This window comes from Panicum virgatum, chromosome 2K (assembly GCF_016808335.1).
Source record: "Panicum virgatum strain AP13 chromosome 2K, P.virgatum_v5, whole genome shotgun sequence".
Lineage (NCBI taxonomy): Eukaryota > Viridiplantae > Streptophyta > Magnoliopsida > Poales > Poaceae > Panicum > Panicum virgatum.
The window spans coordinates 55,971,973-56,113,223 of record NC_053137.1 but is presented as its reverse complement, the minus strand read 5'-3'; the positions used below and the strand labels follow the sequence as shown (position 1 = coordinate 56,113,223).

At 45.1% G+C, this 141,251-nt stretch overlaps 11 protein-coding genes across 15 annotated transcripts; 7 read left to right on the top strand and 4 right to left on the bottom strand.

The window, feature by feature from the left end:
* Positions 1–6,247: 6,247 nt before the first annotated feature.
* On the top strand, positions 6,248–20,964 carry LOC120687712 (serine/threonine-protein kinase STY17-like). 2 transcript variants are annotated; one of them, XM_039969742.1, is made up of 15 exons: positions 6,248–6,682; positions 7,840–7,954; positions 8,936–9,033; positions 9,266–9,320; positions 9,652–9,762; positions 16,912–16,959; positions 17,377–17,552; positions 17,624–17,731; positions 18,188–18,261; positions 18,352–18,524; positions 19,204–19,299; positions 20,046–20,126; positions 20,218–20,271; positions 20,447–20,578; positions 20,654–20,964. In XM_039969742.1, the coding sequence occupies exons 1-15, from the start codon at positions 6,483–6,485 to the stop codon at positions 20,723–20,725; spliced, it is 1,593 nt and encodes a 530-aa protein (XP_039825676.1). In that variant the 5' UTR covers positions 6,248–6,482; the 3' UTR covers positions 20,726–20,964. The 2 variants fall into 2 exon arrangements, with proteins under 2 accessions (XP_039825676.1, XP_039825684.1); XM_039969750.1 differs by lacking the exon at positions 6,248–6,682 and adding an exon at positions 7,301–7,593.
* Positions 20,965–21,837: 873 nt separating this feature from the next.
* On the top strand, positions 21,838–24,112 carry LOC120687725 (probable rRNA-processing protein EBP2 homolog). The gene is made up of 2 exons (XM_039969763.1): positions 21,838–21,979; positions 22,986–24,112. Exon 2 carries the CDS (start codon positions 22,991–22,993, stop codon positions 23,852–23,854), a length of 864 nt encoding a protein of 287 aa, XP_039825697.1. The 5' UTR covers positions 21,838–21,979; positions 22,986–22,990; the 3' UTR covers positions 23,855–24,112.
* Positions 24,113–32,226: 8,114 nt separating this feature from the next.
* Positions 32,227–33,213, bottom strand: LOC120687704 (auxin-responsive protein SAUR68-like). The gene has a single exon (XM_039969731.1). It carries the CDS (start codon positions 33,100–33,102, stop codon positions 32,761–32,763), a length of 342 nt encoding a protein of 113 aa, XP_039825665.1. The 5' UTR covers positions 33,103–33,213; the 3' UTR covers positions 32,227–32,760.
* A 12,542-nt stretch (positions 33,214–45,755) lies between these two features.
* Positions 45,756–48,402, top strand: LOC120687692 (expansin-like A3). Its single transcript, XM_039969721.1, has 4 exons — positions 45,756–45,970; positions 46,115–46,227; positions 46,876–47,054; positions 47,552–48,402. Exons 1-4 carry the CDS (start codon positions 45,823–45,825, stop codon positions 47,943–47,945), a joined length of 834 nt encoding a protein of 277 aa, XP_039825655.1. The 5' UTR covers positions 45,756–45,822; the 3' UTR covers positions 47,946–48,402.
* Positions 48,403–72,620: 24,218 nt separating this feature from the next.
* LOC120695487 (uncharacterized protein At4g14100-like) lies at positions 72,621–73,602 on the top strand. Its single transcript, XM_039978722.1, has 2 exons — positions 72,621–72,888; positions 73,093–73,602. Exons 1-2 carry the CDS (start codon positions 72,621–72,623, stop codon positions 73,320–73,322), a joined length of 498 nt encoding a protein of 165 aa, XP_039834656.1. The 3' UTR covers positions 73,323–73,602.
* Positions 73,603–74,659: 1,057 nt separating this feature from the next.
* On the bottom strand, positions 74,660–75,951 carry LOC120687682 (atherin-like). Its single transcript, XM_039969715.1, has 2 exons — positions 75,816–75,951; positions 74,660–75,715 (listed from the first exon to the last, which is right to left on the bottom strand). The coding sequence occupies exons 1-2, from the start codon at positions 75,922–75,924 to the stop codon at positions 74,925–74,927; spliced, it is 900 nt and encodes a 299-aa protein (XP_039825649.1). The 5' UTR covers positions 75,925–75,951; the 3' UTR covers positions 74,660–74,924.
* A 757-nt stretch (positions 75,952–76,708) lies between these two features.
* Positions 76,709–87,987, bottom strand: LOC120687657 (protein GRIP-like). 2 transcript variants are annotated; one of them, XM_039969689.1, is made up of 22 exons: positions 87,893–87,987; positions 86,081–86,569; positions 84,951–85,066; positions 84,475–84,644; positions 84,127–84,220; positions 83,540–83,626; positions 83,368–83,448; positions 83,005–83,130; positions 82,244–82,352; positions 82,087–82,166; positions 81,230–81,358; positions 81,048–81,148; positions 80,561–80,694; positions 80,376–80,473; positions 80,171–80,290; positions 79,549–79,576; positions 79,391–79,440; positions 79,051–79,122; positions 78,915–78,962; positions 77,590–77,695; positions 77,444–77,502; positions 76,709–77,272 (listed from the first exon to the last, which is right to left on the bottom strand). In XM_039969689.1, the coding sequence occupies exons 2-22, from the start codon at positions 86,523–86,525 to the stop codon at positions 77,162–77,164; spliced, it is 2,364 nt and encodes a 787-aa protein (XP_039825623.1). In that variant the 5' UTR covers positions 86,526–86,569; positions 87,893–87,987; the 3' UTR covers positions 76,709–77,161. The 2 variants fall into 2 exon arrangements, with proteins under 2 accessions (XP_039825623.1, XP_039825626.1); XM_039969692.1 differs by lacking the exon at positions 87,893–87,987 and having other exon boundaries at positions 84,951–85,080; positions 86,081–86,517.
* Positions 87,988–89,736: 1,749 nt separating this feature from the next.
* On the top strand, positions 89,737–94,161 carry LOC120687670 (serine/threonine-protein kinase SRPK-like). Of its 2 annotated transcripts, XR_005680805.1 has the most exons (5): positions 89,737–90,143; positions 90,875–91,657; positions 92,193–92,240; positions 92,329–93,618; positions 93,686–94,161. XR_005680805.1 is itself a non-coding variant. In XM_039969700.1 (4 exons), the coding sequence occupies exons 1-4, from the start codon at positions 89,940–89,942 to the stop codon at positions 93,442–93,444; spliced, it is 2,151 nt and encodes a 716-aa protein (XP_039825634.1). In that variant the 5' UTR covers positions 89,737–89,939; the 3' UTR covers positions 93,445–94,161. The 2 variants fall into 2 exon arrangements, 1 of the variants encoding a protein (XP_039825634.1); XM_039969700.1 differs by having other exon boundaries at positions 92,329–94,161.
* Positions 94,162–96,678: 2,517 nt separating this feature from the next.
* Positions 96,679–100,710, top strand: LOC120696157. The gene is made up of 5 exons (XM_039979298.1): positions 96,679–96,799; positions 97,627–99,226; positions 99,315–99,437; positions 99,525–99,779; positions 100,302–100,710. The coding sequence occupies exons 1-5, from the start codon at positions 96,794–96,796 to the stop codon at positions 100,304–100,306; spliced, it is 1,989 nt and encodes a 662-aa protein (XP_039835232.1). The 5' UTR covers positions 96,679–96,793; the 3' UTR covers positions 100,307–100,710.
* A 585-nt stretch (positions 100,711–101,295) lies between these two features.
* LOC120687648 (pentatricopeptide repeat-containing protein At1g73710-like) lies at positions 101,296–104,441 on the top strand. The gene has a single exon (XM_039969681.1). It carries the CDS (start codon positions 101,377–101,379, stop codon positions 104,104–104,106), a length of 2,730 nt encoding a protein of 909 aa, XP_039825615.1. The 5' UTR covers positions 101,296–101,376; the 3' UTR covers positions 104,107–104,441.
* A 3,240-nt stretch (positions 104,442–107,681) lies between these two features.
* On the bottom strand, positions 107,682–115,510 carry LOC120687632. 2 transcript variants are annotated; one of them, XM_039969663.1, is made up of 7 exons: positions 114,884–115,510; positions 111,378–112,173; positions 111,151–111,288; positions 109,921–109,995; positions 109,747–109,812; positions 108,403–108,441; positions 107,682–108,110 (listed from the first exon to the last, which is right to left on the bottom strand). In XM_039969663.1, exons 1-7 carry the CDS (start codon positions 115,294–115,296, stop codon positions 107,937–107,939), a joined length of 1,701 nt encoding a protein of 566 aa, XP_039825597.1. In that variant the 5' UTR covers positions 115,297–115,510; the 3' UTR covers positions 107,682–107,936. The 2 variants fall into 2 exon arrangements, with proteins under 2 accessions (XP_039825597.1, XP_039825606.1); XM_039969672.1 differs by having other exon boundaries at positions 111,396–112,173; positions 114,884–115,508.
* Between the last annotated feature and the right edge of the window lie 25,741 nt (positions 115,511–141,251).

Sequence of the window (141,251 nt, the reverse complement as noted above, 5' to 3'; positions counted from 1 at the left end):
CTGTAGTTTCTTCACTGTGCACAGCAGAAAGCAAAAACAGGAGTCCAGTACGAGCAACAGGACTCCATGACACCAGCCCAGGCGCGAAAAAATTAGCAAGAAAGCCAACAGGTTCCCAGCCCAGGAAGCCGACTGCACGACGGATGGGCCGGGCTGGGATGTCGTCAGGATTTTAGCCCAGCGGTTGTTGTTGCTGGGCTGGTCCAGAGGACAGACCAGGCGCGTTGTGTGTTGGCAGTTCGAACAGCGCTCTGCTATAATAATTGATCTAATCCACTTTGGTTGAAATCGCGACGAGGTCGACGATGTGTTCTCTTTTATTTTTTTTTTCAAAAACAGCTTTAGCAAGTACTAATTAGCTACTAGTTGACACTGTACACTTTTTGTGCCGCTGTGCATACGAGTTCATTATTAAGTTTTTCCCGATCGTACGGGATCAACCATGCATTCTGCAATAATTGACCACTACTCTAGCTAGTAGTAGGAGACTGGATGGGAGAACTGACATCTAACCTAACAGGCGCATCCGTCTCGGCATATTCGTCCTCGTATGCCGCCGTGCAAATTGATTAATGAGCCAATCGCCGAGCGCTGGCAAAGGCGACAGAGTACGGTCGCGACGCCCTAAACAACATTATCCTCGCTGCTGCTCGACCGGCTAATCTAATCGCCCCCCGATCCTCATCTTCCCCGCAGCGTTGTTTACTTGCGCTTGGATGGATATGCCCGCTCTAGTTTATGACCACTCTGCAGCTATCAATGCTGATCTATATCCTTATATTGCAGGCCGGCTGCGCATGCCTCTGCCTGCATATACAAGTCACACCCTCAGTTGACAATATTGTCCCCATTTCCAACATGCATGCAATGCAATTCATGCAAGATTTCAGGTTCAAAATTTATTTAGTTAGTTCGACAACATATCACAAACTGACCCTAACAAGTAATCTGATCTTGACTTTTACTTCACGGGCCAGCATGGTCGATTACTAGAAAACATGTAGATAGATCCACTTCAAAAGAACAGGCAGCGGGAAGATGACACAGTACTAATACTAGCAATATAGTAACGGGCCATCTTCGTACCTCTAGTTTTGAGGTGGATGAAAAGATCTAGGAACCTCTAGTTTAATTTCTCTAGTTATATATTACTTTTCTCCTTAATAGGCAAATTAGTTGGTGATATTTGTGTGAGATAGTTTAATGAGAGTGAAATGTAGTTTAACTAGGCAATTATACACGTGTGTTGCTACGGACAAAGTTGGTATAAATATCGGATATGTATTAGGCAATTATGCACGTGCGTTGCTACGGACAAAGTTGGTATAAATATCGGATACGTAGTGGTGCTTGTGTATTAATTTGTAGGGATCTATATGATCGAGTCATGGACGGAGAGGGTTCGTCTAACTCGCATATGGGATAGACTAAGGCCCACCTGTCATTTATAACATAGGCAGACCAAACCAAAAATTTGGGTGGAAATCTTACTCGCTTTAGTAATAGGTATAGATGAAGATAAATCTTTATTTGGTAAATAAATGACCGTTACAGCTAGAACTTTGTAGCACAAATTTATTTTCCTCTCTTCTTTGAACTGTGTAGTTTTTTTAGGTTGAAGTCAAACATATAACTTACTCCACATGTTCACAACTTTGGTTTACTATCAACAACATATCTTTCATACAATATCTATTTCCCTGATTCTTTATGATTTACCAGCGATGCTGACTTTTTATTAAAACATAAATAAATATAAGTAAGTGTTGGTCAACGATATTGATTTAGTGAAGATTATATTGCAGAACATACTCTTATATATGCATGGTATTTATGGTCATCAAGACTTCTGCAGTAGCTGGGTTTATAAGCTTCTACGTGTGTCCAATTTATATTGCAGTTGAATATATAAATACAATTTAATACTGCAACTGCTCGTTATATCATTTTAGAGTTGGTACAAAGCAGAAGTCTTTCAGTGAGCATACTCCATGAATATATGGTGGTAATAATTTTCTATTTGACTTTCTAGGCTCATACTAGACTTTTTCTTTCTTGTCTTACATTGGAATAACAAAGCTTTTCTATAAATGACTTAGACCATTCCATGTGAGGAGTTTTATCTTATCATTTTCAAAAGTGCCACGTCATCATCTAATTTAAAGAGGTGCGAGTAATAAACAAAACAAGGTCTTCAAAGTACAATTTCATCATTTTGTGGCTTTTCATAGGTGCTATAACGTTTACTCTCTCCGTCCCAAATTATTAGTCATTTTAGCTTTTCTAAATTCATAGGCTTGCTATACATCTACTTATATATATTATGTCTAGGTGAATAGTAAATATATGAATTTAGAAAAGCCAAAACAACTAATAATTTAGGATATAGAGAATAATTAAAGAAACATGGACCATTACATAATTTCATGCCAAAAGAGAAAATTACTATAAAATTCAACAAAATTTCTTCTCCAATGCACCTGTAGTGCAAATCACGGCCGCTCTGTATTGTTCCCAATCAGCGTCGATTTTACTGGAAGAGTGAATAAATTGATGACTAAACAAGATATGGACAAATCCCAATCATACATTTGTTTTTTGAACTGCAATGCTCATCCGTCTAGAAGAATGGATCCACCAGGCCAGGACTGACGGAGAAACATGAGCTAGGCCACGCTGTCCTCGTGCCTGTCCAGGTGCACGCTGAACCTGGCTGGAAAGGTAACGCGAATTAGCATTTGGGATAAGATATTGCCGCATTGGAACCGCAGCTGCCGCTTCGGTCCAACGAAAAGACGAAGTTAAAGGATCTTGTCCAGTCAGATCAAGTAATATATTTGCACATTTTCCTTGGGTGCCAAAAACAATTTCATTAGTGGCAACGTTTTGGTGTAATCATGGTTGAAATGAAGTAGTGGTATTTTGATATTTATTTCTTTCATAAAAGTATTGTACCATAGCAAATTAACTAATTACAAAGTTTGCATCTTCTCCTAAGAGCAACTCCAACAGCCTAGCTAAATTGATTTGGCTGGATAAATTTGAAGAAATAGCAGTGAAAACCTCATCCAACAGACTTTCCTTCCTCATCTTCTCGCTATTCCAGTCGGCATTTTTCTCCCACCGCTAGCCTTTTTTCCCCGAGCGCCCTCCCCTCGCCATCTTGCTCCTCCCGCGTCGCTCACGCCCGCTCCCGCCTGCTCGCGCCGACACCGCCACTCCGCCCCTCCCTCGCGCGCAGAGCAGGGAGCCCCCGCGACGCAGCTAGCGGCCAGGCTGTTCGCCCCTACCTCACGCGCCGGGCAGGGAGAGCCGCCCAAGCCACCGGCGGCCAGCCCGTCCGTCCCTCGCTCGCACCGCAGAGCGGCCAGGCCGCCGTTGGCCGGCCCGTTCGCCCCTCCCTCGCCCGTCGTCTTTCTCCTGCGCGGGCGGCGTGGCTCCTAGCGGTCTGGGTCGCTTGCTTTGCTCTCGATTCATGGCCTTGCTCCGAGCTATTTTTAACTAATCAATTTTAGGTCTTATACAAATAGAATTGGTTGGGCTCGAGCTCAAATCGATCTGTGCGCACGGTTCTTGGGGAAAATCGAGTTTAAAGTACCTTGCATAGCTTAGTTCGAGTTCATGATCTGTTACCCATCTGCTTCCTCCGTCCTCTTCTAATCGCACGGCGGCTCCAGCAGGCGGCGCTGCCCTACGCGCGCGACGGCGGGATCGAGCAGGAAAAAAATCGTCAAGAAAGGAACGGATGTGGACCCGTTATGAATATGGAGAGTCCGATTTGAAGAGGCTGTTGGGTTTTCAACTGTTTTAGAAGTTTTATATTTGTTTAGAGAGCTCCTAAAATTTTAAATTTGGCTAGAATTATAGCTAGTCTTTTGGAGTTGCTCTAATGTGTATACAGTGCTATGTAAATTACCACACAGCAGGAACGCTTTTCTGTCTACTACTTTCTGTATAGATTTGAAGTTTTCTTACAACACCATAAAATGGGAAATATTGTCGGTGGTTACACTATTATGAAACAAAGACATTGATAGTTTCGAGCAATCAATCAAACTAAAATGTCATTGAGACATGTGATATTCTGAGTGAATATTTTTTTTGAAAGATTAATATTCTGAGTGAATATTGATCCCATGTTATTACGTGGAGATTTCTCTGCCTTGACAAGTTAGGAAAGAAACTGTTCTTTTTACCGAAGGAAATAGCATCAAGTTAGACACGGGCATGTCAGAGCCCGTGAAGGCACTTTTTCAGATCCAACCTTTTCAGAGCCACTAATTAGCTGCACTCCGATCCGTTGTTAAACTTATTCCTTAATATCCTCGCAAAAGAACCCCTTATTCCTTGGTATTTGGATAAATAGTAGGAGTACTAATTCTGATTCAGGTGTATTTGATAAGTATACGCACGAGCTGTGAAATGGGAGATCAACTGTTTAAATGCGTGCATTCTTTTACATTACCATCTAGATTAGCTTTTGGAATCATGTGTTTATAGCACTAGAAAGCACGACACCTCGGAGAAACAGGGTTATTAGTCTAACACTAACAGCCTGGTGCAGTGTTGCTTCTCTGGTCTGACGATGAGCTCTTCGCCTCCAAATGGAACATGCCCCGAGATGCCGTACAGACAGTCATTAGCAAGTGACAGAAAAACAGTCATAGAGATTTACGCTTCTACGAAGGAATATGCCCTGAGATGCCATGCATTTTCTAAGGTCTTATTTAGTTCCCTTCAAAATTTTAAAACTTTTAGTTTTCAAAAAAAAAAATTCAAAATTTTACAAAATTCCCCGTCACATCGAATCTTTTAACACATGTATGAAGTATTAAATGTAGCTAAATAAAATAACACAGTTTGTTTATAATTTGTGAGACGAAACTTTTGAGCCTAATTAATCCATAGCGGGACAATAATTATCAAATACAAACGAAAGTGCTATAGTGCTTTACACTCAACATTTTACGCATCTAAACAAGGCCTAAGAAAAGAAGTAGACACCATGCGTCTACCTAGAATGCCTCTCAGTCTTTGTTGCCTTGTTGGGATGTCGAGTAGTACTACCAACTAATAGATAATGTTCAGAATTTTGTGTGGATTATTCTAAAGTATCATTTGACTTATGTTGAAATGACTTGTATATCCCTATAGTAATTTGTTAGACATTGATATTCTTTTGGATAAAATGTCTTGAAGACAAGCTCAAGTTTCACTGGGTAGTAGTATAAAAGAAAGAGGCACACTGAAACTAGCTAGCTTTATTTTTATGGCAAACTAGCTCGCTTTGGGCAGGGTTTTTCCTGCTAGCTTTTTTTTTGAGAGGATTTTCCTGCTAGCTTATCTCGTTATTTTAGACCTCAGCATTATTTTGGGTCCAAGCCTACCCATGGCCCGGAGCCCGTCCACAACCCAACCTGATCGAGTTATTGAATGAGTTTGGACAAGAACAGGCCCAAAACTAGCATGAGCCCAATTCAAACATGTAAATGAGTATAATATCTGTTTTGAAGCTTGAAAATTGCACATACATATTTTGTGTGAAGAATTTGTGACAAATGACCAAGTGAGTAGTTTAGGCCTGGGTGGCCTCCACTCCTCCAGGTCTATACTTTTTTTTTGCTATTTTCTTTCTCATGGTTCTAGTCACGAGCGGTGAGAGATAGGATTTTCTGCCACGGTATTTGTTACATTTACCTAGATAATCTCTCATGTATGTAAAATTGTGGAAACGAGGCTAGGAGCCATGAGTGATGAACCATTGTGCAATTTAGCATGGTGATCTATAGAAGCAGCATACTGCTTCCTCTTATCACAAAACAATTGTATTTTGATTTATTCCAAGTTAAAAAATGTATTATTTCAAATAAAAATAGTTTATATATGTTAAAATTGTGTCATCAGTCCATTATATATGTCAGAAAGAGTTATTAGTAAACAACATGCTTTGGCCGAGTGTGCGTGCTTGCGGACATTTGGGGTGTTTCCACGCAAAGAATGAATGAAAAAAACAAATGAAAAAGAGGCCTTGGCCAGAAAAATAAATTCAGAGAAAGAGAGGGGCTGAAGTGCGAAAACGGGCGCCTCGAATCCGGGCCCACAGCGAGCAGCTTCCCGTCTCCCCGTCTCATGACTCAGCACCACCTGCCCCATCCTCCTCTCTCCTCGTATAAAGCGCCGCAATCCTCCAGCCTGTTCGTCTTGCTGATCAGCGCTGGCTGGCTGGTGCTGTAGCTACAGTGCCGATCAAGTACGTGCTGCCGCGTGTAATCAAGATTATACCACGTATAATTACTACAGTATCAACCGATATAATAACCAGTCGCTACAGACAGTACCTCACAGTGTCCCCCTGCTCCCGCGACTGCTTAAGTTACAGTCAAAGTAGCGACTGCATAGTAACTCGGTCCCGCCGCCCATGGGAGCTCCACCACGCACCGCTGCCCCGGCTCCACGCCGCGAACCCTAGCCGCCCCGCCCCTATGGCCGCCGAGTCCTGCGGCAGCCGCGGCGCCTCGCCGCCGCCGCCACCCTCCTCCGCTGGCGGCGGCGCGGCCGGGAGGCGGCGGAAGGCCGAGGCCTACGCCGAGGTGCTCCGCCGCATCCGCGCCGGCGGTTACGGCGGCGGCCGCCCGGAGTTGGAGGACGAGCTCTGGGCCCATTTCCAAGGCCTACCGGCCAGGTCTGCCTCTCTCTCTCTCTCTCTCTCTCTCTCTCTCGTCGCATGTAGGCTGTAGTTGCTAGCACCTCTCTGCCAAATTTCGATGCGTCGCGCCTGATGCGTAGGATGCTCTACTGTTGGATCGCATGAAGGAGTTGATCTATCTTCTCCTGGCTCGATTATTCTCCGTTTCCGCTGTTGCGGCTGGGGCCCAGTGGATCGCACAGGGAGCTGATCCGAGCCGCAGCTGCTCGTCGCCGCTGTAGCTAAAGCTAAGGCTAGCGCCTTTTTGTCGCTGATGAGATTCGCGTTCGCGTTCGCCGTGGCGCTTGTCGTATGGTCCATGGAAACTTTCGAGATTGCTACGTAAATACACTCGGATCAGGATGCAAAGATAAAGCTAGCCATTTTCTTTTTCGTGATGATTAGTACATGCTAATTGGATTGATTAACGCGCAGGCTTGACTAGCGTAATGCTCTGCAGGATCTAGATTAACACAACCCAACTCGTATTGCAGACAGTACATGCAGTACAAGTGTACAACTCGTAGTACAACAAGTTGCTGTTTCTTTTGCCTCTTCTCTTTAATCTCGTGAAGACTAGTTTTATAAGTTATAACACGATGCCAGTCTGGTTGGATGGTCAGCACTCTGGTTATAAATGGACGCTCTCTCTCTCTCTCTCTCTCTCTCTCTCTCTCTCTTAAGTATAGAACAAGTTTGTCACATTAATTGACACTAGTAAATCTACTCATCTACTGGAGTCTGCTGGAGATTTCTCCTTCTCTTCTAAATGAGAACTGTGTGGAAATTGGTGTAGTTTTTCTTAAGCTTGGGCTGCTTGTGAACTTTTTCTTAAGCTTGGGCTGCTTGTGTAAACACCAAACGGTCATTGCTTGGGCATTCCTCGTGATCATCACCACTTCATATTGGTGATACTATGCTTCTTGTTTTCTTCCATACTTGTCATGTTGCTGTTTGCTTCTTTAGAATGGCTCGTCCTGTTTATCAGAGTATTTGTGACAACATCAAAACAGCAAAGCTGTTCAGAAGGGTACTGTTAGTGTTGTTAAATGTGTGTCTAACTGTAGCTCGCTGTGGCGAGAACTAGCACTTATTTAAAAATTGCATGCCACTGAAATCTTATATTAGGCTTCCATGACTATGTCATTGGACAGATATGCTTTGGATGTCAATGTCGAACGGGTTGAAGATGTCTTACTGCACAAGAAATTGCTTGAGCAAGCCCGTGACCCCATGAATGGGCTGGTCTTTGATGTTCGTCCTTCACAGGTGATTAGCTCATACAGCATATATATACTTTATTTATTCATGATCTACTGGCTAGACATCAATTAGTGGCTATTATTTTCCTCATCTATTTCTATGAAATAACCATAAGCTCTTCTTTAAAAGAGTCTTATACATCTCTATCTAGTTTAAGGTCTCAAACTCACACAATTACATGAGCTGCACTTTCTATTTTTCTGCGAATTTCTGTTAATTAGTATGTTACAGCGTAGCATTGTCAAAACGAACTACATAAAGACTGCTTTCTGTTTTATTCCATTGCATGGGTCATTCTAAGACTTTTTCTTTAATTTTTGTGGCAGCTAGGTCTTTTCATTTTATGTGGAATAACTGCTTTTGCGATTGTCTTGTATGAATATGCATGAAGGGATGGATGCACTAATCAATTTTAGAATAAAAAGTTCAATATGCACTTATTCAAAAGATATCTCATATATTTCTTTTTGTATATTTTCTTTTGGCATTTGTTTCTCTGATTTCGGAACTCTCAAAGTAGATCATCCTCATAGTTCCCTATGTTTTCTTGTTTGTTTTTATCAAGAAACAGAGGGAGATAACATACAACATTGTAGACTCGTCTCTTACATAATTCTTACTGTATTAGTCACTTTGTCCGTGGAGTACATGTTGCCATAGCAATATAGGAGTACTATTGTTTGAAGCTATAAGTAGTGGATATCAAATGTTCTATACAAGAATCAATTAGGGATTTATTTAGCTTTTACTGTGTTTAATGGCAATAGCATTTTCTTAGAGTGTGGAACAACTTTGAATTTGAGCCAATGAATCTCTTAGCAGGATGGCTGCAAACTTTTAATCCATGAGATCTGCAAAACTTGTCCTGTTGTAGTATAGATATTGGTACTGTGAAAATTAGCATATATATTGTAATATCTTTCATTAGCATTGCTATTAACTTACTAAATAAACTGCACCTTTATGTTGACAATGATTTAGTTTTAGGTCCTTACTCTGGAGGAAAACACTGGATTTGAGTCCTCAACCTCCTTTAAGCAAGAACAAGATCCCCGATGCTCAGCATTTGCATCAAGAGATCAAAGGTGATTTGATCTAGTCTTCTTTGATATTACGCAGTCCACTTGTAAGTTTATTAGCCTGTGTCCTTGAGATGGTCTTTTAATGCTTCTTATAGTATAGTTTAATTAGTTATTTTTAACACTTCCGCAGTTTTTGCAGTAGTGTTTTACTTGCATTTCTCTCAATCTCTATGAGGCTTCTGTAGTTAATGATAAGCGAAGGGCCAATATTTTCTGATATGTAATACCATTACAGGCCTTTGCACGAAATTATATTTGCATGTGACGATAAGCCAAAGCTTCTTAGTCAGGTAAACCATCAACTTCTTGTTTGGATGTCAAAGTTTTAGAAAACTATAGTATAAAGAAACTGTGGTTTTATAAGCTAAAGGCACGCAAAACCATGGTTTAGAAAATGAGGTCCCGAGTGGAGTATATAAAACTCCCAAAAGACTACGGTTTTGAATTTTGACAATACCATGGTTTTAAAAACTAGAATGTTTGTTGCATCCAAATACCCAACAGCCTTTGAAAAACATATTATTTTTGCAACACCGTAGTATTTATCTAATACTCCAACAATACTTTCTATCCAAAGTTCCAATCAAGGCCTAAATGTATACATCTTTTCTTCTTATCCAGTTAACCTCTCTTCTTGGGGAGCTTGGTCTTAATATTCAAGAAGCACATGCATATTCGACGAATGATGGCTATTCCTTGGACATATTTGTTGTTGAGGGCTGGGAGTATGAGGTAATTCAACTTTTCTATGGAAAAGGCAACTGAACAATCATTGTTTGACAGAGCCATGTATACCTACTGTACATCTATCCTTTAGACAAGGTCATATAAGCTGAGTCTGCAATGCTTAGTACCCGTGTACTGTTTTTGCATAGATATAATGTCCAAAGAGTTGTAGGGTCTGAATTTGTTCTTTATGTAATGATAGAAACTTTGGTGTTGTATATTCCAGATTACAATCAAGTTCAGAATCAGATAGCGTATTGTGTGTTATACTATGTCATCAATCTTGCAAATTCCAAAAATATTGTACTATATTTTTTGACAAGGGCTTGTCAACACTGTTACTAACCTTGGAGATTTGGAAATTAGGATAATCTGTCCATTAGGGACAGGGCATATATATAGGAGCCTCATGGGCCATATGGGCCTACAATAGTGATGGGCCTTCATATACTTAACACCCCCTTCAAACTCAAGGTGGAAGCGGAGGATTTGAAGCATTGAGTTTGAGCAAGTGAAGCCGATGTTGCTGTCGAGTTTGTGCTTTAGTGAAAAAATCTGCTACTTGCAGTTCAGAGGGCACATACTGAAGAGCAATAGTTTTCTAATGACAATGTGACCGAGTAAAGGAGGCATCGACACTGATATGCTTCGTTAACTCGTGCTTGACTGGATCATTAGCAATCTGTATAGCTCTAGTGTTGTCACATAGAAGAGGTGTGGGAGCATCAAAGGAGACACCAAAATCAGCCAACAACCATCGAAGCCACACAATCTCTGAAGTGGTGGTTGCTAGTGCTTGAAGTTCGGCCTCTGTACTAGATCGAGATATGGCTGCTTGCTTCTTGGACTTCCATGTAAGAGGAGAAGAGCCAAGAAGAATACAATAGCCTGTAACTGATCAACGATCTATTGGATCACTCGCCCAAGTGGAGTCCGAGTAAGCATGGAGCTGAAGCGGACTATCATGAGCATAGAACAAACATTGGGATGATGTCCCTCTCAAGTATCTCAGCACATGAAGCAAGTGACCAAAATGAACAGAAGTAGGAGCACTCACTAACTGACTCAAGATATGAACCGCATGAGCAATATCAGGCCTTGTAACAGTGAGATAAATAAGACTGCCCACAATATGCCTATATCGAGATGGATCCTCAAGAACTGTACCATCAGTAGGACGAAGCTGCAAGTGAAGATCCATTGGTGTTGCAGCAGTCCTATTGTCAGTGATTCCAGAATGAGCAATGAGGTCTTGAATGTATTTGGATTGAGAAATATAATATCCCTTTGCAGAGTGCGAAACCTTAATCCCTAAGAAGTAACTAAGGGGACCCAAATCAGACATCTGAAATTCCTTACCAAGCTGCTGTTTGACATGAGAAATATAATCCAAATCATCTCCAGTAATCAACATGTCGTCAACATAGAGAAGAAGTAAGGTACGACCACGTGGAGAGAGGTGAATAAATAAAGCAGGATCATAATCACTCGGTGCAAAACCAGCAGCTTGTATTACAGAGACAAAGCGCTCAAACCAAGTGCGAGGGGCCTGTTTAAGGCCATAAAGGGCACGGCGGAGACGACAAACATGTCCTGAAGGAACATCAACACCAGGGGGTGGTTGCATATAAACTTCCTCATGCAAATCTCCATGAAGAAAGGCATTTTTGACATCCATCCAAGAGATAGTCCAAGAAGATGCAGCAGCAACTGCAATCAAAGTACGAACAGTAGTCATATGTGCAACAGGAACAAAAGTCTCATCATAATCTCTTCCCTGAGTTTGTTGAAAACCCTGAGCAACAAGACGAGCTTTATATCGCTCAATAGAACCATCTGACTTGGTCTTAATTTTGAATACCCACTTGCATGTAATAGGAACGGCATGTGATGGTAACAGAACAATATCCCAAGTGCCAGCAAGTTGCCATTCCAGAACACCAGAAGCTTCCTGATAGGTGGATGGCTCATGAACAACAGCATTCACACGTGAAAAACCATACTTGTCGGCGGGCCCAATAGTCGCACGATCACGAAGATTATACCGTGGACCTGCCTGTAACTCATCAGAAATAACATGTGACTCATCAATATTGTTAGAATCATCACAAACCGGAGTGTTAGGACTAGCCGAGGAGAGCGGATGAGGTGAAGGCTCTTTGGGACGATGTGTGTAGACTTTTGTGATAGGAGGTTTAGAAGGCGGGAGTTGGGGTGGGGCTGAAGAGGGCTCAACAGGGGCAGTGGTCATGGAAGGAGTAGAATCAGGAATGGGTATGACGGGTGGTGGTGGTGATGGCGGCGGCGGTGGTGGTGGAGTAGCATCAACACTTGATGGAAAATGAAGCAAACTAAGAAATGATGTGGACTCTGTAGGAGAATATGAAGGTTGAGTAGAGGGGTTGTAGAAGAAAGGACGATCCTCTACAAAAGTCACATCACGGGAAATCCGAATGCGACGAGCTGAAGGATCATAACACCGATAACCCTTATGCTCAGGACTGTATCCTAGAAAAACACACTCAACCGACTGGGCAGTCAACTTTGTTCGCTCACGGGGTGCTAACAGAACATAGCATGTACATCCAAAAACCCGAAGATGATCATAACTAGGAGTACCAAAAAGTACTTCACCTGGGCATTTTTCGGACAATTTGGATGAAGGTTGCCTATTTATGAGATATACCGCAGTAGAAACAGCTTCTCCCAAAAAATGACTAGGAACAAAAGAGGAAATGAGAAGCGTTCGAGCGGTCTCTATGAGATGACGATGTTTGCGTTCAGCAACACCATTCTGAGCATGAGCACCAGGACATGAGAGTTGAGCAAGAGTACCCTGAGATGTCAAAAACTGGCGAAAAGCATCAGATAAATACTCCCCACCAGAGTCAGAACGGAAGACTTTAATAGGAATGGAAAACTGAGTATGAATCATGCCAGTAAACGACTGATATATGGAGCACAACTGGGAACGATGTTTCATAAAATAAATCCATGTATAACAGGAATGATCATCAATAAAAATGACATAGTATTTGTGACCGCCCTTTGTAGCAAAAGGCGCAGGACCCCATACATCTGAGTGAATAAGATCAAAAGGTCTAGTTGAATGAGAAACACCGGAGGAATAAGGAAGTTGTATCTGTTTTCCAAGTTTGCATCCCTTACAATGAAAACTAGACTCAATAGATGTATGCCCTAAACAACCTTTATTTATTAATGTAGACAAGCGAGACCCACAAAGATGACCAAGACGATGATGCCACTTGGCGAAGGACGAGGTGGAGGATAATGTAGTGGCTGACACATGGGCGAAAGACCGAGTGGAAGACGGAGGAAGACGCAGGGTGTCGAGTACATAGAGGCTAGGAGAACCTCTACGGCGATGGCCAGTCCCAATCACAGTCCCGGTGTGAGTCCCGGTGTGACGATTCTGAATAAAGCAAGATGTGTCATCAAATCCAACAAAACAATTATGATCTGTTACTTGACCAACTGAAAGAAGGTTCATAGACAACTGAGGTACAAAAGGGACATCAGGTACAGAAAAGTGAGAAGTGCAAAGAGAGACCCTCATGAGTGATGTAACAAGATGTACCATCTGCTGTCTGAATAGAAGCACCATCAGCAACTGGTGTACAATCAGCAAGCTGAGACCGATCCGATGTCACATGAAAAGAGGCCTCTGAATCAAGTACCCAAGGATGGAGCAGCACTGACAGGTGAAGCAACAGCAGCAGACGCTGAACCTCTAGAAGTAGGTGCTGTACCACGACCACGAGCAATACGAGCAGCCCGACGTGCACGAAAATCAGCCAACTTCTCCAGATGCGCAGAAAAACAATTTTCTGCAATATGAGTAGTCTTTCCACAATGCTTACATGGCTCTGAAGAGGTGCCTCTAGGGGTGTTATACTTTTGAGAAGCTGCCAACACACTGTGAGATGCTGATATAGGAGCAGCAGACATAGACTTAAGGTGAGTCTCTTCAGCAAGTAAATCAGACAACGCCTTAGCCATGGTTAGATCAGAGCTATCATGAAGTAACCGTTTACGAATCGAGTCAAAATCTTCTCTTGCCCCCATGACAAAACGATATGTAAGAAACTTGGGAATAAAGTTGTGTGCTGGACATTCATCTGCTGTGCAGCTAGGCACCATGGAAGTCAATGAGCCCATCAGACGATCAAAGGCAGTGAAGTACTCATCAATAGACATATCATTCTGCTCAATAACATGAGTTTGCTGCATAAGACTATGTAAAAGAGCACCACTGTCCTGAACATAACGCTGTTTCAGAGAAGACCATATTGCTTTGGCTGTTTGGAACTTAGAGAGACTCATAATCATAGATTGCTTAACACTATTGACCATAGCAGCCATAACTTTCCCATCATTAATCTGCCATTCTTTTACTTCTTTTGCATTAGTGTTATCAGACTTAAGCACAACAGGTTCATCAATCAAATGAAAGAGTAAACCATGGCCCCTCAATGCAGTCTCTACACAAAAAGCCCACTCTAGATAATTCTGACCATCTAGGGTGATATTGATAACAATTGCATTGACCGACATAGTGGAAGACTTGCTACTGTTACCAATTTCAGCCGTATAAAGAGAATGAACAGAGAGCAGAAACTTTGCAAATCACTAGCAAAGCAGAGCAGCAGAACAACAAACTGACAGAGGTTGGAGAACTGACTGAACTGACTGAGAACTGAAAAACAGAGGCAGCAGCAGTACTGACTGAAACGTGGTGCTCCACAAAGTCCTGAGGTTGGAGACAGGCGACGGAAGCAGACGGGGATGCTGCAGAACAGAGCAGCCGCAGCACTAGCAAAACAGGGCAGAGGCTGAGCAGTACACGGCCGCACACCTCCCTCAGCCTCGATGACGGGCGGAACGGGCGACAGCAGGCCGCGACGTCGCGGACGGTCCGCAATAGGCGGACGGGGCGGCAATTAAGACAGGCGGGGGCCTGCGGGTGGAGGTGGACGGGCCCGCGATGAGGACGAAGACGGCTAGCGGAGGATGCGGGCGGTGAAGCGAGGACGAGGCGGCAGGGACGGGCGGTGAAGAGGAGGACGGGCCGGCGGCAACGGTGGACGGCCGCAACGGCGGACGCGACAGGCCGCGGAGCATAGTCACAAAGTTCCTGGGTCGACCGGGTCGAGGAACGGGGTCAAGGGTCGAGGGTCGTCATTTTATAAAATTGTGGTACGAAGGGGGTATACATCTATGGAACGATAAATTATTATTTGGGACGCGACCCTGATTCATCGGGGTCGATATCTTCGGGTCGATAAAAACAAAAACTATATATGTGCTACTAATGAAGAAACTAATCTGCACAAACATATAAGAAACATATAAAAGAGTACATTTAGACCATGCTACACGTACTCAGCTCATTGTCTAACAAAAACCACACTAATCCACTGTCCTTAACCTCCTTATCCCAATTAAATCTGCTAGCTATGGGGCTGCGACCCCTTTCAAACCAGGACACGATCCAACCTTGAATGGGACACTGACCCTCTTCGACCCCGACCCTCGAATCGGAACGACGTTCCCGGGTCGAGGGACGAGGCATCGACCCCGAATCCTGTGACTATGCCGCGGAGGGGAGGGCGAGCGCCGCGTCCGCGATGGGCGGAGGAGACGGAGCAATGGGCGGCGGAAGAACAGAGGAGGCCGCGACGGCGGCGAACGGCCGCGACGAGTGGCTGCGACGGGCGGTGGCAGCAACCCTCCTGGCCGCACGCATGGCGACAGGCCGTGCAACGAGCCGCGAGCCGCAAACGGCGGCCGTGGTTCAGGAATCCAAGGCAGGGAAAAAAATGGATCTTGGGAGATTAGATTAGTCTAACCCTAACCCTAATCCTTGCTCTGATCCCATGTTACTAACCTTGGAGATTTGGAAATTAGGATAATCTGTCCATTAGGGACAGGGCATGTATATAGGATCCTCATGGGCCATATAGGCCTACAATAGTGATGGGCCTTCATATACTTAACAAACACCTCATAAATATGATGACAAAACAATCGACCAGTGACACTAAAAAGTATAGAAGTCCACCTTATCTGTAATTGAGCTAAGATGCAAAGCTTGAAGTAATGATAGTTCAAGCTCTTTTAAAGTCTATTATTTCCCCTTGTTCATAGTTTATGTGTGAGGGCATTCCTAAAGGCACAATGGAAGCTATTCAATTACATTTAAATTTAATGCTTTTAGGCCTTCCGTTTATTTTGATAAATCAACATTTCCCTTTTCCTGTCATAATTTTTCGTGGTTGCTATCACTGGCTACTGAGTTCCCTGGATTAGGTTAGGTTTTATAAACAGGATGTCGTCTCTTGTTGTGAGTGCCATCTTCAATTGCTTTCCTTTTCCTTTTTTTGTTTTTACTAACGTCATGAATCCTTTTGGTTAGCAAAGAGGTGACATACAAAAGAATAAATAACAACACAGGAGTGTTGGCATGAAGGGAAAAATAAAATAGATTTTGTAGCTGAACCATGTATCTTGTTATTACATCGGGGGCAGTTATGACTGTTTTCCTGTGCACTTGCGCATGAACTCAGGATCTGCAAGGGGACATATTTCGAGGTGCTGGTACTGATTTGTTATTTTGTTATTCCTCGCGCAATATAGATGAAAATAGACGGTGCTAGGTGGATCTTGGTTTATTTTCAAACTAAAACAAACTCTGGAACAACCATAATTATCTTTCGATTTCAGCCTTCTGCCAAACACTCTTCTTGACATCCCTCCATTCTTGTTCATTGATACAATTCAATGCTGTTTCTTGATGTGACTTGATCTCTGAATTTTTGACAGAGATCGAAAGGATTCTACAGTTTGGGGTGGTAATCATTTATAGACATTTGATTTGAAAACACACATGATTTTAGACAGTTTGTTGCTGGTAGCTACCAGAAATCACTGGATCTCACACGCCAGTGGCTACCAATAAGGACGGTAGACCGATGCTGGAAAATGGTATGTTGATTGTGACATATTAGAAACTAAGTAAGCTTCAGAGTTGTAGCAAACTTGCAATGACCACTTAACATTTGAATATGCCTATATGTTTGACTGTTCAATGTTTGTTAGCCTTTTGTTTCATCCTCTTTTTCCAACAATGTCCAGGTTGACATACTCCGAAATGCATTGAGGAAAGGCGTTGATAAAATAAAGGTAAGATGGCAGACCAATGCTTTGACTGTAATATGAATATATGATTGACTACAGATTCCTTTCTATATCATATAGCAAGTCTCATGTTAGTTTCTTCTTGGTTTGTACAAATTTAGTGTATTGCTGATATAATTTCAGATTTTTAATTTGTTACTTTTCTCTTTACTATTTAATACTATACTGTCTATGAAAAATAGTGGTTCCACTGCATTTTATTGTTTCTAAGCAGTACAAATTGTTCATCTATCAAAATTAATAAGAAACTGGTAAACTTTAGTGCCATTTAATTTAACCATGGAGCAACTTGAATAAGACAACACCAGCACTGCTGGACCCTGTGCTGCTCATGCAATTATATCATCCAAAAACTTTATGTGCATATGGTTACCTTTTTTTTTAAAAAAAATACTAATGCAGTACAGAGCATGGCCGCTGGTCCAGTCGATGTCTGCTAGGATTGATCACCAGCCATTGGAGGTTTCTGCTTCATCCAACTTCGTCCAAATACCAGTTGATGCAGCTGATGTTTGGGAAGTTGATCCCAGGCTTCTCAAATTCGAACAAAAATTAGCGTCTGGATCATTTGGTGATCTGTATGTTCAAGAAGTAAATTGAAGTAGTTTTTCTTATTTATATGCAACTGACTTATTTGGTGTGCCATCAGATACCATGGGACGTACTGTAGTCAGGATGTAGCTATCAAAGTACTCAAGCCTGAGAGGGTTAGCGTTGATATGCTACGCGAGTTTGCACAGGAAGTATATATAATGAAGTGAGTGATGAGCTTTAATATTCTTGGACTGAAAAAGTGGTGTAACTCCACTCTCTACAAAATACAACATTTTAGAATGATGTTCCATTATTTCTTTATGACTGCTCAAACGAATTGAATTCACTATAATGACTTTGCATTTAAGAATTAATGTGATGCTAATTTAATAAAAAAGCATTTCATATTTCTGCAATTTGGGTTTACTGACCATGGGTTTAAGAAGTAATTTTTACTTTGGTTGACATCATCTTCTCAATTACAGCTTAATGATATATTGTATAAAAACATACAAGAGCATTAGCCCCCTTTTTTTTTCAATCTTGATGATTGGAAACTTGCTGCTCTTGACATAATTGTCACACTCCATCCCTCATTGTTTTTCTTTTAGAAATTGATTTTTGCATTGTCAGTGTCATTGATCTGTTATGTCACCTATGTTTAATCCAATTTCTACAGAAAGGTTCGTCACAAGAATGTTGTCCAATTTATTGGTGCATGCACGAGACCACCTATTTTGTGTATAGTTACAGGTACATAGGCCTAACACCGAATAATACCTTCTATTTACAGTGCTGCTGCTTAGATTCTCTTGTGTTATTTCTTCTTCTTCTGATTTTCAGAATTCATGCATGGAGGGAGTATTTTCGACTTCCTTTACAATAGACAAGGAAGTTTTCAGCTCCCAGATGTGATAAGAATTGCATCTGATGTGTCCAAGGGAATGAATTACTTGCATCAGATTAATATTGTTCACAGGGACTTGAAGACTGCAAATCTTCTTATGGATGATCAGGTACTTGTCTGCTCATCATATTATGAACCTTTGCTGCAGCATCCACATTAGGAAAGTAGAAGTCTGCTACAATATTCACTTCTCAGCATAGTGGAATATTAGCTTAGAGCGTGGGAAACCCAAGCTACTCGATGTGCATACTCTAGCCGAGTGTTTCCCGGAGCGAGCGAATGGCTGGGAGTCAGCAAAGGTTTTGGTCCTGATATCCTGACATTGTGAAGATACTTCTGCACCTACACTTACGTGAAATTGAATAAGATATGGCCAAGCTTCATGGCTGTAATTACATATGGTAACACGAATCAAGAAATCATCTGCCTCAGATATCCTACTTTTCTGCACATAGGTAACTTATATCACAAATGCTTCACTATATGATAATACATAGCTGCACATGCTTGGCCAAAGTTGGCACTCATAACCCACAAGTAAAGATTAAACCAGATTGCCTACCCTGAACCAATCAATGTATCCATTGTATCTGTGAACCATGGCACTTGCTTTTGAGAATGTATCATGATCATATTGACAGTCGGCCTGGTTATTTTTGCTTGCCCTTGGCATGATATATATGTTCCGATATGTAAGCATGTGTTACCTCGAATTACTGTGCCGCTGGAATGATATAGTAAGTGTTCCTTGGACTTGCATTTTGTTATGTACAACACTTATCTTGCAGGTTGTCAAGGTTGCAGACTTTGGGGTCGCAAGGGTTAAAGACCAGTCAGGAGTTATGACTGCAGAAACTGGGACCTACAGATGGATGGCCCCTGAGGTTGATTTTGCCAAATCCATGTTCTTAAACATTGACAAGCTCTTAGCATTAAAAGAATCTTCTATGAAATTCGTCCAATCTTAAATGTGGTTTTGTATCAAGTGGATTACAAAATGCCCAAATGTTTGAACTTATTCTCCCTTGACCACCTTCTGAGAGTTCTGTTGAAGCAACAAATTTTTTGAGGCATTTTATTGTTGTTCCTAAAACCTTACTTAGTTTGCAATGCCATTTTTCAAAAAATCAAATTATTTTTTTCTTTGAGCAGTTTGCGATACCTGAGCTATTGTGACGTAATTCATTCTTTTTTGTTATTCTGCTTTATCTACATGAATGCTGCTTCGCCAAGCCACCAGCTGTAGCATGCCTGAGTATAATTTTCTTTTTTGGTCTACCGTAGGTACCAATTAAAATATTATAAAAAAATTCTGATTATTATCAGAAAGTACCTTGAGAAAAGAAATCCAAAATCCTTTTTCTGGATTACACTGCGGGTCTCAACTAGAGTAAAATAGTGACCTGACAAACTGAAGGTAGTCCAGCAAACTTTTTTTTTTTTTTGACTCGTAGTCCAGCAAACTCTTACCACGTTTCTTTTATCTATAGACTGCTTTCAGTAAGACATAACAGATAATGAGTTCCTTAGGAGGTGTCATATTGATGCACCATGTTCACTCTGCTCTTGAGCTTTGTGCCACTGGAAGAGTTAAGCTTGCAGCATCTTTTTCACTAGAAAATATTTGCAGGTCATTGAGCACTTGCCATATGATCATAGGGCGGATGTTTTCAGTTTCGGGATTGTTCTTTGGGAGCTGCTGACTGGAAAGGTTCTTTACTCTCACGAGCCTTTTATTTCAGGCATAATGGTAGTGCAGAATTGTGGTTTTGCTGATTGTGGAGTTGGCTTTTCCTTTCCAGCTTCCATACGAAGACATGACACCTCTTCAGGCAGCTGTTGCCGTTGTTCAAAAGGTATCATAGCACATCAGTTCAATTTGCTGGAAGGGAAAGCAACAAAAAAGGCATATGCTGAGTTGTAGATTTGTTTGGGGTGATGGAATCTTTTCCGGTGCTTGCTGGATTTGACATTGCTGCAGAATTCCTGTTGGGGATACTAATATGCTAGACCCAATATCTCTGCCTGCAGGATCTGAGGCCTACTATTGCTGCTGATACTCATCCTATGCTTGCTGATCTACTTCAGCGATGCTTGCAGAAAGATCCAGCTCTAAGACCAACCTTCGCAGAGATTGTGGATATACTGAATTCCATAAAAGAGGTTCGTTCCACACAAAGATCTACATGCATTTTGTCTGTTTTCTTTTTAATTTTGTGTTTTTTCTTTTATTGCCAGGTGGTTCAGAGTTCTGGGCATCACAAGAGACATTCAGGTCGATCTCACTCTGGGAGGAGACGAGGCTGTTGATGTGGCAGTTTTGTTCTACGCCTTTGCTTTGTTGCCTTCTCACATGTTTCATCTTTGATAGCGGCGACTTCTAGGCCTTACTTGTTTCCAAAAGTTTTCCGTTTTTGGTTGTAGTTCAGCGATAGCTTCAGAATATGGCCATATGAGTTTCTTGTGTTCATTTCGAGAGGGTCTGTTACAATTTTTTCAAATACTTTTGACTAATGTTGCAAGAGTTCCACTTTTTTGAGGTGTGCCCATTTTTTGTTTTTCATCCACCTCATGCAATACAACACTACAGTATTCATCCACATTCTTTTTCTTTCTTTCTTATGAATAGCGTTTCTTAATCTAATTATCCAGCTTGCCCTCAGCCAAGCTGCAAGTATGATCTTAAATCCACCTTAACAAGCTGCCAACGTGGTATTTCTCGGATTCAACAAACCATTGTAAATGCACTACCATCTCACCTTAATCGGAGTATCCATTGTCAAAGCAATACAAATTATTTTATAGAATTTTTTCAGGCCACATTTAAATCTTTTACTCCCGTCATGCTACGCCAGGCTGCTGATGGTTTGACATATAGACCAAAGCCGCACCAAACCAAATGTGAAATATGCTCACCCTTCAAACCTCCCCACACCAAACCGCATGCCTAAAAAACCGACCAAATTAATCTGCGAATCTCTTCAAACAAAAACCGAACTGCACTCATTGTCTTCTATGGTTTCCACCCTATTATCTAGCCATACATGATGTGCTATCTTGCTTGCGTGCTGCCTAAAATTAATGCTTCAAAGTATTAACCGCAAGCCTTTCAACCTGTTTTCGCGAGGTAAAGTGAAATGAAGCAGTACATTGAAGCCTAAGACCATACCGACCCAATCTGTTTCCCAAGCATAACCAAATCAAACTGGACCACTTCACAATGCAGACCATTTTTCACCGAACCACCACAGTGACCCACAACGAGAACCAAACTGTCCGAGCCCGGTCGGTGTGTTAGAGAATTCGACTATTCAGATGAGGAATTTCATGGCCCAAGTGTGCAACTCGTGCCATGGAATTACGTTTCGGCCTTATTATACGAGCCCAACACAAGGCCCAGCCCATCGATATACGTAGCCAAAACGAGGCGCACGCGCAGACTCCTCTACTGTGCAAGCGCCGCCCCCGCGCCGGCGCTCTACTCACCAGCCGCCACGCACGCCGGCGCCGTCCGCTCCGTCCCCGTCCCAACGCCGGTAGCCGCCGTCCCCCTCCCCGCCTCAGGTAACGTCGCACCAGTCGTCCCCAACTTCCACCTCCCTTTCACCTCGCAAGTCGCCCGCCGGTTACCCTAACGGGTGGTAGCTCTTGTTGCCCGGTAGGAACGCCGTGGTTCCGTGGATTATTCAGTCTGGGTAAAAGGACGGTTCTGGTTTCGAGGCGTCTCTGCGTCGCAACGATATTTAGGTTTTCCCGAACTGCTGTGGGTGTAATTTCATCTCGTCTGTTGCCGAGTGGTTTGCGATGTATGGAGTGGATGGTTGCGTCTGTAATTGCCGATAGCGTGATTACGGATTTTTTATGGTTTGAGATGTATGGAGTGGATGTTTTTTTAGTCTTGCTGCAGCAGATTTTTTTTCCTGATTACCCTCTTTGACATCTAAAGGCATGGCATTTCACTGATGCTTAATCAAGTCCGCAATTTGATAACTTCAAGTTCATGAACATTTTTTAAATATATGTGTGTTTGATTTTTCTTATGTAGATAGTGGCGCCATATCCATTAGATTGCTTGTTGATTTGTATTGTGCAGCAATGGTGAACTTGCAGGTGGTGAATATGTATTTTTTTATTTGGTTTATTTCTTACCCTACCTAATTAGATACCTAAATAATTTAGACTGGACCGCAAATGTTGCACAAGTGTTTTTCCTACTTCTCACAACAACATGATAGGCGAGAATGGACCGAATCTATGTTACTTATTTAGTCTCCTTTTTATGTCTCCGATGACACCTCCCCTCTCGATGTTCATCCAGTTTAGCTGTAGTTCAAGGCCGTGTATCATGTATTCATGTTCCTTATGAATTAGGCATTTGCACTGCACGTTTGTCATGTTTCATCATGAGAAGCACCCAGCATCAGTCTCACTCAGTAGTACAAATTAAGGTTGTGGCTTTGTGGAATCTGAATTCCACCGATCCCTTTAATATTGTTTTTATATAACTTCCTTTCTAGTTTTCCCATTTGGTTTTGCTGATTAATATTTTCTTCTTTTCTTTGGCATACAGTAAAAATGGTGGGACGTTCAAGTGAAGAAGCCCGGGCTCATGATGAAGTCATCAGGGATGATGTTGATTCCGATGTGGAAGAATCAGACTCGGAAGATGATTCAGGGGAAGAAGCTCAGGATAAGCCTTCAGACAAAGCTATATACAACAAGGAGGCCATTCTTGAAAAACTTGAAGACATAGCCTGGCCCAAGAATGTGGACTGGATGCACAACCTCACCATTGAGCATGACCAGGGGGAAAAGGTTGATGTGAATGATGATCTTGCCCGTGAACTTGCGTTTTACACCCAAGCTTTGGATGGCACAAGGCAGGCCTTTGAGAAGCTGCAGTCAATGAAGGTTCGGTTCCTCAGGCCAACAGATTACTATGCTGAGATGGTCAAGACTGACGCGCACATGCACAAGATCAAGGGGAGGTTGTTGTCAGAGAAGAGGAGGATCGAGGAGGCTGAGGAGAGGAAGAAGGCTAGAGAGGCCAAAAAGATAGCAAAGGAGGTGCAGGCAGAGAAGAACAAGCAGCGGGCTAAGGAGAAGAAGGAGCATATTGAGTCAGTCAAGAAGTGGAGGAAGCAGAGGCAACAGGGGGGATTCGCCAAGGGAAGTGATGATGTGCCAGACCTGAACTTTGAGGGAGAAGAAGGATTTAAACAATCAAAGAAAAAGAGGCTTGGGGTTTCTCCTAGTGATAGGTCTGGTGGTCTTGCTAAGAGAGGTAAAGAAGGAAAGAACAGGCGGTCAAGAGATGCCAAGTTTGGCCATGGTGGTCGTAAAGGGCTGAAGAAGCAAAACACTGCTGAGACCACGAATGACTTCAGAAGTTTGAACAAGGGGGCTGAGTCTCAAAACAAGAAGAGAAAGAGATCTTGATGCAATATTGCAACAAATTTTGCTCAGTCCCTTTTGCCGTTATTACTATTCTTGTTGCAGCTTTGCTATGGTGCGTAACCAGAAGCAAAAATTAGCTGAAAGATTAGTCTAGGGAAGCAATCCAAACACAAGACTTAATGTTTTACTTTTTCTGGTGATGGTCTTCTTTTGTTGTGGAATGCAAATTATCTTAAATCGTGTACAAGTTGCTACTGTTCTTCCTGTTGTTACCTTCCGTTCTATACTTTTTTGTTACTATTCCTGTGCAGCCAGAGGTAAGGGAGTGATAATTGTCCTTATCAGCTAGTCACATCTCCCTTATTCAATTTTGAGGATATACAGTTTCCTCACGCACAGTTGTGATGCAACATAACAGTGCTCTCACTGCATTTGATTATTATGGAATTTAAAAAATGTTCATCCTGATTGTTATGGTCTTATGGATCCTCACATGAAGCCCAGATATATCATATCGGCTTTGAGGTTCCACTTTAGTTATGACATACTTTGTATACAGTTTTAATGAGCTATACTGTTTGCCACAAAAGCACATGCCTATGTTTTAGTTATGACATACTTTGTACACAGTTTTAATGAGCTATACTGTTTGCCACAAAAGCACATGCCTATGTTTTGCAAATTACTCATTGTTCGGTGATAACTGCCCAGTACAGTGTCACACTATTGGGAACCGGATGTTGTCATACATGATGTGCTAGTCCCTTCATGACACAAATAGAGTCCTAATACTGAACTCCCCGACGCACCCAGAGATTAGCTGCATTTATGAGTTCTTTCTTAGATTGACATCCGATCTTGTTTTAGAAGTGAAAATACTGATGCTGTGCTCCTTAGCAATGCTTTTAGGTCCTACTGTCTGACTAGGTCACTAGGATTATATTTATGGTTCACTGGTTGCGCAGTAGTATATAGAAAAGATCTTGTTTACTTGGATAGTATCCGATGTAAGCCATGGAGAAGATTGCCAACGAAGTTTGTTTTAGTGTGTCTGTGAATCGACCATGCTTCCTTGTTATGTCCTATCTGTTACATAGGATCGAGTATATTGATTCACATCCAAACCATATCTTTTCAAGATGTATCTATTTCCACGGCATAGCCTGCAGACAGTTTTAGCTTGTATGACCAGTGCGAGAATTTCAATACGAGAAATAAACGGAGCTTAAGCAAGTCCTAGATCAGCCACCAGAAGTAATGGTGTTTTCTTGATGATGTGTAGCAAAGGTTTCCAAAAGTAGTAGTTGAATGAGGAGGCTACTTGATTGTCAGGATTCAGGAAGAGGCAACAATAATGCCTTCAGGCCTGATCCTGCATCCTGTACAGATCACTGGCTTATCTTAATGAACAACATCAACATAACCTTTTTTCCCAAGTAAGTTGGGGTAGGTTAGAGATGAAACCCGAAAGAAATAAGTTTAAGGTTCAGGCACATTGATAGCTAGTCTCCAAGCACTCCTATCCAAAACTATCTCTTTAGAGATATTCCAATCCTTAAGGTCTCTCTTAACCGACTCATCCCACGTCAGTTTAGGTCTACCTCTACCCCTTTTTACATTATCGACCCGCTCAAGAACCACATTGCGCACCGGCGCCTCAGGAGGCCTTCGTTGGACATGTCCAAACCATCTCAGTCGATGCTGGGTAAGTTTCTCCTCAATTGGTGCCACCCCGACCCTATCCCGAATAACTTCGTTCCGGACTCTATCCCTCCTTGTGTGCCCGCAAAACCACCGCAACATCCGCATCTCTGCTACACTCAGTTGCTGGACATGTCGCCTTTTTGTAGGCCAACATTCAGCACCGTATAACATCGCCGGACGAATTGGTGTCCTATAGAATTTGCCTTTTAGCTTTTGTGCCACCCTCTTGTCACAAAGGATGCTAGAAGCTTGCCGCCATTTCAACCAGCCAGCTGAAATTATATGCCTAACATCTTCATCAATGTCGCCATCCTTTTGTAGCACCGATCCTAAATACCGAAAAGTATCATTCTGGACCACCACTTGCCCATCTAGACTAACGTCTTCCCCCTCATGCCTAGTCGCGCTGAAATCGCACATCATGTACTCGGTCTTGGTCCTACTAAGTCTGAACCCTTTCGACTCTAACGTGCGTCTCCACAGCTCTAACTTCCTATTAACCCCTGCCTACTCTTATCAACTAGCACCACATCATCAGCAAAGAGCATACACCAAGGGATCTTACCTTGTATATCCCTTGTGACCTCATCCATCACTAAAGCAAATAAATAAGGGCTCAATGCTGACCCCTGGTGTAGGCCTATGTTAATAGGAAAGTCAGTGGTGTTACCATCACATGTCCGGACAAACGTCGTCGCATCCTTGTACATATCCTTAATGAGGGTAATGTACTTAGTTGGGACTTTGTGCTTCTTCAAAGCCCACCACATGACATTTCTCGGTACTTTGTCATATGCCTTCTCAAGGTCAATGAAGACCATGTGCAAGTCCTTCTTTTGCTCCCAATATCTCTCCATCAATTATCGTATTAAGAAAATCGCCTCCATGGTTGACCTTCCAGGCATGAACCCAAATTAGTTTTGGGTCACACTTGTCACTCTTCTTAGGCGATGCTCGATAACCCTCTCCCAAAGCTTCATCGTATGGCTCATCAGTTTAATCCCACGGTAGTTAGTACAACTTTGAACATCGCCCTTGTTTTTGAAGATAGGTACTAATATACTTCTCCCCCATTCTTCCGGCATCTTGTTTGACCGAAAAATGACATTAAAAAGTTTAGTTAACCATCATATTGCTCTATCTCCTAGGCATCTCCACACCTCAATGGGAATACCATCAGGGCCCATCGTTTTACCTCCCTTCATCCTCTTCAAAGCCTCTCCGATCTCTACCTCCTGAATTCTCCTCACAAAACGTCTGTTGGTATCATCAAAAGAGTCATCTAACTCAAGGGTAGGGCTCTCACTCTCCCTATTAAACAACTTGTCGAAGTACTCTCTCCATCTATCCATGATCTCCTCATCCTTCACTAGCAGTCGATCTGTCCCATCCTTAATGCATTTGATTTGGTTGATGTCCCTTGTCTTCCGCTCGCGGATCCTAGCCATCCTATAAATATCCTTCTCCCCTTTTTTCGTGCCTAGCCGCTGATATAGGTCATCATACGCTTTACCCTTTGCTACACTCACAGCTCGCTTTGCAACCCTCTTCGCTAATTTATAGCCCTCGATGTTGGCTGCACTCTTGTCAAGGTGGAGGCGCTTGAAACACTCCTTCTTCTCCTTAATAGTCCTTTGCACCTCGTCGTTCCACCACCAGGTGTCTTTCCCCTCCTGTTTGCCTCCCCTACTCACGCCAAACACCTTTGAAACCACCTTCCGAACACATGTTGCCATCTTTAGCCACATGTCATCTGCGTCTTCTCCTTCTTCCCAAGGCCCCTCACATAGCATCCATTCCTTAAACACTTGTACCGCTTCCCCTCTAAGCTTCCATCACTTTGTTCTCGCAATCTTGGCACGTTTGTCCTGGTGGACACGTACCCGAAGACGAAAGTCCGCCACCACAAGCTTGTGTTGAGGGACAACACACTCCCCAGGTATCACCTTACAATCTAAGCAATCACGTCTATCCTCCCTCCTGGCAAGGATAAAGTCGATCTAGCTCGAGTGTTGTCCACTACGAAACGTCACAAGATGGGATTCCCTCTTCTTAAACACGGTATTCGCTATCAACAAGTCGTAGGCTAACGCGAAGTTCAACACATCCTCCCCCTCTTGACTCCTGCTACCATACCCAAAACCCCCGTGCACTCGCTCGAACCCTACATTAGTCGCACCCACATGTCCGTTGAGATCTCCTCCTATGAAGAGTTTCTCGCCGGTAGGCACGGTACTAACCATGCTATCTAGATCTTCCCAGAACTGCATCTTGGTACTCTCACTAAGGCCTACCTAAGGGGCATAGGCACTGATCACATTCAAAACCGAATCTCCAACTACCAACCGGATTAGAATAATCCGGTCGCCTTGCCTTTTAACCTCTACGACTCCATCCTTAAGGCTCCTATCAATCAAGATGCCTACACCATTCCTACCCGGAGTTGCTCCCGTGTACCAAAGCTTGAAGCCAGTATCCTCAATCTCCTTCGCCTTCTGGCCCTTCCATTTAGTCTCCTGAACGCATAGAATATTTACACGCCTCCTAATTGCTGCATCAACTAGCTCTCGCAACTTACCCGTTAGGGACCCTACGTTCCAGCTACCTATACGAATCCTAGTTGGCTTGGCTAGCTTCCTTACCCTTGGCACCCGTCGAGGGAAGTGCGAAGATCCTTGCTCATTTTTCACTACACCCGGGCGTAGATGTAGCGCGTCATTCAGGTGACGACCCGACCCTTGCTCACTTATCATCGTACCCAGGTCATGATACGACGCGCCCTTGGGAGAATGGCGACCCGGCCCTTGCCCATTTATCACCACACCCGGGTTCCGATGTAGCGCGTCGCTAAGACGGTTACGCCCCCAACGAGTTTCTTGTGGGTTTCAAATCCATTAGAGTGACTATTTTTTATGCTGGTTTGTCAAAACCTAACGCAACCCTCCTCCTTTACCCGGGCTTGAGACCGGCTATGCTGAGACGACTCAGGAGAGAGAGTCTTCCAGTCAGCATAGGCGGAGTTACTGGCTTATCTTGATGAACACTCTGAAATAGTGAAACACATGACTTGATCTGTATAGTTTTTCTGAAACGTAGCTGTCAACTGCAACCAAGCAGATGGAGCTAGCTCTCTGTTCCTTGTCCTCGTTCACTTCAATTCATATGTTTGTTCTCTGCATGATCCCATTAGTGCCTGATCCAACACAGTGCTCTTAAAATCTACTATACACGCGGGATTGCATTGCTTGGATTTTTTTTTGCCATCTAGTATGTCCAACATCCCAGTAAGTGCAGATAGGACATCCGTTCGTGTGCACAGCTGAGCTGCTAGGACATGTTTGTTATACACCATGAATTATGTTTATGTTTCCGTGAGGCTGACGAGAACGTCTGCATTTAGGAAATTCATTTCTTTTTATTTGCTACATTGACATTTCGTTCTTAGTTTCCAATTTCCCGGAGATGGGATTGAAGTTGTGTCGTCTTTTGTGGACAGAAATCGTTTCTTGCATTGGTTCGTAGCGATGTGTTGTGATGATTGTTCATGATTACGAGGAATTGACTGAGCGAAAGCAACTTTTCCCCATGCTATTGGAGTATGTAGTGACCGATATCTGTAACTGGTTTGTTTCTATTGATTTGTTCTGATATGACTGGCGATCATCTGAATGCAATGGGAACTGATGGCTGCAAAAAAGACACGTACTTCTACTCCCTCCGTCCCAAAATATAAACATTTATTGACTTTCGTGATTCACGTTTAACCATTCGTTTTATTTGAAAATTTTGTGAAAATATTATTTATTTTGTTATGACATGTTTTATCATCGTATATATTTTAAGTATATCATAATTGTTTTTATATTTTTTATAAATTTTTAAATAAGACGAATAGTCAAACGTGATCAGCAAAAGTCAACAAATACTTATATTCTGGGACGGAGGGAGTACCGAGTTGAAGAACATAACAAATTACGGATCTTGTTGCTTATCCAGCAGCAAGTTGGAGGCCCAAAGTGCAGACACCAAGGAAGATCAAGAACTGTCGAGAGATCTCCCTCAGCAGAACCTTAGCCACACCACGAGCAAAGTGGATATGTGCAACCCATTCCTGTTCTGCACATTCAGAAAGCATGTGAAGACTGGTCCTCCACATGCATGCCTTGATTAGATTACCTATCTCTTGTCAACAACCTTTTTTTTTTGAAAGACCCTCTTGTCAACAACTTATCCTTCCCTTGCATGTTGCAACCAAAATAAGAAGAAAAAAATAATGCATGAATTCCAGGACGTTCCATCCACAGTCGTGGAACATAAGCTAGAGAAATGAACTTCTCCAAAGCTAATCATCACCATGCATGTAACCTAGGATTGAACTTCCCTGAAAAAAAAACAACCTATGATCGAACCGAATAAACGATAGATAAATCATTTGTTGACATAGCTTTGAACTCTGATTGGACAACATCTATAGAGTGGCATTAGAATTTGTATGGATTGTTTTGCTTGGCATGTCGAGACAGAGGGCGAGCACATGCGGCGCCTTGCAGCCATTGCCGCTACTCCCCGTCGTCCCCACCCCACCCAACACGCAACTGCTCTGCTCTGATCGAAAGGCCACCTCCATCCCTTGAGCAGCCGTCACTTTCTCCTTCAAGTTTCCCGTCCAAAAACGACGAAGGACAATGTGTCACCTTTCATGACCCAGCACACAGCACACTGTAGTACGTAGTATATCTATACATGCAAATCCTAATACGCAAATTGTTGGGCGCCATTGATGTGTTACTTGCACTAACGGTTTTCATTGATCCTCCTGTAGGCTGTACTGTAGCTTGTGCTCTACAACTGAACGAATGTTTATATTCAGTTAATCAGATGACGCTGAATGTTTATATTCAGTTAATCAGATGATGCTTCCTTCAGAAATTAAAAGAGTTGGAATTAAAGGCCCCACAGCTTTACTTTTGCTCATCATCGATCCCTTGCTTTCAGGAGATCGAAGTGGTCCCGGCGTAGAGAAGGGCCGACGATGCTAACGAGTTTCCTTACCATTTGGCAGCACAGTCACACCACCGCAGATAGCCCCTCCTCTGCTTTTCCGTTGCGATGTATCTCTTGCTTGCATTGATACCTCACTCTCAACACATTCCTGCCCAAGCAGCCAAGCCCCATGAGCATCGCCAACGCCAACCAACCATCCAATTGCAAGCCCCAGAACCTTGCACACCTCTACCACTTTGGACAGCGACATATCACGGACAATATGACTTCATTGGATTTATCCATATATAATACATATGTATCTATTTTATTTCTTTTTAAAAGACACCAGATACTTAATTTCTTTTCTGTATCTGCATCCCATATTACTGTATTTGTATAAGACACTTCTAATCTAATATATCTGATACTCCATCGGTTTCAAATTATAGGTTTTTTTTTGAATTGTCTAGATGCATCATAATTAATTGCTATGCTATTTGATATACATTATGTCTAAATATATAGGAAATACTAACGCTAACGCGAGCCCCTATGTCGCATGCCGTCACTTCATAAATCACTCAATAACGTGCAGTCATACATCATTTTTTTCCTTTTTGATCTAGATGTGCGTATGGATTAGTTGTTGAGCCATCTTAGGCGTTCAGATTGTGAAGCAGCTCCCCATGTGCCTTGTTCCACGATGAATGCAATGTTTCACCTGAACCCAATTGATGTCCATCCACTTCAATTCCATCATTTACATATTATATATCTTCTTGCATTGTCTCTCTCTCTCTCTCTCTCTATATATATATATATATATATATATATATATATGCGTGTACACAAACATTTTCAATATTTTAATTGGTAGTTCGTATACCTACACGTGCATAGGCAACATTCTATTCCATAGATTTCATTTCGTAATATATTTATACACTGTATATAGAAATACATCAATGTAGCGTGATAATATGATATATATATATATATATATATATATATATATATATATATATATATATATATATATATATATATATATATATTCATGCTCGAGTGATAAATATAACACGTACTGTAGAGCACGTATCCAAGGCTAATGCATGACATGGAAGCATGCATGGGTATCAATAATGGTCTCGATCATTCTCTCTGTTTTCATTATAAACCATTTTATTTTTTTTAACGAAAATACCTTGTGAAGCTACTATCTTGATTCCTGAATATGTTTTGGCTATGTATACCTCAATGCTACTCAACTTTATTGATGTCATTACGCAATTTTTTTAGATAATGGATTGAAAATCCGGCTTCATCAACCTAATGGTAGAATCAGACCGATAGTATCACGTTCAACATCCAGCACAAAACAAAGAGAGCTGTAGGAACAAAGTCACAGCACTTAAGGAATACTAGTTCACATCTTGTATAAATCCATCCTGCAAAAGAAAAAGGAAGCACCTTTGTGCGGTGGTTGAGTTGTGGGTCCATGACTCCCGTAAACAAGACTGAAATCCTGGTGCCCACATTTTAAAGATAAAATTGACTGTGCATACTTGGTTAATGCATAAACCGGAGATTTCTCCATTATAAAAATAATCTTACAAAAACTAGAATACATTCCCGAATGTCTTTTTCATCCCGTTAAGAGTTGCAACTAATTAAGCTCAACCTTTAGTTGTGGGCTAACACACAAATACAATTTACTCTCAATGTATCCAAAATGAATTTTTTTTCCACTGTAAATTTTATTAATTGCTTTTAAAAAGTTGCACCCAAACTATATGCCGATGCACATACTTAACATCGACCATCAACCAACTCATGATTTGTTGCACGACTTAACCAAAATAACATCCAACAACAGTCATGACGTACAGCGAAAAAAAGGAATTGATCTCAAAGAAGAGAGAAAAAAAAGAAGTTAGAAAAAAAACCCAACGAATGAACATGTACGGAGATGTTACATCATGGCAAGTTGGCCATAGTACTGCCAGCCACAGCTGGTCTCCTGAAAACACGCCCATTGGCATGTACGGCCAGGAGAGCAGCAAAAAAACATCAACTAAACAGATCGATCACAACACCTAGATTGATCAGCAGTTCAGTGCCAATGAATCAATGGATCGAAGCTAATTAATAATCTCACAGTCATCGTCGTCCAGACTAATCGATCGATCAGCCTGCTTGCAGCAGCAACACGGCACCAGGGCTAAGCTGCAGTGTGTTCTGCAATGCCACTGCTGCCGCTACCAGATCTTGCCGATCCTGCCGGCGGCGCCGGCGCACTTCTTCTTGGCGCCGCCGCCGCCGCTGCGGAATGCGTCGAGGATCTGCTCGAGGCGGTCGGCGGAGCACGGCAGCACGATGGGGCGGCCGCCGGGCGCGCCGAACTCCTCCTCGGCCGTGTTGAGCAGCTCCCGGAAGGTGTCGCTGCCGAGGTAGGCGATGGGGATGAAGAACCGGCGCCCGTCCCGTGTGTAGGCCGCGAAGTGGCCCCGCGGGCACGGCGCCGCGCTCGGCGAGGTGACCTTGCCGCCGCCGCCGAGCTTCTTGGAGACGATCTCCGTCAGCTTGAGGGAGCCCATCATGATCGGAATGCAGAGACGTGCTTGTGCTGGTGGGTGGCTACCTTGCGTGTGCACATATATTTGTTGCCTTGTTGGTGCTGCACTTCACTTGTAGAGAGCAAGCTTGTGCTTGTGGCTGTGTGTGAGTAGGGGGAGGGGGTATAAATAGATGTTTAGGGGGTATGGTTCTATTCTGTGGCAATCAGCACAGTGGGGTTGTGGTGGTGCATGTGGGGTTGGTGCATTATTTGCGTTAGAGGACTGGGATTGATGAATAAGTGTGTTACTTATATTACTTAATTATTAATTAAGTGACTAGCTCATTGACTCATTCTGGCTAGACCACTGGTCCTGTTGGTGATGTTGGCCTTGCAGGAGGAATGGTGTACTTCCATTCCTAGAATAAAAAAAATGTGCCAATGTGAAGTACATGCTTCGTTTTCAAGTAGATGATGGTGATTAGGGGATGCTTCAATCTAATTTTACGAAGTTTGGCCATCATACGCAAAAGTATTAAGGTTTGTCACATAAAGAACATGTTAGATTTATCACCGCTAATCCTTTTAAGTGATTTCTTATTTTCTGTTAATTTCAAATTGCTTAGAAGAAGCTATTAGTAAAGACATCTATTGGAGACCATTTAGATATCCCAAACTTAAAAAAAGAAGAAGTAGTATGTAGGTTGATTTTCCCTCAAAAAAAAGTATGCAGGTTGATTTGAATGTTTGCCGTTATAATCAACCACACCTTACTTGCATTGTGTTTGGAAACACAAGGTAGCGAGGAGTTGAAATAGCACCTCCACAACCACAACCACAAGGCGGCGGATGAGAAGACACTCTTCTCTCCCCACACAGATTTTGTAGTAAAATTAAAAGGAAGTACACGACGAGGACGAGGGCCTGACACCGGAACGTATATGTGTATACGACGAGAAATGCTTGCTATATATATTTCCTTACGTACGGCCAAAGAAATTTGCGAACAATTGACAGTGTGTAGTAAGTGATCTCAATATGCATACAAGGATAGTTGACCATTATCTTGGAAAGATCTAGTTGGCCATGGCGACGAGGTAGCTGCCAAGATCCAATGATTCGTTAGAAAGCGCTGGTTCGAAACACGAACAAAATGTTAGAGCTGTCATGAGGCATGACATGTTTTTTGCTTCACTAGATCTTTGCGACAACAAACAACTTAAGTTACAAGCAGCTTATATGATGGCTTAATCTGATCCATACAAATATAATAGTACACAAAAATATTTTTGATATATTTTAATATTCAAACGATAGATCAAAAATATATATTATATATATTTATGTTTGTCGTACTTGTTTATATATCTTTACCTCGTTTTTCATTGGTCACATGCATGTGCATATGCGTGTAGTGAAGGCTGCATACTGTACCAATGTATAACATAATCAGAGCTGAAGTTAGTCAACGTATGTAAACTGTACTTGAAATTTGTTTCAGTACATTAAGTGTCACAAACAAAAAAAAAACTACACAGACTTTGGTTGATAAAATTATTGCATGTGGTTTTCTGAAAAAAAATTGTGTAAATTTTTCTATGCGTGATATATGATTTGGGGGTTGATATATACTGCATGCACATGCATGAATTTTCGTGCATATGAGATATTTTTCGTTCGTTTATCCATATGAGAGAAAAATCATCGCAAATGTACGCAATGACATAGGTGGTCACTCTGTCAGCAAAGAGAAGAGGAGGCAGGCAGCGTGCGGCCATGCATGATTAATTGAAACCGGACAGAGAGGCTGCCCGTGTGCTTCGCTAGCAAAATCTGGAGTGCCTATATTGGACCACCGTTTTTATCCATATCTATGCATGCACACATACAGTTTACTCATGACTAATAATCAGCGGCATTTATATTAGTATCTGAGTGGAGTACATGCCATTATTATTACATATACTTCCTCCATTTTTTATTTACATGTTGTACTCAGTATTAGATTTATTTTAAATTAAATATGGCTAACTTTAACAAAATCTATAGAAAAATGGAGCAACAATTATATTTACAATAACCAACATACACGATCAATATATCGACGATAGACGGATTTGATGGAACAAATTTGATATTTAATTATTATTGTTATTATTTCTATAAATTTACTCAAAGTTAGCTGGTGTACACCAGAAGCTGATTTGGTGTGTGTGTGTGCACTAGAAGCTACAGTTTTAATTTAATCTTTTCCGAACCAAAAAGTAATTAAAGCCCGAGCCCTCTTGCTACTTTCAGTTCCGGAAACTAACAAACTTTTTTTTAACCAAACTTAGCAAAACTTCTGAAATTAAAATGTACAGATTCCTATTGTAATTAATCGGGGAGAACGGAGAACCAAATTAAAAGTAGCAAAAGCAAAGGTGCACCATGCAATTAAGCAAGGACGAGTAGTGCGGCTGCATCATCCAGTGGTGCATGACAGCGAAAGGGCAGTGGTACAAACCTAAATCTGGGCACGCATGCATGGAGTTGCGTGCAGTACCAGGAGCTGTACGACCGAAACAAAGCAGGGCCGCTAGCCAAATGTCTCGGGTCCGCCTGGACGGCGACCGGCGGCGGCCACAGCCCACAGCTACACGTACGCAAATACATACTCCTGTAATGTAGTATCACAATACTGTGTATATATAAATTTATCAAAATAATCTATAATTCAGAACGAATAGAGTGTATGTATATCTCAAAGACTCTCACCAAGACAAGAGAAATGATCACCTGCAGAGATTCAGATAGTTGTCCACGCACTTGTGGTTGTATGCATGTAACCATTCCAACATTAGGTCATGTGTGGTGCCGGCTCCGGTCGCGGTAGGATACTATGACAATGCTCGGGAGCTGAAGTATATATGGGTGATGCCTAAAAGGATGGTTTGGGAAGGCATAATCTAAAATAGCTTCATTTAGTGAAGTTAAATCTCGTGAAGCTAAAAAGTAGATTTCACTTGATTTCTGGTTCATTTTAGCCTGAGCTTACGAAATAACTCCGCGTTAGAATACCTCGATCTGCGTAAAATATATGAAACCAAAGCTAACGCTGCCGGGGGGGGCAGAGGCCGTGCATGGGGCCGGCGCTCACGTACGTCCCCGGTGGGTTCGGGGCGCACGCGGACAGGGACCTGCATCTGCATCTGCATGCCTGCTGTGCTTGCCCGGATCCAAGGCCTTGGCTGCGAACGAACGACTCGTCTCTGGCGGTAGGGTACGGAGGCGATTGATGGATGGATAGATGGCCATGGAGGCGCTGGCCGTCTTTCTCACTCCCGATCTCGCTCTCGCGGCTCCCATGGATCATCCAATGCATCAATGATCCTCTCCAATGCAAGCAGAGGCAGGGCCATGTGCCGGGCACGGCAGCCACAGGTTGCTGCGTCCGGCCATGTGGCGCCCTCGTGGGCATGGGACCCCCCGGTTACCTGGCTGCCGCCGCGCGCGACCCCGCCCTCCAACTCAGCAAAGCAGGGCCTGCAGCCTGCATATGCTCTGCTCCATCTATCGCCGCATGCAGATGCAGGCCGGGGATCCCTAGTGCTTGGATAAGAATCCATCATCAGATATAGATGCTCGCGCTGTACTGCCGGCCTTCGCCTTCCTCATGATTTGGTCCGGTTTTACTGCCTGTTGTTTCGTTTAGCCGCCGCACATCAAGTACAGTTGGTTAGTTTCTAATGTTTCTACCAGTAGCCACCACGCATGGGATTAATTCATTTTTCCATAATAATAATATACTTGCATGCAAAGTGATCATCATCGTACAAACAAGTAATTTTACTTTTGTGAAAGGTACACACAAGTAATAGTAATCTACCATTGTTATTTCCTGTTGTACTCATGCATGAGCAATATGCAAGTGGTTGTGCAGATATTTTTATGACATAGATGGTACACGTATACCCATGGCATATATATCCAGCTGGATATCTGCTTCTGATCTGCAACAGCTACTTTTGCGTTTACTCGGATACAGCATTTTATTAGAGTTACAAAGCAAACATAACTAGGATTCCCTCCGTTCCAAATCGTTTGACTTTGTTAACTCTAAATTTGACCGCTCGTCTTATTCAAAAATTTATGCAAACATGGTCAAATTTAAGTCATTCTTAAAAAACTTTTATTAATAAAGCAAGCCATAACAAAAGAAGTAATATTTTTTGCATATTTTTTTTGAATAAGACGAATGATCAAATTTGGGGTCAAAAAGATCAAGTGAATTATACATAATTATTAATAATAAAGCAAGCCATAACAAAAGAAGTATATATGTGGTAGACATATACGCTTCTCAACGCAAGCTGAGTTAATTTGGCAATCGATCGGTTTGAGCGCTAAAGGTTCGTATAATAAGGTGTATGTATATATTCATCTACGTATGCTTGATCGGTGACAACACTATTATTAGTTCGTATAAGATATACTATGATTTTTAACACACAGTGTTCCTCACTAATCAACAGATCTCTTGTTAGCACGGACAGCACAATCAAAATAATGATGAGGTAGTGGATCGGATCCCGTAGCAGATGAGAGGTGCTTATCTTTTTTTTTTTGAACGAACGACACTGGACGAGTGTGTTTCATTGATATAGCAGGGAAAAAAACAAGGTTATATCTCTGAGAGGCCACAATCAGGAAAAAAAAGAAAAAACATAGGAACAAATACTGGCGGGTTGGATTGGGGCATCAACACGCGCCGAACACAACTCAACTCAGGCTGGTTGGATTGGGTTATCGACGCAAGTCACGCAACTTGTCTCCACGACATAACACGTCCGTGCGGATTGGGACATAAGTACAAACGGAGCCACTCCTCAGGGCAACGGATGCAGAAACGAACTTAGCCGCCGTGGCTAACAACTTTTTCCGTCCCATGAAGTCGCCTTCAAAGCATAACCTTGTGCCGATGGGGGAAACGAGAGAAAAAGATCGCACCGCATCAAGAAAGCCACCGCTATGTAGGACCCACTGTCATAGTGCCACTGCAACAGCACACACCATCCGACAGGGTGAAAGCATCGAATCTGGACCGCACACAGGCTGCCTCGCAGAAGACATCGCATACGGGGCCTAAGAGGTGCTTGTCAAAAGGCAAAAAAAAAAAGATCGCACACGGCCTAGGTTATTTTCTGTATTTCAATGAATACTAGCTAATGCATTCTTCCCTAGCCCCTCAACATGATATTGATGCCATATCCATTGTCAAAAAAACATGGTATCTCTTATAAATATTGCCAATTCTATGCATGGAGCAAGCACAATATAAGGGACAAATATATACGCTCTTCTGATTCATAGCCTTAAAAGGAGCAGCTGATCGAGTAGCCGAGACTTGTCGTGTAACAACAGAAGAAATGAGAATGGCTAAGGCGGGGGACCGTGCCAGTTGGGCCGGGTGTTTTCATTTTTCTTTTGGTAACAAATTTAGAAAGATGGAGAGTCGGGCCTTCATTTTAGAAATTGGCACAAGCCCGGCCCAGTATGTCCCGAGATGGCATTTAGAGCCAGGCCTTGGAAGGAAAACGGGCTCAAGCCCCCTCTAAGAGCCCCTAATTATACATAAAACACTATAGCAATAGCATCAAATTACCATTAAATCTTCACACAAATCAACATCTCCATTGTTTCAGCCCCTCCTTGTCTCTCATCCTGCATCCGCCACTGATTATATGTTGATAGTGCATATATTGATAGTATAGCTGTATTTTTTTATAGATTTGGTCAAAATTAGCTAAATTTGATTTAGGACAAATTTAATACGACATATAAAGAAAAATAGAGGGAGTACTATTTGTTTTGTCCAGCCCGACTTTGTCTCGCCCATAGTGGTTCCGTGTCGCGACAAGTTCATTGTTTTTGCCTCGGTTGATTCTTCTGACGACAAGGAGTGATGCAGCGGTGATCACAACAGAAAAACGGTCCACTCCGCAGCGTCGCAGATCCTGAGTTTTTTAAAAAGAAAAACACAAAAAAAAACGTGGCGTGCAAACACACCCGTCTTTAACCATTACGCCAAATGGTGTGCGTTCGCAATCGCACAGGTTCTGATTTGGTTCCAAAAACCACGAGCAACAGCAGAGCACCAAGTGGAAGCCATTATGCAAAACCTCCAATGACGGTTTGAGTTTGGGGTCTCCGGTTTTTGCCTGTTCTTTTGTCATCATCTCGTCGCCGAATGCCAAAAGCTTTTACTACTTCAGAGATGTCTTTGCATGATATGGCAGCGCTCGTGCCAATTTATTCTTTATTTTTTTAAAAAAACAGCCTCTTGCCCTCTTCATTGGGTTGAGTCTGACAGGATTGCCTTTCTTCAGAAACGTAGCTTTCTGGATGGAATCCAAGGCCTACACGTGCCACTGGAACAGATTTTTGCCATTGTCATTTACTCATTTGGGACAGGAGACAACCATGCTAATAGTTCCAGCAGCCCCACATGATCTAGAATCATTCCTCCACGTATGCTCCATCGTCTCCTTTCATGTCCCAAGATGGAAGAATCCATGGAGCGACCCTCGTGTTAAAGCTGAGCCAATGCAAAGCTCCTATCAATCTCTATAGAATAGACTGACAAAGATAATGCAAGAGACAAATATCCTGCTAATTAATACCTTAGTTTTCTTCCGATAACGCAAGAGACAGTATAGGATTCAGGCTCTCTGCCACACCAACCAATGAACCAAAGCCACTGGTTCCATGTTCCAACAGTATGTGAACGTGTGCAGGAAAGCAGGGAATGGCAGGGCCAGCCCTCCATGAATGTCCCAAGGTTGGTGGAGCGCTGTTCACATTTTTTTTCATAAAAATATTTCTATAAGATGGCTCTGGCAGCCATCCTATATATGCGACCAAACATAAGTTCTTATATTTTGAACAATTACTATGAAATTAGCGGGCCTACAGGTAGGTATCCGGCCTATGCAACGGATGCAGAGAATCCATCAACCAGTCACTGATGAGTAGGCCCAAACTAGAACTCCTTTCTTGAGAATCTCGCTCTGAATTCTAATGGCGAGATCGAGTTCCTAAACATTCTCTGCAGAACAGTTTTTCATCTACTAAACCTAAGCTTTATTTCGTCAATTGTTGACAGGGAGGCTCCAATATTATAAGGCATACTATTAGTCCTTGAGCAGCACCCTGGATATCGCACTGGGCAAGGGTTTTTTTTTTTTTTTTGAGTAGAACACTGGGCAAGCGTTGTGAGTACTTCAAAGAGTAGAAAATTTTCAGGCAAGCATCATGCATTCCGGCTTCTGCCTGGTTGTTGGATGTCACCGGTCCCAGAATGTCCAGAGGCTTCTAGCTCCAGTGTATTTTTTGTCTGGCTTGCAAGCTGAAGTCATACTTGTGCGATGTGCATGGTCAGCTTAATGTTTCTTTTTTGGAAAAGTAAGCACAGTGTGATCAGTTCTTTTATATTTGTACCAATGACACCCATTTTCTTCAATCATTTGGCTCTTTTGGCAACAAGTGTAGCAGCAGCCCTGCTTGCTAGCAGAAGACCTTAGACAAAGGTGCTGTTCTTCCATGTGTCCCTCGACGGCTATACTTACAAACCTACTCCAATTTTTTAACACAATAAGAGGGTTGGCAGTTTGTTTAGAATATTTATTCGAGAAATATTATTATTACCTCGCCGCAAAGCTAAACATATTGAAAAGGGGAATTATTTTACAAGTCTAGAAAATGCCTCTTACATACTGTAGTGTATGTCGAACTCAAGGCACTGCAGCATGTGCCTCCGGGACAGGTTTTGCAATTGTCAAAGAACAAGACACGAAATGGCGCACGAAGTTCCAAGCCCCACATGATCTGCAAGACTGACCATGCCTCCACAACGTGGTCCTTTCCTTTCCTAGACTCCCAAGATTGGACTATGAGAGAACGCCACAAAGCTGCCCTTAGATTATTAAAGCGAAGCCAAACTCCTCAATCTGGAACATGCTTTGCAGTACTAGCTAATTTAACCACATATCTTCTGATCAGGTCATGTACCATACCATGCATCTATCAAGCAAACAATTTTTTTAGATTAAGATCCATGTAGCAGAACAGACAAAGATAATGCAGGGAATTTCAGAGTTTGTGCATGCTCTCTGGCGCACCAAACCAAAAGCGTTGGTTTCCGAACAGTTCCACCAGCAGGATACTAATACGTCTCATCGGCAAGTGACAATGCTGTATGTGTGAACGAGCCTGCATGCAAAGCACGGAGGGACAGCCCTCCTGGAAACGTACGCACCGGCATTTTCTCTTCTCCTTGAACAATGAACACGAAGCCACGGTTGGTGGGGGACATTGTTCATGGCTGATGCCCTCCTTGCTATATGCTCGGCAGTACTAGCTGTCTGAAGCGTCAATTAAACTTGACTGAAGCCTGAAGCCGAAGCCGGTCTCGTTTGGTTTTTTAAGTAGTTGTTACATCTAATATTTGGATGTCAACTTAATATAAACTAACTGCATAAATTACAATTAGAACTCTAGACGAATCTATTAAGTATAACTAAAGCATGTTAGTGTATATTTACTGTAGAAATTAGTGATCAAATTATGATCTAATTAAACTTAATAGATTCGTCTCATAATTAAGTCACGACTTATAAAATTAGTTTTTTAATAAATCTATATTTATTACTCCTAATTGGTGTTTAAATATACGATGTGACGGGACTTATGACTTAAACTGAAAAAATCAAACCACGCCGACTTTGAGATGTACATGTAACGACATGTATGATGTGCTTGATGATGGGACTTTTAACTGATACCAGTCCGGTACTAACAGCATCCATTTCTCTCTTCCATTTGGCTTGCTTGCAACAGGTGAAGTGTAGCAGCTTTGCAAGCAGAAGACCACACGCTGTGATGCTTGTCTTCCATGTGTCCTTTATAGCTCCATTCACAAACCTGTTACGTCCTTTAATGTTAGTATTTCATTCTTGAAGAAATGTTAAAAGAATTAGCTTGCACGTCAACAGGACCCCAAGAACGAATATAAATAATTATTTGGATATTAGTTCACGCTAGAATTTGTGATAAATAAGTAGCTACACTTAGCATGATGCAGCACAAAGTAATCCAACTTTTGATTCATGTACATTTACGATCACCTTTATTCGAACTTCAGTTCAATTATGCTCATCATGCAGGATTTTGCCATTTTATTTATATCAAATCTAGCTACACAGGTTTTGTGAATGGTTTTTTTAGTAAAGTTCAGACTATGCATAAGTGTATTTTTTTCAACAGACAACTACCTCACATTAGATGTTACGGAAAAGAGAAAAGTCCGATTTGCACCCTTAAACTATCGCAAAAATTCAATTTTTAACCTTCAACTACAAAACCGGTCAGACAACATAGGCAATCTAACTGTCAAAACCGGGTAAATTTGACCCTTAGGGTGGTTTTGAAGATGGTTTGTATTTTTTTAAAAAAAAATCTAGTTAGATCTAAAAAATCAAACTAATCTATTTTAAATAAGAAAAATATGAAACTAGTACCAATTTTTTTCTAAAAATATAACCTATCAATTATTTCTCCATTTGAGTCTTAGTTACTCAAAAATAGTAGCCGCAACTACACGCAACCAAATATTATGAAAACTAAAAAACTAAATCTGTATAATTGTATTATGCCAATAAATAAGTTCCATTTTTAGAAAACTTTTGATACCCATTTCATAGTTTTTTTTAGTTAAAATGAATTACTTATGAATTTTTTAGTTTAAATGGAATATTTTAATTCTCACCAAATAGAAAATCACCTTCAAAATCACCTAAAGGGCTGAGTTGTCCCGGTTTCAATAGTTGGATGACATCTGCTATCCGATTTCATAGTTGGAGGTCAAAAATTGGACTTTTGTAATAGTTCGAGGGTGTAAACCGAATTTTTTCTATTAAAAATCTTAGACACATCCTCCTTATACTGACAGTGACTTCTGGATCGTTGAGTACTATTTACTAGGGCCGATTACCAATCTGCCACAACTTCGATCGCTTTCAAAATCACAAATTGTTAGAAGAATCGATACAAGACATAGCATCTACTGCACGATTGCCTACATTATAGGGGAATTAGGACGATGTAGCCCCTGAATGGTAACACTTAGTTCGAACGTGCTCATGTGAGAAAAATAAGATTGTTTGAACAAGAAAAATCATTGTGCAAGTCTAACAAGTGTAACCTTTAAAATTCACCTTTTCAAAAAGAACATTTCAAATTCACCTCTTCAAAAAGAACCTTTCAAATTCTCACATTTTCCCCCCAACATTTCCCCATGTATGTCTATTTGACTATTTCTTTTCTATATATCAAATAGTATGCATTTTGATTTTTTTTTTGCCTTGACTGAGTCCACTTATACACACCCCCTACTGATAAATTTGGACCATGCATCAAGTAATTACTCGCCCTAAATGCAAGCTTCCCAACTTACTAGTGGTACTAGTACATTATATGTACTGTCCAAACAAACAACTAACTCACACTAAATGTTGGACAAAATTTGACGAGGGTGAGGGTGGCGACGAACTAATATATGTGTTAGGGTGAAGCTAGAAAATTTGCGATAGTGATGATGGCTATGCCTATGCTACAGTGATACCGGCGGGCGAGGGTGCGGTAGACGTTGGAAAGAAGGGATCGATGCTTCTTGTAGATAGCAACGAACCATATAAAAAGATATACTCTCTGTCACAAAAAGTAAATTATTTTAGAATTCAAAATTTATTCAAAAAATATGTCACTTTACTGTATACAGAAAGCAAAAGTGCATGTAAGAATCAATTATTGTCAAATATGTGTAATAAATAGGATAAATATGGTCATTTTAACTTCTTGTTTGTTAATGTGTCCTAAAATTTCTAGAATGACTTGTGTCGTGGGATTTCTAGAGTACCCACAGCCGGGTGGCGGAACGCACCCGCCTAATCCCTGAGGGTGTATACTCGGGGAAGTACTAGGCAGTTGGCTGATCTATACTGAAGCAGGCACGCAGGAACACACGATTTAGAGTGGTTCGGGCCGCCGGAGTGTAATACCCTACGTCCACTTGGAGGTGTATTGTTCTTGGTTGTGTATGAACCTATCCTCTGCCAGGCCTTGGCTTTCACCCAGCTTGCCCTCCTTCTAGCTGGCGCCCCCCTTTATAGACCAAGGGGTGCGGATACATTGGACGTTGGGGCCCGACAAGTGGGCCCAACGTACTGTGCAGCATTCTGTGCAGAGTACTCAAACGACTACAGTGGCTACGAATCTTTCCTCCGATATGCTTCCACGCTCTGCTGCCCATCTGACTCAGGGGGGTCTTCTCTTGTCCGGTCAGCTAGGTGCCCGTTGGAGTAACGTAGCTTGCGGCGTGGCCTGCTGAGGCTATTATGTAGGCGTCATAATGGGCGAAGCCGAGCTGTCGTATCCGTCTGTTATGGCAGACTGCGGCGTGGGCGGTGCCAGCAACTCCACTATCTTGGTAATACGCGATCAATAGTGCCCCATGGTCAAAGAATCGCCTCGGCTTCCGCTACATCAATGCGGACGTCCACCTACCACAATGAATGCAGTGGTGAGCGAGGCTTATTATGGAGACCAAGCGGCCTTGTATACGTGTCCGTGCTTGTAGGCACGTGTCGGCTCCGGACCACCCCAAGGCAGGGCGTCGACTTCTTCCCTTAGCGAGGGGTCCGGCTACTATACAGGTGGTCCGGGGCCCCATCAGGGGTCCGGGACTTCCGCGGGGGTCCGGGCTCCACGGGAGGTCCGGAGCCCCGGCTGTTTGGGCTGAGGCGCTGAGCGCCCGCCTCTCCCGGGACACGCGGCGCTCCCGGACCTTTTCCAGTCGTGAGACAGGTCCGGGGCCGTTGTCGAGAGAAACAGGACTCCGGACCACATGGGTCCGGCTGTTTGGACGTAGCCAAGGATAATTACAAGACCCTCGTCTAGACACAGCAAGAGAGGGTACCCCAGTCCTGGGGTACCGACAACTTGCATTTTGATACGGAGGGAGTAGAGGTATAGGAGAATGAAAAAAAATGTGTGGGGGTAACTTTTGTAAAATTATAGGGGATTATGAACAAACAAGCATCAATTAAACTTGCCCTCGCAATCATGGAGCCGGAGGAGTAAACTACACTCCGCAGGGTCTGAGATCATGGGTCTCGCGCACAGCCGGTCGGTGGTCTCCATGATGTCCTTTGACTGATTCCTCGGACACCTGGGCCCACACCCTCTCCTCTCATTTTTTTTCACTCCCTGACTACATGCCTACACTTTTTCTCAGCAAAAAAAGCCACACTATACAAAAGAAAAGTGCTAAAAAGACACCCAAAAAGGCCAAAAATGCATGGCCCACCTCCGCGAACTTCATCCAGCCGGTTCCCAAAAAAAAAAAGAACTTCACCCAGCCGAAATAAAAAAAATATCCGTGCCTCACGGGCCCAACACACTGGAGCAACCACTGACAACTGGGCCCGAATAGCTCCACTCACCGCGGGGCCCGCAGGCAGGGAAACGCCCTCTCTCTCTCTGCGCCCGTGCGTGCATGCTCATCTCTATGGCAGGTGGGCTCATACCCGCAGGACACGCGCGCCCTCTTCTCCCTCCTCGGTCTGCTCTGCTCGGGTTATTTAACACAGCGGCATGTGCTCGCCAGAGGCAAGGTCACAGTCTCCTCTCCTCCCTCCCTCGCGCTCTGCTGCTCGACGCCATCGCCATGGCCGTCTTCCTCTGCTGCTTCATGGTGCTCCTCGCCGTCGCCTCCTGCTCCGCCGAAGCCGCCGGCGGCGCAACCGCCGGCGGCGAGAGGTGCGTGCGGCAGGGGAAGGCAGCCTACGCGCCCTCGCTGTCCCCGCTCCCTCAAGGTACGTGCTGCCGTGCGGTTGCAGTTACAGATCGGCGGCAGCCGCCCGATTTCTTCAGGCCACGAGAGTGGATTTCAGTCCCCTTCCTTCTCCGCCACGGTTCTGAGCGATTCTTGCGGTTTTTGGTCGGTTGGTAACCAGCAGGGAGTGGAGTCTGCGGGTACGGCGCCATGGCCGCGGAGATCAATGGGGGCTTCCTCGCCGCCGGGGGACCCAGGCAGCACCGCGGTGGGCTCGGCTGCGGGAGGTGCTTCCAGGTATTACGAAGTCGATTCAACTTTCAACCAGATCAATCAATTGGGATTCTCATTTCCAATTTTACATATCTTTTTCCTTCTTTTTTTTTGTTTCTTGTGTCCTTAATTTGGTTCGGTTGGCAAGGCGCCCCTTTCTTTGAGTCTTCTTCACTGGCCCTCCGAGATTAGGACCTTGGATTTGTGGTTGTGGATTTTGTTTGTAAATTTTGGGCGAGATGTGCTGCTGTACTCCATGTTGATGCTTTCTCGTTATCTTGGCGTCTTCAGAGTTCAGAGCCACCAAGCAAAGCAATCTGCAAATTAATTATGGGGAAATCGGTGTGTCTTTTGTTTTCAGTTAGTTGCCTCCACCCAACCAAGAGATCAATTTTGGAACTTTCTGTTCACCTTCTTGCCAAATGTAGTCCTGGAAAACCAAGACTATCTAGTTTGTACTTTGTAGGTAACTAGGTAGTAGGTACCAAATGTATATGCTCTCCTCTGTGGTTTTCTACTTTGGATGTGCTCCTATTTGCCAACATTTTCTTTGGCTTTTCAGAAGAATCAACTGTTCTGCTGAATATGCCATCCAGCTTATGATTTCTTGTTCAGTTATTCTCAGCTTCATTTGTTCTTACTTTCTTTTTTTACTTTTCGATTTGGTAACAGGTGAGATGCAGAGACGCAAAGCTGTGCAGCAGCCGGGGAGTGCGGGTCGTGCTCACTGACTTCCACAGGAGCAACCGTACCGACTTCCTGCTCGGAGGGCCAGCTTTCGCGGGCCTGGCAAAGCCCGGGATGGCCCACGAGTTGAAGAGGCTGGATACTCTCTCCGTAGAGTACAAGAGGTAAACAACTGGAGATTTTGTATTGTATTGTACTATAAAAGAATCTGCAAATGAAGAACTAGCAATAATTCAATCTTCAGTTCAGTATTGCAAATTCCCAAAATATATGGCATGGGAGTAACCACTGCACATCCTTTAAGAATTGTTAGGTTGGGGCTAAATCTCTCCAAACAGTTCATCAGTTATGTGAATTGGATACTGATGCTTACAGTCAACTGCAAAAAACAATTTATGCCTCAAATAATCATATTTAGGTTTACAGATATTTACAGTCATACTAGGTGTATTGACATGAGTCGATACAAGGGTCATTAGAATTTTCCACTAGGCTAGATGGAATGTAGTAGCACAAAAGTTAGTTAAAGACAGATTCATATAACGCCTTTCATGGAAAGGACATGCAGTGCTCTGAATTTATTTGCAAAGAGTCTAGCTAGAGAGAGCCTGCATACAAACACTCTGAATGTCTGTCTCATGGATCGCTTGTTGGCTTGCAGAATTCCCTGCGACTACAAGGACAAGAACCTGTCCATACTCGTGGAGGAAGAGAGCAAGCGTCCAAGCAACCTGGTCGTCAAGTTCCTCTACCAGGGCGGGCAAACCGACATCCTGGCGGTGGACGTGGCTCCCGTGGGGTCGTCGGAGTGGCGGTTCATGGCGCGGGTCCACGGGCCGGTGTGGCGCACGGACCGGGCCCCCGCCGGCCCGCTGCAGTTCCGGGCCGTGGTCACCGGCGGGTACGACGGCAAGTGGGTGTGGGCCGAGCGGGAGGTGCTCCCGGCGGACTGGCGGCCGGGGCAGGTCTACGACACCGGCGTCCGGATCGCCGACGTGGCCAGGGACGGCTGCCGGGGCTGCGCCGGCGCCGCCGCCGCGCTGGACTGGAAGTGAGGATGGCTGAGCTGCTGGGTAGACATAGATACTTGCATGATAGTACAGACTAATTAACACCGGTCGTCACTCGCCACATGTTGAGAGAGCGAAGGTGACAGCGGTGGCGCTGGTGGAGAAACGAGCGCGAGCTCCGGCACGGCAGGCTGTCTGGAGGAAGAAGAAAGACGACGGCTGATCATCTGAATGATGATCGCTATTTGGTTTTGGCCTCTGCTCTTGCAGTTCATGTACATTGAACCATGCCTGCACGGCACTCTGCAGCCGCATGTGTGCGCAAGAGGAGATGTGTCATCATCGTCAATGTCTGAATTCTGATTTCTGAGGGCTAGCTTTGGCCTTTGGTAGATGCAAACAAATGAGGCTAGCTGCCTAGCAGCTACCCCGCAGCTGAATGCTAATGGTTAGAATAATGAGCACAGTACAGCACTGCAGTGGCCGTGTTTGTCTTCCTTCCTAGAACTTGGCCTGGATTCTGGCGCCGTTCAAAGTTCACATGCGCGCACCTACCCTATCTGTTTTGGTGGCAATTAAGTGACAAGTGAGAGAGGTGCTAGAACATGCGTTTTCCTAGGACAGTGGCTACGCCATTCGTCCTCGCTACAAGGAATGAGACCCCAACGACAGACCAAAAACACTTGCCTGCATTGACTCATCGTCAAACAAAACACCCTACTTCTCCATATAATAAAAAAACGCCTATGCTACATACAAACTCAAACGCGTTTAAAATTTGCGGAGAGTTTGGTACCGATTTGTTGACGGGGTCTCGACGGGCTCTGGAGTGTCGAGCATGGCATTGTGTTGCTTTCACACACAGGAGTGACAAACCGGCCGGGAGGATGACACTGACAGAATGGCTCCGGAGTCCGACTCCACACCGGCCTCACGGGTTAAGCTCGACCGACGTCGACGTGCCGTTCCTTTGTCGTGGAAACCGACATCCAGCTTTGGCAGGGAACTAGCTAGCTATAGCTGCTGGTTGTATGCGCATTGCAGCCTGAGAAGCTTGACGAAATGATATATATGATCCCCATCATCTCGATCGATCTCTGTTCGGCTGCAACTAGTCAACAATGTTTTTTTCTCACACCAAATTAGCACTAGCCATTAGACATCAGCCAGCCAGCGGTACTTTTCTCTCATAACAAATCAGCATCAGCCACAGCCAACCGAACAACATATCGGACCTAAATCACCTAATTCAACTAGAGGCTAGCTAGGTAGCTAAGGTTCTAATTAAGCTTAGTGCCTCTCCATGATCACCAACTGACAGCTACCTCACTGATGCTGCATGTGTTGCAGTGTTGGCTCGGTCCAAAAGAAGGAACACGTCAAACAGCGTACATGCATGGAATGAGTAGTTCTACTAGCTAGCTACTTACTATCGATCACTGCCAACGACAGATGATAGATCCGTCCAGCGAAATTAGGCCCTTGTCAATGCAACAGTCTGCATACTGCCAAATCATCCAAAGTTCATGTAGAATTTGTGCAGCCTGCAGTCTCCACTAGGCTCGAGAGTCGAGACCTCAAGTAGATGTGGGATACGAGACAAAATGCATTTGAATCATATAGAAAAAGTTCATATATATAGAATTATTGAGCCCCCCTTGACAACAAAAATAAAATTCGAGGAATTTCATAGAAATCATATAGATAGATCGAGCTACTTACAGTTACAGATGTAGGGTTTCCTTAGTTGTTCATGTTCCTATCGAATGAGAGTAGTTCCATAAGAACTTTACAGGATTTCTAATATGGGACAAAATACTCTTGGAAACTCTTGTGTTTTTCTTTCCTACCCACAACCTGCCAAACTCGGGGATTACGATTCCTAGCGTTTTGTGTGTGTGTGCGCGCGCGCGTGTGTGTGTTCATTCGATCCACTTTTCCCTATCATTTTATTGCAGTTTTCCTATTTTTGTGTTTTGATAATTATGGGTCCAATCAAAGAGTCCGTCAAAGGAATTAGATTATTAGAAACATGAGAGACGTCTTGCTAGAATTATATTCCTCCAAAACAAGGAGCAATTCTTCATATCCTGTGAAATCTGAGATTGCTGTGAGAATTGGTTGTGTGCGGTTGTAGAGGCCGAAAACTTTCCCTTTCTAAAAAAAAAATATCGTGTGAAATTCCTTTGCCCTGAGCCTACTATCCAAAGGGTATTCGTAGAACTTTTTTTCTTTCAACTTGATTCCTCTACCTTTTTTCAATACAAAACCTTTGTTTCAAATTAATATATGTGCCTTTTTTCAATGAAATAACTTTATATATTTCAAACTTTTACTACTACCTAGAGGCTATGCGCAGCACATTTTGAGTAGGCATGGAACGAGGTTGCAATTGGCCTACAAGATCCGGTTTTTAGCCATAAAGCCATATTGTCACTGTCGCTTGCCTTTAATTTCCTCTAAGATCCGAGGTAGACAGTTCTTCGAAACCCTTAAGGTGACTAATAAGGACATGATGAGGAATTGATTTGTACCAAATTTTAGACTAGTTTAACTGTTTGAGTATGACAAGAATATGCACAAAGCATTTAATTAGTTTGCTACACATTGTCAACTACTGAACCCTTGCGAAAAGGGCATCGAAACAGGGTACTTCTCACTGACGAATGCGCACCACAACCAGTGGCTCCTCTAGTGTTATCCTGATATGATCAGGTACAGACAACTAGCACACTGCTAGCTGCTGCGTGTGTTGTCTTGGTCCAAAAGAAGGACGGCGTCAAAGAACGTACACGCGTGAAAATGAAGAGAAAAATGACGGTTGAGAGTCTCCTGTCAGGCGTCAACAATCCATAAGCAGCCAACAAATCATTTGATCGCCTCGTCTCCTGAAGGTCTCCTCACGCCAAAGTGCACATCCGTGACAGGAGGATGGAACTAGCTAGACTGCACGCAGACAAACGTACGTATGCAAGAATCCAAGACCCATTCGGGAAACTAGGCCCCATATGGGCCATAGCGCAGATAATTAGATTTTTTTTTGAAATTGTACAGGGCATTTTTTTATTTATTAAAAATGTTTTTAGACACTAATAAGATTATAATCTGGGCATGCCAAATTGCCAACGGCTATTTACAACTTGCATGCATAAGGTAACTGTCACGCTAATAACATGTCTTTTCTCTGAATCAAGAGAGGTTGGCAATAACTGTAACTGTAACTGTCACGCTACAACTTGTCTGAGGTGTTTGTGCCATATTTGCATTGTTAGTTTGACGTGTGACAAGAGAAAGTGTATGTAGCATTAAATTTGCTGTACATATATGGTCCATTATTGCTGAACCCTTGTGGTAAGGGCATTGAAATGAGGCATCCTTACCGACATATGCGCCTAACTAAATAGCCATTGGCAATTTGACAAGAGGTTCGATTACTAGCAGCCGTTACCGCCAAAAGAAAAAGATTACTAGCAGCCGTTAGTTTTGGTGGCTCCATTATATTACGGCAAAGAGGAAAATAAAAAAGAAGCAAGATATATCTGTTAACATTTTTGGCTTAGAAGACCCTGATTTTTATTAACATTTATCACCGAAAATGACCAAAGTTGGTCAAATAAACGAGAGAACAAAAACCAAATGTTGACACCCAACCAAAGATTGGCCAAAATTTAACAGATAGCCAAATCTTATCTCGAAGATTTATCACACTTTTTTTTTGAACAACTATTTATCACACTTAACACCAAACATATATATACACCGTCGCAGCTGCTGCAAAATGACTGGTGAACCGGCGGCCGGCAACGGCATGCCGGGACTACACTTCCCACGGCGGCCGCGTGCAAACAGATCAATGGTCAGAAAAGTGTTCGTTCTGCTAGCTCGATCTCTCGCCAGCTAGCTAGCTATCTGCCACTGCCATGCCACTATATCTGACTTCCTGCAGACTCTCTTGCCGTTGTCGCCTCTACTGTCCATGTGAGGAATAAATCCATCACTAGATTCGCTCACCGTGCCCCCAACAGAACGCGGTCAGTAGTTGATTATGGTGACAAGCTTGTTTGGTCTTAACAGTTGCCGATTAAGAATCTCAGCTTGTGACTCCAGGACAAAGAAAGATCACGAGCGAGGCTAGCAACAGTACGAGATGCCCATGCGTGTGCGCGCGCACACATATATATATATATACACACACAGATCAAGCGTTTGTCGTTCAGAAGATTCTCTGTTGAACACCAGCCGCAGCTAGACAAGGGTTGTGTTCACTTCCCCAAACTCTTTCAAATTTTCCAAATTTTTCATCACATCGAAATCACATCAAAATATTAAATATAGTAAATGACTCATGCATGGAGTACTAAATATAGGTAAATAAAAAAATTAATCGCATAGTTTTGATGTATGTTGCGAGACGAATCTTTTCAGCCTAGTTAGTCTATAATAGAATAATATTTATCACAAATAAATAAAAAAGTACTACAGTATACTACAGTGTCTAATGTGACTTTTTCTACCAGATTTTCACGGACCTCAACACACGCAAGAAGCAACACAAGCGACAGCGACGCATGTCTCCTCGGAGTGATGATTCGTCCGGCCGCCGGCGTGATGGCAACCTACCTGTGTAGGGTTCCATGCGTCCAAGGGTGTCAGTGCATGCTCGGGTGTTGCGGCGGCTGCCCGGTTTCCACGCCGCATGTCCTACTGGGCCAAAATGAGCTGGAACTGGAACACGTTTTATTTATTTATTTATTTATTTATTTATTTATTTATTATGGTGCCGTCGTACCCACCGCCAAAACAATTGAAAATGCCAATTATTTCCATTTTATTTATGATGCCGATTATTCTAAATTTCATACATCAAATTTCACAAAGAAAACACGCATTGGTTACAAATTTATAGTAAACAATCACTGTTATTTATATTCATTGTTGTGAAGCTACAATGTTGAATTGTAATGCTATTTTTGGAAAGTGTGATTTTGTAGAACTTGTTTCTAAATATATAACATTATGTTAACACCACAATAAGCAATTGCTTTCAGCACTTTGCCTAAGAGAGAGTGTGGTGGACGGTTGTGGTTTGCTGCCATGGTCGTGCTAATAGTAATAGCTTTCCTTTTCCCCTTGATCCGATCCGGACAGATTTTGGGATCCCTTAACTGTGAGGGAGGACATGGAAGAATTGATTCGTGCCGAATTCTAGATCAGTTTGAGCGTGACAGGACGGTGTGTGTAACATTCAAGTTGCTCTAAAATAGTCAATTACTGAACCCTTAAGACAAGGTTATTGACAAGGGATGAAGATGAAGGGAGTACTGCCGACATGCGCCCAGCTAGTGCCACTTGACTCGAAGGTTCTGATCTAAATAGGCAATTACTGTTCCCAAGATTACGGCCGAAATTAAACAGGGTATTAGAGGACAAAGGGAAACACCACAGAGGCAGGATCGGATCAGAGATTCCCCTTTGCAGCTAGCTAGGTTTGTGTCGACCGGCGATAGCGATGCGTTGTGCAGTGTGACTAGCGAGTCGCTAGATGATGATCCGGCCGGTGTGCGTGTTAACTTTTTTTTTTGAAAATGGAAAAAAACATTCCATTAAACGTGAGCTCCAGGTTTGTCACCGGAGACCAACGGAGATACAAATTCTGGTACATGGTCCATGAATATTTTTGAGGTATCCACGACCAAGCTAGCAGTATAGGCAGCCAAACTATATGCAACTCGGTTACATGCTCTATTACAAACGGAGATTACAGATTTAGTAAAATCAAAGTACAACAAATCTCGCGTTTGCCTAAACAAAGCCCCATATGGACTCCTATCCCAAGCAGATGATCTAAGTGCTTCACCAAGAATTGTTGCATCTGTCTCCAAAACAATATGAGTCATTCCCAATTGGACAGCATGCTCCACACTCCGCATCACTCCTACTGCTTCTGCATGCAGTGGACTTGAAAGCCTTTGCAACTTTCCAAACCCCACTTCCAAAACATCTCCTCTACTATTTCTTATTACACAACCCCAGCCGCCAGTACCAGTATCGTGGCTGTAAGAAGCATCACAGTTGATCTTGAAAAATTCAGACGCAGGTGGTTTCCACTTTACATTGCATTTTTGGGAGATTTGTGTGGGCAATTGCTGGAGCTTCTCCCACTCCAACAAATGGAATGTCATGTTACAACAAACTTCTGATACACTGGCCATTTTTTGCCCTTCATTAGCTTTGTTTCTTGCCAACCACCATTGCCATAAAAAAATCAGAATCCTATGCTGCAATTTCTGCTCCAGGTTGACTATTGTGCTCATTACTTCATTCCCTTCCTGCACTGCTCTAGCATCACTCTTATGTTCTCAAGGTTCATTTGGCGCCAACATTGCTTAACTCTCTTGCACTTGAAAAAAAGGTGGCCACAGTCCTCATCTAGGCAATTACACATTGGGCACACAGTATCAATTTTGACCCCTTTCCTTGCAATATTTCGGCGCACTGGCAAGCTATTGTGAGCCATTCTCCAGGCAAACATTTTAAACTTGTGTCGTGGTGCTGCGAACCACAGCCGGGTGGCGGAAGGCACCCGCCCTAGCCCAGAGGGTGTGTACTCAGGGGTTAGCTAGTCCTAGTTCGATCTCGCCAAGAACACGATGAACACCAAGGATTTAGAGTGGTTCGGGCCGCCGGAGCGTAATACCCTACATCCACTGGGAATTGTATTTCCTTGCCTCGAGAGAGAGAGTCTGCGAGTGCATGGGCGAGCCCGTGTCCGTGTGTCTGGAGAGCCCTTTCCCAGCGAGCGCCTCCCTTTCATATCTCAAGGGAGGCGCGTACATGGCTATTGGGTCCCCTACAGGTGGGCCTAACGATGAAGTATAAAATAACATACTGTTCGTACATTATGGCGTCACAGGCAAAAGAGATCTTTCTCCGGATATCTTTGCCTGCTCCTGGAGTCCCCCGTCCAGCATGTCGAGGCGCTGTCTTGTCGAAACAGCGCCAGGTGTAGCCAGCGGCGTCACCTGCCACGTAGCTGGGAGGGTTGTGTAGCTTGCGGCGTAGGTGGCATGATGGAAAAGTGTCGTGCCGTCGTATCCAATTAATGCGGCAGACGGGCTCTGCACGCTCGGGCAGGGGAGGGTCAGCGAGGGAGAGAGAGAAAGGAGAGAGAAAGAGGAGTGGAGAGAGAAAAGAAAATGTCAACGGTTTGACTTGGTCCAAACTCAAGATTTTCAAATGAAACATGAAAAATTTTGAACACGAAAGTTGTTCAAAATTAAATTTCCTACAACTTTCCTTTCAGGCAAAAATTCATTTGAGCGATGGTTTGAAAGTTTAAAATTTGAATTCAAGTTTAATGATCCCGCTTGTTTTTTGGGGTTAATTCAAATTTTCATGTTAGAACTTGAAAAACTTTGAACACGAAAGTTGTTTATTTTGTCAAACTCTACAACTTTCGTTTTGGGCAAAAGTTCATTTGAGCAAAAGTGTGAGAGTTGACTTTTTGGCGTGTTTAAACTGAATTTCGGCTTTGCAGTAATTGAGAATTTGGGGGAGGGTTTAACGTGTCATTGCATGTTAATTGCTTGTTTTATATAGTGCTAAACACCGGAGGTGTTACATACATTCCCGGCCTTACTGGCGGAAAGTGGGAGGAGTGGCGCAGGGACTGTGTGATTGCCACTACCGAAGCCAACGAGCGCCTCGCCTTACCAACCGAGGGTCCCGCCGCCGACCGAGGATCCTGGAGGACCAAGCCGTCCCTGCAGCCGGAATTCGACTCCGTGCTGGACAAGATCAGGTCGCTGGCGGAGAGCGGCCTCACCTCGTGGCACGTGCTCGGAGATTTCGTGAAGCGCCGGATCGCCCCCCTGAAGCAGCGGCCGCGTCCTGCGTGGAACTTCACCGACCTCAACGATTGCAGCAGGACCCACCGCGGGGAGGGGAGCGACCTGACCCAGGAAGCCTTGGAGGTCCTGGTGAGGGCGGTGACGGGAGACGCCTTCATCCCGGAGAACCTGATCCTCCCTCAGGGTATAGTCCCCCTCTGCGAGGACTCCGCGAGGGTGGCGGTGCTGGCTACCCTGCCAACTCTAAACGACGGAGGGCTGGCCCCACGCCAGACCGGAGGCGATCCGAACCGTGGGCTCCGGATCCCTAGCGCATCTGGGGATCAAGCTACACTGAGCACCACGGGGTCCGATGCCACCACGAAGGGGAAGGAGGCCGCTGCCAGCGGCGCGGCCACGGCCGGCTCCAGCCGGGCACAGAGCAGCTCTGGTGCGCCGTCGGAGGATGCAGGCCAGCGTAGGCTACTCAGGGGTGACGGGACTCCAGTCACGGAGCCCGCCACGAAGCGCCAGAGGACCGCTTTGGGCGCGGGCCAGGGTAGCTCCCGGGCCACCGGCCCTCGCGGGTCCTCTGGGGCGACTGCGCCGTCACCATCGCCGCCGAGAGATTCCTCCCACCGGCAGCAACAGCAGCAGTAGCAGCCGCGGGAGCGGCCGCAGCAGGCGCGAGAGCGGCAATAGCAGCAACAGGTTCAGCCCCGAATTGCGCCCGCTCCGCAGCCACGGGAATAGCAGCAGGAGCAGGAGCAAGCCCGTGTTGCGCCTTCTTCGCAGCTGCAGGAGCAGCAGCAACAGCAGGAGCGGAGGGAGGCCAAGCTCGAGGAGAGGTCCCGCGAGCTCGAGGAGAGGTCCCGCGAGGTGGAGGTGGCCAAAACGGCTCTGGACACCCGGGTGCAAGAGGCGGTCCAGGAGGCGGTCCGGAAGCACCAGGAGGACCAGCGCGTCGGGGCCCAGCAGATCGCTGACTGGGTGACCGAAGCGAGCCTAGCACTGGTGCCACTTGGGATGAGCCCAATCCAAGTGGCGGAGCCGCCAGCTTCGATAGCTGACGCCCTCCCAGTGCTGAACTCTGCTTCGGATATGCTCCGGCGCCTGGAGCCGGTACTTGCTGGCCAGCTCGAAGCCGAGGGCCGCGAGCTGATCCGGATGGTGGTGGAGCACATCCTGACCTGCCTCCGGAGCCACGACCCGGCCATCTCGCTGACGCCCGTGGTCAACGGCCCCGTAGCGGAGACGGAGGCCGCCGCTCGGGACAGTGTGCGGGAGGTCGTCGACTTCGTTGCCGCCTACTTCAAGCGGGAGCCTGCAGACCCTTGAGCTGGGCATTGTATCTTTTGGATTATGTAACAAACATTGTATTTGTTGGAATTTTTGAAGTAAAAGAAAACTTCAACTTAGCTGTTTGTTAGTTGCTGATTTGCGGTATGCAGTACCCCGGCGCCCTGGCCCCCTGGCGGATAGGTTCAGTTGTTTAGACCTGTCTGCCACCTGAGCTGTAGGAGATGCTTCGAACCTCCTTGGGCATAGGTGCCGCATAGTTTGCAGACTGAGCGAGCGTCTTACTCCTCTTCCTGCGCAGCAGAGAATTCTACAGAAAGAAGAATTAAGTTGCTCGCATGCTAGAAATGATACTGCGACTTAGCTGTTTGACGTATGCAGATGTAGTGGCATAAAGCGAATGCCCCGGCCCCCTGGGAGATAGTCTCAGTTGTTTTTGAGTCTGTCTTCCATCGAGACTGGACCTTGATCTGCATTAAAACTTTAAAGCGGATGCCGGGACCCCCTGGTAGGTAGGCTCAATGGTTGAGGCCGTCTACCACCACTCAAGGTTTAGCCTGTGTACCACTTCAAAGTTACAGCTTAGTAGCAGACCCGTGCGAGCTATTCTGGACCGGCCCCCAGCCTAGTACAAGGTCCGGAGTTCTAGATATATAGGTCCGGGTACTTCAGTGTTTGTTACAGAGTGGTGGAGTGTGCAGGCTTAGGGTACAGGACCAGGCTAAGGCGCTGCACAGGGCTCCGGACCACTCCAGGAAACAGCACGATTTCTCCGGACCTAGATCTGATGCTCCAGACCCTTCCTAGGAGTGGGTGAGGTCATTCTGTCGTACTCAATCCTTTAAGATACGGAGCTGGACATACCGTGTAGGCCTGACGAATCCAGCTCTTGAACTAGAGGGAGGTCCGGACCCCTAATTACCCGGCTCCAGGTACTAGAGCACTCGTTACAGGGCGGTGGAGTGTGTAGGCTTTTGGGTGCGGAACCGGCTAAGCGGCTACACAGGACTCTGGACCACCCCAGGAAACAAGCACCCCCTCTCCAGAGCAGGTCTCTAGGGGTTCGGACCTCTCCCCGGCAGCAAGATGGTCAGGTATCTGTACGGCAGTCCAGCAACTCCATACGGATCTTAGTTGTAGCGACTAGAACGGAAGTCCGCACGGAAATTATAAAGGTAAAATTTCAGGAATTAGAATGCGAATTTTAAATTTTGACACAAAGACAGAACTGGGAGAAAAAGATTTCCTTTGCAATCTTGATGTACATGGCTTGCGCGATGGATGCCAGAGGTCGGGTTTACGAGGTCGGACCTCTACCGCTCTGAGTCGCGCGTTAGCCGACAGTGCGATGGATGCCAGAGGTCGGGTTTACGAGGGTGGCCCCCAACTGCTCTGGGCCGCACGCTAACTCTTATCTTATTACAAAGGAAAAGTTTATTTCCCTGCTCTGCCTAGGTGTAAAACTTACGCAGATGCTCTATGTTCCATGGGTTGGGCAGCGGCACTCCATCTTCTGTGGCGAGGCGAACGCATCCAGGCCGGCATACCTCTGTAACCTTGAAGGCCCCCTCCCAGCTGGGTAAAGTTTGTGGAGCCCTGCTCGGTTCAGGATCCGTCTGAGGACGAGGTCGCCAGCCCGGAGCTCCCTACTGTGCACGAACCGTTGGGTATAGCGCCGGAGCGCCTGGTTGTAGCGTGCATTTTGGATTGCTGCTCGCCACCTTCGCTCGTCAACGAAGTCCACGTCGTCACGCCGCAGCTGCTCCTGCATGGATTCGTCAAAAGCCTGGACCCGTGGTGAGCCCAGGTGAATTTCTGGGGGAAGGCATGCTTCAGCCCCGTAGACCAGGAAGAATGGAGTCTCCCCGGTGGCTCGGTTGGGTGTCGTCCGGTTGCCCCATAACACGCACGGGAGCTCGTCAACCCATTTGGCACCATGCTTCTTCAAGCAGTTGTAGGTGCGGGTCTTGAGTCCCCTGAGGATCTCTGCATTCGCTCTCTCAACCTGTCCATTGCTGCGGGGATGTGCCACGGACGCAAAGCATAGCTGGATGCCGATGTCCTCACAGTACTCTTGGAAGAGTCTGCTTTTGAATTGGGTCCCGTTGTCCGCTATGATGCGGTTTGGGACACCAAATCTGTACACAATGGACCTGAGGAATGCGACTGCTGATTTCTTAGTGATATTCACCACAGGGGTAACCTCCGGCCACTTGGTGAACTTGTCGATGGCGACATAGAGGAACCGGTACCCGCCGACAGCCCAGGGGAATGGCCCCAGGATATCCACACCCCACACAGCGAATGGCCATGAGGGCGGAATCATCTGTACAGCTTGAGCCGGCGTGTGTATTTGCTTTGCATGGAACTGGCATGCTTTGCAGGACCTTACCAGCTCAGCCGCATCCTGGAGTGCTGTTGGCCAGTAGAAGCCATGCCGAAAAGCCTTGCCAACAAGCGTGCGAGAGGAGGAATGACTTCCACACTCGCCTCCATGGATCTCCGCGAGCAACTCGCAGCCCTCTCCCTGGGAAATGCACCACATGAGGACACCATTGGCGCCACGGCGGTAGAGATCCCCTTCTACCACCGCGTAGCGTTTAGCCAACCGGACTATGCGCTCAGCGGACACATCGTCATCAGGGAGGATGTTATCTTTTAGGTAGCCCCGGATCTCGGAGATCCATGCATCGGGAGCTCCCTGAGTAGGTGGGGGTGGCTCTATGAGTTCACCAGGATCCTCAACAGAGCACGCAACCCAGGTCGGGCACCATAGGTGGAATGCTGCCGGGACCGCTAGCTTCGAGGTGCTAGCTTGATCCCCTTTACCCAGTTCGGCAGGCTGGGCGGTAGGTCTCAGCAGCCGTCTTTCGAAGACACCCTCAGGCACGGATGCCCAGGTAGATGCTCTCGCGGAGAGATCATCTGCTGCTGAGTTGAGCTCGCGGGGAACATGTTGCAGTTCCAAGGCGTCGAAGTCCTTCTCGAGCTTCCTCACGTGTATGAGGTATGCCGCGAGCTGGGGATTGTTGCAGTTGCAATCCCTTCAGACCTGCTTGATGATTAGCTGGGAGTCCTCCTTCACCAGAAGCTGCCGGACCCCCAATGAGAGGGCTTGCGTCAGGCCAAAGATCAGAGCTTCGTACTCCGCCATGTTGTTGGTGGCCTTGAACTCAAGGTGCACCATGTACTTCAGCTGATCTCCGTTTGGGTCGATGAGGACCACCAGCTCCGGCCCACTTCTCACGGGCGGACCCGTCGAAGAAGAGTGTCCAGTGGGGCTCGGTGAAGACTGGTGTCCTGATTTCCTGCTCCGGGGGTCCATCGTTGACGACCGGACCCCCAGAATTGCTTGGGGAAGGAGTCCACTCCGCTATGAAGTCAGCCAGGATCTGGCTCTTGACTGCATGGCGAGGCTGGAAGTCCAGTTGGAACTCAGCCAGCTCTGCTGCCCACTTGGCGATATTGCCTGTGGCGTTGGAGTTGTGCAGGATCGCTCTTAACGGGTAAGAGGTCACTACGACAACTCGGTGTGCCTGAAAGTAGTGGCGCAGTTTCCTGGATGCAATAAGTATCGCATAGATAAGCTTATGCGTCTCAAGATACCTGGCCTTCGCCTCGTGGAGGACTTCGCTGACGTAGTAAACTGGCTTTTGGACTGTCCGGACCCTGGTTACCGGGTCCGGCTCGCCCTTATTCACCACATCAGGTCCTTGGGCCCCCAGCGGCTCTAGGTTCCCACTGGCACAAGGTTCCTCCGGACCCCCTTGCGCGGGGTCTGGAGCTTCAGGCGGAGGTGAGGCTGACGGGGCCCCGTGTCCGGGGTCCGGCTCACCATCTTTGGCCGGGAAGACCCTGGTGTCCCCCTGGCGAGCTTGCTCCATCCTTTCGGTGACTAGCACCATGCTGACCGCCTCAGCAGACGCAGCTAGATACAGAAACAACGGCTCACCGGGCTCTGGTGCCACCAATACTGGCAGCGAGGTGAGGCGCTGCTTCAATTCCTGGAAGGCCTGTTCAGCCTCTTCGGTCCAAGAAAATGGATCGGACCTCCTCAATAGCTTGAAGAAGGGAAGGGCCCTCTCAGCCAGCCTCGATATGAAGCGGCTAAGAGCAGCGAGAGATCCAGTAAGCTTCTGGACGTCCTTGATGCGGCCAGGTGGCCTCATTGCTTCGATCGCCTTGATCTTGGCTGGGTTTGCCTCGATGCCTCGATGTGAGACCAGGAAACCCAGCAGCTTCCCTGCTGAGACACCGAAGATGCACTTCTCGGGGTTCAGCTTCGTGCGCGTGGCGCGGAGCCGGTCGAAGACGAGGGACAGGTCCTCCACTAGTGTTGACCCTACCTTAGTCTTGACCACAATGTCATCGACATAAACCTCAACAATATCTCTAATTAGATTACAAAAGGTTTTGTTCATAGCTCGTACAAACGTGGGTAAGGCATACCTTAGACCATACGGCATGACAATGTAGCAATAAAGCCCATCTACTGTTACAAAGGCAGTATGCTTCCTATCCTCTCTAGACATCTGAATCTGGTGGAAACCAGAGTATGCATCTAGGAAAGACAAAAGGTCACACCCGGAGGTGGAGTCCACGATCTGATCGATACGTGCAAGAGGATAGGGGTCTCTAGGACATGCCTTGTTGAGGCTGGTGTAGGCGATGCACATCCGAAGCTTCCCATTAGCCTTTGGGACGACGACCGGATTGGCCAACCACTCGGGGTGGTGGACCTCCTCGATGAAGCCGGCATGTAGGAGCTTGCGGACTTCTTCGCGGATGAAGTTCTGCCGCTCCACGGACTGCTTCCGAGGCTTCTGGCGCACCGGCATGGCGTCGGGGTAGATCCTCAGATGGTGCTCGATCACTTCCCTGGGGATCCCGGGCATCTGTGACGGTTCCCAGGCGAACACGTCGACATTTGCCCGGAGGAAAGCGATGAGCGCGTCTTCCTATTTCTCCTCCAGGTTCCCCGCGATGCGGGTGGTCCTGGTGGAGTCCGCTCCAATCTGCACCGTCTTCACGGGAACATGGTCCGGATCGGACGGTTGGACCTTGGGAGCCTTCGCAGGCGCCTTGGGTTGCGAGGCGGATGGATCCTCCTCGGAACGTGCAGCCTCTGCCGCCATAGCATGCAGTCTCTCAACTGCAGTGACGGCAGCTGTGCGGTCGCCCTGCACGGTGAGGACTCCGGCAGGGGAAGCCAATTTCAAGACCAAATACCTGTAATGAGCAATGGCCATGAAGCGGTAGAGTGCCGGTCGGCCAATGATGGCGTTGAACGGGAGGTTCACCTCCGCAACATCGAACAGAACGCTCTCTGTGCGGAAGTTCTCCTCGGTCCCGAATGTAACCGGCAATGTGATGCTCCCCAGAGGGAACACCGGCCCACTCCGGAGAATGGGCGAGAGGGAGTCAGCTTGGACTCCGGGATCTACAGCTGCTTGAACGCTGCATAGCTGATGACGTTGAGGCCAGCCCCACCGTCAATCAGCATGTGATAGAGCCTTACGTTGGATATGACAGGAGCGGTGACTAGAGGTAGTACACCAGCTCCGGCCATATTCTCCGGGCAGTCGGATGGCCCGAAAGAGATGGTGGTGTTCATCCACCTCTGGTGCGGCGCCGCCTTCGGGACCCCCAGCTTCACCGAAAGGACCTCCCGGCGAAGGGTCTTCACGTCCCGCCGGGAGACAAGCTCCCAGCTTTCGCCGTACATTACGTACAGCTTCTTGCGGCGATCGCCGTTGTCAGAATCGGAGTCGTCGTCGTGGTAGACGCCCTTCAGCTCTCGAGCGGGGGATTGATACCCCAGCTCCTTCTCCCCGGCTGCGGCCCCACTGTCGGAGGCCTTCTCCTTGCCGGCCCGCTGGCGAGGAGGGGGTGAATCGTCTTTGGAGGACTGCTCACGCCGCCCACTGACCCGCTTCGCGAGCTTCTGGATCTCGCGGCAGTCAGCGGCGCTGTGGCGAGCGGTGGGATGCACTGGGCATGAACCTCCGCTTCCACCTTGCGGGCGAGGGCGTTTGCCATGTGCATTCTAGCCCCCAGCCGTTGCTGCCGCAGCCGGCGCCGCTGCTGGCGCTGCTGCTGCAACGACTGGTCCGCCAGAGTGCGGTTCCCCGCGATTCCGGTTCTTCTTCTTCTTCTTCTTGCCACCGCCCTGAGCAGTAGCACTGGAGCCGCCTGCCTTGGCATCTCCGTCTTGGGGGGCTGAGTGCCATGCACGGCCCTCAGCGGCCCTGGCACACTTGTCTGCCAGGGAGAAAAGCGTAGTGACGCTTTCCACCTCGTGCGTCGCCAGCTTCTCGAGCATCTTCTCGTCACGTACCCCCTGGCGGAAAGCAGTGATAATAGATGCATCTGAGATACGAGGAATGGTACCCCGTACCTTGGTGAAGCACGAGATGAAGGCCCGAAGCGTTTCTCTGGGTTTTTGCCTCACGGTGTGAAGGTGTGCCTCCACACCATGCTGCTGGTATGCACTGGCGCAGTTCGCTGTGAACCTCGCACAGAGCTCTTCCCAGGACTGGATCGTCCCAGGTGTGAGGTTCATGAGCCAGGTCCTGGCTGGCCCAGACAAGGCTACATGAAAGTAGCTTGCCATGATGGCACCGTTACCACCAGCTGCTGTGATGGCGGTAACGTACACCTGCAGGAACTCTGACGGGTTAGTGGTACCGTCGTACTTTTCCGGCAGGTGGGGGCGGAACTTGGATGGCCATGCCACGGCGCGGAGGTGCTCCGCCAGCGCAGCGCAGCCCACCCCAGCAACTGGTGCGCCTGGCTGTATCCGGGCGTTCACCGGGGGCTTGGGTGCCACCACGTCCAAGTCGGCGTTGAGGTTGCGGCCCTCAATGTTAAGACGGCGCTCTCGCGCCCTCTCGACGGAGATGCGAGCGTCCTCTCCCGCGCGCCGGCGGTTGAGCTCCGCCCGCAGGTCTTCTGTTCGTGCACCCCTCACAGTAGGGGAGCGCACAGACGCTGACGCACCGCCCTGACGCTAGCGGTAAGGTACTACCGCGTTGCCGGGAGGAGGTCGTTGCCCAGTCCTTGCAGAACTGGAGGAGGCCTGAGCCAGGTCGAGGAGACGGTCAACGTCGTCCCGCCATTGCTTCAGGGCGTCTGGCGAGGCTGCTTCAGCCGGGGGGTTGCGAAGCAACTCCCTAGCCGCTGCCAGCGCTCCGCCGCTCGCAGCCTGTGAGGGGGCCCTTGATGGGCGCCCTGACTCTTGCCGGCGAGCAGCGCACGCCGCCGCCGACGGTGGCTGCTCCACAGGCACAGTTGCCCCTGGAGCAGGGACATGAGAGGCGTGTGGCGTGGAGGATGCCACACCCTCCGTCATCTCCACATCGTCCAGCCGAACCATCGGGGCGAGGAAGAGACGAACTGCGACCAGCTAGCGCTTTCCCCTACCTGGCGCGCCAAATGTCGTGGTGCTGCGAACCACAGCCGGGTGGCGGAAGGCACCCGCCCTAGCCCAGAGGGTGTGTACTCAGGGGTTAGCTAGTCCTAGTTCGATCTCGCCAAGAACACGATGAACACCAAGGATTTAGAGTGGTTTGGGCCGCCGGAGCGTAATACCCTACATCCACTGGGAATTGTATTTCCTTGCCTCGAGAAAGAGTCTGCGAGTGCCTGGGCGAGCCTGTGTCCGTGTGTCTGGAGAGCCCTTTCCCAGCGAGCGCCTCCCTTTCATATCTCAAGGGAGGCGCGTACATGGCTGTTGGGTCCCCGACAGATGGGCCCAACAATGAAGTATAAAATAACATACTGTTCGTACATTATGGCGTCGCAGGCAAAAGAGATCTTTCTCCGGATATCTTTGCCTGCTCCTGGAGTCCCCCATCCAGCATGTCGAGGCGCTGTCTTGTCGAAACAGCGCCAGGTGTAGCCAGCGGCGTCACCTGCCACGTAGCTGGGCGGGTCGTGTAGCTTGCGGCGTAGGTGGCATGATGGAAAAGTGCCGTGCCGTCGTATCCAATTAATGCGGCAGACGGGCTCTGCGCGGGTGCGGCTGCACTATGTATCTTGGTAATACGCGATACACAGTGGGCCTGACCAAAGCTGCCCGCGTGCTGTGGTGACAGAGCACGCCTCAACCACTGCATTAAATGCAGTGGGTGGGCGAGTCTTCCAGCGAAAGGCTCGCGCTTGAACCCGTGCCTCCAGGACATGCGGCGGCTCCGGACCTCCACGCAGTATGGGAGGTCCGGATGGACGCAGGAGGTCCCGGACCCCTGTGGGAGATCCGAGGCCTCGGCTGTCGATACGGAGCTTCCCTTCCTTAGGGGCACGTGGCGTCTCCGGACCCATCCCCAGGCGGGGAACGAGTCTGGGGCCGTTGGCCTGGTGAGGAATGGGCCTAGCCCGTGGGCCTGGCTGCTCCATCCTTTGCGCGTAGTTACGAATAACTACGCGGGTCCTGCCTTGCTGCAGTAGGAGTGGGTATCCCTGCTTCAGGGTACCGACAACTTGTTTTGGAGTTTTAGCTACCATATTTTCTGCCACCAAAAGCTCCCTCCCTTTTCAATATTCGAACCAGAGGATGAAGCATCTCTATTCAGCTTGATGTCCCTGATTTGCACTGCACGTTTATAAGCAGATTTGACAGAGAAGAGGCCTTTTGGGTCAAAATGCCAAGCTGGCCAATCCTCCATCTGCATGTCAATGGGAATTGCAAGGATAGCTTGAGCATCTTCTGGACAAAAGGTCTCAAGGATTAACTGCTCATACCAGCTTTCTGTCTGTGGATCAATCAACTCTGAAACTCTTGTCAACAGAGACTGACCCCTTGGTGTAGCAGGTTTTCTCGTGTGTCCTCGTGGCAGCCATGGATCAGACCAAATATTAACAGAACTTCCATTTCCAATTCTCCAAATGATCCCCTCCTTTAGCAACTCAACTCCTCTCAGAATACTTCTCCATGAATAAGAAATACCATCACGAGCTGTGCATCGCAGCATACTTATGTTTGGGAAGTATTTGGCCTTTAGCACTTGTGCGCATAGTGTTTCAGGGCAAGTTAGCAACCTCCAGGCTTGTCGAGACAGCATAGCTTGATTAAATAAATATAAATCCCTGAAACCTAATCCACCAGACTTCTTAGATCTTGTGAGTTTCTCCCAGCTCAGCCAATGTATCTTATTCACCTTGTCTTGTTGGCTCCACCAATACCTTGCAATCATAGTACTCAATTCATCACAAAACCCTTTTGTTAGATCAAAGCAAGACATAGCATATGTTGGGATAGATTGTGCCACTGCCTTTATAAGGATTTCTTTTCCAGCTTTTGAAAGGAGCTTCTCTTGCCACCCTTGGATCCTAACCCATACTTTCTTCTTTATGTACTCAAAGGTTCTCTTTCGAGATTTACCAACAGTTACCGGCAAACCCAAATATTTCTCACTTTTGGCTTCTTGATTTATTGATAGAATACTCCTAACTTGCAACTTGACTTGATGATCAGCATTCGGGCTAAATAAGATAGAAGACTTACTTCTATTTATCACCTGCCCGGAGGCTCTTTCATAAACATTTAAGATACGCCTTAATTCATTGGCATCACTTTGGCTTGCCCGCATCAGGATCAGAGAGTCATCCGCAAAGAAAAGATGATTAACCCTTGGCGCACTACGACATATTTTGATTCCTTTTATCTTCTCTTCCATTTCTGCTTTTTGTAACATTGCAGACAAGCCTTCTGCACACATAATGAACAAATAAGGAGAAAGTGGGTCACCTTGTCTTAGCCCACGCTGAGGGTGGATCCTTTCTGTGTATTCACCATTCACTTTAATTTGATAAGAAACCGTGGTGACACATTTCATGATAAGCTTTGTCCACTGCACATTGAATCCTAGTTTGAGTAGCATGTTTTCCAAAAAACACCATTCCATTCTGTCATAGGCTTTGCTCATATCAAATTTAATAGCTGCTACTCCTTCCTTTCCCTTCCTCCTATTATTCATGAAATGAGTAAATTCATAAGCCAACAAGACATTATCCGTAATTAAACGCCCTGGAACAGAAGCACTTTGTGAGGGGGAGATAATATGTGGCAGCACTGAGACATCTCCATTGGAGCGTCGCCATCAATAGCAGTAGTTTCATCACAAATGCAGGGCTCATCAGAGCATCACCATCGCTCAGAGGCTGTCCTTGTAAGGTGTCTGTCTTCTGTCAGGACTCCTCAGGCGGTTTTGTAATGTGCGTGTTAACTTTTAACTTTGCAGGGTAGGATTCCACGCGGACGCGGTACAAGGCGCAGAGAACTTGGCATATGCAGGTTTCTGGGCTGCTTTGGGCTGATGAAGACAGAGAATGGCTCGTTTTGGGCCGGACATCTTCCCCTCCTGGTAACATAACAAGAAACAAACAGTGTGCGTGTCGTCACAGTCAAAGCCCAGCATGAGTCTCCCAGCTCTGAGGCTATCTGTTTCATTTCATTCAGAACCACATTACAGCTGCCAGATGGAGCTTCAGAAAGAACGGGGAGAGAGGCGCCGGTGCAGCCGTCTAGTTACATGGCATGACATGAAATGGACAAACTAGTAACGACGGACGATCATAATCTAAAAAAAAAAGTAACGATGGACGATGGTAGAGGGCTTTGCTTCTCGCCGCCAATGGATACGCATAACAAGCAGATGGAGATGGGCAGCCAGCATCATCTGTAGACTTGTGCACAATCTGCTGTCGCTTGTCGATTAGGCACTATTGTTGGAATTAGATCCGACGAGTAGTAATTTATGGTTGCAAGTACAAATTCAACTGCATGTAGTAAACATTCCTGAGCATCGGGATACTGTTGACGAAAAAAAAAACTCAAACGCTAATGAAGTAAAAAAAAATGGTGTTGATGGAAAAAGAACCCCGAATGGTAAAGGGAGCGCCAAGACGCATCAGCCAGGGATAGACTAGGCAACAAACACGTTGATCTCGATCCTACTGATTTTTTTCGACGAACTGATCGAACTGAATGATACACTGATACTGGCGCGACGATGGATGTCATCAGCCCTCTTTGAAACGTTGCTTGATCTCAGTAGTATTTACTCTGTTTCGGCAACCCTCGAGCCCTCGCCAACGCGCGTGCACGAGGCGGCGGCGGCGGCGGCGGCGGCGGCGACTCCGGGAGGATGAGAACGGCCGGAACCGCTGTTCAGAGTTCAGACGGCGGCAGAAGGCCGGGGCTCGGTGCGCCTGTCTCCGGCTCTCCGGTGGGCTACGGGACGGAGTGGCGTGAAGGAGCCGATGCTCCGGACAGAGCTCGGTGCCGTCGCCATGTTTGCCGTGCTGTCCCGCCGCGCCGAGAGCCTTGTCCTCTACGAGCCAGCTACGACGACACCGGCCACAGCAGCGTCGACGGGCTGGCCAGATGCCAGAGGGCGTGCGCGTGGAAGGAGAACGGAGCGAGGGATGGCCTGATCGCGGCGCCGCTCCGGCGAGCCGCGGCATGAAGCCGCCCCGGGCATTTCTCGGAGCCCGTAGGGTGGAGGAGGACGGTGTTTCGGATACGACCGGGGAGGACGGTGTTTGAAATACCGTCCACCCCTTAGTACCTGCCGGCCGTCCGATCGGACTTGGACGGCCCAAATTAGCCGCGTCGCAAGAGCGTCTTCCTCCGTCGTCATGCTCGGATGCCGGCCGGAGGCCGCGGTCCTCCGCTGGCTCAGGAACTGCCACGCCCGTTCCTGCCTCCGACGATGCTTATCCCGGCGACGCACCGTTCGTCCTCATCAATATGCCGGCTTTTTTCAGAACCCCCCCCCCCCCCCCACACACACACACACTTTCGCCATGAATTGAAGCTTCGAGCTGTGCCTGACTCAGTTGCGCCACACCTCAGCTTTAATCTGCCCTCCGCCACTGCACGGGCGCAAGAACACAGAACGGCGCAGCATCAGCGAAGAACAGGTTTGGGCGGCGCGGCGGCGGTGCTCCTGAGAGCCAGGGCGTTCTGGCGAAAGGATGTGAAATCGACTACCATGCCAGCTACTGGCGTAGATGGAGATTCAGAACTAAATTGAGTTTCGTGTATCGATTTGAATAGGCTTTTTGGGGCTTCAAAACCGATGACACGCCTGCACGGCAGCACGGGGGTGCCTCCATGACGCCGAACATGATACGCTTGCCGGCTCCTGCCTCCATGGCAGGACGAGGCATAGGAAGCTTGGCGGTCGGCCGGTCGCAGTCGATGGCAACCCATGGGGCACCCGCGTGACACAAAAGAGCAAAAGCGAAGGAGGCGGACGCCGGGTGCGGCCGGAACGCGACGGCGCTGTGGCGAGTCGTGGTCGCGGCGCGGCGCAGAGGATGCCGCCGGCCGTTTCCGGCGACACCCAGGGGCGGTCGTCGGTTTTAGGCCACGTTTGCTGCATGAAAGATGGGGGCCGACTGCAATTCAGAGCCGCCGGAGTAACGGGGAAGCTCGCAGCGGACGGCCGGAGCGCGGCGGGGCTCAGCGAGCGGCGGCGCAGGCGACAGAGCCGGGGGCGGACGGTATTTCAGATACCGACCGGGTGGACGGTATTTGAAATACCGTCCACCCTCGGGGTCCTACGAGACGTTCGATCGCCCATGTACGGCCCAGATCAGGCGCATAGCAAAGAGGAGGTCGTCGTCAAGTTCGGACGCCAGAGACCGTGCGGGTCCATCGGGGCGGAGGAAGGGGAGGACTGCTCGCCGGCCCGCTCCCTTGGTGGGGGGAAGATTGGCGGCGGCGGCGGCCGGAGATTTGTTTTTCAGAAACGCCACGTTCTCTTAGCCTCGCGGGCGATCCTGCTGCTGTCGCCAAAGCCGAGAGCTCCGGTTGCCATGGACCATGGCAGGTGTCCATCCAGACTCCGAATCGGCCTTCTCTTGCTCTCTGGTGTCCTCTGCTGACTGAAGAATGTAGTCTGATAGAGCAGGGGCGTCATGCCATTGCCATGCCATTTGTCTTGCGCAGTCCACCGAGCAGCGGCATGCTTCTAATGATGACGCCCGCGCTATCAGTGGACTGAATCTACAGCTGCAACCAATTGCTGTACATCAGAGCGCGGCGGCATGATTCTGATGATGATGCCATCCTCATCTATCTTCTCTTGTCTTGAGCCATGCAGCTTGACCAGCGAAGCTCGAGCCGCTGGAGCAGCACGCGTGCGCTTGGAAGGCCAGTTAGCTGCGACGCTTGCTGTCTATCTTGGAAGAAGAAAGCCTCGCTGCGGGCCGCGGGTGGCGCAGCGCCATGGATGCAGTCGGGCCGGGAGCAAGGATACGGAGGTGGGAAGCGGCGGGAACGCGGCGGCGCCGTGGCTAGCCGGGGCACGAAGCGGAGGCGGCGCTTGTGGACGGCGTCGCGGGAGTCGGGGGTGGACGGTATTTCAATTACCGTCCACCCCTTTGGCCCTGGAAACCGTTCGATGAGACATGTGCGGTCTGGATCGGCCGTAGTCGGGGGTCTGACTTGGTCGTTTCCAGTTTCGGGAGCCGGAGGTCGGGCGCGCCATCACGGCAGGATGGCGAGCGGCGGAGCTCGCCGGCGGTCATGCTAGCTGCTCGAGGACGCTGGCACTCCCGCCGCCGCGTCCTTTGGAAGATGCCCGGAAGGGCCATCGTCGACCACGGCCGGAGCAGCGACCTACTGACCTACATGTTGATCAAGACAATCGGCGTGCCATGGTGCCCCGTGCCGTGGAAGCCGGCATGCCTCGGCGTCCGTGGCCGCCATAACCCGCGAGCTTTGCTCCTCTTATTTAACAATCGACGCTGCAATCGCGCAACCCAATTCTTCATTCATTTCAGAATTCCTTCGTTTCAAAACGAGCAATGCTCAGATTGTCCTGCATCATTCCAAAGGCTTATCGAGTTTCCTCAGTAGTGCTCTTCTCTTCTGCGAGCTCAACGACACAGGACTTGGGGTGAGGTAGGCAGGAAACGAACAAGGGCGTCTCTGTCTTTCCCAGTTCCCTGCCCCTCCTTCACCCATCACTTGGTCTCTGTGAATCTCAACTCTGAAGCAACTCAAGAGGCAAGTACATGACAAAGCTGCTATCAGTTCACATAGTCAGGAACTCAGGATATGTTTGGAGGGCAGGCCGCAGCTAATTTGGCTCTGAATTTCCAGTTGCAGCCATTTTTTTCAGCAGAATATTCAGCAAAGGCATGGTTCCCATGATGAATCCATTGTCGTCTTCCCTGATCTCGATCAATCTAGAGTGAATACTAGCGCTGAATCAGACGCCTTGCTGGGTCGCACGATCTCTAGCCACCAGAGCAAAACACCGATGAGCACCGTCGCATGATGTGGCGGGAAGCGGCGGCGAAGTGGCCGGAGCACCAAGCTGCGGCGGCGGCGCTCGTGTAGGGCCTGCCGGCCAGGGTCACGGGTGGACGGTATTTCATTTGCCGTCCACCCCTTAGGTCATCAACGCCGTTCGATCAGACATTTGAGGCCTGGATTATACAGGATCCCACTCTGACTTGGTCGTTTCTGGTCTCGGGAGCTGGAGGTCGGGCGCAGCGCAATGCGCCAGCATGGCGAGCGCCGACCGCCGAGCGGCGGAGCTCGACGCCGGCACGGCAGTGCAGCCGCCGCGTCCATTCGACGGAAGCCTGGCAGGGGGCATAGTCGACGACGACAGCCGGCGCAACCCTAAGATCCGGTTTTGAGTAGCCATAATGCCATATTGTCACTGTCGCTTGCCTTTGATTCGCTGGTGCCCCCAACGAGTACCAGCATTCCAGCAACATGGTAAGGCGTTCAGCAAGCCGGCCAAGGGAACATGTATGTGAAGGCGCTTGCACCCACGGAAGATCCTCGGGCGGCGGCCGTGGCGGACCTGGACGACGCGGCGAGGCGCGCTTGGGCCCGTGCGCCGGTGGGTGCGCTGCCGTTGTGCCGTGCCCGCGCGTGCTGGCGGAATATCCCCGGCCGGTCTTTCACCCCGTTCGGCTGGTGGGGTGGGGGCTGCTCGCAGCAGCAGCCAGCAGCAGCGACCAGCGCGCAGCAGCCTAGCAGCCGCACCTCCCCCTCCTAGCAGCCTAGTAGCCGAACGGCAGCAGCAGCCCGCACCAGCCGGAAGCAGCCCCCACCCCACCAGCCGAACGGGGTGTTTGTCGATGGCAGCATGGGGGCCACCAGCGTGACACAAAGGAGGAAAAGCGAAGGAGGCGGACGCCGGGCGCGGCCGAAACGCGACGACGCTGTGGCGAGTCGCAGCGCGGCGCAGAGGATGCCGCCGGCCGTTTCCGGCGACACCCAGGGGCGGTCGTCGGTGTGTGGCCACCTCTGCTGCATGGAAGATGGAGGCCGCCTGCAGAGCCGCCGGAGTAGTGGGGAAGGTCGCAAGGGACGGCCGGAGCGCGGCGGACGGTATTTCAGATACCGACCGGGTGGACGGTAATCGAAATACCGACCGCCCCTCGATTTTTTTTAATTTTAATATAAATTTTTAATGTAAATATAGAATAATATTTTAGATTACAGAAATTTTAAAAATATATTTCTATCATCTATCCAGTGGATAAAATTTAAATTTCGTCTACCCACTGGACGAAATCTAGTAATTTCGTCTGTTTGGTAGACGAAATATACATTTGCATGACGAAATCTATATGCAACCCCGACCCGCTCTACGACGTGGAGTGGAACAACGGCACCAGCTTCTACTTCGACTCCTCCACCTGCCGCGTCGAGCGGTTCCCCGTCGGCGTGCTGCCGCCCTGGTGGCTCTCCGGGGGCGGCGCCGAGTACATGGGCCGCGGCGTCACCGGCGGGATCGAGTGTCACGTCTGGGGCAAGGCCGGGTTCATCGTCTACTACGAGGAGGCCACCACGGGCCGGCCCGTGCGGTGGAACTTCATCGACGGTAAGCAGCCAGCCAGCCATGGCCGTGCGTGCTCGCTGTCGCGAGTCGCGACCATGCCAATTGGGCGTAGCCGCTACGGCATAGGCCATGAACAATTCTTGGACTCGATTTATCACGAACCAGTGTAGTCAATTGTGGAGGAGGAGCACCTGCACTGCACCTGGCATTCGCTAACAATCAAACGCATTGGCTTGGAGCCTGCAGTGACGGGGATCGAGCAGTTCGTGATGAGATTCGAGCCCGGCGTGGCGCTGGAGGACGACGCACAGTGGCAGGCGCCCGCGCACTGCTTCCCGGACGACGACGACGAAGAAGAAGAACAAGGGGAGCGCAACGATCATGTCGCAAGCAGCAGCGAGGAGGCGGTCTGGGATGGGCTTGAGGCGGCCAGCAGGATACTCAGGAAGCTTGCAGGCGCTGCAGCAACGTCTTGATTGTGTTAGTACTTAGTACGCGACATATATATACAAGTATATCTAATGTTGTTCCTGTCAAAAACATTAGATATATGCTCGGAGATGCATGTGTCGTGTGTACCAGTGTGTAATCTGTGCACGAAGGAATAATGAGAGGCACATCTAGAAAGCTGGTTTTAGTTGCTTCAGCACAAAGATGCAGCTTTCAGGACCAAGCATGCTGTTATTTGGAAGCCCTGATCCGAGTTGTGGTTCAGGTCAGTAAATTGTGAAACCGCGCTTTGTGCTTCCGTTTTCATGCCTCATACACCACCTTGATTTCAGAATATGACCACAACTCAAAATTGCATGAGCCTGACAAATGTGAACCCAAGCAGGTAAACGAAAAGACTCCGAAAGTTCAGTACAGGTGCTTCAACTTATTGGCTGTGTTTAGTTGTAAAATCTCTCTCCAAACTTCACTATTCACCTATCACATCAAATCTTTTGTCTCATGCTTAGAGTACTAAATGTAGGTAATAAAAAAACTAATTGCATAGTTTTGATGTATGTTGCGAGTAAGGTTGGAAATAGCGGGCTATGAAGTTTAGCGGTAATCTTCTCTAAAAGCTATAAAATAGCTATAGCGAAGCTATAGCGGGCTATAGCGAAAGCTAAATCATTTAGCGGAATGATAAAATAATAAATAATCTCATACAAATTATAAGTATCGTTGGTCTAACACCTAAATTTTGAGTCTAACACATCTCTTAACTACCCAACAGTACCCAATTGACATTTAACGCTGCTAAGTCTCACAAAAACCTATTTAGCGGACATTTAGCATGGCTAAATCTCATAAAACCTCCTTTAGCGGATATAGCGAACAAATGTTGTATAGCATAGCGGTAGATCTCCTAAAAAGCTATTAGCGGCCTATAGCGAGGCTATAGCGGGCTATTTCCAACCATGGTTGCGAGACGAATCTTTTGAGCCTAGTTAGCCTATAGTAGGACAATATTTACCACAAACAAACGAAAAGTGCTACAATGTACTACAGTATACGATGTGACCCTTTTTACCACCTTTTTGCGGATATAAACACAGCAGTAGGAGCAGATAGCAGTAGGATCATTGCCAGTTTGTCGAGAACTGAGATATGGCTAAGATTGGTTGATTGTCTGCTTCTTAACTCAGAGATCTAAGCTGCTCGGCAGAATAACAAAGTAACAATCTGAAGAGCATCATAAAACAATGAGCACCGAATTCAAAATGGTGATCGAGATATGCACAGATCGTATTCAGAACCAAATTCAAATGGTGATCGGGATATACACAGATTGAATCATGCCAAGAACCAAATTAGAATATGACCATCAAGCAAACAAATCTCAGCAATGTGAGATTCAACTTATTCACCACAATGTATTGCAGAATACGCATCTGTATTTCTCCCAAAACGAACTCCAAACATCAAAATAGTATTTCCAGCAACTCAATCCATAGCTACCAATAGTTCTTATCAATAGCTACCAATATTTCTTACCGAGATCTACTAGATAGGTAGATTGCATCGCGATATCCACATTACGCATCCAGGAGAGGAGGCACACACAACTCAGAAGGCAGGCTCTGCAGCCCTCAGATCCTACGAGTGGACGATCTGGGGTTGATCCTCCTCTCCTTGACGGCCAGCGACACGGTGCCGGACGCGGTAGAGGCCTTCTTCATCTCCTTGCTGCTCCTGAGGGAGGACCTGGGCCCCAAGCCTCCGGCGCGGCCCGTGGCGAAGTCCGCGGCCGGCATGGACCTCCTGACGGACTCGGCGCCGGTGGTGGCGTAGGCCTTCTTGGCGACGCGGCGCTTGGACAGCTCGACGGCGACGCAGGGGTCCTCGGCCATCGCCTCCGGGTCCAGCGCCGCGGACGCGGGCTCCTCGTAGTAGGGGAAGCCGTGCTTGCGCTTGAGGCGCTCGTCGCGGCGCGCCGAGTAGAGGTCGTAGAGCCTGCCGCGCACGAAGAGCGGGCCCGCGGCCGGCGTGCCCGCGGCACTGGCCACCGCGGCGAGGTTGAGCGCCACCAGCTCGTCGTGGGCGTCGGCGCCGGCGGAGAGGAGATCCCCCTTCTCGGCGGACCCCGCCGCCGCCGGGGGCGTCGACCGCGCCGCGGCGGGGAGGAGGTTCTCCTTCCCGGCCGCGGCCGGCGCTCTCGGCGGGGGCGACGCCTCGGCGGCGGGGAAGTCGAGCTTAGCGCGCGTCGGGGGCGTGAGCGCCGCCGCGGCGGCCGTGGGCGCGCGCGCCGGGCCGGGCTCGAAGCGGGCCGGCGACGGGAGCGCGGAGATGGAGGCGCGCATGGGGCTCGGCTCGAGGCGGACCGGGGACGGGATCGCGCAGATGGACGCGCGCATCGGGGCCGCCGCCTTCTTCATCGACCCTGGGAAGTTGGCAAGGAACGCGCGTCAGATCCACCCATCATCGCAACGAAACCAACCGGCGCACGAAGGGGGAGGGTAGGGGATCGGAGGGATCCGTACCTGGCGGCGTCTTCACGGAGGAGGCCGGAACCAGCGGCGGGCGCGGCACGCGGTGCGGGCGCGGGCGGAGGCGGCGAGGGGAGACGGTGAGCGGCGGGCGACGGTCCATGGGTCGGTGGGTCGCGCGGCCTCTCCCTCTCCCCCTCGGGTTTAGAACTTGGGAAGACGAGACGAGGCGAGACGAGGAGGTTTTTAAGCGGCGGCGCGGCCGGCGGGGCGCTGGCTCGTCCTACAACGGTCGACTCGGCTCTCCGCCCCTTTTCGAATTGGTCCTGCGTCAGCCGTTGACGTGTCCGTTTCTCACGGCACCTGGGAGGCTGGGACGCCGTCACTACCGCGTGGGCCCTCCAGGGAGGGGAGGCGGCGTGGCATGCGCGGGGGCCGTCGATTTGGGCGGAGGCGCGCTTTATGGTATGGTAATTAATCACGGCGATTTATTATGGTGATGATGGTGGTGGTGGGTCTGCCGTGGTTATTATGGTAACCGCAACGCTTATTTTCTGCATTGAGTGCTTTCTTTTGAAAATCTCCCCTGCCCAAATGTAGCAGGGAGCAATTGTGCATTAACCGTTTCTTTTGTCTTCATGTAATTATCAGTCCATTTTATTTTGTTTTCTTTCTTTTTCCATCTCAACGTCGGAATCTTCTTTTCTGCTTACACAAGTTTTGTAGTATATCAAACGAGACCTATGCCTCTGCGCGTGTGGTGGTTTCTGCCGATCATACTACGTCAAGACCAAAGTCGTGCAAGAAAGCTGCATCAAGCAAGACACTTAACATACAAGAGACGCGTGCGCCGCGCGCGTGGCTGTTTCTGCTGAGCCCAGTCCGAGCTACCTGTATCCGTGCACCTGTGGTTTCCCCCTTCCTTTTGCCGCAACAAAATTTGCATGGCATGAAAAGGCATTATTGTTTTTCAGCATATTAAAGTGATCCATGTTAAGTACAGCAATAGAAAGCACACTGTAAGACTGCACCGAGGCCGAAACGATAAAACTCCACGGCCCAAAGTCAAAATGATTCCTGGGTCGTCGGAATGTTCACTAAAAAATTATACAACAGTCTATAAACCATTCCCCTCAACAACCTAACATGAGATGCTATATATGCCAGCTCCACAATTTATCCTTCATTACAATTTTATATCTTGGCTCGCTGTGCAACAAGGTAGTTAAACCTCTATATACACTACTTTTACAAAAGGTGACAAGGGGTGGGGACGCCTGGAAATAATAAATGAATAACGTCGTCTACAATCAGCAAAACTGTGGATCTGTAGGTTCAGACCATCCTCTAACCCCAGCTTGGTTGTGTGAAATCTTCGAAAGCAATGCCACTTGCCTCCGCTAGAACGAGAATCTAGAAAAGAATGAATTCGGTGTGGTTGTGCCATCTGACAACGCAGCAGTTTGTGAAGAAGCCACACTTGACAAGACACCTTGCTGGCACTTCTTGAGCTGTCAAGTTTCAAGCAGGAAATGTCAAACTCCTATTCAAATTGACATGAATAGAACTGAGGCTGTAAGGCACACTAGATGTAGTATACCATGTTGAAACAAGTAACCATGCAAAAAAGAAAAGAAAAGAAAAGAAAAGCGTCAGCAGCAATAAAAAACTTCTACGAGTACCTCGTCAGGACTGAATTGTAGTAATGTCGCAACCACAGGCAGCAAAGCCCCCACTTCCCCTGTGACAAAAGAAATCACATTAATGTTTCACATCATCTGTTAATACTCACATATAGCAACTACAGACACTAGACAGTTTTAATTACCTGTTTCAAGAAGCTTTAGAATCACATTCTTGAGATATGTCATATCTATTCCTTCTCGCTTTTGTGATCTCTCCATATTGCGAAGCTCAGTTTTCAACATTGCTTCCTACAGTAAAGAATGTCAAATCCATAACCAATAACTCTTCTAGTTTCAGTTTAATCATGACACAAGATATATTTAAGTGCAAGATTACAGACACCAAAAATGCTAAAAAAGATTAGCATCGGAGTAACTTGAAAACACACAGGACCAAAATAAACTGACATTATAAAGTGAAGCGCTTGTTGTTAGAAAGATCTTGTGGTGAAAACAAGGGGACGAAATCAGCATCTTAACTGGATCTTGTTTCTTAAATCTAAATATCAATTATCTAAAAAAACTGTTATCTTAGTTTCTAGCGCACCTAAGGTGAATTCCACGAACTCTTATCAGTACAAACCATTAAATGTGGCAAATAACTGAAAGCACTACATGCTTATTTGTGTTCAAGCAAAGTTCAAAAACTTCCCCTTGGATAATAAAGGGGTGAGCACTAATGTGCACATGCTTTAACTCATGTAACACCCCGCTCCAAAATCTACTTATGGTCTAGCTCCTCACGTGGAACGGGCCCGCATACGCATAGCACCTCTCTTATACTTTCGTCTTCGCCCAAAGGTGCTATGTTTGGAAAGACAAGGAATATAAGCTGGTCCTCACCCCTTAAACTTCCAAGGTGGTACTAAGCCACCACAGCCACAACTAGGCCACATGGGCCAACTACTACTACTATGAAATATTGGGCTGGGGTATCACAACTCGTTCAGTGCCTCAATGCCTCATTTAAATTTCCAAGTACTAGATCTGCAGCGCCTGGTATTCCAGAAAACAAGGGATATTATAGAGCTTATGGCATGAGACTAAGACTCTAGTACACTACTCGATCCAATACAGTAGCAACTAAAATTCAAACCCATTTTTCACAGCAATAGCAACATGGCCAAGTATCCAAATTATTTATACTGGAGCAAAAAAAAAAATCAGCATCAGCTGGAATGTAGAAGAACAATAGCAACCGCAATGCTAGTGTACATGTCAATTAGCTAAATAGGCTTAGCAAAGCTACTTCAGATTCTAGGAATAACGACCGGAAATTATGAGTTGGCACGGATATTACACAGTATGGTTCTTTCGTTGAAGAAATCTTGGTAAATAGAATCAAATCTATTCCTAACTGACATTCCCTGACTAGAAATGTCAGATACGGAATGGCCAGATCACACACCTATTCAAAGTTATGCAACTAATAAAAAGTGTCAATAACTCAAAATTTCAAATGACCCACCTGTTGATCATGAAGACGGTTTTCACGCTCGAGCTCCTCAATTTCTTGCTGAAAAAAGAAAGGAAAACAAAATCTTATCCACTTGACAGCACAACTGGGAAGAATGTGACGGAATCCTGCTAAGCTGGTAACTTACTTGAAGCGCTAAGATATGCCTCTGTGACTGAGCCAATTCTTCTTCTCGTTGTGCTTGTTGCCGAGCAAGAAGCTGAAAATGTAGGCATGGAGTATAAGTTGACAATCTTTCTCATAAAAGTAAATTCATTCGGTCAGTGTATCAATAATCAAGAAAGTGTTCCAGTTTGAATAAATAGTTGAAAATTTTCGTACAAAATCAGAAGAGTGCAAAATACAGTGTACAAGAATTCAAACATGTCCTATTTTAGACTAACACCATAGCTAAAATATCAATTAATTCCAGTTGCAACATTTTATATGTATTTCCTATTTCTTTCTTCAGGAAATTGGGAAAGTACCAGAATTTGCTGCTCAGCCAATTCAACACTCATTGTATCCTTGGCCGGTCCTGCAAATATAAGCCACTGACAATTAGTGACAAAAAAAAAGCTATTCAACTAAGAAGAATACAAGAGAGAATGGACAATGAAACATGATATTGGCACAACAAAATTACCTTGACTCTGGCAATCATTGTTGCTAACCTGTGACGTCAACACAATAATATTATCAACATTATCTCAAAATAATAGCTCTTATTTTAAATTTTGCAGAATAAAAGGTATCATAAGGGAAGAGAATTCTGCAATACAATGGTGAGCGTAGTTATTAGGACCTTGTTTTGATGCAATGTTTTTTAAGAGTTTCTGAAGAATGCTAGTATGCTACAGTTCTGCAGAATACTCTGGTATTGGAAAACTAGATATGCTCCGTTAAGTTTGTAACAGATCTTTTAATTCTGGAAACCTCAGTATTGCTTAAAATGCAGTCTTTCGGAGTTCACAAAGTCCATCCGTGGCCTCTTTTTCCAAAGCATGGTATTGTATCTCTCTGATTTCTAAAACCATTTTTCTTGATACCACATTTATCTAAACTATAACATCCAAATAGGCCCAAGTGTTTTTGTCATCATATTCTTGATTTGAAGTGGCAGCTGGTATATATTCCCTCCATAAGTAAATTTAAGATGTTTTGTACATCAACACGGTCCCCAGTATGGAGCTTTGACCACTATCTTGCTATAGATACTAAATAAATGAATAAAGGTAGCAATGAGTGGGTTAAGCTAAATGACTTACTGGTGGTTTAGCCTCTAAAGAACGGTGAAGATCCCTGTTTTCCTTGAGGAGTTTAGCTATCTCTCGTTCTTTGTCTTCGATCATTCTATCAGCGATATCACGGAATGATTGATGCTCTTCCTAAAAACCCAAGCATATATTAAAATCCTGGGTCGAAAGCATAATAAGGGCATGCAGATAGCATGAGCAATGTCTAGGAAGAAACCTTCAATTTCTCGTATTTTAGTGTCATCTCCCCTAAATTCTTTTGAAGTTCATCATCAACATGGCCATTGCTTTGAGCTTTTAAAGACTCACATTTCACTGCACCATCCACATTCATAATTTTGGTCACCATTTCCCATCAAAAGAAAGGACATATTTCTGAAGTAAATAGAATTAGCATCTTACATCTCCAGTTTTCCTCTACACTTGCCATGTTTTTCTCCCACGATTCTTTTTCTGTGATGAAATTAGAAGAAACAGAATCTAACTTCTTCATTATATTCTTTAGCTTTTTCTCAGCATCAGCAAGAGCCATATCTCTGAATGAAAATAAAAAGTAAAGAGTGAACACTTGGCAAAATAAAAACTCACAAGCAAAGGTTGATGGAATGACATATAACATAATGCATCAGCTAACAGGTTTTTTGATGTGAACAACAGTAAGTTAACAACAGAGTACAATAGTAATAACATGCATAGTCTGCTTGTTTGCTACAACGTATACTGCTTTGCTAGTGATCTCCAGGCAATAGTTAAAGTTAAGAGAACTGCAGCTACTGCCTACTGCAGATAGCATATTTGACAACTAAGCTGGAGGTTCATGTGAAGCACATCAAGCGCTGATGGAAGACTATCAGATTTCATTGCAGAGCAGAAAGTTAAGTGCTCCTACCTTGCCTCTATCTCATCGCAATGTCTGGATTGCGCTTCTTGAAGATCATGGATTGCTTTATCTCGTTCTGCTAAAGCAGCTGCCACCTCCTTTTCGGCTTCCTTGATTGAAAGCAATATCAATCAATTATACCAGTACGAATCTTCAGTTGCATCAAATATCTAGATAAAAGGATGGCATACCCTTATTGCCTCTTCATGTTCTTTAACCAAATCTGAACTTTTAGCTGCATTAAGCTCAGCATCCTTCTTTTGTAGAAGTGCATGTGCCCGGACCTTGTACGCAGAAAATTCACTTTCCAGTCGACTAATCTGCGAAGTTTGAAAGGCTTAATTTGATTGCAGCACATGCCATATATTTCAATTTAAAAATTTTCAATGAAAACAAGTCGACTATTCGAATGTATTCCCCAGGCTTAAAAATAATCATCTGGGTGCCATGTCATGTTTTTCACAAGCGAGTTTTCTAACTGAAAAGGTAGAAGGCATCTTTTTAAGGAAAATATACATAACACAAATATGCAATTCAGTGTTGCAATATTAAGTCAATGAGTTCAGACTATAAAAGAATTCCCTGTTTTTATTCATCCTGCATCTGTACTCCAATGTCCCTACTCCAACCTCAGCATAGAAGCTCGTGATACTAATGGACAGAAAACACAATGCACATGAAATGATCAAAGATTTGCATGTATAGAATATTGCTGTCACCTAGATAAAAACAAGCTATCATGACTATAATGTAGTGACAGTAAATAATGTGTAGTTTCGCCACCTAATACAACTTATAACCTGGAGACGAGGGCTACAATTAAAAGGATGGAAAGAAGGTTCTTCCCATCCACTACCTTACCTGATACTGTGTACAACGAGCAGGGAATGAAAATTTTAAAAAGTGGCACCAAGGAATGAACTATATGAACTCTTCTAGCTGTGCAGGGCCTAGACATAAATGAGCCATGCAAAACTTGTAATAAAAATACCAGGGAAGTTCAGCTTGCTTCATGTTCACCAAGTTTAAGCTCATTATACCAATATACCTCTTGTTTTGCTGCCATTAGATCAGAATCTTTGGTTTGTAACAACTGATTTTGTGTTGATAACTCTAACTCCAATTGACCTGCAGAATATCCAAACATGTTTGTAGATGTATCAATGTTGCACCAAAATCAAAACAGGAAGTCCTAGCAAACTTACTTTTAACTTTGGCAGATTCTATTTCAGATTTAAGGCATGCATTCTCTGATGCTTCCAGCTTTGACCTAAGAGATTCACAAGTAGCCTCCCAGCTTTGCCTTTCTCTTTCCTGAGTAATTATAGAAGTTAGACATCACAAGTGATCTGCTACCAAGCACAAGCAAGAGCTGTTCAACAGTTGTCTCGACTAAAATTAATATTATTCTAGTGATGGAGTGGTAAAATAGAAGACAAGCTAACAGTAATGCCTTGCTTTTACTGGAATCAGTCACTTCTCAAATCAACTGATTGCGCTGCAAATTAGTGAATTATGCGGCAAGCCCATATACAAGACAAGAACTGAATAAAGCAAGGAATATGTAGAAATATGATTGCATGTAAGGAACATGTGACAGTAAATTAAATTATGTGAGGCCTACAAGCTGTAAAAACTTATTAAACTTCAGGTTACCGTAATCTACTAAAAAATGACCACATGTTCTGTCCACTCTGAACAATGGGCAGAGTTTCTAAGTAACAAAGTCTTTTTATTCAGCATTTCTTGTGCTGTAATGCAGCCTCAAATGCTACCAAGCAGTAAGCTCATCAATCTAAAATTCATCATAGCTTATATGAAACTCAGCATTAGAAGTACTGCTGTTCATATGTCTTCTTTTTTTTTGCGAGGATATGTCTGCCAATTTGAATTTGGCATTTATGACAAGGGATGCTCAACTTTTGTGCAACAATGGTATGTAATAGCACAAATTAGAGAAACATACATGTTTATCCTTTAGAAGAGCAAGCTCTCCTTTAACCTCCTCCAGAGAAGCTCTAAGCCGGGCAGCTTCACCAGTTGACGCTGCTTCGATTTCAGCTATTTCTGAGTCTTTCTCTGTTAGCACCGCCTGCGAAAGTATAATTATATGCAAAAATTCCAGGTAACTTTGGTTGTTTACTATTCACCATTTATTCCCATCATACTGAGATCAATCTGTTCAGCATACTTTGCCAACAATAAAGCAGACCAAGGAAATGGTGATATGACAAAGCATTTAGCCAAAATCCAATAGCTTAACACAGATTAAAACTAAATGACCATGAAATTATGATTATATAATGATGCTATTTTCTGGATCCATTACCTGTAGAGACTGTATGGTTTCAGATGCCTTCATCCTTTCTGCAGAAACTTCAGCTAGCTGTACCTGCAAGCTTTCTAATTGCTGAGGACAAATATGAAGCTAGGTTAGATTACAGTCTTTTTTTTTTGCAAAATCATGCTTTCGAAATTGAATTCCTGAATTTCTCTCTTACCTTCTGATGCTTAGCAGTGAGCTCTGAAATTGTTGCCATCCTCTTATCTTCAGCAGATTGAAGGGATCCTTGAACTTTCTCTAGCAACTTTACAAACATCACATCAGTCACTTGTGTATTTGTTACATAAATAAATAAGCTAACACTATTATATTAAGAGTTCTGAAGATTTGACAAAAATGTCACCAGTTTAGCTCAGAAGAAAAGATAATTGCTAGGACCAAATACATCAAGATTCCATCATACAGCATATATATTAGACTGTTCAAATGAGCAATAATCTCTTACAATTTCACTTGCTTATTTCAGCTTAAACATATAAACCAACATTTTGGAAAGAAGTAACTGAATTCACTCAGTCAATGTCATCCTAATGCTAGCTAGACCTATATCCCCCTTCCGCTCTCCATATTAGCACCAGATAGGCAGATAGAAGATATTGGTACCCGCCTAAAGCCATAATAGAATTTTTAGGATTTCAACTACATGCCCTGCAACTCTTTAATCTTCTTAGACCATGCATTTTCCACTTTTAAAGGCCATCAAACAAAAAAAATGACAAAAACCATTACATAAATATTGCATACCTGCTCTTTTTCAAGCACTGATTGTTGCAGTTTCTCGAGGGAATTGTTTCTGGCCTCCAAGGCAAGACGTGTCTCGTCGAGGTTAGCTCTCAACCTAAACATAGTTAGCATTCAGCCATTCACTTTTAAGATGTATAGTATGTTAAATTAACATGTTGTGGAAGTCTACATGAAAGGACAGCAAAAGTGATTTGCATCAGCAATTGAGGAGCTACAGGTATAAATATAATGGAGGACCTTTTATCCAACATAGTCAGGTTTCATATAACTATACCACTCAAGTCCACCAACCCCAAGGAAGGGAAGATGGCATACACATTGTACAATTACATTAATAAAGTCACATACTTGCTGTTCACTGTCCGCAACTGCTGCCTTTCAACATCCATTGACCGTAAGGCCTCGCTAGCCTGTTGACGAGCACGTTCCAGTTCCTGTTGTGCCACTAATTGCAGAGAAGCAGCCTGCTCAACCTTCTGATTGACTTCATTAAATCGAGCTTCCAGATCATCTTTTTCCTGTAAATGTGTTGGAAGAGACACTAAAACTCAACTGCTTCTTGTTTCACATGATTTAAAAATTTAGCATGTGACGGCAATACATTGATATGTGACATTCATGACACATGAGAAACATGCAGAAAGAGTCAATTACACCATGCTAATCATTGAATCAAATCTTAATTAGTTTGTTTTCAACATAGGTGCAGATAGGGCAGCAGAAAATTTCCCTATTTAAGGAGAAGACCAAAGCAGCAAACTATTAAAAGATCTACTATTCTCAAGCTAATGTGCAGATAGGACAGCTGAAAAGTTGATTGCTACCTTTTGTATATCTTGTATACGTTGTTTTGCACGCTTGTGAAGCCTCTGGAACTTAGTGTCCAGCTCAACATATTTGTCGTCACGTTCTTTAAGTTCCTTTCCCATTTTCTGTTCAGCTACATGCATGGAACTAATGATGAATTATATTCTGAAACAAAGAACAAAACAATAGCAGCAAGGACAAGGTTGTATGACAGATTATAATGATATAACAAGGTGTACTCTGGTTAAGCTAAGATACAGCAATTCGAGAAATAAATTCATAAAAGTAATCATGCACGTGTTTAAGATGTGATTGGCTCAGAACTGTAATAAAACATACATAGGGGAAGCTCTGCCAAACGGCAGTGATTCTTTGAACTAAACTAGATGCTGGGAGCTGAAAAAAAAACTAGCTTCTCCTGATTCACTTCCCACCCAGAATCACTTACTCCATAGAGTTTATCCTAGAGAAACACTTTCTGCCACAGGATCACTAGATGCCAGTAAATACGCTACAGCTAGCATTGTCTGTAACAACGGTCCAGCACTTCCAAGTAAATAAGGTTAACTTTCATACGAACCCGTTTTTCACCTGCATATTTCTGCTAAAAGAGGCCTGCCTGTTGGGGTATTTGTTACATTGTTACTTATGTAATTAATGACTAATCAGTGTATGCTGATCAGAGAAACCTCATGCCTACCAGTTCTCGACGAATCCGCTCCTCTGTAAAATGCGATTTTTCTAAAACCAACAATAACCTGGCCATTGTGATTGGTATGCTAGTTTGCCAACTTGTATTTTATAATCACAGGCATACATTAGAAGGAGAAATTATTCCAATAGGCCTAACAGACAAGTTCAATAGCATATCTGCAGCCTACATTATGCTGGATGAATCAAATTGTTAGCAAGATAGGTCTTACTGACACACAATGAAGTTTTGCCCCTGGTGGTACATACAGAGAGATTTTCAGTTTACAAGCAAAGACATTTTGTCACTCGCAATGTGGTGAACTAGTAAGGAAAGCAGGATAAAACATGAGCTTAAGACATAAGCTTATCAAAAGTGAGAGTCGTTACAAGTTCACCAGTGTTCGGTGGCCGACTACACTTCATCAGCGAAGGCTCAAGGGCAGTGGCGGCTAACCTTGGGAGAGCTTGGCGGTGAGCTCCTGGACCTTGCCGTCGGCCTCGGCGTAGGCCACGTTGACGTGCTCCAGGGCCTTCTCCGTGGCCTCTCGCGTCAGCCGCTGCTCCTGCACCTCCCTGGTCAGCTTCTCCACCTGCTCCTTCAAGCCTCTGACGAGCTCCGAGCCCTCGTCCGCACCGCCCGCCGGCTGGGCGCCGGCAATTTGGGACCTAAGGTACTCGTTCTGGAGGTCGACCTCCATGACCTGCCGCGCGAGCTCCTCCTCCTCCTCGGGGTGGGCCCGCGCCGTCGCCTCGCCGCCGCCGCTAGCCGGGCTGCCCTCCCCCACCGGCACTTCCTGCACCGGCGGCGCCCTCTCTTCTTCAGCCGGCGCAGACTCCGCTGCCTCCGCCGCCTCTTCACCTTGGTTCCGCATCGGCGCGGCGCTCTCCTCGGGATCCATCTCGCCGAGCCGGATCCAAATCTGGTCCGCTCGCTGGGATTGGACCGGGACTCGGGCCGCATTTTTTGCTTTCTGATCCTTCTCGTAAAAGATTTTCACAAATAGACCCATAGCGAAAACGAATTGCGTCTTTGGACCCAAGGGGTCGGCGCCATACCTCGTGGCGCCGAGGTAACACGTCTCGGCGCCATGAGTCATGGTGTCGAGATATTTGTCACTGAGCTAATGTGGCGTCGACGTGGCAGCTACCTCGGCGTCATAACCGGTGGGCGCCGAGCTCAGCGCCAGCTGCTGCGGCGCTGAGGTGCTCAGCTCTGCAAGCCTCGAGAGATGGGCTGCCCGGCGCGCTAGCAGCTGTCCAACACTTTATTGCATTTGTGTTACGAATTAATATATGTGCTCGATCAAGTACTGAATTTGACTAGTTTCTGATATCGATTCATCAGAGCTTTAGCATCCAATGCTTATTCCTTCTTGACTTTTTAAGAGCAGCCACAGCGTGAGTGAAAAGCTAGGAGAGAGAAATTTCTAAGCCTCGATTTTGCCACTGGAGCTGCCGATGCTTAATCAGTACAAGCATCGAAAGTGTGGTAATTAAACTAACATGTCCTTTTTCATGCACCTATATGGTTGCATGCACATCTTTTAATTGAAAAAGACCTAAAAATAATGCACAATTAAAATGGTTGGGTCCACTCTCAATCTAGGATGCCTTATATTTGATGACAAATTTTGAATATCAGAATGCCTTATATTTGATGACAGAGGAAATATGTAGAGGTATATTTAATGCTATAAAAACTGTAGAAAGGTTAAGAATACCCTTACAATTGATTAGATGCTAGTATCTCACAAGCCAAGTTAATCAAATACATATGCGGTAGAAGGAAAAAGACTAATACAAGAATAAGTGAGCAAACATTTGGAGTACTTTTCTCGAGTCCGCACACAGGACCGCATGTCAAACTAGTATATGGATATGCGTCTTGGTGAAAGCTCCAGGCGTAGGGCCAAAACATAGAAAAACTGAGAAATGCATGTGGCGTCATGTGACACAGTACTTGCGTTGGGCAGCTGCTAGCGTGCCGGTGGTGCAGTGCCATCGCTCGAGGAGCATCTAGGCGCCGCAGCAGCTGGCGCCGAGCTCGGTGCCACCGGTTATGGAGCAGAGGTAGCTGTCATGTCGACGCCACATCAGCACAGTGGCAAATATCTCGGCGCCATGACTCACAGCGCCGAGACGTGTTATCTCGGCGCCACGAGCCATGGCGTCGACCCCTTGGGTCCAAAGACGCAATTCGTTTTGCTGAGGATCTATTTGTGAAAATCTTTTGCGAGAAAGGTTAGAAAACAAAAAATGTGGGGACCCGGGAGGGGTTTGCGTCAAATTGAGGGCGAGGCGGGAAGAGATTATGGTTTAGAAGGAGAATGAAGCAGCGCGATCTCGGCCGGGCTCAGCGGAGGGGGAGAAGAGAGGCAGGGACGGCCGCCGTCGGTGGCAAGGAGGGGAGGGCCAGAGGGGAGACGAGGAAGAGGAGCTGGATCGCGGCCGTGCCACGTTGGCTGACAGGTGGGCCCTAAGATCAGGCGGCACTGTGACAGTGGTGTGAGATGTCTGCGACGGTTACAACTCGGACTCGGAGAAAGGACGGGAATCTCACGAGTCCCGAGGTCAACTCCAATTTCAAGTTTGAAGTTCATCTTAAAAAAATTTCAAGTTGAAGTACAGTAACTTAAAAAAATATCAAATTTTAAAAGGAGAGGGAGGTCGATTTCATTAGCGTCGGTTGCAGAATACGTTGTTTTCATGTCTTCATTCGCTTATACTAGTATAGAGTTTTTTTAGTACGTAAACATTAAATAATTTTGTATCAACAATATAAAAATGCACAAAAGAAAAGAAACAATATCCTTGGTGTCGGCCAGTACTACCATTGTTGCATGCTGTATCCAACCAAAGCCTTTTTAGAGATCTCCCTGGATCTCACACATGTCATATAAGAAGTGTGCCATTGCTTTTTAATAAAAGAATGTGGCCGCATTTACAAGCCATCCTCCCCAAAAGGGGAAAGAGAACAAATGTCCCACTTAAATTGATTAATTGAAATCTTGAATTGATTAGCTGAAATCGAAGGACATAAAAGAAAATGCGCGGGCTAGGAACAATAATAGGTTGAATAACGTTGGTGAGTGATATGGTACCAGCAGCAAATGATGGGCTGCCTGCCGATGTTCAAAGCTTTCGGAGAATCTACTAAACCCAAGACATTGGAGGATGACGCTGCCAAGGCAGGCACACGGCACCAACCTGACGACCTGAATTCTTACGCAACAACTCTTCCCGTCTATCACAATTCACAAACGGCATCTCGGACTTTCTAATTTTTACAGATGATTCCATTTTGCTCTAAATTTTATTTTATCAAAATAGGGGACATACAATGAGTATAGAATGTGTCTGCACATATGCTGAGTTTGTATATTATAGGGGCTAGCGTGTATTTGGCACGGTTCATGAGAAGCCTTAGTGCAGCTGGGCAGTGTCCTTGTGGAAGAGCTAGCGGAATAGAGTTCAAATCCTGGTTCCACATATCTGGAGTAGTTAAAATTGAAATTATTAGGGTCTGTTTGGAGTAGTTAAAATTGAGTAACTTTAGCACATATTAGCACTCATGCACATACTAAAATTTTTTAAGTCTTGATTAAAGTTTAGCCCACTCCATTAGCACTCCCATTTGAAAAATTTAGTGCTAAAGTTAAAAACTTTCGTCCATTCACACCCCATCAGCATGGATCCAAACAGGATCTTAAATAAAGTGTTTTAAACATAATCCGTGTTTAATCCAAATTAACGATAAATTGCTCAAACAGATACATTTAATTACCCATAGCTCCAACCGAAAGAAACTTTTTTGCATTGATTCTTATTGTCTTCACTTTGGCCATGTAGCACTTACTGCTTCATGTACCTAAACATTCACAAGAAAAACAGTTTGAAAACGTATACGCACTGCAAATCATGGCTCTCGACTAATGATAGCCTCTGCTGATGGTTTCGATCAAATCGAAAAAGGAGGCTAGTTTCGATTCCTTGGAGGAAGCTGACGAGCAGGAGGTGGCGAGGCGAAGCTGTCGTCGTGGGCGAACGTGCAAATACATCCAAAATAGGAGGAGCGACGTGGGAAAGCGCCCCGCGTCCTCCTCTCCCTCCCTCGCTTCCCTCCCACCCCCCACCACCGGACCCAACCAAACCCACCACCACCACCACCTGCCCCGCGATTCGCAGCCCGATTAACCCGGAAGGGAGGAAGGAAGGAGGAGCCCGCCGCCGGTGGGATCGCCGGTCACTCGCGCGCGCGCGACCCCTCGGGCCGAATCCCCGACACACGGCGGGCGTTGGAGGAGGAGCCGAGGATGTCGCTGTCGCCGTCGCTGTCGGGCGACGATGTGGAGGTGGAGGAGGAAGAGGAGGACGAGGGCGTCGACGGCTACCGCAAGGGCGGCTACCACGCCGTCCGCCCCGGGGACCAGTTCGCCGCCGGCCGCTACGTCGCCCAGCGGAAGCTCGGGTGGGGCAACTTCTCCACCGTCTGGCTCGCCTTCGACGTCCAATCACAGGTACGCGCCCTCCCGCCCCTTTCATCCTCGCCACCACCCTGATCCGCCCGAGATCGCGGCAGCTCCCCGCGCTCCCCGGCGATCGAGGGGAAGCCAAAGATCGCCCGCCTTCGCATCCGCGATACCCTGCCCTCCGCCTCGTAATGCGATTGCCCGCCTAGATGGCTAGATCTCGTGCTTTGAAGATTACCTCTGCACATGATATCGATCGCTTGATCGGATCACAAGGGTCACTGCAGCCTCGCGGGGTTGGCGCGCGCGCGCCCTGCCCGTGGGCCCCATGCGAGGGGAATGGGCATGGGATTGGGATTGCGACAGGGCTGGCGGGCGAGCTGGCGGATTTTTGTAGGCTTCGTTTCGCTAGACTAGGGGGATTAAATTTGTCTGTTTCCCCATTTGGGAGTTGGGTTCATCCGTTTGCCGCTGCCATTTGGGAAAAAACTCTTCCTTGACCAAGCAATCAGGTGGGTTCAGGTCTTACACGCTGGAGCGGAATTGTGCCAAATTGAAGTTTCCATTTATTTTCTAGTACAATACAAAAAGAAATTCGGTTGTTAGTACTGGGGGGCAACTCTTTTAATGCTTCTCTTTTCTAAAAATCTGGATTACATTTAACTATAACATGTTTGTAATTATTGCTCTGGATAGGGTGGTCTCTTTAACAAGAGCTATGAAATTGAACAAAAGGAATTAACCATTGTTGTAACAAATTGTACTCTTTTTCTCTGCAGAAATACGTGGCCCTCAAGATCCAAAAGAGTGCGCCTGAGTTTGCACAGGCTGCTCTTCATGAAATCGAGTTCCTGTCAGAAATCACAAAGAGGGATCCATCGAATTGCAAATGTATCATCCAGCTGATAGATCACTTCAAGCACACGGGACCCAACGGGCAACACATCTGTCTCATCTTTGAGTTCCTTGGAGATAGCTTGCTCAAGCTGGTACAGTACAACCGGTACAAAGGCATTGGATTTGATAGGGTGAAGCGAATATGCAAATCGATTTTGGTAGGTCTTGATTACTTGCACAGTGAGCTTGGCATCATCCATTCGGATTTGAAGCTTGAGAATGTTCTCCTCGTCTCAACGATTGATCCCTCGAAGGACCCCATTCGCTCTGGGCTTAAACCTAACCTTGAGAGACCTGAGGGGAATCCTAATAACGGAGAAGTTGGTCTGAACCCGATCGAGAAGAAATTAAAGATGAGAGCAAGGAGGGTACTTGCAAAGCTTGCCGAGAAAAGAAAATCAGTTGCGGAATCTTCGCGTTCAGAAAGGACCTTGGATGGGATTGATCTAACATGCAAAATTGTGGACTTTGGGAATGCTTGTTGGGCTGACAAGCAATTTACAGATTTTATTCAGACAAGGCAGTATCGGGCGCCAGAGATCATCCTAGGTGCGGGATACTCGTTTTCTGTTGACATGTGGTCATTTGCTTGTATTGCTTTCGAGCTCGCAACTGGAGAAATGCTATTTACACCCAAGGAAGGCCATGGATACAGTGAAGATGAGGTACATATCAGATTCCTCATGAGCCTAGCTATTGTGTTGATCTTCGAGTTAGCTTCAATTTTACAGTGCATTTCCACTAGAGATTTGTCCAATTTAATGAAGTGAAATTGTGAAAAAGTAACCATCGACTTGGACGCACATGATGTCATCCATAAGACGAGTATATGTCTAACATCAGACAGTAGTCATAGTCAACATGACTATGCTTAGCATTAGAATTTGGAGCTGGGCAAACAATTCTATTACTCCTGTTTACCTCGAACATTACCAACAAATTATATGTGCACCCAAAAATTATGAAGGGAATGGTTTTTTCTTCAAGCCTTCAAGTGATTAAAAATTACTAGTGGTCTCAACTTTGAATATTGGATTAATCTACAACATTCCGAAGTGCAGTTCTTATATATGAACTGAAATTTTAGTTGCATTTGGTGAACACTAGGAGGATGAGCGCGACGCCTTGAAAATTTTAGTTGATTATTAGCTTGGTTATCTTAAGTTAACTTCACTGAGGACCGAAGGTTTGTCATTGTAGGATCACTTGGCTTTAATGATGGAGCTACTTGGCAAAATGCCAAAAAAGGTAACGTGCCACATTGTCTCTATACCAATCCTTGATTTCTGAAATACCAAACTAACCTGTATATATATATTTTTTAAAATGAGTTCAGATTGCCACCATGGGAACACGATCAAAGGAGTATTTTGACCGCCATGGAGATCTAAAGCGGATAAGAAGGCTGAAAATGTCATCTATTGAACGCATCCTTGTCGACAAATACAAAACTTCTGAATCTGATGCCCGGGAATTTGCCAAATTTCTTTGCCCGTTACTTGACTTTGCACCAGAGAAGAGACCGACAGCTGCAGAGTGCCTAAAGCATCCATGGCTTCAATATAATGAGGATAAAAATTTTGGATCTGTTAACAATAATGATGCCAAGAACATTGATCTGGCCCAAAGTACAGGGACCAGCCGCAACTGTACAAATATTGATGCGACTTGCAAAAAAGGGAGCATATCTGGAAGTTGTGACAAGACTGCTGATGCGAAATACAACACCAGTAGCAGTACCAACAATTCTTCCATTAATACTGATGTGCAGCCCAATATCGGAAGCATTGCCAATAGACTTGCCAAAAATGTTGATGTAAATCTGAACATTGGATCCATCGGTAACAGAGATGCCAAGAATTCTGATACAAAGCCCAACGTTGGAAACATAGCCAACAGCGATGCCAAAAGCTCTAGTGTAAATCTGGACACAGGTACCATCACCAACAGAAATTCCAAAACTATTGATATGAAGACCAACACTGGCAGCATCTCCAGCAGTGATGACAAGAGCAGTAATGTGGACAGTACCACTTCCAGTGTTGTCAACAGAGATGTGAAGCGCAGCATCAGAAGTGTTGTCAATTCTTATATCAAGAATTTTGATGCGAAGTGCAACACTGGAAGCACTGCTAGAAGTGATGCCAGAAACTCGGATACGAAACCCAACACTAGAAGTGTTGCCACTGCTGATGATGCCAAGTGTGTGGACGTAAAACCAATCAGCGGGAGTGTTAAGAGCAATGATGTCATCAATGCTAATGTAAAATCCAACACTGGAATTGTTGCAAACAGTGATGCCCAGAACACCGATGTACAGACTAACACTGGAAGTGTTGTTAGCAGCGAAGATAACAGTGTTGACACAAAACCAAATATTGGTAGGGTTGCTGCAAGTATACAGAGGTTAGAGAGCAGCATGAGTAAAGTGCAAATTGGGAGATACCGGTGACACATCACACGCTAGTGCTGAGTGCTGACCAAATACCTGGTTTCATTGGCTTGGATATATGTTCATTGTGGAGAGGCACATTCTTTTGCATTAGATTTCTACTATTGATTTGATTGCTGAAGATAATAACTACTTATCCAGAGCCAACCTTCCTCAAGACTGAGGACCTGGCAGGTACCAGCTGGCGCTCTTGTATATCTCTATTCCTGCTAACTGTAAAAAGTTTTGTATTTGCCCACAGAATTTACACGGAGGTATATATTTCCCATACATACTCTGGAACAGCTTGTATTAATGCTCACAGATTGACACACTCAAAATTACATAGCATTCTTTTGGACATTTTAGTGGGTAATTAAGAATGCCTGTTCGGAAATATATGTGAGTGTGAAGTAGTTGCAGAATTTGCTGAAAAAAGTAGTTGCAGAAGATTGCTGTCCATATTATGGCGCATGCACTGGAAAGGGAGTGATATACTCTGACCAGTCACACAGCATTACTCTCTTGTTTCTGCTGATATTCTGCTCTCAGCAAAAAAGAGATTGGGCCTGTGTTCTGTGACACGGATCGGCATTTTTTTTCTGAGCAGTGGTTGACATTTTTGTTCAGTTTCTTGGTTTGAGATTGCTTGTAAAAAGTGGGACGAGGTGTTGTATAAAACTATTCTTTAATGTTCATTTTGTAATGAACAATCATATCATGGAGTTTTGCGGTTGATGTCTCTGAACTACTTTACTAAGTTGGAACGTTGTTAATTGTTATATGCCTATTAAAAGCATGTGAACCGTGAAATAATTATCAACTTTTCTAGAACGATAAATATATGCGTACCTATTCTCCGTTGATTCAAAAATTGTGAAGCCAATTTTATTATCTTCTTTGTTTACACGATGTGTATAGTGCACCTACATATTATCGTCCGATATTATCCCGCAAAATTTTAACTTAAGACTTTACTTGTGTATGGATAAAACAAAACAAATAAATTTATTAAGGGGTAAATTAGATAAAATAACATAGTTTAGAGGGTAAATTGAATCAAGAAATAGTTTAGGGAGTTATTTGGACTTCGAAGATACTTGAAGGAAGTAATCTGGATTTTTAATGAATATAAACTTCATCAACAATATCGTCATTGGGTGCCATTTAGACAGTTTGCAGACGAGTCATTCACCGACACATCTATTATATTATAATGAGTAACATGTATATCTGTATTAAATATAATATTTGTTTGTACGTAGTGGCCGTTGACATTGAATGTAACCTCCAGCTAAAGCGCTATTTGGTTAATCCCGTAACATTCAGTTTAATCTCCAGCTAAAGCGCTATTCGGTTAATCCCTTCCCTAAGGGCGCTATTTGGTTAATCCCTTCCCTAAGGGATTGAGGGAGACCTGGATTATTGGGGATTTAATCCCTCCTAACACCTTCCACCTTTAGTCCCTTCAAACAGAATAACTACCAAAGAAATTTACTTTCCGCATATATCCTCCATCCCAAAATATGTGTAGCTTTAGACTTTTCAAACATATTAAGGAGGTCTAAATTCCCTTTCATTTATTTGGTCCGCACGCCTAGGGATGAAAATGATAGGGAACGGTCGGCAGCGGTATTACAATACGGAAAACAAAAGCGGTCGGGTTGGAATTTTTCTATATCTATGAAACTAATAAAATCAAATACGGTATAAAATGACTATAAAAATAATTGTAAATGACAAATTTTATATTTTAAAAAAATAGGAACGGTACCATAATACAGAATACAATGTCGGTCGGTACGGAAATTTCCCGTCCCGCTTTCATCCCTACACACGGCCACTAACACTTCCATTACCACGAGCATTCTGTCAAATGTATTTACATGCAATCAAATTAAATTGGATGGATGGGAGGAATATTTTTACAGTTCATAGCTCAAACATACTTAAAAAATTTAAATATCTATACTCTTATGTAAATTTTGAATGCTAAAACTATGAAGGAGTGAGTTGAAAAACTAAACTGATCTAATTTTCATAAGGGCCGATGTGCTTTTACGTATCGGATTGAACTCATAATATTGACAGAATTGATCAAGTCCATGGGGCAACCATCATCCCCATACTTTTGTTAGGCATTCACTAAACATTTTCTGTGTGACAAAATAACTTGTTGTCGCTGGCATGGTTTTCAGCTGTTGCTCCCCTTCTTCCCATGTGAAGGATGACTAAATTCGCCCCATAGTGAAAGGGTGACATGGAGGGAGTCGCTACTCCATTCATATGTGGTAAATGGAAGATGCAGCCCATGTTATGTTTTGTGTTGGTTGGTTTTTTCTCTTCTCTAACTTCTCATTTTCATTTCCTACCTTTTCTTTTTATATTACATTTCCTTTTCTCTTTCATTTTTGGGAATACTAATTTGTTTGTTTATTTCTTTCTCTCTTATTTCCTTTTTTATTTTTACATTTTGTTTATGTTCTAATTTTTGTTTAGTACACATATTTTATTTGTTGCAAAAATAATTTATTCATAATTGATACATTTGTTCTTCACACAGAACTATTTGGTTGTGTGGGGGTGTAATTTCGTTCATTTTTGTTGATTAATTTGTTCGTGGTGTTGACCATTGTGGATTAGTTTATTTGTGATGTCATCCAATATCATTAAATGTGATGTTTGATTTTATGTTTGTGGTATACTGCTGCTGCTGCTGTTGTTGTTGTTTGTGCATCGTCGTGTTTAATCTTTTATTTGTAGAAAATAAATATTTGTTTAAATATTTATTCGCTGGAGTCGAAATCAACTATTATATATATTAAAAATATTTACAAACACACTGAAATATAAACAATTAGGATATGTTTTGAAAATCATGTCATAAGAAATCAAATGATGCAATTAAAATTTTATTTGGATGTTTATTTTGAGATTTACAAGATTTTTTTGCAATCATTTTTATGTGGGTTGGTGTTATTAGTTTGCCCTTTTCTAACATGCATGCATGCATGCGCGAATATTTGATACACTCACGATCCATTCTTTCAGAGATTCTCCTCTATTTAGATTAGACTTCAGATCCACTATTGCAAGCATGTATGCTTAATACACCTGCTTCTTCCTTTTGCGGACCACAGTGTTCATGCTCTCCACTCTTTAGATGACATGCGGCAAATTTGCCACCTTCAGTGACGCATAATTGCGCATCCTCTACCGCCTTTCGCTCCTCACCGCACCTCTCATCCTCTCCTACCACACACTCTCTTCCTCCTCCCGCGCAGCAGGCGCTCTCGCCGTCCTCGTCGTGACCACCAGGGCGCTACTGCCGTGGAGCGCTGATCTGCCCGACGATGCTCGGTCTCTTCTCATGTCGGTATGAATTCCTGCTGCAAATACAATTTCTTTTTCTATACCATCAACACTTGATTCTAGGGCCTCCGATTATTTTTGCCCCAAATCGTAAACCGTGCTCCGTATGTGTTTGATTGATGCCCGGTGTTTACATTCTTCAAATTTTATGGGCACCAATTCATGTCAATCACACGAATGTTTTTCCCCAAAGTTGTCGCCACATAATGTGACGCCAATTCATTATTGTTCAGTTTTCACTATGCATTCAACTTTGTTTTTGTTAATGTGGTACTATGGAACAATCCTAAACTCGATCTATTATGTTTGTAAATGAATTCCTAATACCAATTCTAAGTGCACAACTATTGGTCGTGGCATGCCAAGTACTAAAAATCTTAAACCAAATAATTAGGAACGGTTAAGGGATACTAATAGTACAGTTTTTAGAGAGAATTGTAGTTTCACCAGCCTTGCGTTTCCATAGCTTAAATGGATTTGGTTCAAAACAGGAACTTGATCTAGTAAAGCCAAATATACAAATACACATACAACTGAGGATATTAATTGGGTTGGAAACTTAAATGCAATTGTTTTTCTGCTAAAAAAACTAAAATGGTTGTTGGGTAGGGAAAATCGGTAGTAATATCATGAAAGCAGTAATATCATAAAAGTGTGATTCCTAGTGAGCGCAAAGCAGTAATGGCATAAAAAGCATGATCATTATTAGTTTGCTTGTGCATTGTGCAAAACCTGAGATTCATAATCCCGGTCAAAAGAATTATTTCTTGTTGTGCTTTCTAGGTGTTGTCATATACTAACATAGAAGCTGACACATTTTTACATATGCAGAACGTGGGAAACTGTACAATGAAATGGAGAAAGAATTTGAAGGAAATGACCCCACTAAGGACTGCAGGCAGATTCTTTCAGCACCATCCTTGGGTTCTTTGCTTGCTGGTGCTTCTACTTATATTGTACAAGTACTTCTTTGGCTGGTTCACTCTCCTTGTGACCACATCACCAATCTTCCTAATTGCCGGCGTCTTTCTTGGAATCATCCTTGCTTATGGTGAACCAAACAATCCTGAAAAGGATCACATCTACAAAAAAATTGACAAAGCTCGGTGTCCGAATATACCTCTTCCAAAAATTCAATCAGAAGATAAAGTGGCCAAGCACAAAAATGGAGAAAAGAAAATTAGGAAGAGATGTCATGTTGCAGCTTCTTCTTCTGAACCAAGATCTAGTGAATCAGGTGGCTCAGATACTGACAACATCCCAATGCTACATGCATTTCATCATCTTAGGTCAGGTAGCAATTCATCACAGTCCTGTCAAGATGGCGACTCCAATGACAGCAGCATTGAAGATGAAATGGAGAATCATCAAGGAAATGGTGGGAAGTTACGCGAGGGAAAAGGACATGTTAAAGTTGTGGCATGGACCGCTGATGACCAGAAGAACATATTGAAAATTGGATGCTTGGAGATTGAGCGTAACCAAAGGTTGGAGACCTTAATTGCTAGGCGCCGAGCGAGAAAATACTCAGACAAAAACTTGATAGACTTTGGTAGCAGTGATTCCTTACCTACTGTTGAAGAGCTATCAAAGTTCAATGTTCAAATTCCTACTGTATTTGCTCCTAGGAGAAATCCATTTGATGTTCCTTACAATGAAGATAACTTCCCAGATTCTGCTCCATCTGCGCTGGTGGAAATAGGAAACCCATTCAATTTACCAAGCAAGCAAGAAAATGAGAGTAGTTCCTCTGGAGGAGAAAAATCAAGCTATGTGGAACCTATTCCTGTAGCATCGCATGTACAAAGGAGAGCACTGCTAAGGAGGCATGAGAGCTTCACCGAAGTTGCACCATTCCTCAATGACTTTTGGCAAGATGTACGGCCTTCCCGGTTCAAACCGTACTTCGTTACTGAAAAAATGGCTAATGAAGAAATTGTGGATCCAATTCTTGAAGGAGAAACTAGTGAAAAGAGCAACTCAAAGGCCAGTTCTGTTCAAGACTCGGATAGTACTTCTTCAGTTCCCGATCAAGAAAGCCAAAAGGATGTTTTGGAGGATTTATCAAACCAAAGGCAACAATCTTCATTTAGTCAAACAGAGGAACATGCACATATAGTTCGGCATGCGAGGGAGGTTTCTCTTGCTCTTGACATGGATCCGCCTGTACTAATTAGCGACTCCTCTGATGATGACATATCACTGTCTGGTGAACATACAAATGATTGGGTAGAAGCACCACAGAGTGATTTCAGTTTTTCATTGAATACATTATTAGATGATCCTCGTATGATGCAACACCATCAAGAAATAGATATAGCGAGCAATGGAATGCATCAGATGTCCCCACACTCAAACGATCTTGAGTTGACGTCGTCATCATCTGAAACCACTAATGATCCTTTTGAAGTGGATGACATTGAATTATCAGGTAACCTTGGAGAGAAGTATCTTTTTTTTTTCAGCTAGGGAATTGTATAATGACTCCCACATCTTATAAGTATTTTCCTACTTTCTAGCCAAGGAACCAGTGATAGTTGATGATACCCACATTCTTGATCCTGTTTATGATTCAAGTCCTTCAGGAAGCGAGAAGCCTGCACCTATTGGTTTAGGACTCGATGAAGTTGTTATGCAAGATGGTAACTAAAGACTGCAATAATTATTCAGTTCTGATTATGCCATACCATTACCATTCTTATTCCTAAAGTACAGAGTTAAACTTGTAGGTCGTGCTCGTACTCTTGATGCTGAAGCAAGCATCGAAGAAGAGGGTTCACCAACAAGAATGGAGGCTTCTTCTAGTGAGGTAGCTACACCTAGTTTGAGTTCTTTGGAGCGAAGCGAACTCAGGGAGAAAGAATACTATGAGATGAAGAAGTCTATGGTTGGCCATAACAAAGCCCATGAAAGTTTTGTCAGCCGCGATGATCCTCCAATGTCTGATATAAATTCTCGGCCAACTATTGGAGGTTCAACTAATGGTAAATCTTATTAATTAGGAATGTTTCTCCTGCACCATATTAAAGAAGTTAATGTGGACGAGAAACATTTATGCAAGGTTACGATAAATAGAGAATGAAAAGGTTCCTCAAATATCATAGTAGGTTTAAAATATCTATATTTTTGGCTTCTAAAAGGTGTTTCTCAATCATTAGTACACCACGAACAATAGAATAAATTAGTAGTGAGCACTATACCAAATACCCTGATAATAGACACACATGAGAAAATGTATTTTGTGATAAGAATTATAGCAGCAGCACTAAAAGAAAAATAAAAGTGTATTAAAGATGGATAATGATTAAGTACATTAAAGTCCAGCTGAATTGATGTTTATGATAGCAATTCAGCTGATAGCATGTGGTATGTTGTTAGGACACTAGCCAGGCACATTAGGATCCAACAGCATGGTTCATCTTGTCATGCCAAACACCTAAATTCAATACAAAAGATAAGCTCCACCACCACACTAAGCAACTACCTATGGTTACTTGTTCGAACAGGTTAATCTAGAAGCAATATCGTACCATCCTCCACAAATGCAGTTGCTGGTTTCTTTAAAAAAATGATGGTGGCAGCGACATCTGGATCTGGCCGAGCTTCTTCAGCAGCATATTTGCCGAGGAATCCGAGGGAGGGAAGATGTTCATTGTAGGAGATTTGTTAGTGCTTCAAAGTGACTAGACAATGTGTTGAATATGTATAGTGTAGATTTACTGAAAAGAAAAATGCAACACATTAGCATTAGGACTTCTCTGTAAAATGGCTAGATATGTTTTTTTTTGGTAGATCCATTTTTGGATTCCTTTTTTTTTATATATTTGTGAATACCTTCAAGAATTAGGACATGTCAGTTTTATGACCTGCTGTGCAATTGCTCTAGCATTTTAGTTTACCTGAGTGGTTGCTTTTCGGGGGCTGTCATCTCGTTGTTGCTCTTTCCCTTACTACGAGCTCATCTCGTGTTGTTGCTCCTTCCCTTACCACGAGCTTTTGCGCAACGGTGTTCCTCAGTATTGTCATTGTTCAAGGATGTATTTTCATTTTGTCTTAATCCAAACTTTTCTAACTTTAACCAACTTCATAAAAAAAATATGTTATTAACATGCAATACTAAATAAAATGCACTACCAAGACAGATTTCATGGTTGATGTATGTAATGAAACTAATTTGATGTTTGTAGATAGTGTATTTTACAATAAACTTTGTCGAAACTAGAGAAATAAACTTGTCTTCAAATAAACTAAAAGATCATACATCTTGGAACGAAGTTAATAGAATGTTTGTCTTCCAGATGCAGTGTGCTTTTTTTTTTTATGGAACATGAGGGGTTCCTCCCTATTAGTTACTAAAAAGTAGGCACGCACGCACTTTCCTTTTGGGCCGGTGTTAGGGCGAGGGCCCTGCAATTCTGGACCTGGCTGCTCCAGACATCAGCTTATCAAGGCCTGGGCCGTCCTCACTTGGTCTACGCGGTGAGAGACCGAGTGAGGACGGCTTCTCCCTCTGAGAAGTGGTCCCCACGCGTCTTAAACCCCCTCGTCACTTCGTCAGTTCGTCTCCTTTCCACGAAAGCGATGCCTCCCCTTCCCCACTGCCCGCCGGCCGCCGGCGCCGCCGTCACCGGAGCCGGCGCGGCACCGACGGCCGGCGCCCGCTCCGGCCGCTTCCCTCCTCATCCCCCCGCCGCCTCCCGTATCCACCTCCCCCGCCTGCTCCCGCCACCTTCCCTCTCTTCCTCCAGCACCCCCTCCAGCTCCTTCCCCAGCCCCGCCGCCTCCGCCCTCCACCCTTCCGATGAGGCACTGTCCGCCATGTCCCCGCGGGAGCAGACCTCCCTCCTCTCGCGGCAGCGCTTCTGGCGCCGCGCTCTGGACCTCTTCGATCGCCTGCGCGCGCTCCCCGGGTACGCCCCCAACCCCGTCCACGACGCCGTCCTCCTCCGCCACCTCGCCCGCGCGCGCCGGTGGGCCGAGCTCCGGCGCGTCTGGCTCGGGATGGCCCTCCCGCCCTCCAATCCGGCCTACGCGGCCCTCGCCGACGCGCTCGCCAAGGCCGGGTTGGCGCGGGGAGCCCTCCTGCTGCTCCGGCACATGCGCGCCCAGGGCGTCGCGCCCGACGAGGTCTCCATGAACACCTTCGTCCGCGTCCTCAAGGACAAGGGCCGCTACGCCGACGCGCTCGCCCTCTTCCGCAATTGGTGTGACGGCAGGTTCGAGGTTGACTTTCTTGATCTTGACGGCATCGCGATTGATTCCGACTGCCCGATGCAGTTCTTGCTTGCTGACATCTGTGACGACAACTTTGCTTCTGGTGCACTAGCCATTGATGGAGGTCCTAGGAAGCCGAAGCTTGTGGCAACGTATAACACGCTGATTGATCTGTATGGGAAGGCTGGGAGGCTGAAGGACGCGCTGGACATGTTTCTGGATATGCCGGCTCATGGGGTTATGCCAGACAAGTATACATTCAACACATTGATCAACATATTTGGGTTAGCTGGCAACACGGCACAGGCGGAGGCTCTGTTTGCCAGCATGGTAGTTAGGGGTATCAATCATGACACAAAGACATACAATGTGATGATGACTGTATTTGCATCAATTGGAGATTTAGATGGAGTTCTGAAGTACTACCGCCAAATTGGGAAGGCAGGGCTACATGTGGATGCTGTGAGCTCTAGGATTGTGCTGCAGGTGCTATGTAAGAGGAAGATGGTGCGTGAAGCAGAAGATGTGATTGAAGGGACTCTGAATTCAGGTGGTTCTGTTCATGAGCAGTCCCTGCCTGTTGTCATCAAGATGTATGTTGATCTAGGATTGCTTGATGAAGCAAACACATTCTTTGAGAGGCACTGCAGAGGTAAAGGGGTTTCATCCAAGAATTTTGCTGCCATGATAGATGCTTTTGCAGTAAAAGGTCTGTGGGAAGAAGCCGAGCATATTTTCTTGTCTAGAGGAGGAGATGGGAACAACAAGGACATAATCGAGTATAATGTGATGGTAAAGGCTTATGGTCGGGCAAAGCAGTATGATAGAGTTTCTTCTCTGCTTGAGAGCATGGAGGGGTATGGTGTTTCGCCAGATGAGTGCACATATAATTCCTTGATTCAAATGTTTTCTGTTGGTGGATTTCCACAGAGAGCTAAGAAACTATTAGGTAAAATGAAAGATGCAGGATTTGAACCGAAGTGTGAGACATACTCTGCTGTCATTAGAAGTTATTCCCACCATTGTTTGGTACCGGAGGCCATAAGCCTGTTCAATGAAATGAAGTCCTGTGGTGTTGAGCCAAATGTCATTGTTTATGGACTATTGATTGATATGTTTGCAGAGACAGGAAATGTTAAGGAAGCACTGCACTATAGTAATTTGTTGGAAGAATCTGGAATCTCTCCAAACCAGGTTGTTCTAACTTCTCTTATTAAAGCCTACAGCAAATACAATTGCTGGAAGGAAGCACAGAATTTGTATTCAAGGATGAATAACATGGATGGCGGCCCTGACATTATTGCCTCCAATGCCATGCTAAACCTTTATGCAAATCTGGGGATGGTCACTGAGGCAAAAGAAATCTTTGATAGCCTGAGGAGAAATAGCAACGCAGATGGTGTTTCATACACTACCATGGTATACCTTTACAAGGGTATGGGCTTGCTTAGTGAGTCCATTAAGGTTGCATGCGAATTACAGAAATCAGGCTTACTATCTGACTGTGCTTCATACAATGCTGTTATCTCTTGTTATGTGGCCAAGGGCAACCTTAGAGATTGTGCAGAGTTAGTGCAGGAAATGATTTTGGCTAACATCCCACCAGATGCCTCAACTTTTGGAATGATTTTTTCTCTACTACAGAACGGCCATGTTTCAGCAGAAGAAGTTTTACAGTTAGAGTCAGCATATAATGATGGCAAGAGTTCTGCCAAGCAAGCTATTCTTGCATTTTTGTTCTCCATAGCTGGCATGCATGCTGCTGCACTAGAGATTTGTGAGCAGTTATTGAGGCCTGAGTGGACAATTGATGCATGTGCATATAACGTTTGCTTCAAGGTCTATGCTTCCTGCGGGAAGGTGGAAAAACCTTTCAGTTTGTTTATGCAGATGAATAATTTAGGGCTCAAGCCGGATACAGTTACTTGCATCCATTTGGCAACTTGTTATGGGAAACCTGGAGTATCAGAAGGCCAAAGGACTAATGCTCTTCTTGAATACTCCAGAACTGATGAGTTTATGCCTTCACATAATGCACTGGTTGCATATATAGAAAGTGGAAAGAATAATGTTGCAGTTCAGTTAGTCAAGAAATGATATGTACCAAATATTTAGGATCAGCTTATACTTCACAAGGAAATGTTGATTTAGTGTTTAGGTTCTGAAACTGAAGCTAAAGTGCCTGGTGATCGGAAGTGAGTCAGGCTTGCTTCAAGATATAAAATGCCAGATAGAAGATTTGTGTGTATTTCTAATTACTAACCAGGATAGTGCTTAAAACCCTCGAAGCCTTACTGTTTGCTATATTTCTGTATTTTTGTATGGTTAACATTCTGATGTAAATATTCTAGCTTGTTTGCTTGTTAAGACCTAGATTATCATATTGACTGGAAAAAAAGTTTTTAGACAACAAGCTTAACTCTGGAGTCTGAGCCGTAGCTTTATTTATACAACTATATGTAGGGGCAATACAGTTTCCTGGTTGGTATCTGATACTACTTTCTGCCTTTATGGTCAATTTCTTGGTATCTGATGCTACCATGATCACCTGTTTGTCTGATTTGTTTTCTGGAGTTACAGTCATAATGAAATTCTGTTGATAATATGGTGTAATGATGAATCCAAACATTATTAGTTGGCGAGGGTCATTTTTTCAATATACATGCTTACAAGGATTCAATTTTGTTAAACTATCCTATCAACCGTGCCCCCACATGGGCTAGTTAGAATTAATATAAAAATTAAATTTATAGTTAATAATTGTAATTATCTATCACATGCTCTTTTTCATCTATTAAATATTTTAACGTACAATACTCTAAAGATACATACTCATCGTGATCTCGTTGTAATATGTTTAATTAGTAACAATATTTTTTTACTTTGTAGTACACCTCCGTGTCCATATGTATTTGCTATGTATTTAATTGAACCATCTGTTTAAGCTATGCGAACAACATAAAAATTGGAATTCTTATATATATCTTCCCCCATACATGACACACACACACACCATGGGTACTATTTTTATATAAGCAATAACATAATAATATTAATAATGATAGATATAGTAATTTAGAATTTTATATTGGCGCACTTTAATATTTTGTTATAATTATATAACTTAGACAATATTAGGGGCACCATGTTTCTTTAACTTTTAATAATGACAAAAATAGATAATTTACATACAAACTTAGGGGTTATTTGATACATACAAACTTAGGGGTTATTTGATATTATTTTTATAATAGCATATGTGGATAATTTGCATGAAGATTAGGGAGTTACTTTAGATTATTTTTTATAATAGCAAAGGTGGGTAATTTAGATATATGTTAGGGGTTATTTTAGTCTATTTTCATAGTAGCAGAGGTGGATAATTTATTAGAAAAAATAATAGATCCAATAGTTATTATGATTAGAGTCGTCGGATTCACTGCCAGATGTTTCTATTTTTTATGAGAATTTCTAGAATCTCTTATTTTTTAGAGTGTCCATCTTGGATCTTAGGTGGCTTTAGATGGATGCTTTATAAAGTCTCCCGTTAGTAATAGCAAGATTCTGTAGTTGTTTTCTTCATCTTTGGATGTCATCAGATAAATATGGTCAACATAATTTCACATTGTTAAACTCCATAGTTGCTTACTTTGTAATCATCAGACAGATTACGTCTTGGTAAGGGCAGGAAAGGAGGAAGTCTAAACTTTTTTTCTCCTATGGAGCCGACGAGATGAAAAAAGAAAAAGAAATATCGGCTACTTAAGGACATGTTACACGACGCTGCTATTGTTCAATATAATAATTTTATAATAATACAATTCTTTTGAGGGAGAAAGCAAAGTTTATTGATGTGTTTGCCCTTCTATTTTTGTTATCAGGAAAAACTTGCGTTCTTTTACCTTAGTGGTTCGGACATACTATGGCTAAGGCAGGAAAATGTTCAATAACTCACATGGTGCACTTGCATTTGAGAAAATTGCTTGTATCACCCTACTAACTTATCTCTTCCTTCCTTGGCCCTCCTTTTTCAGAGGTTCTTTATATGACACCTTAACTTCGTTTCTTCCCTTATTATGTGGTCCTTCCATCAGTTTTAATTTTACCCTTATTTGTATTTCTGTAACCAAACTGGTATTGGTACACGCATATTTCTGAACTTTTTGAAAAGAGAAGTACCCGCAACTCCTAGGGAAAACGTTCCCCTACTGTTCAGCTTGCATGCTTTCAGTTTATTCCGGCTTATTCTCTCTCATAGAACACAATATATCACACTTTTATAAAATCATGTTTAGCATTATATCATGAAAATATTACATATGAGCTTCATCATAGCAATATACGGACATATTTTTTTAGTAAAGGATAAAAGGTGCCTAAAATTTCCATATTGATCCTAATTTATAATTCTACCAACCCATTACCCCCCTCTCTCATAAAAGATTTGTCCATGCAAATCCATCTGTTTCAAGTTTTATGCCGTTGTTGTTGCCTTTTATTAGCAAGATGCCTTTTCCAGCATTGGTCATAACAAATGAATTAGGCATTTTGAATTATTTTCTTTGCAATATAATGGATCTTGGCATATATCTATGTTTACATTTTGTTTCAAGTTGTCTAATAAGATGTCTTTAAGACATGCTTTCAATGTTGTCTGTGATTGCGAATAAAACATCTAAAGTTATGCTACATTATAATAACTCCCTGTTAAAAGGAAGATCGAGGTAACTGCTTGTTCCTACTCTATTTTCCGATAGTAAAGTCTATATCGCCCCCCTTACAAAACCAGACATTCTACACCTCAAACTCTTAAATCCATTTGATTTAACCCCTCCCCCCTCCTGGGGACCAAATCCACATTGGTTCTCGCCAGAATAGTGTGGGTTCTCCTTTTTTCTCTCTCCAACTTTCATAGTAAGAAAAAATAGTTAAATAGGTCCAAAAATTATGAATTTTTTACAGAGGTAGAGTAGGTGATAGGAAAACTATTTAACTATTATTTTTAGTTGGAATGCAAAATTTTTTGAAATATAAATATTTGAATATGGTTAAAATTTAAGTTTCATTGAATTTTTAGGGCATCAAAACGTGCTCTAAAATTTACCAAATTTGAAACTGAAGGTTCATTTTGAACTTAGTTTACCATCTTAATTTTTTTATTTCACTCATGTTCCACAAAAAATTTCAAAACGTGCTCCAAAATTTACCAAATTTGAAATCTATGGTTTAATTTCAATTTAGTTTATCATGTTAATTTTATTTGACTGATGTTCCATAGCAATATTTTAATTTTTTGCATTCCAACTAAAAGCAATTATTAAAATAGTTTCCTTATCACCTACTCTAACTCTATAAAAAATTCATAATTTTTAAACCCATTTATCTGTTTGTTTTCTTGCTATGAAAGTTGAAGGGAGAGAGAAAGAGAAAAAAAAAAGAAAAACCGCTTTGCTGTGGCCAAAGCCTGGGTGGCTTTGGTCCTTGGGGGTTAAATCAAACAGTTTCAAGAGCTCAGAGTGTAGAATGTTTGATTTTGGAGTTAAGAGTTTTTTTAAACTCGGTGACAAGTTCAGGGGAGCAATATAGACTTTACTCATTTTCCGATACCTTCAATTCACATTGGCAGGAGGAAAATGCATGGGAAAGGTAGGACTAACCATTATGATAAGGAATTAGCTTAGCCAAAACTGAATCATACCAAGGTGAATAGGTGATAACATCTCTCTCTCTCCTTGGAGTACAAAAGAATTAATACATCAATACCAATAATGCTGATGAGATTAATGTCAGAAGCCTCTAATTAAGAACATCAGGGTTTTAATTTAAATTAACTCATGCAGCTAATCATGATTTGTCTCCTTTAACATATGTATATTCACCACAAATTATTAAGGTAACCAATCGAATACCAATAGTTACTAGTCAATTCATCGGTATAAGCAGCTTCTATACGGGGGCGTCCAGTAGTCCGGGCCATTGTTATCCTCCCTGTACACTTGGGGCGTGCATGAGACAGGTACCAAGCATAGGCCTCTACTTCGCAGGTCCATCTCAGCTTCCGACTTCTCCTTCCTATCCAACCCTCCCCATGCATTGTAGTCCTGATAAAATAGTGTGATGATCGTTAGAGCATAATTTAATAATGGTCACTTGCAAATTCTTTAAGAAAAAGTTTCGACGTAGGAATATTTCCGGCTTACGGTAAAATTCCAATAGTTCCAAACTTGCAACACATGTTACATATATAGTAACTTTCTATGCTATAAAATGCCAATATAACAACTATATTTTATCACATACGTAATCGCCCATTTTAAGGTGATTTGTCACCGAATTTTTTACTATACAACTCAACAGTGGAAAAGAGGCATGCATCTTTAATTAGTATTGTACCTTGCTACTACTTGTCTTCATGTACGGATCACTCAGCAACTGCAACAAACACCAGAAGGAGGGAGTCAGTTCAAAAAAACTCCCAAAACGCACAATGCGATTCAGAGAAAGTATTCCTCGTTTTATATCATGAAGTGATAGAGCCAAACTGCCAAAGGGGGTATAAGGGGGCCATGACCATGCATTCCATTACACAAAAGTAGGAGCACTACTAACATCCATGTTGTGCAAAATACGAGCAAAGCGTAACTTGCTGGGGCCCACTAGGAAGGGTATGAGTCGACATAGGCTTTGGAGGTAGGGCACGTGTCTTCTGGTGGTTGGCCGCGTTGCATCATATCGTTATTCCAGGCCCTCCCTGATCTTAAGGACTGGCTTTACCGAGCAAAATTTGGGCCCTTTTAAAAACATCCTTTTTGCCAATCAATAATGGCACTGGTCATATGTAGGTCATAAAAAGATTGTAAAAGTCTCTCCATCACAAAAAATTGCCGATGACTGAAAGCTTTGACACCCTTTCTCATCTATTATCTTATTATTTGGCCAACAAATGGAGCCTCTACGTTCGCTCTCAAAGCCTATAAATTTCCACATTAATCGGAAAAAATAGAAAAATAAAAATTACCCACCACTGCCATTACGATAAAAAATAGTCTAAAATACCCTATGTCTAATTAAAAATCACCCACCAATGCCATTATAAAAAATTAAATATAAAATATCATTTAGCTATGTATCATTTACAAATATATACTATTATTAAAAACAAAAACTAACAACAATCAATCAAAATAAAATGAAAATAAGAATAATTATCTGCATAATATTATTAAAGCTCAACAAATCAAATTGTTATTATAGGTAGATCATAGTTGAATTGTTTTAAGCAACAATAAGACATAATTTACGATAATGAACAGGATAATGTATGGTAAAAAAAATAGTATAACCTTTAAGTAAGAATACAACGACATGCAAATTTTTTAATTTTCAATACTAGCCGCGCAAATGCGCGGGCTATACGCCTAGTTGATTGAAGTCTTTAAGCAACGTATACATGCACTAAAAAGGGATAGTAGTACCAAAAAAGACTTGGGCTACTGGTGTAGAAAACAATTTTTAAAAAGTAAATATTCAGTGAATAATTCCTGGGAAAAAGTTAGTCTGTAGAAAGATAGATCGTGAACAATCCCTGGATTACAGAAGATAAATTTCTAAAAATAAACAATCACGATGTATCTTTCTATAACTCCCAGGGATTATTAGAAATAGAAGCTATTTGAAAAAAAAAGATCAATAATTAAGAGAACCAAGTTAAATATGAAGTAGAGTCAAAGTTGTTACCTGCACTTGTTCATGCAGCCACTTGATGTAATTTATCGCCTCGTACAGAACTGATGCCGTATCAGTCTGAGACGTATACACATAATAGGAGGTTGTAACAGATCAACATTGTCAATATATAGAGAAGAACTAACAATCCAATTACCCATGCACGCAGTACGAGATCGTGCATACCTTTCCAAATGGTGAAACGATCTGTTGCAGTGCAGTGATCTTGTCTCCTAACTTCACTTTCGGCACCTGCGATGCCTGTTAAACTAAGCAACATCAACATCTCGACCAATAATATGATAGATTGTGAGTATCTCGCTTGAACATTATATAATGTTAACTCTGGCATTCGAGCTAGTTTAATAATGTGTTACCCCCTAGTGTCCTAGTCTAATCAGTTAGTACTATAAAAACCGAGCTCTTTGATGAATCACATACTAATAATTTTAGTAATAACTAGATTTTGTTCCGACGACTCTAATTGCAGTTGCTTGCATTCAAGAAGAGCAAACAATACATAAAACTGATAGCAGGATCATATCTGGATCAAGATAAGCTTAATTTCCTTGGAAAAATCTGTTTCCTGTCAAAGATATCCGTATGGATCAGATCTAGTCAAATTCTAGAAAAATCCAAAAGACTGATTTGGACCTTGAGCATCAATTAGCAAGGTTAGGGATATATAGGTATACATTTCCGGAGTTCGCCTTTTAGTGGTCAAGGGAGTGGGTGGGCGATTGATGAGAGCATGAGACAAGTTTAAGGACCACACAAGTGAGTTTCGATCACTCGGTCCAAAATATATGTAATCTATTATCTTATTATTTAGCCAACAAACGGAGCCTCCACATTCGCTCTCAAGGTCTAGAAATTCCCACATTAATTGGAAAAAAAAAATTACCCACCACTGCCATTATGATAAAAATTAGCCTAAAATACCCCTGTGCCTAATTAAAAATCACCTACCAATGCCATTATAAAAAATTAAATATAAAATACCATTTAGATATGTATCAGTTACAAATATATACTATTAATATAAACTAAAGCTAACAACAATCAATCAAAATAAAATGAAAATAAGAATAATTATCTGCATAATATTATTAAAACTCAACAAATCAAATGTTATTATAGGTAGATCATAGTTGAATTGTTTTAATCAACAATAAGGCATAATTTACGATAATGAACAGGATGATGTATGGTAAAAAAAATAGTATAACTTTTAAATAAGGATACAATGACATGCAAATTTTTGAATTTTTAATACTAGCCGCGCAAATGCGCGGGCTATACGCTTAGTTATGTATATATAGGAAGATATATGCACGTGTCAATTAAATGGACAACAAGACCTGCATGGTTGCATGCCCAGTGTAGACATAGTAGTAGCTTGCTACGCGTGTGTACCTTGACAGAAGACGACGTGGGCGAGGAGGCCTCATTCTTGGACTTCTTGGTGTTCCCATCAGACCCCTGCTGCTCATCTGATCTCTTCTTCTTCCCCTCCGAGCTCCCCTTGCTGCCGCCGCCGCTACTCGTCTTCGCCTGAAGGAACGACAGGTACTCAGATCGATCGATCAGCGGATTGCTCGGGCACGCATGTCGTCACTTGCATTATATATAGCTGTACGTACGTCGATCGTCGATCTTACCGGCGACGAGATCTCCTGCCCTTGCTTCTTGTACTCCGCCTGCGCCTTCGGCGCTGAGGCCGCCGGCTGCTCCGGCTTTCCCAGCGGCGCTCCGCCGAAGGATATCAGGTCCGACAGGCTCCTCGCCGCTCCGGCATTGTTGCCCCACGGCACGTCCATGGCGGGGCCGGAGCCGTACATCCTGCTGCTGCTGAGCCCGAGCATGGAGCTGTACCCCGCGGGCCGGAGGAACTCCTGCTGGCCGCCGGCGCCGCCCGCTGCTTCCTGCAGCATCGCGCCGTGGCCGCCCATCTCGTGCTTGCAGAGGCCGCCCGAGTCCAGGAACAAGCCGGCCTTGGCGCCGCCGTGGCCCAAGCCGGCCACGGCGGCGTTATCGCATTCCGCGCCGGCGCCGGCACGATGCTGCGCGTCGCCGAGGCACGGGTTGGGAGGCGCGATGGACCAGTTGCTCACGAGGTCGGACAGGTTCGCCGTGAGCCGCTCCGGCGCGCCGGCCGCCGCGTGGTGGTGGTGCTGGTGCTGGTGCGCGAGCGCGGCGCCGTAGCCGGCGGAGCTCAGGTGCTTCTCCAGCGCGGCTGCCGTGAACTGGTGGTCCGGCCATCCGCCGCCGCCGTGGCTGCTGCCGTACTCCATCTTCTTGAGGTAGTCGCAAGCCGGCGGCTCGGCGAAGAGCTCCGGCGCGAGCGTCCTCGAGTTGAGCAGCTCGAGGAAGTTCTCGCTGTCGTCATGGGCGTCGTGCACGGCCTGCATGCTCCTCCCGACCTCGCCGCCGGCGCCCCTGATGAGGAGAGGGTGCAAAAGGTGAAACACAAGTTGCACTGATTGCACCGAACAACCCTTATGAGAGCTAATAATTTAGCATTGATGTTCATCTATCATTGTGCAATCGATTAAAGTAGACGAAAAACTTTGCTCCAAGTGAAGTACATGTGGAGAATGAACGCATAGCCGAAGAGAGATCAACTTTGGGAATTGGATTAAAGTACTAATAACACGGATGCTTGATATGGTTCCACTTTTTTGGTGATCCGTACCAAACATATCTTAATTAGTTATTAGTTGCTTCTATCTTCACAAAAAATAATTAATGGCTATTATATATATTTAGCTAGTTTGGCATTGTTATCTAGCTAGGTTCTACTACTTCTACCCAACCCTAGGTGGCAACAACTTTAACATACATGCATGTCCATCAAAGAAGAAATTCTATTCCAAGCAATCTCACTGCTGTTAATAAGTATGGGATATCTGTGTGCTAATTCCAACCCCAGTGGACTTGCATATATGCAAGTCTAGCTTGCTAACACTTTGCAGCAAGAACCTAGCCGGCAAGAGGTGGCTATGCTACAAGCGAGCCAAGAACCTTTGTAGCCAGAGAATCACAATACTTATGTGGTACACACGTAGCCCCTTTCCCCTCTATATCGCGCCGTTTCGAAACCGGAAAGCAGCCCCCTTTCTCCCTTTGCTTTGGTTCCTGATCCTTGTGCTTTATTGTACATATGATTTCTTTTAATTTCCCCTAGCTAGCTGGCCTGCCTGCCACTAGAAGCTACTACTGCACAAGTGCACAAGCTACTACTGCACAACTTTGCAGCACATACTATTCTTGTTCTGCTTTGTTCAAATTCTTTCAGCAATCTAGTAGCTTGTTGCTAGCTCGGAATTAAGCGAGATTCACTACTAGAAACGACGCCTTAGGCACCGGTTGAAGATGTGCTTAGACACCGGTTTTACAATCGGTACCCTCAAACCGAGACCATAGGCCTTAGTCTAGGACACCGGGTTTTTCACCCGATGCCTTAGACATCCATTGGTACCGGTTGGAAAGACCAACCGGTACCAAAGCATTTTTGGCAAACAAAAAAATAAAAGCAGGCATCCTGCTGCCGGCGCTCGGCCCCGAGCTCCTGCTGCCGGCGCTCGGGCCCGGAGCTTCACCTCGTCTCCGTGGCCGCTCTTGCTGCCGCGCTCCGAGCCGCTCGTGGCCGCCGCTCCTGCTGCCGCGCTCGGGCCCGGAGCTCCGCCGCCGAGATCCGCCCTCCTCCCTTGGCCGCCGATATCCGCCCTCCTCCCTTGGCCGCCGATATCCGCCCTCCTCCCTTGGCCGTCGCCGCTCCTGCTGCCGCGCTCGGGCCCGCTCCTCCCTTGTTCGTCGCCGCTCCTGCTGCCGCACTCCGAGCCGCTCGTGGCCACCGCTCCTGCTGCCGCGCTCGGGCCCGGAGCTCTGCCGCCGAGATCCGCCCTCCTCCCTTGGCCGTCGCCGCTCCTGCTGCCGCACTTGGGCCCGCTCCTCCCTTGGCCACCGCAGCGGCCACGCGCATGCTCCTCGCGCCCCATGGCGGCGGTGGCGGCCGGCTCCTGAGCGCCGCTCCCACGCCTCCCACGCCTTGAGGTGCGACACGACCCGGAGGAGGACCCGGTCGGGGAGGCCGCCTAGACGGTCGCCGCCGACGGGTGCGCCCTGTGCTTCTGCGCCGAACGGGCTACCTGCACCACGGCCCTCGCGCTCGCGGTGCGGCCCTCACGCTCCACCACGGCGGCGGGAGGATGTGGCCGTGTGCGAAGAGGTCATCGGCCGTGCGTGGAGGGAGTAGGGGAGGCCCGCCGCTCCGCCGTCGGGGGTAGGCCGCTCCTTGGCCCTGCCCCTCCGCCGCCGGCCCGTGCGCGGCGGCGAACTCCAGGAGGCGGCGCAGGTGCTCGCCGGTGCAGGGAGGAGGGGAGGGGGCGGAGAGGGGAGGGGTCGGAGCAAGGAGGGGCGGCGTGCGTGGGAGAGAGAGGGAGGAAGGAGAGAGAGTGACCGGGGAGAGAGATGAGAGCTCATCAGGTGCCGACAGTGAGAGACTTTAAAATTTCGCGAGTTGGGAGCACTGGTACCTAATGCATGCATTGGCATCGGGTCATGGCTTTACCCGGTGCTAATGTCTGCTCTAAAAGCACCGGGTCGTGCCATTACCCGGTGCCATTCATGCATAGTCTAATTGGAACCGGCTCATGATATTAACCGGTACCTTTGATATTGAATTGGTACCGGTTTCTGACGCGGCGCAACTTTTCGGCGCTTGGCGCATGCCAAAAGTACCGGCTATTGTTACAACCGGTACCAATGTCTAGTATCAGTACCGGTTGCAACATGAGCTGGTACTTTTGGCCTGAACCTTTGGCTTGTTTTCCAGTAGTGATTAATCGTAAACAAAATCGGTGTCACTAGCTTGCTAGACATGCGCAAAGATTATTCGGGAAATTAGATGCTAGAATCTAGGCAAAGTGAGGCCGCTTTGGAGGCGTTCGGACAAAGGGTAGTGGACGCATGCCGTCTTTTCATCACCCCCCTCCTCCTCCGAATCGAATATGCAAATCTTTGTAGTATTATTGATCTCGACATGCATGTGTTCGTGGGCACATACATACAATACATGCGTGTATATATGCGAGAGTATACGGATATATATATATACGTTTGTGCGCGCGTGTCGTGTCGTACTCACATGAGGACTTGGTTCCAGAGGTGGCTCTCGGCAGCGACGGCGGCGGCGGCGGCCTCGGCGCCGGGGACGGAGGAGTCCATGCTGAGGCCGGAGTGGTTGGTGGTGGAGGTGTTGGTGAAGGACGTCATGGTGGCGTTGGAGGCCGAGAGGTCGTCGTCGGCGCCGCCGGAGGACGTCGTGGTCCGGCCGTGGTGCTGCTGCGCGCGCGCGGGCGCCGGCGCCATCAGGGGCCAGCGCGCCGCCGCGGGCGCGGGCGGCCAGGCGCCGTATGCCGCCGGGTGCATATTGTCGCGCCACCAGGAGGCCGCGGCCGCGGCGGAGGACGTGGACGACGACGAGGAGGCCGACGGCGGGGGCGGCGGCGGCGAGCTGGCGACGGAGGCCTCGGAGCCCTCCTGCGCCATGCACCGCATGCGCGCGCGCGCGGGGCACGGCAGCTAGCTACCAGCAGCTCGTGCGGCAGGCTATGGCTGACGAGCTGATCGAGCTCCGCCTCTGATAGATCAGCTAGTGGTGGGGGAGATCGATAGGTGGATCGAGGAGAGGTGTGGGAGAAGGAATTTGGCCGTGCGTGGAGCGGAGGTGATGGGAGAGGACGGAGCAGAGCTTGTGGGCTGGGAGTCTGAGGCTAGCTTTTTAAAGGAGGAATGGATGGCTGCGTCGCGGTGACGTCAGGTGGCCTACCTAGCAGGGACCAGGGAGGGCTACTGTGGAAGAGTCCCTGTCTTTTGGCTTTGGACGTGTCTATCCTTTTCGACCAGGGGCTGGTGAGGAACGAGAGTACTCTATCCTGCTTGTGATGAGTGAATTGTCAACTGTGCGGTGTGATCGTGCGCATGGTCTTTGGATTGCAGGTACACGGGCGTCGAGTGTCGACGGAGAGTTGCCGTGGAGGAGCTTGGGCCGGGCGGTAGCTGTGGCGTCCATTCCTGGATCGAGGGCGCAAGCGGCGACGGAAGACGGGTTTCTTGGTTTGCGCCACAAAACCAAGCAGGCGGACAGTGGTTGAAGACGCCAAGTCGTGGAGGCACGGGCGTCGGTCTCGGGACTGACGGAGGCGACGGGCGTCGACGGCGTCTAGGGCCTCGCTGCGGGGTAGGAGATGACGGGCGTCGGGCGGCGTCTAGGGCCGTCAGAAGGCCGAGGCGGGAACGGCGTCTAGGGCCACGGCGTGGAGGCGGGAATCTTCCCGCGCGAGGAGTTTTGGCGGTTTTCTCAAAACCGGCCACCTACCCGGGTTTTACGGACCCTCCAAAACCGCGGACCGGAACTTCGTCGACGTGGCGGCATCGCAGCAAAGACTTCGAGTCGAAGAAAGAAACTCCGCCGTCGATTGAGTCTGTACAGCGGGCTGCTGCATACCCGACCGGTCTGACCGGTCTGGCTGCAGCAGCTGGGTATAAATACCCCCACTAGCCAGTGGCTGGTTGAGTCTCTTGAGTCTTTTTGTATTCTCTTCGTTTTTCCTTTTCCCTGCCCCTGCTCCAGGTTAGGGCCAAGGATTCCAACGCAAAAGAGGGTTAGGGTTTAGCTAATCTCTCAATTTTAGTGGGTAGGATGATGGGCGGATGGCTCTAGCTTTGTATAGGTGAATTTCTCTGAAATTTATGAATGAAATCTTGTTGAGATCATCTATGTGTTCTGAGTATTCGTCCTCCCCTTCCTCTCTTGCGTTTTGGGTATGATTTCTCCTCTTTTGGGATGCTTCGTGTTTAGGGGAATCGAGCCCTTGGATTCGTGTTTTGCCGAACTCTTTGGGACGATTCCTATGCATCTAGCCTAGTGCAAACCCCCTGGAATCGTGAGTTCTCACGAATTGGAATTTTTGTGTTCTTGAGAAAACCCCAATCCACTTTGATCTTCCCCTGAATTCTCAAGATCCTTTTATCTTTTGGTAGAGATCTCTTGGGGATATGTTCACGGGACAGGTGTAAAGGTACCCCCCAAGTTTCGTTGGATTTGGACTTCGTTTGCTCGAGATTCAACTTTTGAAGACTGGTTCACGGGCTGTCTGGGTGCAACCGGTCTGACCGGTGTTGATAACCGGTCTGACCGGTCCGAACGGTCTGACCGGTGCCCTGAAGCGGTTTGACCGGTCTCTGCAGTTCAGTTCTGCGATTCGACTCGTTTTGCTTCCGTGAAGTTTCCTAGGGTATTTTGCTGTGAGATAGCTAGTCCATAGCTATTCTCTCATACCCTAGGTTGAGGGCTTGTGGTGAATTTTGGGATATAGGCCGACGGATCGATTTCGAGAGAAATTTTGATCGGCTCCCATTCACCCCCCCTCTGGTCGCCAGTTTCGTCCCTCAATTGATATCAGAGTTTGGTTGAGGTTTTCAGTACCTTAACCGGTTTGAAAACCACTTGTCGACCATGACGAGTCTTGGTAAGATCCCTGTGTTTGCCGGCGAGGACTATGCTTATTGAAAGGTGCGTATGCGAGCCTTCTTGCAAAGCATGGGAGTCGAGGTTTGGGAGATTACCAGGTACCAGGCTTACGAGGTTCTTGCCGTTCGGACCACACCTCTTCAGGTGTCCGAGCACGAGGCCAACGCCAAGGCTGTCAATGTCTTGTTCGCTGACGTTTCTCGTGCGGAGTTTTCACGCGTCCAGGGTTTTCAGGAAGCCCACAAAGTTTGGACGTGCCTTGAGAACTACCACGAGGGCACACCTCAGGTGAAGGCCAGACTGTTCGAGACTCACCGGCGTGAATACGAGAACTTCACATAGGGGCCGGGTGAGAGCATTGGCGATATGTTCAGTCGGTTTCAATCGATTGTGAACAAAGTCAATGCGAATGGATCTGCTGATGCCCTTGAGTACACAGAGCATGAGAAGGCCCTCAAGCTGCTCTACACACTTGACCGCTCTGTGTGGGATCTCAAGGTGAACATGATCATTGAGTCTGCTGGCTATGAGACTCTGACTGTGAACGAGCTTTTTAGCAAGCTCAAGGCCACAGAGGTGGATAACCAGACACGAGCCAAGCTCAATGGTGCCCCTCCTTCCAAGAGCATCGCTCTGGTGACTGGCCCAGGTGGATCGAGCTCTAACGCTAACTCTGCTCTTGGCTTTTCTCTTCCCTCTTTGCCTTCTGTTACAGATGAGCAGCTGGAGACGCTAGACGACGACGACTTGTGCCTCCTCATCAGCAAGTTCCAACGCGTCTACCACAACAGGCAGAGGAAGAAGAACCCCGGGTGCTACAACTGCGGCGATCTGAACCACTTCATCGCCGATTGCCCTAAGAAGTCCAGCGGTGGCCAGAACAACCACTTCGACTACTACCGCCACCGCAACCGTGACGAGGGAGGCTCCAACAAGGAGCGTCGGCGCCACAAGCACCGCAGTCGTGACCGGGGAGGACGCTTCGACAAGGAGTCGCTCAAGAAGCGCTTCCAGTGCAAGGCCAAGAAGTAGGAGAAGGCCTTCCTGGCGCAGCTCAGCGACCTCGACAAGAGCTCCGACACCGACCGCTCTTCTTCACCGACCTCCGACGACGACGACAAGAAGAAGAAGAAGCGGGACAAGGAAGCCACCAGCTTCATCTGCACCATGGCGGGCGAAGCCGATGGTGCACATGCGTCTTCAGGTGGACATGCTACACCGACGCACGCCGACTCTTCTCCTGGATCCGAGAGTGATTCAGAGGTAAACTCCACGATCGACCTGATAGATACAGAGGTTAGGGAGTTGTACGCCGCTCTCTAAAACCAGAAAAGGCTGCTTAAGGAAGCAGCTAGATAGCGTAAAAAGCTTAGGGCTGAGCTGGCTTGTGCTAGTGAGAAATCTAGTGAGGATGAGTGCGCTGGTTGCATATCTCACATGAATGATCTTGTTGCTCTCCGTGCCAAGCATGATGAGAACGTCGTGAACTTAGATGTTGCTAAGACTTCGCTTGCTGACGTGTCTCATGAGCTCGCTAAGGCCAAGCATGAACTAGAACTGGTTAAGGACGCTCCTATTGTTAGCGATGTGCTTGAATGTGATGAGTGTCCTATCTTTAAGTCCGATCTAGCTTCGTTGCAGTCCAAGTTTGCTACTGTTGTGTGCGAGCTAGAGGAGATGAAGTCTAGGCCAGTTCTGTTTGGTGCTTGCAAGCTTTGTCCCACGCTTAGGTCGGAGCTAGATGAGAAGAACATCTTGATTAAGTCTTTGGGGGAAGACTAAGGTCGTGGAGTCTAGCCCACCTATTGACTGCTCTGTTTGTCCTGGTTTGATCCCTGATTTGGATAATCTTGCGGTAGAGAAAGCCAACTTGGAGAATGAGAATACCTATCTTAGGGCGATTCTTAGTTGGGTTTCTGCTAGTGAGCTGCAGTTGGATATGATGATTAAGCAGTTCAAGCGTGGTGATGGTTTTGGGGTCGGTTACACCTACACGAAGTCAGACTTTGACAGGTTATATGGTAAGATTGGCAAGGCTGCTGGAGCTCCAAGTGCTTTAAACACTGCTAGCACGAGCACGCAGCCTTCGCTTGTTGACCCCGTGGATGGTGTGCTGAAAGAACCACAAAAAGCACCACCACAGAAGCAGGTTTGGGTTCCAAAGCCCCATGAGCTGAGGAATCCCCTCGACACGCTCCCTGCAGCCGTAGCTCAGGTTGCCCAGAAGAAGAGGGCTGCTTCTCCCCGTCCGCAGGCTAGGCCTCCACCTCCCAAGCGTGAGGTGAGGTACCACTGCGAGTACTGTGACAGGGAAGGTCACCTGGAGGAGTTTTGCTTCAAAAGGAAGTGGGCTGTGAGGTGTGAGCAGGAGAGACGGAACACAGACATGTACTCTACTCGGGTGCATGGTCCTCCTCGGCGTGATGGAAGGCAAGTTGCTAGTGCGCGCCGTGTAGGTGGAGGTCAGGGAGACGGTGGTGGTTACCGTGCTCCAGCAGGTGGTCGCTTTGCCAGTCGTGCTTCTGGTCGTTTTCAGTACGGCTATGGACCACGGGACCGAGGTTTTGGAGGAGGTTTCGATGCTCCACGCTTTCCTCGCGGTGGTGTTCGTCAGTCACGTGGTAGACGGGACGGGGGATACGCTTTGCCTGGTTTTGCTAACCTTTCTGTAGAGCAAATGGCTCGACACTGGTTTGCTTCTCACTTTACTAACCCCAGTGTTGAGACATTTGCTCACCCTTTGTCTCAATACTGATGTGCAGGTCGGAGGCTTGGAGAACAGGTGGATCATGAACTCCGGTTGTTCGCGCCATATGACCGGGAATGACAAATGGTTCTCCAGTCTCAACCCGATGCGCTCAAAGGAGTACATTGTGTTCGGGGATAATGGAAGAGGAAAGGTACGTGGACTTGGCGCTGTTCGAGTTTCTGATCGCTTTACCCTGAGAGAGGTTGCTTTGGTTTCGAACCTTGGGTTCAATTTGCTATTTGTTTCGCAACTTCTTGATGAGGGGTTTGAGGTTCGCTTCAAGGAGGGTTGTTCGCGTGTTTTGGATTCCAGAAGAGATTTGGTTTGCCGGATTACACCTCGCGATCGGGTTTTCTTGGTTGACTTCTCTGGAACTCCTCTTGGCCCTTCTCATTGCTTGTTGGCTGGTCCTTCTTCTGATTTGTGGAAGTGGCATAGGAGACTTGGACATTTGATCTTCGATTTGTTGTCAAGACTGAACTCATTTGGCCTGATCCGAGGATTGCCAAAATTGAAGTTTGAAAAGGACCTTGTTTGCCATCCGTGTCTCCACGGGAAGATGATTGCTACTTCACACCCGCTTGTTAATCAGGTGATGACCGCTCACCCTGGAGAGTTGCTACACATGGACACAGTTGGTCCTTCTAGGGTGATGTCTGTTGGTGGGAAGTGGTACATTCTTGTGATCGTGGACGACTTCTCTTGCTATTCTTGGGTCTTTTTCATGAGAACCAAGGATGAGGCTTTAGAGTTTGTTCGAGACTTGATCTTGAGGTTGAAAAACGAGCTACCCCAGGCCATGCGAGCAATTCGCAGTGATAATGGCACAAAATTCAAAAATGCTCGTTTTGACGCCTTTTGCAGTGATCAAGGGCTTGAACACCAGTATTCTTCTCCCTACACTCCACAGCAGAATGGAGTTGTAGAGCGGAAGAATCGGACGCTGGTTGAGATGGCGAGGATGATGCTCGATGAGCATAGGACTCCTCGCAAATACTGGGCTGAGGCGGTTAACACCGCTTGTTACGTGTCCAACCGCATTTTCTTGCGTGCTTTCATGCACAGGACTTCTTATGAGTTGCGATTTGGACACCAGCCCCATGTTGACCATCTCAGAGTTTTTGGTTGGCGGTGCTTTGTGCTGAAAGATGGAAATCTTGATAAGTTTTAGTCTCGCTCGTCTGACTGCATTTTTCTCGGTTATGCTTCTCACTCTAGAGCGTACCGTGTGCTGATTATTGATTCTAACATCGTCAGAGAGACTTGTGAAGTCACTTTCGACGAGACTGCACCGTGCAATTCTTCTGTCTTTGAAGTTGCAGGAGATGATGAGCTCGGCACCTCCATCTTTGAAGATGAGGAGGAAGAAGCTGCGGAGGGTGAGGCTGAGGCTACCACGCGTGCTGTGGACCCAGTTGCCTCCGCCACGAGCTCGGATGATGATGACGGCCCCGATCCGACTACATCTACTTCACGGGGGCCGATCGAGCAGGTGACTCAGGCTTCACCAGCTGCACCTGTGGTGACACCAGATTTGGTTGAGGAGGAAGCGACTTCGACAAGGGAAGCACCGCGACACATTCAGCGTCGTCATCCACCTCAACAGATGCTAGGTGATCTCAACGAGCGAGTCACCAAATCCAAGGTAACAAGTATCGCTGGCTTTGCTCATTCAGCATTTGTTGCCTCTTTTGAGCTCAAAGATATTGGACACGCTCTTTCTGATTCTAATTGGGTCAATGCCATGCATGAGGAACTTGAAAATTTTGAAAGAAACCAAGTTTGGGTTTTAGTCGAGCCTCCACCTGCTTGTAATCCCATCGGAACGAAGTGGGTTTTCAAAAACAAGCAGGGTGAGGATGGGTTGATTGTTCGAAACAAGGCTCGTCTTGTTGCCAAGGGGTTTTGCCAAAAAGAAGGGATTGATTTTGAGGAAACTTTTGCCCCTGTTGCACGTTTGGAAGCGATTCGGATTTTTCTTGCATTTGCTGCTTCTAAGGGTTTTAAAGTTTTCCAAATGGACGTTAAATCTGCCTTCTTGAATGGTTTTATCGAAGAAGAGGTTTATGTGAAACAACCCCCTGGTTTAGAAAATCCCAAGTTTCCAAACCGTGTTTATAAACTTCAGAAAGCACTTTACGGTTTGAAACAGGCACCTAGAGCTTGGTATGATAGACTGAAAACATTTTTGCTGGCTCAGGGTTTTAAAATGGGATGTGTGGATAAAACTTTGTTCCTCATGCGGTCTGGCCCTGATTTTCTATTAGTTCAGATATATGTGGATGATATTATCTTTGGTGGCTCTTCTCACGCTCTTGTCTCCAAGTTTTCTGAGCAGATGTCCAGGGAGTTCGAGATGAGCATGATGGGTGAGTTGCAGTTCTTCCTCGGGCTGCAGATCAAGCAAACTTCACAGGGCACGTTCATCCATTAAGCCAAGTACACCAGGGACTTACTGCAGAAGTTTGACATGAGCGACTTGTCTCCTCAGCCGACTCCGATCAGCACATCGACAGCGCTTTATGAGGACTTGGACGGTGAGGCGGTGGACCAGAAGGAGTACATGAGCATGATCGGCTCTCTCCTGTACCTGACGGCGACGCGGCCGGACATTCAGTTCGGCGTCGGCCTTTGTGCGCAGTACCAGGCTTCTCCGCGAACCTCCCACAGGCAGGTGGTGAAACACATCTTCAGGTATCTGAAATTCACCCCTGAATTTGGTCTTTGGTACTCTGCGGATTCTTCTCTGGTTTTGGTGGGCTTTTCTGATGCCGATTTCGGTGGGTGTCGGTTGGATCGCAAGTCGACATCCGGCACTTGTCAATTTCTCGCTACAACTTTGGTGTCTTGGTCCTCTCGCAAGTAGGCTAGCATAGTGCTTTCTTCCACAAAAGCTGAGTATGTTACCGCTGCTAGCTGCTGCTCCCAGTTACTTTGGATGAAACAAACCTTGCAGGATTATGGTTTGAGTTTCGGTAGGGTTCCCATCTTTGTAGACAACATGTCAGCTATTAGTATGGCAAAGAACCCTGTCCTACACTCCAGAACCAAGCACATAGATATCAGATTCCATTTCCTGCGAGATAATCATGAGAGAGGATACATAGACCTGATCCATGTCCCTTCAGAGAGGCAAACCGCAGATATCCTCACCAAACCGCTAGAGCAGGACACTTTTGCTCGCTTGCGAGGGGAGCTTGGGGTTTGTTACCCCTTTTGATCGCTGACTTTTCTTTGGTTAGTTTTGTAGGTTTTATTTGCTTTTCTTTGGTTTTTAGGTTTGGTAGTTGCTTTGTGCATATGCATTGTACATGTTTGTATTTTGCATTGCCTCACTTGCACTAGCATTCTTGTATACATTGCTATGATCTTCTAGTGCCTGCTAGTGTGAGTTGATAAATTTGATCATGTATAGCTTGCTCCACTATGTATATGACATCATCTGAGTTAAGCTATTTTGATTTGAAAATCTGAAAACATGATCACCCTGTCTTGGCTACTAGCATGTTAGGGCGTGTTGATATGCTTTGCTATCTTATTCATGCTAGTGTAGCCTTTCGTTTAGCAATTCATACTTGAAATGATCCAATTTTGATAAAATTGCTTGAACTGTTCTTGAAATGAATTGAAAAGATCCAGGTGGGATTGCTTGTCGCACTAATCGAGCTTTTGGGACGGCTCACTTTGCACTTGTGAGAACCCAGGCAAGGCTGTGCTTGACTGAAACGAGTGTCTTAATCTTCTGATTGTCTTTGGCATAGGCTTGGCCTCGTTGCTAAGTAAAGCATGACAAGCTTTCAACCCCTGGCATTAAGAATTGCTTGATATAATTTGATTGAAAAATGAATGTTTGCAACATGCTTTGGCTGGTTTGGCTCACCTGTATGAGTATGACTAGCACTGCTTTCCTTTCCCTACTTGTTAGTGCTAGATCATGGCTGATGCTTTTATTTCTCCTAAACTGAACTTGCCTAGCTCTAGACTGATTTGATATACCCTGTTGAACTAGATGCAGGTCTTGTTTATGGATGCACACGTGCTTGTGACTAGATGTTACTCATATCATTCTATCCCTGAATGCTTTCACTCCTCTTGCATTGCATTCATTGCATAGCATCTGTTCAAGGGGAGTTTCAGCTTCAGGGGGAGTTTTAGGTCTTTTTAGACTTGATGTGTGCATGTGCCAACAAAGGGGAGAATTTTGGGAGAAGTAATCGAACAAGGGGGAGACTTGTTTGATTTTTGAAAAATTTGTTGGGCACAGGGCCTTGAGAGTGCATCATTTTGGGAGAGTTGTACTTGTGAGAGGGAAAAGCCTTGCTTGGGGAGTTTCTGGCTCTTGAGTTTTCCTCGTTTTTCCTCTGCTTCCAGCATGACTGCGTCGAGCGTTACCTCTGTGTTTGAGGAGTCATGTTTTGGCTTTTGATCGATTGCGTCGAGCCGTTGCCCTTGTCTTAGGGAATTGATCTGTGCTTGAGTAAGTGACTGTTCTGTTCTTGACTCTCTGAGCTTTTTGTCACTTGCTTGAGTTTTTCACTTTCTTGCTTCTCTTTTTATCACTTCTCTATTTTCAGGTGGTGTGTTGACAATGCACTCATCAAGGGGGAGATTGAGGAACGAGAGTACTCTATCTTGCCTGTGATGAGTGAATTGTCAACCGTGTGGTGTGATCGTGCGCTTGGTCTTTGGATTGCAGGTACACGGGCGTCGAGTGTCGACGGAGAGTTATCGTGGAGGAGCTCGGGCCGGGCGGCAGTTGTGGAGTCCATTCCTGGATCGAGGGCGCAAGCGGCGACGGAAGGCGGGTTTCTTGGTTTGCGCCACAAAACCAAGCAGGCGGACGACGGTTGAAGACGCCAAGTCGTGGAGGCACAGGCGTCGGTCTCGGGACTGACGGAGGCGACGGGCGTCGACGGCGTCTAGGGCCTCGCTGCGGGCGAGAAGGTGACGGGCGTCGGGCGGCGTTTAGGGCCGTCAGAAGGCCGAGGCGGGAACGGCGTCTAGGGCCACGGCGTGGAGGCGGGAATCTTCCCGCGCGAGGAGTTTTGGCGGTTTTATCAAAACCGGCCACCTACCCGGGTTTCGCGGACCCTCCAAAACCGCGGACCGGAACTTCGTCGACGTGGCGGCCTCGCAGCAAAGACTTCGAGTCGAAGAAAGAAACTCCGCCGTCGATTGAGTCTGTACAGCGGGCTGCTGCAGACTCGACCGGTCTGACCGGTCCCATGGACCGGTCTGGCCGCAGCAGCTGGGTATAAATACCCCCACCAGCCCGTGGCTGGTTGAGTCTCTTGAGTCTTTTTGTATTCTCTTCGTTTTTCCTTTTCCCTGCCCCTGCTCCAGGTTAGGGCCAAGGACTCCAACGCAAAAGAGGGTTAGGGTTTAGCTAATCTCTCAATTTTAGTGGGTAGGATGATGGGCGGATGGCTCTAGCTTTGTATAGGTGAATTCCTCTGAAATTTATGAATGAAATCTTGTTGAGATCATCTATGTGTGCTGAGTATTCGTCCTCTCCTTCCTCTCTTGCGTTTTGGGTTTGATTTCTCCTCTTTTGGGATGCTTCGTGTTTAGAGGAATCGAGCCCTTGGATTCGTGTTTTTCCGAACTCTTTGTGACTATTCCTATGCATCTAGACTAGAGCAAAATCCCCTGGAATCATGAGTTCTCACGAATTGGAATTTTTGTGTTCTTGAGAAAACCCCAATCCACTTTGATCTTCCCCCGAATTCTCAAGATCCTTTTATCTGTTCTTAGAGATCTCTTGGGGATATGTTCACGGGACAGGTGTGAAGGTATCCCCCAAGTTTCGTTGGATTTGGACTTTGTTTGCTCGAGATTCAACTTTTGAAGACTGGTTCACGGGCTGTCTGGGCGCAACCGGTCTGACCGGTGTTGATAACCGGTCCGACCGGTGCCCTGAAGCGGTTTGACCGGTCTCTGCAGTTCAGTTCTGCGATTCGACTCGTTTTGCTTCCGCGAAGTTTCCTAGGGTGTTTTGCTGTGAGATAGCTAGTCCATAGCTATTCTCTCATACCCTAGGTTGAGGGTTTGCGGTGAATTTTAGGATATAGGCCGACGGATCAATTTAGAGAGAAATTTTGATTGGCTCCCATTCACCCCCCTCTGGTCGCCAGTTTGGGTCCCTCGGCTGGCTCTTTGCATTGGCTAGCTAACCCGGCAGTAAGCGTCTCAGTGTGTGCCACTCCCTGCCTGCTTTAGTCAGTAGGTGTGCCTAATAAGTGGTGAAAGCTTGTTGCTAATCTTGGGCTGCCTCTGATCGAGAATAGTATTCAGTTGACAGATACATATTTGCAGTAATTAATATAGTGGACCCATGCACACTAATATAGTAGTAATTAAGATTTGTTCAGTACTGAAACAATGACAGTACTACTCTCTATCCGAGCCATTAATTATTGCAATCTAAGTGGACAACAAGCTGAAACTTCGCTTGGCTGAAAGACCTGAAACCAGCATCAGTGAAGTCAAAAGGTAAAACTGAACATGCGCATAGGATGCCTTCAGATTATCATTTGGAGCATGCATGCAATGCATGCCCTCGATCGTTATCACTGGATTATTCTCTATCTCGTCTCTGACCCTTCCACCACGAACTCTGGAATTTCTCACAGCCTGCATGCAGGATTTGTGGCATCTATCGTTGTGTTGCAGGCTTCTGCAGTGTAGTATGTAGTATGTTTTAATATGCAGAACATGTCAGAGCTTATTGAATTTATTAATAACAACTCTGTTTGGATCACAAGGATTCAAAGAAACCTAACGTGGATCAGTTAGTTTGATATATGGACCAGACGACAGTTTTTCTTGTCCAAGTTGGGCCAAAAAGTGCATGACTTCTCTTTTATCAAATTCCTTACAAAAAAATACAGGATTAATTTGCCTTTCTTCTTCGAAGTTTCACCATCGTCCAAATTAATTCCACTACCTCTTAGCTTGTACTCAGACCTTTTCTTCTTTACATTGACATTATTATGTCATACTCATACCAAAATGGACAAGTGTGCATCGAGTATGATTGTCAACACTAGCCTATCAACTAATTAGAATTAATATAAAAATAAAATTTATAGGTAATAATTATAATTATCTATCTCACCCCCTCTTTTATTTATTAAATATTTTAACACATACTCTAAAAGACATATTTATCATTATCTAGTTTCAACAGACTTCATTTTGCATCACACATCTGTATGTGTTTGATATATATTTAATTGAACCATTTGTTTGTAAATTGATATTCTTATCTCTTTCATCATACATGAATACATGTTGACATATATTATGGGTAGTATTTATTAATAATGATAGATACAATAATTTAGAATTTTAATTGGTGCACTTTAATATTTATTATAATTATATAATTTGGATTTAGATTTAGGGTGTTACTTTAAATTTTAATAATAACATAATTGGATAATTTATATGTAACTTTAGAGGTTATTTGCATTATTTTTATAATGGCATAGGTGAGTAATTTACACAAAAATTAGGGGGTTACTTTAGATTTTTATAATGACAGAGGTGGGCAATTTGGATACATGTTTAGAGGGTTACTTTAGTCTATTTTTATAATGGCAAAGATGGGTATTTTATTAGAAAAGATAATAGATCCAATGACTATTATGATTAGAGTTGTCAGATTGATAGCCGAATATTTCTGATTTTTGTGAGAATTTTTAGAATTTCTTTATTTTCTAGAGGGTCCATCTAAGATTTTAGGTGGCGTCACGTGGAAGAACCACCCATCAGTAATAGTAAGATACCCGGAAAAAATAATTGCATTTTTTTTTGCTTAGAATCAAGATTTTATTTACCAATAAGAGATTAGGACCCGACAACTAATTTGTAATTAGCTATGTGTTTATCAATCGGTTGCATATAACAAATAATAGATCCATGCATGTACTATAATAATTGGTAGGTACCAACAAAAAGGCTCTCGCGTACCAAGCTTTCTACCATGAAGTACCAAGCTTTCTACCATGAAAGTGATGCTCATGTTGAAAGAGGGAGACAGAGATAAAGAGTGGCTAGTTACCCTATCTCGCGCAGAAATCACTGCTGATTCTGCCCTTTCTGGTGCTGTGCTACTTGGCTGGTGCACATTCTTTCTCACCATCATGCCCATTACTATTGCAGGAAGCCATGCCTGCCAAGTGCCAACCTAAGACGGTCTTTTTAACCAAACCATGCCAAAATTATGCAACATGCATGCACCTTGACTTCACAGCAAAAGCGACTACATGCATCGCAATTACTGATCAGAACACAAACAACCTTACACTAAACATGACAAGTTTGGAGTCATGTTGTGTTTTAGGCAAAAACAAAGTCCTCTGTAACTAACTGTGTGCATGCACTAGATTAGAGTGCACAAGTTGTTCCTGAAGCCAATCATGCTGTGCGAGTTATCTTTTGTCCATATCAACATGTAAATAATATCTCCTTCAGCAGCTAGTCAGCATATCTATCTTTTTAGTTCCCCTTTACCTTGTCAAAACAATCGGTGGTGGTCCGCATCACCAGGCATGATAGTCATTCACATTTGGATTTATTCGGGTTATGGAAAACCCAGTTATTATTCAAAATTTGAATCTTTACCTAAATTTTGACCTCCACCTATGAGGCTCAACTCTTAGTGGAGCCTGAAAGGTACAGTGGGAAAAAGGAAGGCAAGCGAGTTGAAGCATGTTCGTTGTGGTGGTGGCTCAAGTGGAGACTTCAACCTTATTAACAAGAGTTTTCAACCTTGACATCTATTGCTTGTCATCATGTTCCCCAATAATTTCAGGCGTGTTTTCGAGTAAGTCTTGTAAAGCCACCTTCCTCCTTCGCTCTCCCATTTGTTTGTGTCACCCGCTAATATCGGCTTCAAGTTGTCAACTCAGATCTTCATGGTTGTTGTCAAATGTTATACTATAATATAATTATTTTTTTCAAGTATATAGAGATCTTTTTTTTTGGTGAAGAAAACATAAAGCACCTGATATTCATGATAAGTAAGCAAACGCCAGGCTCACTCCCCTTTTGTTTTGGGAAAAGAACATAATTTATGCCATTTTCATTTTACGTATAGTTATAATGGAATTATTTCTAGACACAAGTGGAGTGCTTCCTTTCCATATAACACATCCTATCTGCATAGTTTTTCTTGATTATATACTTTGCTAATTTATATTACCAGTAATCTTACTTCTTTAATTTTCATGTATATCCAATAGTCAACCTTGTGCGGTTTGCATGTGTGCACTAAGTTGGTGGTTGACTTATTATCAAGTTTTTGACCTGTCATTCCAAAATATCATACGCAATGTGTCTAGGTATTTTCATGGGACAGATGTGTGTACAAGATATGGTGTTGGTGTATCTTGGCAGCGAAAAAGTCTGGGTGATATGGATGTGATTTGGACGGAATTGAAGGGATGTGCATGCAAGACCACAGAAGAATGTCAAAGGAGCAAAACGATGCGCTCTGAAAGCGACCACAGCTGCTGCTGCAGTCAGACAGTGTGTGGGCTTGAATTCTGCGGCAAAGGAGAAATGCTTTAGATCTGATCTTATTCACTGCTACCATCCAAGATTAGTCTTTACGCACACTCAAGTCGATCGCACTCTGCTGCATGATGCCAACACCAACAACATGCGAGGCCCCCAAAAGATCCTATATAGAGCGAGCATGTATACAAAGTGTTTGACTAAACGTGATTGATAGTAGAAAATATTTAAATACAAAGTGTTTGACTAAATGTGATTGATAGTAGAAAATATTTAAGTTTATTTACCTTTTGAGGAGATGTTTAATTACTTCTCAAAGTCAACCTGAACTTTGAGACTTTCTTTGAAGAAGGATTAATCAATATATAACAAGTTTGTATATAAATTAATTTAAGCAACAATTTTTCTTCAAAAAAATTTAAGCAACAATAAATTATTTATATATTAGGGTTCCAAAATTTTCTGTGGTGTCATCGAGGCACCAAATTTATTACTACTAGTAGTGTTCTATCAATTTAAATTTTAATAGATGGTATTGGAATCACCATCTAAAAATTTAATACCAAAACAATTTTGTTTGTCGTGTTAACTTTAGGGGCTGCTTTGCTCAGTTCGTGGGAGGTGTGGACATATACACAACCACCACCTGGGTTCGAGTTCTCTTTAATTCTATTAGACGATCTTGGTGCATGTTTGTTCAAATTCACAATATCACATATATATTTCCTCCTGTGGTAATCCATTTTAATTTTTTTATTGTGAAAATTTTCCCATTTAATGGTTCTTAGCTAGCATGAATCATCATCTAACTTTTCTCTGCCATTTTTTTCTTAGCGTTGGTGTCACCTCATTGTTCGACAACATTCCCTCACTGTAAACCAACAGCAAACGGCCACATTCATTGATGCTAAAAGAGAATCTTAGAAAGCAATGCAAGCAGAGCTGATTAGGCATCACCTTTTTTTTTTGCATATCAATGCAAAAATGCACCTATACAAAAGCACAAATTAAGACCGATCGATTCCCCCTATTTGCCTCTTTTTTTTTGAAGTCCTATTTGCCTTTATATTGCACAATCTGCATAATGTAAACTCTATATAAATCTGGAATAATCAAATATAATGTCAGCATTATCATGATTATTTTTTACTACTTAAGTACTTAGTAAACTTAAACCCAGATTAGAGCACCACAAACAAAACTACCTCTTATTACCTCTGGAGCAACTGTTTAGGATGAGAAGCAACACATGCATCTGTAACCCTAAACGCCAACAGACATTTGGGCCCCACTAAACTCTGCATTTGCACCACCTACCAGCTGCGATGAGACAGCTAGCAGTGCTCCTGGCGTCAACAGAGCTGATGAGCATGATGTGCTGTTGTCAAATTTGTTGCCTTGTGGTGGAGTGCATCAGTACATCGCCATCAGCCACACGCCCACACGCGCGCCGGCCGCCATGGAATTCAGCGGAAGGAGCGGATCGGAGGAGGACCACACCACCACCCACATCGTCTGCCGTAGCAGCAGCCAGCCCAGCCAGCTGGTAGTGTCAAAATCACCAACCGTAGCAGCGGCGGGCGGCAGCAAATCGCACGGAATCTTGTCACAGTTCCTCACTGCTGGCGTAAGGCGTAGCAGGCTAGCAGCAGCCTTCGCTGAGACCAGACGTGATGACTGAGGGGTCTTAATTTAATTTGCTGGATCTCAGCTAGGGTTTGTCAACCTCCCTATCGAGTGTCGATCGAGGGGCAGCGCACGCGTGGAGGAAGAAAGCATAGAGTGCACTTGTCATTTGGAATTCTGTTCTATCTACTATTGCTAATTGAAGGCTCCTTTAAAACCTCCACGTAAAACCACCTATAATCCTTTAAAAAATAAAAAAGTCATAAAAATTAGAAACATCGAACCATTAATCCAATATCTAATTATAATAGCTATTGGATCTGTTTTTTCCTTAATAAATTACCCACCTCTACCATTATAAAAATACACTAAAGTAACCTCCTAAACATGTATCTAAATTTCCACATCTGCCATTATTATAAAAAGTAAAGTAACTCTCTAATCTTCATGTAAATTACTCACCTATGTCATTATAAAAATAATGCAAATAACTCACTAAATTTGCATATAAATTATCCAATTATATCACTATTCAAAGTTAAAGTAACTCCTAAATCTGAATCTAAATTATATAATTATAACAAAATATTAAAGTGCACCAATATAAAATTTTAAAGTACATTATTAATATATTATTTATATAAAAATGCTACCTATGATATGTGTCACCATGCATTCATATATGATGGGAGAGATGATACACATGGAGGTATGATACAAAATGAATTTAAATATTTATAACAAGTTTGTATATAAATTAATTTAAGCAACAAATAGTTCAATTAAATATATATCAAAATACACATGGAGGTATGATACAAAATGAAATCTATTGCAACAAAATAATGATAAATATGTATTTTGTAGTATGTGTTAGAATATTTAATAAATGAAAGAGGGTATGAAATAGATAACTATAATTATTCGCTATAAATCTTATTTTTTTCATAGTAATTCTAATTAGCCTGTGCGGGGTACCGGTTGATAGGCTAGTATTATTCAATTTTCAAAGAGCACGACTACTACTGACCATGCACAAGACAAAGGTCCAATATATATGTGGAGATTATTTCTAAGAGCACAATAATCCATTACTAACTAAATTAAAGCCTTCAATAGCTCTAAATCGAGACACCAATACTATGCAATACCACAATGTCCAAAGAGCGGGTACCCTATGACAGGCCTCTTGGCCTGGCATATAGTAGGATATATACTAGGATGATTGCACTTTCAGCAGAACGGAACTGCTTATTAGTTACCTAGCTAATAAGTTAGGTAAAATATGCATGCACACATCGTGCAGAAGTTTAAACTAATTACTCCCTCTGTTCCAAATTACAGCTCATTTTAGCAAATATCTGGATACATAGACATAGTTTTTATTTAGATGTGTATCAAAAATTATGTATCTAGATTTTGCCAAAATGACCTATAATTTTAAACGGAGGAAGTAGTTGTTAATACCACGTCGCATTCATTCCTATCTGTCCTATCATTCCTTTGCACCCGACCGAAGGAACAAAAGATTATTCTAGGGGAGAAAATCGGATGTGCCAAGAAGCGTCAAGTTCCCTAAATAAACCGGGGATTCACCGAGACAAAAGATTTCGTTTCTGCTTCTGGAGCAAATAAAATAAAAGCTACTAGCTAGTGTTTGACACAGCTGAGATATATAACTCAAATAGAAATGGTGTCCCACTTTCAGATTTTGCTCAAAACTATCCACTCAATTTTTGCATGCTGCTTCACACACAAATATGACCCTGAATCCATCACTGTTCTCCATTGAAAAATTTCAATGCTAGGAGAAGACAGATTAATTCCTATATATGTCAAATTTGCCAACAAAGGCAAAGGCGGATGTGGGACATTCCTGAGCTATAGCTAACTAACTATCGCCAGTGAACCGACAAACTAAATCGTTCACTGATGCACTTGAGTGTTAGTTGACTAGTTAGCATGCATGCTTTGTCGCTGGCTCACTGATGTTGTAACTTCAGTGATCATGAGTTTTGTGTGAGATCTGGACTCGGATAGACCATGGGGGTTGATGCACCAGATGACTTTTTTGTTTCCATCTCAAACGCATATAGCGCCAATTAGTTTGTACCTTGTTCTCCCCCCCACAGCCAAGAACATTCCTTTTGCTCCAATCATAGCGGTTAGGCTTGCAAAGCTTACAAACACCAGTAACTAACCTGGCAGCACTACTAATCATCGCAGTTTTGTCAACACTTGAATTGAATAAGAATTGCAGTGAGCCCCCCAAGCTCCTCCCAAAGGGATAGAAGATAGACTTGCACAAGTTCACTTGAATTATTTAGTTGCTACATACATTATATTCCCTCTCCCTTTGAATTGCAATGTCACCTATAATAAGCTTTTCTCCTTCACCATTGCTAAAAGCTTGGTGTTGCTTGAGCTAGACCGGATGTGGTTGGTGGTTGTGATGGGGAGTGGTGGCTCCCCACACACACCACCCCTGGTCCTGAGCCTTAGCCCCTTAGACAATCGTGTGACATCTCTCCCCACTTGAGCATGCTTTTTCAGCGTTCATCACTTTGCAAGCCTCTCCTTTTATTTTTCTTCCCTCTACCCTCCTCTCTTCTCCTCTCTACGTTGATTGCTTTCCGCCCGTTGTTAACCACCGTCTCACGGCAATTAATTCTTTGCTTCAATTATTATGAGTCCTAATCTACAACAATACTCACCTGTCGCTATGAGGATGCACTTTGTTACATATGCATGCCTGCTTTTAGGATCATGTTTCGTTCTGCTCCCTCATCTCACATTTCAATATTAATTCATCGTATGAAAGGTGCCTTAAAGTTTTACTTGAGTGCTACCTAGAGTGGAGCTGACTCTTGCTATGTATATATGTATGTACAAATGAATCATTCACTACTATAAAAACATTGATTTGTCCCGGTTGGGAAACCCCTGTTGTCCCGGTTTCCCAACCGGGAACGCCAGTCCAGGACAAAAGTGGGTGCCCTTTTGTCCCGGGTCTGGCAACCGGGACAAAAGAGGACCTTTTGTCCCGGTTGGTAAGGTGCTGCCAGTGCCCACATGGCTGGCGCACCCTTTTGTCCCGGTTGGTGGTGTTACCAACCGGGACAAAAGGTCCCTTTTTTTTCATGTTTTCTTTTTCTCAATTCTTTTTCTATTTCAATTATACTTTTGCATTTCAATTAAACTTATGTATTGGAATTCAGTGTGTATGATCTCTACTAATATATATATATACATATATATAGTTACTTATATAATATTTGTCCTAGATAGTTTTCATATATAAATTAATTCACTTATATATATATGTATACACATATCTATACATGTGAATTCCTTTACATATGAAAATGTCTAGGACCAATATTATATAAATATATATATACACATATATATTATTGCAGTGCTTATATATATAATACATGCATACTCCATCATATTTGCATAGGTATATTCGTTCTTAATTACATAGGTATATTCGTTCTTAATTACATAGTAGAATTCACCTTTTGGAAATTTAATACATACATACATACTCATAAATAGAAATTTAATACATACACACATATATATTTACATAGGTATATTCGTTCTTAATTACATATATACGCGTATGTTGTCATATTTGCTGCGATTGTCAATATTAGATATTCCATCATAGTAGAATTCGTCTTTTGGATCGAGGACTTGCTCAACAATAAATCCGGAGAATTGTTCTTGAATCGCCATAATCTTTTCCTCCGGTATGAGTTTATCGCGCATCTCCTCGACCTATGGAAAAAGGGGATAATTAATTTCGACTAATTAAAATACGAGTTCAAATATTAACAAGTTTTTTACTTACTTCCTCCTCCCAATCTGTCCAGCCCTTTGGAGGACCTACCAGACCATGGATGTTCTTGCATACATAGTATGCGCACAATACAGTGCCTTATTTCTGCCTCATACACTTTAAGAGAGAAGAAATTATCAGGTATTTACATGAATATATAATAAAACTAATGAATCGTGCAACGAATCATCCAAGTGCGTACCGCAAAATCTGTCTTGATCTTCAATTCCTTGTCAAATTTGCCTGGATGATTTTTAGCGAATTATTTCCAAATCCTGTGCATGATTAGAACAATTATAGTCAAGTAACAAAGTGATTCAAATTATCGGTCATCGATGGAGTAGTGGTAGAATTACTTTTTCATCATGTTGAGAAGATTTTCGTATTGTTCTGGAGGTCTCCTCAATGAGTCCATAACCACGAGTAGGCTCTTCTCGGGAATTATGACAATTAGGACCCAGTGTTCACTGCAAGATTATACGGAAGCAGTTCTTGGTAGTTAAGGTTTAAACAATTCGATTATAGAATAGAAAGAGTTAGACGGAAGGAATCACTCACGCAAAGTTGTAAGGAAACAATATCATTTGCTTGTTGTGATGAACGCTTATGTACTTGAACAAGTTTTGGAATATCTCATCGGAATTGTCACGTAGAAGCCTCCAATTATAAGTAATTGGGTTGATGAAGCCGAGGTGAGAGTATCCCTTTCTTCTGCAAGTATGTATCTCCATTCTACATGATACCGAATAAATCAAGAGATCAGTATGTTGAGATCATGCAAAACAATACGTAAGGAGAGTAAATTACTTACAGAACCCACAAGCCGACCATAGAGATGTCGAGGGCCTCCTGATGGAATAGTTGGTAAATTTCTTCCCAGTTTATCCATATAATAGCCTCCCCCGTAAGAAATCGTCATCTTTAATCTTTGCGCCCTGCATGAAGATGCAATCAGCCATCGCACGCATGTAGTGCTGGTGCAGCTTATAAATTTGCGTTGGAAGCACAGACACTACTTCGGGGGGTACAAGAGTTTTGCCGATCTCAAACGTCCATTTGACGACCACATCGGCCTTTGGAATATCTTCTCCCCCTGCAATCTGAGCCGCCGTCAGGTTTGATTCTTTAAAAAATGTAACAAAGTCTTATTCTTGCGTCGTCTGTCCCACTACGAGAGGCTCTATTGATTGTTTCTTTTGGGCTCCGAGCTGTGGAACGTCGGACGACGACGACTTTGATTGCCTCTTCTTTTTCTCAGTAGTTTTGATAATTGTGCGTTTGTAGTCTGAAGGGGGGTCTCTCGGAATGAATTTTCTCTTATTTGCTTCGCACATTCCCTTAAAAAATTTCAAATCTATCAGATTTATCACTTTCTCGGGCTCCGGCTTCGGCTTGAAGTGCTCTTTTACTCTTTCTTGAGTAATCCGATCGCATTCTTCAAGGCTCATGTCCCAGGGTTTAATAGGAGCCTCCTTGGTTTTCTTCTCCTTTTCCTTCTTCTTTGGAGGCTCCTTAGCCGGTGCAGCTACCTTCTTTGCCGGCGGCCATTTCTGCTTCTTTGCCGGCGGCGGAGGGGGTGACCATGGAGGCGACGGTGACGCTTGAGTGTTCATCGGCACATGAGATGATGGTGATGGAGAATGTGCCGGTGAACCTTGCCGAGACAGTGCTGCCCTTGGGGAGTTTTGCGAAGATGCCGGTCTTGGAGAGGCATGCTGAGATGCCGGTCTTGGTGTTTGATTATCCGACTTTAGGACAATGTAGCGCTTATCCCATAGGATGTAGCCATGAATGGCTTCTGCTAGTGTCCTCTCCCCATCGCCTCCAGGAATATCAAGCTCGAGCGTCTCCCAACCCTGGCACACCTGCTCCACGCCAACTCTTGTGTATCTAGGCGGAATTTGCTGCCCGTGATACACGTCGCCTGGTTGGGTTGGCATGGCGGTACCGTACGCAACAGTGAACATTAAGTTCTTAACGGCAGTCTGTAGGTCACAAGGTGTCCGCTGGGTGATCTCATCCACTGGAAATCGCTGCGGGGCCGACGCTTCAACTGCGGCCTGGATCCCCGTTGGCTCGGCGACGGCGACGTCTGTGGAAGCGCAGCTGCTTTTCCGCTGAGATAGGTGATCGGCTGCGACATTAGGCTCTGGAGGCACCATTTGCGCTTGCTGTTGCTGGCTCATTGCTATGGCCACTTGGCGTTGAACCTCTTCCTCCAGTCTTTGATCGTGTGACATGAGCCGTTCCTCTAGCCTTCGCAAGTGCTCCCGCTCATCATTCTTTCTTCTTTGCCGGCTTTTATATGATTCAATGTAATCCCTGAACCCATACTTCCACGGAACCACGCCTTTGCCTCTTGTGCGGCCCGGATGCTCTGGATTCCCAAGGGCGTAAGTCAGCTCGTCCCTCTCTCTATCCGGCTGGAATGTTCCCTCGGCCGCTGCTTGTATGGCCTCCTGTAGTCTCTGGGCTGCTCGCCCACAAAACCAGGTCCTTGACCTTTCAGGCCAGTTCATGGTCGCAGGTTGGATGCCTCTGTCAAGCAGATCCTGCTCCATCTTCTCCCATTTGGGTATTGCAAGCTTGTAGCCTCCTTGGCCTAGAGTGTGATGGTACACTTTCTTTGAGGTGTTGTCTTTGGCCTTCTACACCTTCTGAAGCCCAAGATCTGAAGACTTGTATTCCACAAATGCATCCCAGTGACCCCTGAGCTTTTCGAGCTCGCCGGTAAATACGGGTGTGGTCCCGGTCTTGATATATTTCTTCGTCAAAATTTTCTTGAATGATTGCAGCTGTTCGGCCATCTTACTCTAAATAACATGAACTCTAAATAATATAATTTCAAAAGTAATTAACACCATATTTATCATCAAAATTAAACAAATTAACAAATAATCTATATTTTACAACATAATTTCTAAACAAATAATCCATATTTTCAAATTTAAACAAATAATCCATATTTAAACTAATTTCTAAACAAATTTAAACAAATAATTGGGCTCGCACAGGCGACAGCGGGGCGAGCCGGAGGACGCGGGGCTCTGGGCGGCGGCGTGAGGTCGGCGGCGCTCGGGGACGTTAGGCTCGCGCGGCGGGGTCCGGGCCGGGATGGCGGACGTTAGGAGTTCTCTGCAAATTTTTCAGATTTAATGGATAACTTTAGAGGGTATGAAAAATAACACAAGTTATTAAGGCATAAAGCATAAATAATTTTTAAAAACAGTTATACTGCACTTCAAGTGTTCACATTTTTCTAGCAATCATAACTAGTTGTTTATAGGCTCTGGTAAAAATAAGGAATTTTTCCTAGCACAGAAATTAGTTTTCTTGATTTAGTTCAATTACTTAAACCATTAATTAGTTTAACTAGTTTGGGTCCACTAAAAATCATCAAACTTTTTCTGTGGCCTATAAGCAACACAACTAACATGCTGTAAAAGTTTCAAGTGCATACATGACATATTGACAGAGATATAAATAGATCTACACTATTAGGCATAAAACAAAAACTAAATAAAAACTTTAGCTAGAGGGTAACATTGGGTCTCAAACATTTACAGAGAGTTAAAATTTGCATGTACAAGCTACTACCCAAAAGAGAAGGCTGGTCAAAGCTTCTAGCTAGAGATCTAAGTAAACCCCTATTTTTCTTGCTTTTAATCTAGAGCTAAAAACAGAGGTCAAATGAAAAAAAATTTGTAAGAAAAGTTGTAGATCTACTCGTAAAGAACTCAAAACATTTGTATTTGCATTTTTCTTATTTTTCTACGAATTTCTATCTATTTTCAAAGTTCACTGGATTTAAAACAAAACTTAAAGGAAGTTTTATAAAAAAGCCCCTGGAATCTTGCCGGGACCCCCTGGAAAGATCTAAACCTATGCAATCGGGTCCCTGGCCGTTCACACCTACAGCCGCGGCGGCGTTCGGCTGATTCCGGCAAGCATGCTCGCCGGGGGCGTGGGGGAAGGTGTCGAGGGGACTCAGGAGATCGAGCTCTACCTTTGGGTAGTCGCGGCGTGCGCTGGGATGGCCTGTAGCGGCGGGTCGACGGCAAGCAGGGGATGGCAGCGAGGGCGTTACGGCGGCGGCGGTGCTCCGGTGGGTCTCCAGTGGGTTGGTCGGGGCTCTGGAAGGCGGCGTGAGGTCGGCGGCACTTGGGGACGTTGGGCTCGCGCGGCGGGGTCCGGGCCGGGATGGCGGACGTCGACGGCGGCGGCGCTCGCAGGGACAACGGCACTCGGGGACGTTGGGCTCACGCGGCGGGGCTCTGGGCGGCGACATCGATGGCGGAGATGCTCGGGGACGTTGGGCTCGCGCGGTGGGGGGAGCAGGGGACGGCGGCGGCACCAGGCGCAGATGAGAAACCAAGTGTTAGGGGGAAGGGCGAAGGAGGAAGGAAATATATGGGGGGGAGGGCTTTTGTCCCGGCTGAAGCCACCACCCGGGACAAAAGGCCCTTTTGTCCCGGGTCGTGGCTTCACCCGGGACAAAAGGTGTTTTTGGGCGGGCCGGGAAAATTCCCAGCCCGTGGCCCACCTTTAGTCCCGGGTGGATCTACCACCCGAGACAAAATGGGCCCGTTTTCCCTCGTTTCCTGCCTAATCTTATGTTTGTTTTTGTTTCTTTTTACTTCTCTTTTAAAATTGGCTTTCATTTGTTAATTCAGTTAATAAAATTATGATTCCAAAAATTATGGAACAAAATTTCTTATCTCTATATAAACTTGATACACGCAACAAAAATAATTAATTTTCATTCAAGTGATTGGGTCAATGAAATATCTAACTTTTTTGAAATCATATTTGTTATTTTGACCATGCAAAAATATATTAGGTGAACAAATTTTTTCAAACTGTTGCTTTTCGACAGAAAGTGGATTCTATCACGATATTAACATTTAAAAAGTGAATTTTAGATAAAATTAAGCAATTTCATGATATTAATGAGTAGTGTGTGAGTTTGAGAGATAGTTTGTGTTAGTGAGATTGTGTGTGTTAGTGAGAGAGTATAGTGTGTTAATGTGAATGTAATTTCATGAAATAAATAAAATTAGTTGAGTAATCCATTATTGAATTAAAATTATAATTGAGTCTGGTAATTAAGTGAAAAATATATAAAATAATATATATAACACATAAAGTATAATTGTACAGTACATATATAATAAAAGTATTCGAATTGCGATTATATTTTTATACAATAATATAAAATGATTCAAGTACATGAAGGATTAGCGGTAACAGACTTTCTCTTCATAAATGTCCCTTGATTATGATCACGGCGCAAGTATGGAGAATCATCATTGGCTAGCAGGATGCATGCATCATCATTGGCTAGCAGGATGCCTCGGTAGAGGATGCAGTCATTGGGGCATGCATGTATCTTTTGCACTTCCAGTCCTAAAGGGCAAACAAGTTGTTTGGCTTCATACGTTGTGGCAGGCAATTCATTGTCCTTAGGAAGCATTTTTTAACAAGTTTTAGTAATTCACCAAATCCCTTGTCGGATACACCATTTGTCGCCTTCCATTGCAGCAACTCCAAGGTGGTGCCAAGTTTCTTCAATCCATTTTGACAATCTGGGTACAACAACTTATGGTGGTCCTCTAACAACTTCTGGAAATTCAACCTCTCTGTTTCACTCTCATAGTCTGCCTGCACATTGTGCAATGCCTGCCCCAGATCGTCGCTGGGATCATTTTCTGCTACATCTACTTCGGGCTCTTCCATGGGAATATCGTCATCGAATGCACCGATTCGAGCATTCCCGGGAAAGTGGTCGTCAAAATCTTCTTCTTCATTGTCTTCCATGGTAACCCCCTGTTCTTCGTGCTTCGTCCAACAAACATACTTCTCCATGAAACCATTTGCGAAAATGTGGCTGTGTAGGATTCTTGAAGATGAGTAATCCTTGTTATTGTTGCAATGAACAGACGGGCAGCACATAAAACCATTCTGCTTGTTTGCCTCAGCCACAGACAAAAAATAATGCAGGCCATCAATGAATTCTTTCGAACGTCGGTCAGCATTGTACATCTATTGCCGGTCCATCTGCATTTTAAATAAATCGATTTGAATTCTTTACACGTATCGAATAAATAAAATATATCAAACCTAAATTAAACTAAATGTAACATAACATGAATAATTAAAAGATATGCAATATCCATCATACATCTTGATTAATTAAAAGGAGTACTTAATCCATTATAGAACTTAACAAAGGAGTA

Coding starts and splice junctions, on each gene's coding strand:
- LOC120687682 (XM_039969715.1), bottom strand. CDS start 75,924: ATGGACCGTCGCCCGCCGCTCACCGTCTCCCCTCGCCGCCTCCGCCCG. Junction 75,716..75,815: donor CTCCGTGAAGACGCCGCCAG/GTACGGATCCCT, acceptor CCAACTTCCCAG/GGTCGATGAAGAAGGCGGCG.
- LOC120687670 (XM_039969700.1), top strand. CDS start 89,940: ATGTCGCTGTCGCCGTCGCTGTCGGGCGACGATGTGGAGGTGGAGGAG. Junction 90,144..90,874: donor CCTTCGACGTCCAATCACAG/GTACGCGCCCTC, acceptor TTTTCTCTGCAG/AAATACGTGGCCCTCAAGAT. Junction 92,241..92,328: donor TTGGCAAAATGCCAAAAAAG/GTAACGTGCCAC, acceptor AAATGAGTTCAG/ATTGCCACCATGGGAACACG.
- LOC120687704 (XM_039969731.1), bottom strand. CDS start 33,102: ATGATGGGCTCCCTCAAGCTGACGGAGATCGTCTCCAAGAAGCTCGGC.
- LOC120696157 (XM_039979298.1), top strand. Junction 99,227..99,314: donor GGATGACATTGAATTATCAG/GTAACCTTGGAG, acceptor CCTACTTTCTAG/CCAAGGAACCAGTGATAGTT. Junction 99,438..99,524: donor TGAAGTTGTTATGCAAGATG/GTAACTAAAGAC, acceptor TTAAACTTGTAG/GTCGTGCTCGTACTCTTGAT.
- LOC120687648 (XM_039969681.1), top strand. CDS start 101,377: ATGCCTCCCCTTCCCCACTGCCCGCCGGCCGCCGGCGCCGCCGTCACC.
- LOC120687657 (XM_039969689.1), bottom strand. CDS start 86,525: ATGGATCCCGAGGAGAGCGCCGCGCCGATGCGGAACCAAGGTGAAGAG. Junction 82,353..83,004: donor CTCTTCTAAAGGATAAACAT/GTATGTTTCTCT, acceptor ATAATTACTCAG/GAAAGAGAAAGGCAAAGCTG. Junction 79,123..79,390: donor TGGCTGAGCAGCAAATTCTG/GTACTTTCCCAA, acceptor CTACATTTTCAG/CTTCTTGCTCGGCAACAAGC.
- LOC120695487 (XM_039978722.1), top strand. CDS start 72,621: ATGACGAAATCTATATGCAACCCCGACCCGCTCTACGACGTGGAGTGG. Junction 72,889..73,092: donor GCGGTGGAACTTCATCGACG/GTAAGCAGCCAG, acceptor TGGAGCCTGCAG/TGACGGGGATCGAGCAGTTC.
- LOC120687725 (XM_039969763.1), top strand. CDS start 22,991: ATGGTGGGACGTTCAAGTGAAGAAGCCCGGGCTCATGATGAAGTCATC.
- LOC120687712 (XM_039969742.1), top strand. CDS start 6,483: ATGGCCGCCGAGTCCTGCGGCAGCCGCGGCGCCTCGCCGCCGCCGCCA. Junction 9,034..9,265: donor TTTGCATCAAGAGATCAAAG/GTGATTTGATCT, acceptor ATACCATTACAG/GCCTTTGCACGAAATTATAT. Junction 9,321..9,651: donor AGCCAAAGCTTCTTAGTCAG/GTAAACCATCAA, acceptor CTTCTTATCCAG/TTAACCTCTCTTCTTGGGGA.
- LOC120687632 (XM_039969663.1), bottom strand. CDS start 115,296: ATGCGGTGCATGGCGCAGGAGGGCTCCGAGGCCTCCGTCGCCAGCTCG. Junction 111,289..111,377: donor CGGTAAGATCGACGATCGAC/GTACGTACAGCT, acceptor TCGTTCCTTCAG/GCGAAGACGAGTAGCGGCGG. Junction 108,442..109,746: donor GGCTGCATGAACAAGTGCAG/GTAACAACTTTG, acceptor TGTTTGTTGCAG/TTGCTGAGTGATCCGTACAT.
- LOC120687692 (XM_039969721.1), top strand. CDS start 45,823: ATGGCCGTCTTCCTCTGCTGCTTCATGGTGCTCCTCGCCGTCGCCTCC. Junction 45,971..46,114: donor GCTGTCCCCGCTCCCTCAAG/GTACGTGCTGCC, acceptor GGTAACCAGCAG/GGAGTGGAGTCTGCGGGTAC. Junction 47,055..47,551: donor CTCTCCGTAGAGTACAAGAG/GTAAACAACTGG, acceptor GTTGGCTTGCAG/AATTCCCTGCGACTACAAGG.